General features: G+C 36.2%; 1 protein-coding gene across 7 annotated transcripts; it reads left to right on the top strand.

Moving 5' to 3' along the window:
• Positions 1-27,691: 27,691 nt before the first annotated feature.
• On the top strand, positions 27,692-140,831 carry EYA4 (EYA transcriptional coactivator and phosphatase 4). Of its 7 annotated transcripts, none has more exons than XM_058171566.1 (20): positions 27,692-28,233; positions 41,100-41,188; positions 74,827-74,876; positions 88,146-88,270; positions 90,152-90,220; positions 92,218-92,310; positions 96,491-96,557; positions 99,121-99,263; positions 99,383-99,526; positions 102,293-102,372; positions 102,527-102,692; positions 106,480-106,616; positions 107,755-107,838; positions 115,233-115,322; positions 124,829-124,887; positions 124,986-125,146; positions 129,302-129,416; positions 131,436-131,557; positions 132,580-132,680; positions 135,081-140,830. In XM_058171566.1, exons 2-20 carry the CDS (start codon positions 41,156-41,158, stop codon positions 135,159-135,161), a joined length of 1,920 nt encoding a protein of 639 aa, XP_058027549.1. In that variant the 5' UTR covers positions 27,692-28,233; positions 41,100-41,155; the 3' UTR covers positions 135,162-140,830. The 7 variants fall into 7 exon arrangements, with proteins under 7 accessions (XP_058027549.1, XP_058027572.1, XP_058027564.1 ...); XM_058171589.1 differs by lacking the exon at positions 27,692-28,233 and adding an exon at positions 28,753-28,797; XM_058171581.1 differs by lacking the exon at positions 27,692-28,233 and adding an exon at positions 28,779-28,793.
• The last annotated feature ends 3,348 nt before the right edge of the window (positions 140,832-144,179 follow it).

Raw genomic sequence — 144,179 nt, 5'->3', positions numbered from 1 at the left:
AAACATTAGCATGCTAGAGATCTAGCACTGATGATGTAACCTAGTTCACATAATGAAACGTCTGCAAGAAAACAACTACGCTCAGAGAGCACCAAGGACCCCAAACACCCGTAAACAGGCACACACAGTTACAAGAGTGTAGGGGCTCCTGAGGCCCTTGATTACAGCAAATTTCCAAAAAGAGTTACTTAAATTGTAATCTGTCAATAACTGAATCTAACTGAAAATTAAAATTCATCAGATTTAATTTTTTTGTCCTGATGCTACCCTGTGATTTGGCATGTCCTTGGCCTCCAAAGACTAAGATTCAGAAGAAGTCATATCTCATTTTGTCATCAGAAATCTTTATATTAATACAAGTGTGTTTACAATGGGGCTTTTAATAACCTTTAAAAAAAGGGGGATAGAGGAATATCATTGGCATATAACCAATAACTATGTTATTGCTTAACATAGTGTAAGCCGCCCTGAGTCTTCGGAGAAGGGCGGGATATAAATGCAAATTTAAAAAAAACCAACAAAATAAAGAACCCAGACCAACTTTTAAAAAAAGTAAGGCATTAAAAACTTTGCATCTAATTCTGAGCTATTTCACCTGTGAAATGTGCTTATTAAATTTCTTTAATGAGCAGAAGATCAGTAGCTTTTGAATAGGCCAGGTGCAAATGAATTCTGCCAATAGAACGTCAAGCATTATTCAGGGGTGAGATACTGTATTAAAGAACGTGTTTTATTGTGTGTCACACTGTTAGAGGAAAGATATATACATCTCCTTATACAAATATATGTATTTCTTCCGGTCTTAAATGATCAGACTTTTAAATCACACCATTTCCTCTAAGTTAGGTGATTTTAAGACACAAATTTCAGAAAATACTGTTTTCAGAATTTGCAGTCATAACTGAAACATAGGACAGAAGAGCTCCTTGCCCAATTGAATGATGTTTAGGTGAATCAGAGTAAACTGACTTGGCATCTGTTGTGAAGGTGTTTCTATTCAGGCCTGGGTTCATAGCGCACTCAATCATGGTTGTTTTAACCAAGATTTATTGCATTAGCCATTGTTGGCCAGATGAAAGGGGAATGCAAATCACCTGTTACATCTTCAGTGAGGAGTGTTGCTTTGCTTTAATGGAGAGTTCAGGCTGGATTTATCCTGGATGAGATGCACCACTTTGATAACAGAAATAGCACTTAGACTTATATACCACTTTGCAGTGCTTTACAGCCCTCTCTAAGTGGTTTACAGTCAGCATATTGCCGACTGCAAACCGCATACAATTTGGGTCCTCATTTTACCCACCTTGGAAGGATGGAAGGCTGAGTCAACCTTGAGCCTGGTGAAATTTGAACTGCTGAATTGCAGTCAGCTGGCAGTCAGCAGAAGTAGCCTGCAATACTGCACTCTAACCACTGCCCCATCAGGGCTCATACAATAATAATAACTTATGAAGCCACAATTACAGATAGTCTTGATTTACTATTACAACTGGGACCAGATTTTCTATTGCTAAGGGAGGAGATGGTTAAGAGAGATGCACCTGGTTTTACTGACCTTTTTGCCATAGTTCAGAGAATCATTGCAGTTGTTAAGTGAATCATACAGTTGTTAAATGAATCTAGCTTCTCCCCCCCCCCCCCACACCAATGATTTTGTTTGTCAGAAGCCAGCTGGAAAGGTCACAAATGGCCTATCATAACTCCAAGATGTTGCATGCTGGCTGCCAGGGGCCCAAATTTTAATAATGTGACTGTGGGGATGCTGCAATAGACTTAAGTGTGAGGACTGATTGTAAGTCACTAAATGAATGGTTGTAAATCAAGGACTACCTGTATTGAGCAATCAAAGCAGTTGTTCAGTCTCAACCAAGACAATGAAAACACTGCTTCACTTTGAAGAGGTATTTTGACTTATAGTCTTCATAAAGCAAAGCACCCTTCAGCGATCTACACAGTGTTTTTTCTTGCACTCTGTCTTCAGAAGCTAAACCATGTTGGTTTTTTATTCCTGTCCTCACAAGTTCAGTCTTGTATGCTGTGTGAGGCAATACATCCACACTGGCCTTTTCAAATTAAAATCAATTACAAGTTATTTGTGTTAGTAATAATTTGATACAAGAGAACTACACTTGTTCTCATGACGATGGTCCAAGACAACAGCTATGAACAAAAATGTACATTCCATCTAAATCCAACTGATTCATTCAAACTAACCCTCTAATGTTGTTGATGTTCTCTGATGATCTGTGATTTGTGATGGTGCCTGTACTTGGTTCCCTCATGGTCTCTTATGTGTAACTTGCTCTAACCTCAGTGGTGACTCACTTCTGCTTCTTCAGGAAGAATCTCCTTATATAATTTCTTAGTTTTGTTTTTGTTTTTGTTCTAGAGAGAAGATATTGCGTTATGATAGTATTGTGACCTCTTTGTTTCCTCCAGCATGACTGAATGGGCCAGTGTGTATGAATGTTTGTTTGTTACCTCTTACCCTGCATATATTTATTATAACATTAGATGAAACAATGAGGAGCAGCCTCCTTAGATGACTTCTTAAAGCTCAAGCAAAATTGCTCTCAAATGTTGGTTTTAAACTTTTAATCTGAACTCTGACCACTTGGAGTTGCTAAATATTTCCTTTGTTCTTCCCAGTGGTAGCTTGGTGCAGAAATTGGGGGGGGAAATTACCACTTCTCAGTGATAACTAGTTGTACATGGAAGCTATAGCTATTTTACATAGCTTTGTGGTAACTGTTGAAAGTACGAACAACTTGGTATTTTAATACTTCTTTTTTAAAAAAATTAAATCTTCATTATACTATATTGCATTGGTCTTATGCAATGTAGCATGGCATCAATACACTGATTACCTAAACTTGAAATGGAAGGAATCATCAGATGAAGGCTCCACATTATCCAGTATTCCATTCTCAGTAGCACTCAACTTGATGCTTTAAAAAGAGGATGATAGAATAATTGCCAGTTCCTATTCATTCATTCTTATATTCATCTTATTGGCGAGAGAGATGGAGGGAGGGACAGAGGGAGGGACGGAGGGAGAGAGAGAGAGAGAGAGAATTAAAACATCCTATAATACAAAGCACTAAAGAACTGGAGAAAAACATAGAACATACCAATCCAAAATATTTTTGAACAGAAGTTAATAAAAGCAGCAAGTAAAATTATTTCATTCTTTTATTTTGTTTATTTTGTGGGCTTACTATATATGCAGCTCCAATCACAAATCATTTCTGAGAAGCATACATATCCAGCAACTATAAATCAAGTTAATAAAGCTACAATATGTAAATAAAATAGCATATGTATATATGCTGGAAACATTGAGTTACTAAGTTAACTTTTTCCATGACAAATGGTATCTGCTGTTTCATCCAAATATTTTACAAATATCTGATAAGGCAGGCCATTGTTTTAAAAATTAAACCAGGAGACATATTCTCCTTCCTATAGCTAAAAAAATGTAAAAAAAATTAAGAATGTCTATGCTGCTTGGGTCAGTGGCTTGGTATGCTTTCATTTCAATCACATCTCATGCAAAGAGACAGCATAATTACTCTCACCCCAAGTAAATGCTGAGGAAACAGAAACAGAAGCAGATAGGAACTTGTCTGTCCTGTCTCTGGCCCCCCCAAATGAGAGGGCTGTAATTTATTTCTTATGACACACAACCTATTTTCTTGTTTGAAACAAAGTGCTCTGTTGCCTATTTCCACCTTCTCTTAATGTTTCATGTCAGGGAGCTGTCCAGCAAAGCACTGTAAGTACGGTAGAATATGGTGGTGTTCATATTTTTTTTCCTTTTTATTGTCTGTAGAGTCTTCTTAAACCAAATATTGTAGCTGTATGCTAGTCTAACAAAGTTTCCCCCACTAGGTTGCTCTCATTTTGACATGTAGCGTAGAGTACAGGTTAGAGTAGTAGGCCATGGCACAAACTGATTGAGCTAACACAGCAACAGCTGTTAATGGCATTCTGAATTTCCTGGGGTTTAATACTTATCTAGGGCACAATTTATCTCTTTTTCTTTATCTGTTCATATAAAGCAAAACAGAACAACCTTCCCTTTCTTTTTTAAAAAATCAGTGTTCACTGCCACCCTCAGGAAAAGAGAAAAAACATTATCTTCTCTAATGTTGGATATTATATTAAAAGGTGCCACAGTGTCAGTTGGAATGCTTCAGTTGTTTCTGATGGTGACTCTGCAGTTTTGGTATTGAGGTCTGGAGACATGCTAGGGTTGATGTAGGCCACCAGGGAATGTGGAATCACTCTTAACAATTTCCTTTGCAAGGCTAATAAAGTTTGTGGATGGTCAGGGGCTGAAGGACTGAGTCAGGGCAGCTGCTTCAGATGGGATGTGAAATAGCATGAATGGGCTACAAAGCAACCAGGAGCTTATCCTAAATAATCTACATCCCACATTCAAGAGAAACAATGAAGACAGGAAAGATGTGTGATTCTAGTTTTTTATATTGTTACTATATGCTTATATTTAACAAAGAGTATGGTCACCATAGAACAATGATGGCGCACCTTTTCAGCACTGAGTGTCAGAGACGTGCTCCGGAAAAGCTGAACTTCTGGGTTCTAGCGCCCATGTGCGCCCAACGATCAGCTGCCTGGCGTGCATATGCAGGCCGGTTTTTGGCACTGCCGTGCACGCAAAGGACAGCTGATCATCGCTCGCACATGCATACCAGAAACCCAGAAGACAAACAGGCAAAGCCACGCATGCCGGACGACATGGCTTTGTGTGCCACTTTGGGCACCCGTGCCATAGGTTCGCCATCATGGCCATAGAATCATCAATGTCCTACAGTTCAATATGTGGAAATCCCATTGGTTCCTCTCTTTCCCTGCCCTCCGGTCTTGGTTGTTTTTTCTGCTGGCTAGAAGTAAACTCTCTTCTTCCATGCTATAGACTGGGGAAGAAGAAAGGTATGATTTGGAGCATGGGCATATTTTTAAAAGCTAGTCTGCCTTTAATTCAATTCTTTGGGTAAAAAGAAAAAAAATCAGGGAAGTCCTTGAAAAGCATATACAAGCTTCAAACACTGGGTTAATATCCTTCAGTTCAAAAAGTTTAACCATTTAACTTTGTAGCCCAATGTTCAGTGCTTTTCATCATGTAAACTGAAGATTTTTAAATCCAAGGTCTGTCCATCCATAAATGGTTCGTCCAATGATGATATATTTCATCTTTTCAAGTGGGTATATTTGTATTATGATCTAATTTACTATTCTGGCCTGCAGTAATTTCGAACATTCTCATTCATCTCTGTCACTGCTTTTATTTCTCTATCTGGAAGAACTAAATAATAGTATCCAGCAGCACTGAAAATTTTCAGGAACATTAGAAGTTAAAATTTGGCTTTCTTGATTAGTCTTTTTTTGTGTGTATGCTACCCGTTTCTGTTCAGTTGGAAAACGAAGTAACCAGGCAACTGGTGGTAGGAAAATCTGGCTCTATGAATTGAGCAGTGCTAAACTTCTGAGTAGGGACTGTACTTTATATAATTGGTAAGGGTTTTACAAACGGGAAGAGATTATGTATGAATTACTCATTCCAAAACTTGGTGCCAACTGAAATACTGTCATGTATTACCTGCTGCTACATGTCACTGTCAGGTCTTGTCAAACGTTGCCTGCTGAATGTTACATACCATTAAATAGCGAATGCCAGCTGTTAGGTACTGTCAAATGTTTACTGCTTTCACCAAAAACAAAAAAGAAAGAAAAAGAAAAGGAGGGGTGAAATCTATTCTAATGCTGACTCTCAACTCTTCATAGCATTTCTGTTTTGCTCACAAGTATTCAGCTTTGCAGAGGACAATCCCAGGGTGAAATGATTCATTATTAACAGGCTTCCTTTTCAAAAGTAGAGCCCATTTGGTCTAGTGCAGTGGTTCTCAATCTTTTCTTCACCAGACTCTTTTAAATATTTTTTTGTGGCCATGGACCATGGCCACAGATCCCCAAGACTTAACTCAAGATTTAAATCTTAACATTTCTTCAAGTCTTCACAGACCCCCTGTGATGGCCCCCTAGAAGTCCGCAGACCACAAGCGGAGAACCACTCATCTAGTGGTTAAGGCCCCAGGCTAGAAACTGGGAGATCCCAAATTCTAGTCCCATCTTAGACATGAAAGCTAGTTGGGTGACATTGGGCCAGCCAATCTCTCTCAGCACCACCTACTTTACGGGGTTGTTGAAAGGGGGAATAGGAGGAGGAAGAAGAATTAGGTATGTATTGAATGCTCATCACTTTGAGGTATTTGTATAAAAAAAGAATAAAGGTGGGATGATAAAGTTAAAAATAAAAAAAGAATAAAGGTGGGTATTTATATAAAAAAAGTTTCCAATAAAGTGGAAACAATGCTGAGAAACTTGTCCTCTTTCTCATTCTCCTCTCACATGACAGAACTATGGTTCACCTCTCTCTCATTCCCTGAATAGTAGTTTGCTCACTAGAGGAGCTAGGTGACAATATTTGCTCTGAGTGGCATGCATAATAAATGAGGGGACAATTTATTCTATCTTTTTGACATTGCATTTGATGAAAACTGCAAAAATTACAGCAACATGATAAAAAATTTAGTATCCTATATTTAAGTCTCAACATTGTCCTGATGTCACGAAACGTATTTTGTCACATGTTCCCTCTCCTCCCCCACACCCCGGCTGTTTATAGTACATGGGAATAATATGTATCTCATCCTAAGAAAAAGAAGTAGATGGGAACCATATATAAGTTTTCTGGACATGCTTCTTTTCTGTTTTGAGAACTTTCACATTCATCACATTCTGTGACACTTTCCATCAAATCCATAGGATTCCTCACACAAACAAGGCTGTGCTCTCATGTTTTAGGATTTCAGAATTTTAATTAATGTTTTAAACAAGTGTATAAACTGTGTGGCATATCATATTTTGGAACAGCACTTTCTTTGTTTTTAATTTATTGATTAAAAAAAGGCAACAATGGAGCCTATTTTATTTGCTGCCCTACTGTGTGCTTCAACCTTCCAGTGAAAGTCTCATTAACTGATGTCATCAGCCTCTGATTATTTTTACACTTTGTCTGACAGACACTTCTGGAAATATCTCCAACTTTTACGTCGTCAGCAGAGCTTCCAAGCTAAGTTCCTAACATATCTTTAAATACTGCTAAGCTGACTGGCATTTACTCATACTCCCCCACTCCACCATAAGAATCATGGGGTCTATCTTGGCAAGAATTATTGTTTTTTAATTGAACAGCTGCCCTCTAAAATGTAAGCTTATCTGGCTCTTTCAATGAGGAAAAAAAGCAGGTAAAAATTAAAATCTGTCTCACTAACTGGAAGAAAATGCTTCATAAACAATTGAAAATTCTTTTCCTACTTATGGTCTGACATTTCCACAAAATGCTTAATTGCTTGTATGAACCTAAAGGGTTATGTTCTTTTTTTAAGCTGCATGTGCTCTGCCAAATACTAGCTTGGACATGCTGTGAGTGGTTTTTTGGGTCATCAACAGCTCATGCTATTTTAAGCTCCATCACTCTTGTAGTTGCAATTAATTTCAGTGATCCTGACAATTATAATGACGGTTGCACTTGTTTCTGATAAGGCTGTCTTAAGACTCATTCTCTTGAAGAACATACCGCTTGGGATTTTCACGTACAGAATGCAGTGTCTAATCACAGAGCAAATATATGAAGAATCATTATCTCAGGGAAGACATATGTGACTTGGATTAAGAATGAGTGCAAGTGCACCAATACGGTGCATTCAGTTTTCATGTCACAGCCCGTAAACTGTAAAATCTATAGTTTACAATCTGGAAGTCCATCATTTTAATACCTTCTCTTCCCCCCCCCCCATCTCCATTGTATGTTCTCATTTGATTTTCTTGCTAGTTTTTGCTGTTATATCTCCACCAAAACTATTTTTGATGAATGAGCATAAACAATTTTTTCCACCATCCAAACCAGATTTTGAAGTAGGTTTGGAAACCAGGATTAAGAAAAAACTTGATGAATGTTATGATTATTGCTGATGCAGATATAGTGCTAAATTGTATTCAAGACCACTTGAAGAATCAAAGGAGAAATTTGTACTATAGAAAGAAGATGGGGAGAGGAGTGTCTGTTTCCCCCCCTCTTCTCTAGAAAAAAATTGCAAGATGGAAGGTATCTGTCCCAAATGCCATCTGCATGGTTTGGTCCCCCAAAATCTTCATATTTAATATCTGTGTTTTGCTTAGTGGATATTTAATTTGCCAGCAAATAAAAGGTACGTTAGTCAAAGACAAACAATCCTTCTCCAGGCTTTGCCTGTTAGCTGTTTTGGATTTCATTTTCCATAATCTCTAGCTAGTATGGCCAAAATCTTCCAAGTCAGGAATTAGGAAAGGAAAAGACAGAAAGATAACAGAACATGCTAAGCTAAACCCATCTATTATTGCTTATTGCTAAATGTACAAGAGCTTCCTCTGCTTTTACTGAGTGTTATTTGTGAGAACATATGTTTTTAGGATTTGCCAGATAATGAAAGTTGAAATATGGACTCACGGTTTCACCATGAGCTAATGATTTTAGAGATATAAGAATGACAATGCTCTATCAAAAAACAACAAATCAGTTTAGTAACTAACTAAACAAAAAAAACAGCATTAAGTGTTTTATAACTATTCATATACTTTCTTTTTGATGAATTAAAATAGACTTCCTATTTCTAATCCATAAAAACATTCAACAGCACAGTAGTTCAAAACCAGTGGAATCTGCTGTAATTCCTCCAGATCACAATGGTTAGAAATTATCTTTAGGTATTCCATAAGGTAATAGAGTTTTCTTAAATCTGTGAAGTACAAGAGAAATTTCCTTGATAAAAACTCTAGTATGATCTAACAATATGTTTGATTCTATTATAAATTAGATATCTGTGGGACCAAAATGTAATTACTAAAAAATAGAACCAATATTCAAATTCTTTCTTGGCTGGAAAGTTGTACAGTGGGAAAATATTTCAATAGATTTTTTTTCTAATTGACAGATTATTATCAATATATAATGTAGAATTTAAATGAAAATAAAATAATTTCTACTCACAGGCTGTACATGATTCATCGATTTCATTTCTTTTCCTTCCCCATATCCTTATTTGGTTATTTACATTCCCATAGAATCTGGAATCAATTGTTTATTTAATAAAATTATTCTGTATATGTTCCTTTCATAATTAAATGATCATACTCTATCGTGCATACTGGATGTTCTAGACAGACATTTCTGTCATTACAGTGCTTTTATAATTCACATGTCAAATATATAAATTCTTTGTTATGTTGGCATAGAATCATGGCATAGAATGGCTACTATTTCTATATTTATTAAGCCAAACAAGTCTACTGAATTAATTGATTGAACATTTCATTTTTTAAATCCATTCTTACTACTATAAAGTTCATGTTAACTTCCTTACCCATTTTACCCTGTTTATTTTTTGCAAGAAAACAGGATGAGAAATGCTAAAAAAAAAATCATTAAAAAATCAGAAGTAAGAAGAAATATTATTAAACATTATAATATTAAATATAATATTATAAAACAAACAGATGAACAATATAGGCATATTCTCTCATACACACACATATTTTAAAACGTCTGTATTCACTATTTCTATTCAGAATAAATTCAGTTTGTACAGACAAAGAAAATCAGCTAAGAACTCGAATAGAATAGAATAGAATAGAATAGAATAGAATAGAATAGAATAGAATAGAATAGAATAGAATAGAATAGAATATTTATTGGCCAAGTGTGATTGGACACACAAGGAATTTGTTTTGGTACATATGCTCTCAGTGTACATAAAAGAAAAAGAAAAAAAATACCTTCATCAAGGTACAACATTTACAACACAAATGATGGTCATAGGGTACAATTTAACCCTTAATGATAGCAACAAAAAGTTACAGTCATACAGTCATAAGTGGAAAGAGATTGATGATGGAAACGATGAGAAGATTAATAGTAGTGTAGATTTAGTAAATAGTTTGACAGTGTTGAGGGAATTATTTGTTTAGCAGAGTGATAGCCTTCGGGGAAAAATGCAGTTACAAACACAATCAGATTTCAGTAAATGTATAATTTACTGTATGATTTTCCAAAACTCTTTTTTATTAAGTTTTCAGGCACAGCAGCTTCTCACACTGTTAAATATCACCGATCTGATGAAATACTTCAGTTTCCCAGCAAATAAACAGTAACCAATAATTTCTTAGTTTACATAATTTTGTCTTAAAAAGTACAGATTCAATAATATATCAACAGCAATATTCATTATGAAAAGTTGCTGGGACATTTTCTCAAAGTCTCCTTTTTAGCCAAAGGAAATTTCAGTAATTTCAACTAGGAGAGATTAATTGAGCATTACCATTTGTAATAATAATACATAAAGAATTTTTAAAAATCTTTATTAACATCTTCTAGAAAACTGTAAATTTAATATGTATTGTCACTTTTCAGTTCTTTTCATGGTTAATCCCGATTGCCTGCAGCAAGAAATTTAAAGAAAATTCTGGGCTGTAAAGAGATTCAGTGAGATTCATCATATTCAAATTCCAGCATTTAAAAAAAAATTAAGAGAACCACAATGCTTAATATGAGTTTTAGGTAACACTCATGGGATCACCCTTCTATTAAAAGAAGTGGATATATAATAGTTTTCAAATAATAGTCTTAACATTTTTATCCTCATAACAATCTTGTGATGTAGTGACTGGCTTTTCTCCAACTTTGTGGTTTAATGGGGAGAAATTACACATTTCTCTTTTTTTTCTTCTAGCCTGGCACTTTAATTTCCACATTATACTGGTTTTCATTTTTTTCTCCCTTTATATATTGCATTATATCCTACAGTTTCTCAAAGGTCTTTGTGGAACTTTGGAATCACTTTCCAATCTATCTGTTTTATGACATCAGAAGATCTGGGGGCTGAGCTGATTTATTACTAGCTTTACAGGATTTATTTGTAGCAAATCTCTAGCAAATCTTCACACAGTCCATCCTAATTTTATGGGAAGTCTCACTTCATCCTGCCTCTTGCCACGGCCAACTTGCCACGGCCAACTTGCCACGGCCAACTTGCCATGGCCATCTCACTACAGCTAACTTATCACAGAACAATTTGCCACAGCCAACTCACTGCAGGACAAGTTGCTGCAGGACAAAAGTTACATAATATCTAAGAAATGGTGGAATAGAATCATTAAAGAAAGGATGTAAAAGGAGGGAAAAAATGAAATGTAAGTGACAAAAATTAAAACAATTCTAAAATTATTTTAAATAATTAAATAAAATTGTTGAATTGTCCTGTAGTAAGTTTCCCCACAATGAGTTGGCCATGGCAAGTTGGCAGCTGTGGGCTGGCTGTAGCAATAGTGCAGTCGTCTCATTCCACTCTTGATTCTCCTTGTAACGGTTTACATTTCAAGACTGGAATCCCTGAAGGTGATGAGGTTAGGGAATGGAAGATGCGAAATATGGAAAGATCCAATTTTCCCTCTGCTTTTCATATTCATTTTAACTTCACAAGCTTGATTTTAGGTCCTGCTGAATTATAGCAATTGTCCCAGGATTGTTGAATAATCACAGTTCTGGATGGGAATTTCAACCCTGCTATCTCACAACTTAACCACTGCATATTTAAGTTGCAGTGATGTCATTAAGTCAGTCTCTGTTTGGCCTAAAATGCTTATGACTAATTCTCTTATAGTTGTACTTTATGTGTTTTATATCTTATTTTTATCTTATTCTAACTACTTTATCATTAATATTAATATCCCAACAGGTTTTTTGACTTTTATGTCTCTCTGATACACTGAATATCTATTTTCAGTACGAAAATATTTCAAGGTGGCCTCTGAAATTTTTAATAAGGAAAATGGTTTGGTAAGAAGGCAAAACTGCATTCATTTTCCTAAAAGAAAATTTAGTGATACTGTTAATCATTTAATAATAATTAATAATAATAATAATTTAATTTTTATACCGCCCTTCTCCCGAAGGACTCAGGGCGGTGAACAGGCAAATAAAATAATACAATATATTACAATAAAACACATTTTTAAAAAACTTATTCAAAATAGCCTACATTTAAAATACCATACAAAATATAAAAAATAAACCCCAATAAAATCCATATTTAAAAACCCTATTTAAGCCAGTCCTGCTCGAAAGAATAGATATGTCTTCAGCTCGCGGCGAAAGGTCCGGAGGTCAGGAAGTTGTCGAAGTCCTGGGGGAAGCTCATTTCAGAGGGTAGGTGCCCCCACAGAGAAGGCTCTCCCCCTGGGGGTCGCCAGCCTACACTGTTTGGCTGACGGCACCCTGAGAAGACCCTCTCTATGGGAGCGTACCGGCTGGTGGGAGGCATGTGGTAACAGAAGGCGGTCCTGAAGATATCCCGGTCCTATGAACAAAATTCTATGCAGAGTCTTTATTAATGCATATCCATTAGAAATATTTTGCCATTAAGAGTTGTGGGCATATGCACAGGGAGAAGGAAATGAAACATGAACCAGTTTGGTCTAGTGGTTAAGGTACCAGGCTAGAAAGCGAGAGGCTGTAAATTCAAGTCCTTCCTTAGCCATGAAAGCCAGTTGAGTGACCTTGGGCCAAGTACTTTTCCTCAGCTCAATCCATCTCACAGGGTAGTGGTGGGGAAAATAGGAAAGGTACAGTGGTGGGTTGCCCCCGGTTTGGACTGGTTTTTGCAAACTGGTAGTAAAACGACGTCATCAGGAAGCTTCTGTGCATGCGTGCATGTGCGATCCAGCTGCGAACCGGTAGTAAAGGTAAGTAGAACCACCCATGGAGAGGTAGTGTGTTTGCTATGTTTGCTCCTTGAGTTATCTGCAAAAATAATAAAAGGGGAATACAAATAAAGAGCATCATGATATAAACTCCATCCTTTTCATTCTTATGTGCATACAAGTATGAATTAATGAAGCTTCTGCTGTAATCTGCAATATACATTTACTCATCCTGGCATTATTGTGTTTAGGAACACATGCATATAATTAGGGTAGGCCTCTGGTTAGAAGAAGCTTGCAAGAAATCTTAAGTATTAATGTTATTATATTATTACGGTATGTTATTATATTATTAATACGATGAAGATGAATTATCACAACAAAGATGAGTAATATGACTATCTAAGCATAACTATAACCAGAACACACACTGTTTGATGAAAATTAAATGTTATATAAATAAAACAAATAAAACGTAAAAAAATAAATAAATCTTAAAACTGTGGTATTAATTTATTTATTGCATTAATCAAGCACAAAATTCTGACCCCGTAGGAGCTGTGATGGCCCTTTCAGAAGGGAATAGCAACATTCTCATAATACTAACTGGATATAATTATTGATATCTCGGTTAAGTATGCTGTATCCCATATATAGTTTTGGCATGGTGTTTGATCCAATATTTATGCACTATAAATGAAAAATACTACATATTTACAAAAATATCTATAATATTCTATATTGTATATCCAAAATATCTATGTAGTGGTGTTTCACAGAAACTAAACTAAGATTCTGCCTATAAGTGAAGAATCTATATGCCAACTATCTGTGACCTGTTTAACCATCTCTCTCAAATGCGAGGCGAGTTCAGCTGATGAAATAAAGTGTCAGGGTATATACTGTAGCTGCCACTGGTGTTTCATAAAGAAAATCTCTTCGACATTATTGACAATACTTGTTCAAATTCTTGTGTCTATTTTTCAAAGGGGTTGCTGTGACGAAAAGGAACTCGCATAGCAGATTCTATTCCAAACATTCTATTACGCGACCCTTCATAAGAAATGAATTTTCAGAATGAATTTGCTTGTCAGTTGATACATTTCTACTGAAGCAACTTTACTTTGCCAAGATTTTTTGGCAGGTACAAAACTAGCTGGAATGTAGCTAATTATATATTCTGTCCCTCTGTAGTAGAAGGTGGACTGCAAAAACTATGCAGGAAGATAAGAAAGGAGTGGGAAGCAATGCTTTGGTGTAATGTATTAGGCAATATTTCCAAGAGAATGTATTCAGTCAGACCAGCATTATTTTTCTGTATGTAGTTTTTTTCAAATATATTAGCTTTCTTATATATAGGAGAAAGCAAGGTTATCATGAAATTATGCATCTGATACAGTGTCACCCATTTATGTAAAGTTATATGCTAAATGGCATATTGTCAATTTTAAATAAGCATACATATTCAGAAACATGTATGAATTTATTTATTTTTCCCAGCCAATGGGTAGATCAGTAATGGTTTGCATTCATTAAATAAATAAAAATTCTTTGACAAAAGGGCTTAACAGTTCCCAGCAACCTTACTAAGACATATTTTAATATAGTAAGACGTTAAATTGGTCTTCAGTAAAAAGCATTTGGGCAGTTTATAATCCAATGAGCAGTATGCCCCTTCTTTAAACCAGTCAGTGAATTTCAGTAACAAACTGAAACTGAAAAATGGATGCCCCAAAAAATCATTTGTTTCCTATAATGTGGTATAGAAACTTTTTGTCTATTGTTTCAGCATTTCACTTTTCCCCTTTATGTGTGTTTACACATTTGTGCATGTTTGTGCATGTGGTAAATCTATGAATGTAAAGAAGCTTCTTGTTTAAAAGAAAAACATCTTTTTGAAACCAAAACAAAAAGAAACAAAAGCAAAACCGCAAACCAAATGATCTCCTGAAATCCATAATCCATATTTCAGTTTGTATACAGTGGTTAGACAACATTTTTGTTGAGAGATAAAAGCAAAATACTTGGTGCCAAGAGGAAATGATTGCTCTGAAAGGAAATGATAGGTTGAATAGCTTTGGTTATATTTTACCTCTTGGTTTAAAGCCATTTCTGTTATTTTTCTCAGAGTAAAGATATCCATTGAGATTGAAAGTGTCATGAGGTCACTCAAGAAAAAGAATTAAGCGAATAGAATAGAATAGAATCGCATAGAATCGCATAGAATCGCATAGAATAGAATAGAATAGAATAGAATAGAATAGAATAGAATAGAATAGAATAGAATAGAATAGAATAGAATAGAATTCCTTATTAGCGAAGTGTGATTGGACACACAAGGAATTTCTCTTTGGTGCATAAGCTCTCAGTGTACATAAAAGAAAAGATACATTCATCAAGAATCATAAGGTACAATACTTAATGATAGTCATAAGGAACAAATAAGCAATCAAAATGTATTAGGAAATAGTCAATATAAATCGTAAGGATACCAGCAACAAGGTTACAGTCATACAGTCATAAGTGGGAGGAGATGGGTGATAGGAACAATGAGAAGATTAATAGTAATGCAGACTTAATAACTAGTTTGACAGTGTTGAGGGAATTATTTGTTTAGCGGAGTGATGGTGTTCGGGGAAAAACTGTTCTTGTGTCTAGTTGTTCTGGGTATGCAATGCTCTATAGTGGCATTCTGTGGGTAGGAGTTGAAATAGTTTATGTCCAGGATGCAAGAGGTCTGTAAATATTTTCACAGCCCTCTTTTTGACAACCTCTTTATAGTTCTATGGAGTCATAAAAGCAAATGTTTTCTTCAACCAAGACAATAATTTATAGACATCCAGGTCCAGTGAGGTGGATCAAACTATCCTTACAGAAAATATAAAAAATCTTAAATAATTATTTAAAAAGTATTAAAATTGTTTAATAATAATAGTAATAATAATGTAATCATTTGATTAAGTAACAAATTTCCCAAATCTTCCCCTACATTCATTTGCCTAGAAGAAGGTTACAATTAATTTAATGGCACTTACTTTTAGGAAAGGCCAGTCCTTTTATTAGGTTGATTTAATTAATTGTTTCAGACAACTCAATTTAACAATCAATAACAGCTGAACAGCTAAATAACAATAAGTACTTTGTTATAGTCCTATATATTTTGTGCCAACTGAACCTTCCTTTGAAGCTGTTGACAAAGTAGCATCATAAAACGTATAAAAATATGTGGGAAAAACATTATTTGATACTCTTACCTCTTGGGATAGCTGTCTTTGCATGCATAAATATTGCACTATGAGATATATCTGATTGAATTTTAGCCCGAGTTAATATAGGTCCATCTGGCAATGTTCTAAAACAGAACTCTGGCTTCATGATAATTACATGGAAGTAAATCCATTTAAATATATTGGACATATTAAGTAAGTATAGCACCTGGGACAAATTAGTTAATTAGATGTTTTATTTTCCTGTAGAGAATCATGTTTTTATCTCTACAGCACTGCTGTATTCAGAACTTGCTGCCCAATGGGAGCCAGCTAGCAGGACAAAAAGCAAAACATTCACTGAGAATTAAGTAAAGTATTTTGATATTCCTGTTTAAAAGGTTGTAAATAACACTAGCTAAATATACAAACTTAGATCCTTAGAGGCAAACAAAATGTAATGCTACCTAAATCTATAGAGGAATTTCTGTTGACTACTGACTATATTATTGACCTCCTCATGACTTCCTTATAGCCTTTACCTTCAAGTTATTTTCTTGTTGTTTTCTCATTCTTTAATACTATTGAATATTTATCCTGGAATGTATTTCTGAAAGAAAAATGTAACTCACTGAATCATCATGTGTACCAAAAAGAATTTTAATTTTATATTAATGCTTTGCCTGAAATCATGAAAATAAAATACACATTTTCTTCTGCATTTTTCAAGTACAGTTCATGTCCTTCTTTGGCTGCTGAATTGCAGTCTTCCTCGCAGCTGTGCTACATTTCACATTCACTTACGTCTCTCAAGAGGATATCCCTTGTCTCAAATTGGGTCTCTAAAGAGCTACTTTATTTTTCTCCCTGCTGTTCCATTTCCAATTATTAGTAATTGTGGCATTGAAACTCTTCCCAATTGACAAATAATGCCTTGGAATCAGACCTGTGGGAGCTTTTAATTATCGAGAGGTTTTTGGTTATCCAAATGAATAGTTGAATGACATGCAGTATATAGTCCCATATACTTCTCCAACTTTAAAGTCCTAATTGTTAGGAAATGAAAAAGAATTTAGCTCCTTGACATCATAGTATACCCATATATATCCATATGCTTTACCAATAACTTAGGCAGTATTGCAGGCTAATTCAGCTCACTGCCAGGAGTTTGATCTTTATTTTATTTATTTTTTCAAGCACGTATTAGATAATATATGTAAGTATAAATGTGAGTTGAATACATGAAATGAATACAAATAAAGGGAACATTAGGACAGGGACAGTAGGCACGCCGGTGTGCTTATGCACTCCCCTTAACTTCACCGACTCAAGGTTGACTCAACCTTCTATCCTTCCAAGATTGGTAAAATTGTTGGGGGCAATAAATTGACCCTGTAAATCACTTAGAGAGGGGTGTAAAGCACTATGAAGTCAGTGGTGGGCTGCTACCAGTTCACTCTGGATCGGATGAACCGCTAGCGGCAGCGGCGGGAGGCTCCGCCTACCACCCAGATACTTCTATGCATGTGTAGAAGCGTCGTGTGCACGAGTGAACCGGTAGCAAACTAAATTGAAACCCACTACTGTATGAAGCGGTATATAAATCTAAGTGCTATTGCTATTGCTTCTGAGCATGGCCATAATTTAAAAGCATTTATTCATAAAATTTAAAAAGGAATATTTTTAGAAACATAGAAACTGAATGGGCTTTGCGTAAGAGCTTCCTAATTTATCTAACACAAACAGTAAACCAGAGCACATATATACCATATAAATTTATACTGACAGGCACTTTTTAATGTACTAATTAAAGGTGAAGAGGAGGAGGAGGAGTTTAAAATCCTTTGGCAAACAAAAGCAGTTATAGAATTTGAAAGTCAGCAAGACACATATTTTACCATTTTGTTAATGAGGACATCATGACAGACTATTGAATGCTAAGTAATAATTTATTGGAGTCATTACTGACTGACCTGCTACTTTCGGTATATTTATAAACAGTTCAGCCTCAGAATGGAATATAGTATTACATGGAGTATCAGAGGAGTCTGTTTGGGACCTTTTGCTAGTCAATATTTTTATTAGTATCCTGTTTCCCCAAAAATAAGACCTCCCCGGATAATAAGCCCAATCAGGCTGTTGAGCTAAAATAAGCCCTCCCCAAAAATAAGCCCTCCCTGAAAATATTTAAGTGCATGCACAGCCAGTCCCATCATTTCTTCGGGTTAGGGTTAGGGAGACAGAGGTGCAAATCAGGTAAGACAGCAAGCAGAAGCCCGTCTTGCTCCATGCGCCCCAAAATAATAAGACCTCCCTGAAAATAAGGCCAAGCACTTATTTTGGGATTCAAAAAATATAAGATTGGGTCTTATTTTGGGGGAAATACGAATAAAGGGTTTGAGAAATAAATATCAGGTTTTCAGGGGAAACCAGACTAAGAGCAATAGTTAACACTTTGAAATAGAATGATACATGCAATGGAATAGTAGGCTGCAATCCATAGGATAAAATGTAGAAGCCTGAATCTGATAAGAAAAAAGAAAGCCAATATTGTAGGATTTGGGATTGGGGAAGGGAATTTAGTTTAGCAGCAATACGTGTGAAATGGATCAGGATAGCCTGAGAGATCATAACTTGAGCCAAAAACATGATTGTTGTTGTTAGCTGCGAAGTCGTGTCCCACCCATTGCGACCCCATGGACAACGTTCCTCCAGGCCTTCCTGTCCTCTACCATCCTCTGGAGTCCATTTAAACTCATGCCTACTGCTTCAGTGACTCCATCCAGCCACCTCGTTCTCTGTCGTCTCATTCTTCTTTTGCCCTCAATCTTTCCCAGCAGTAGGCTCTTCTCCAGTGAGTCCTTCTTTCTCATTAGGTGGCCAACATGATACATTTGCTAAAATGACAAAAAGAACAGAGACAAAATCATGGGAGGTAGCTGCTTTATTCTCTCACTTGGGATATTGTACAACATACTATTTGGGCACTGCAATCTAATGACACCAACAAACTGAAGCAAGTTCAGAGGATGACAATATGATAATGGAAATGAAATTCTGTGAGTACTTTAGAGACTACTCTAAAATAAAATGGCATAGAATTGGTATGTTCAGTTTTCAGAAAAAGGAACGGACCTGATTCCTGTTGCCTTGGAGGGCATCCAGTTCAACCTACAAAGGTTGGAAACATCCAACCTTTATAGGTTGAACCTACAAAGAAGGTTCATTTTAAATATTATGAGAAATTTCCTGATGATAAGAGCTGTCAATCAATGGAATAGCTTGGCTAGAAAATGTTCTACCACTTCATTGGACGTCTTCCAAGACTGGATAGTCCTCTGAAGATAGTCCAAAATGCTTTCACCAAAAGGGAAGTAGAATCATCTTGGATATAAGCTAGCAAGGTTTTCAAAAATGTTGTCTAGAGTTGTCTGGAATAGGACAACCTACCAGTTCTTTCAATCAAACAAATCAACAAACAAACAAACAACTAGGGCAGCCACAGGGAAGGCCTGTTTCTGGCTCCACCAGCATCTTTGTGTAAAACATTATTTATTGGTTAAGGTGGCAGATCAAATTTCCCATAAGTATTCTTAGTTTAACAGCAACAGAATTAGCATTCTAATAATCAGGAGATGTAAATTAATAGCACAAGGACACCTGGAATTATTTAATGCAATATGTGTGAAATTATGGAAAATTACTTTGATTATTTTAAAAAATCAGTTCTAAAATTCCTCTTTGCTTAAACTGTCAACTGTATCATCTTTAAAGTGATTTACTTAAAATATAAAATTAATGAGTTAATTATGTTAAAACTATCATCCTACACCCCATTCACCTGCTATTAAATCCCATTAAGCTCAATAGGGCTTCATAAACAATACAAGACTGTGTTATAAGATACTTCAGGCAGAGAAGTTACTTCACTTGCCAAGTAAATAATGTGGTAAAAAAACAATTCCAAGCAATATTTTAACACTGAAAAAGCATAATCATTTTTTTAAAATATTAATGATAAAGAATTACTTTCCTTTATTGTATATCGAACTATTAGAGCCATGCTGGTGCAGTGGTTAAAATGCAGTATTGCAGGCTACTTTTGCTGACTGCCGGCTGCTAGCACTTCAGCAGTTCGATTCTCACAGGTTCAGGATTGACTCAGCCTTCCATCTTTCTAAGGTCGGTAAAATGAGGACCCAGATTGTTTGAGGGCAATATGCTGACTCTGTAAGACACTTAAAGACGGCTGTAAAGAACTGTGAAGCAGTATATAAGCAAAGGTGGGCTGCTACTGGTTCGTACCAGTTCTACCGAATCGGATGTTAAATTTTCTGAGCAGTTTGGAGAACCGGCTATTGGAAGAAATCTTTTCCCACTTTACAGGGCTAATCCTACAAGGGAGGCAGGAAGGAAACATTCTGGTATGCCTGTATTTCTAGCCTAATCCTTATCAATTGCCCTGATACTTTAAGTGTTTTCAGAAACTGCCTCTGGGTTAAGCTTGTTACATTGTAAGCCTTATGCCCAGACTTTCTGTCTGTAGACTGAATTTCTCTGGAGTTCCCACCCACCCAGAGTTTTTTGTGGTACTTTTATTCCTGAGGCTTGACTTTCTTAAAAATTGTTAAAGGGTTGTTTTAAGCTTTTTGGAGTATACTTCCAACACAGCTGGAACAGCTGTTTATAGAAAGGTTGGCATAGCTATAGAAGAAATTACTGAGAGGCAGGATGCAAGCTTGGCATTCTGTCTGATTTTTTTACTGCCTTTCTGGGGCCATGTGATCTTTCCTTAAATCTGGATGATTACCTAAGGATATCTTGTGAGGTGAGTGAGACCAGCTGGTATCTTTAAGTGGTGCAAATGGATCTAATGATTGCTTCTCCTGGGTGGGAAACTGTGCTTTGTCAATCACTGAGCACAGGAGTTTCTTGTCTAAGGGGATTCTTCAGTCATCCAGGTCATGGTTGTTCCAAAGATGCTTTTTTCAAGAGGCAACTGTACTTTCTTGGTTTCCAGAAAATCCAGATGCCTCTTGAAAAAGCACCTTTGGGACAGGAGTCTCTTGCATTGCTTCAGAGTGGGCAAGGCAGATGGTTGCTCACTGATAATAAGTGGATCCTCCTTCCAATTTGTTTTAGTTTTCTCTCATGATAATATGGCAGCAAAGTAACATGGCACCAACTGTAGAAAGTTAGCACCTACCCCTCTCCTAGAAGAATGAAATATTTTGAGAAATATAAAAAAGGAAGAATATATGAATGAGAAATGGAGAAACATGTTTTCTTAGAGGGAGAAAGCAGTTCCCACCTGCCTTAATAGCCCATAGAAGATGTCAGCACTTAAGTGATAAAGAGATAGATAGGTCTATTCATAAGCAAAAATTCCCTGCAGCAAGGTCTGAACAAAGGCGGAATGGGATTAGCCTTCACTCTAGATGTTAATTTATTAATTTGTCTCTTTAGCTCTGCATTTTGTAGCCCAAATATACCCACCCACTTTCTGGAGAGCTTAAATGACCTCTTTGCTAAAGGATTTCACTTTATGAGCAAGAGTAACTTGGCTCCTGATAGTTATCCTTGTATTTTAACTATTTTTTTTTAAAATTTGAATTTATATCCCGTCCTTCTCCGAAGACTCAGGGCGGCTTACACTGTGTTAAGCAATTTTAATTCCTCAATGTGCTCTGGCAAACTGGTTGATTTGTAATTCCGGGTTGCAGGTATTGCTGAGGAAAAGGAAGATATTCAGACAGAATGGTTTAGGTTTCCATGACAGCTGTGACTCATTGATCTTCAGTATGTATTCCCCCATTTCTAATTTAATGACTGGTATTTAAGGCAGCTTTTTGTATTTTTGTACAGGCAATCTTTGACTTACAACATTTCATTTAGTGACCATTCAAAGTTATAAGGACACTGAAAAAAGTGATTTACGACCATTTTTCACACTTATGACCGTTGCAACATCCCCACGGGCATGAGAGGGCAGGCGAGGCGAAGCGCCCCTCAGCATAAGTGACATTGAGTTGGCCACACTCACCCATCTAGTCATTAGGGCAGAGAACCGGTTGCTAAAAAATTTGAAGCCCACCACTGTATATAAGTCTAAGTGCTATTGCTATTTTGTTTGGTACTGCTGAACAGCAGAAATTACCCTGCTTAACTTAACATCTGTCTGTATTGAATTTATCAACTTCAGATTGAAAACTAGTAATGCTTCATAAAGAAAAACTGCTTCATGCATTAGAAGTTCCATTCAAAATGCATGCTTATTGCTTAAGTGCTGTAAGACAATGGAGAAAAGTAACCGTAACCAATCGTGGTGCAGCAAATAAGCATATGTCAAATAAATAAATGATTCATTTAGTAAGATTCAATAATTTATTTAAAAGTTTAAACTCGGTTCATAGGAAACCATTTATGTAGATAGCTAAACCATTTAGGTTTTATGATTAAGGCTGTTTTTAATATTTGCTTAGATATTTATAGTATTATACAAAGTTATATATTCAATATTTAAAACTAAGCTTTTAATAGAAATGACATAGCTGAAAAATTTACAGTATATAATTCCTAAAGTTGGGAAAAGGTAATATATAAACTCCATAGAAAACATTTATGATGAATTATTGAATAAGGTGCGTATCTTCATCTATAGCAGCTGGTATTTGAGATGGGTCAGGCTAACCCTGACCCATCTCAAAAAGATAAGCAAGGTCAGACCAATTTAGTGCTTGAATGAGCAATTTTCAGGACTGTTGTTAGACTATGAAATTAGAAACAAAACAAAACTGGAAACAAGGAATGGTAAATAACATTATTGTTGCCATTATTATTGTACATGAAAATCATCAGAAGTCAAGGTTGCTTTGTAAGAAGTCTAATACTTGTTTAGCTACCTTTCTTCATTTTACTTGACAGCTGGAACAGAAATAAACATAGCCTATTCAATTTTACTTCGTTGGCATTTAAGCCTCTGAAATACAGGTGAGATTCAAAGTGTACAGACTAATACAATTTGATGAAATTGCCTTGAGATGAAACAAGCCCTTGTTGGGCAGAATAAATAAACAAAGAAACTCTCCTAGGCAGGAATAAGAATCTGATCAAAAGAAATTGTAAGTTGTGGTATCACATGAGATCTGAGTATGTCTGTGGTAAAAAGAGATAAGAGTTTTGGCAAAGCAAAAAGCTTGTGTTATTAGGGATTCCTAATTCATTCTGTAACAACTACAAATTGAAAATTTCTTATCATGTTTGTTGCATCATTGTCCTCCTAGGATAGCTGAGAGGGATACTTGAGGCTAATTCATACTTTAGTCATTCTTATGGAGGAACTGCAAATCCAGGTCCAGTAACATAGTGCTCAGGTGTGTGTGTGGGGGGAAGCAAATGAAACTATAGGCCCGTGATTGCGAACCTTCGGCACACATGCCACAGGTGGCATGCAGAGCCTTCTTTGCGGGAACACAAGCCGTCGCCCCAGCTCAGCTCCTCCACGCATGCGAACACACCTCCTGCCAGCCAGCTGATTTTTGGGACTCTGCCGCACATGCGGGGACAGGGTGCATGTGGGAGATGTGTGTGCATGCACGGGGGGCTGGGGGAGCCTTGCATGCATGCGGGGGTTAGGGAGCGTGGGGGGTCCAGCACTATTTTTGGTCCCAGGAGGCTGCAGGGAGGCCTGCTAGACCCAAAATGGGGCCGGGGGGGGGTCACACGCGCATGCATAAGGGGGCCGGGTGAGCACAGGGGGGTCACTCATGCATGCGAGTGGGGGCAGGGAAAACACAGGGAGTCCCATGTGCATGCACATTTCGCCGTGAGCCGAAAACGCATCTATTCATTCAAGCGGGACTGGCTTAAAAGTTTTATTTCATTTTAATTGGGGTTATTTATCAATTTTAGGGTTTTAAATTGATTGTTTTAAATTTTGGCCATTAATGTATATGCTTGTTTAAAGTTTTGTTTTAATGTGTATATTGTGTGGTTTTATCATTTGGCTGTACACCGCCCTGAGTCCTTCGGGAGAAGGGCGGTATAAAAATCTAATAAAACTAAACTAAAACTAAACTAAAACTAAAACATGGAGCGGAAGGCGTGGGGGGCGTCACACACACATTGCTTTATAGGTACCAGCTCACGATGACAAAAACGTTAGCCATCACTGCTATAGGCCATGGAACACGTTTAATGTCTCCTCCTCATCTTTGCTGTTTTTAGCTGTAAGATAAGTACAGCTTCCCTTCTGAAAACTGTTGCAAACCTAAACAAACTACTGCACTAAAAAGCCATGGACTTGAAATAAAATGAAACAGTGATGATAGATAAGCTTATTCATTTCCTAATAATCTTTCTGCCTTACCTGGGATCACTCGCAATCTGGAAAACACTGGCTTAAAGATCTGGTTTTTAAAGTACATTTTTAAAAGAAAAATAAAGACATTTTTATGCAACAAATGAAAGTAGAGGTTTACAATACACTTTTTATTTACTAGATACACAGGATCATCTAACTAGTTCAAGATTAATAGTTTTGTTTGTTCCTTCTCATCAGTGTTGACTCTTGGCAACTGCCTAAACAAGTCCCTGAAGTTTGCTTGGCAATATTTCAGAAGTGGTTTGCCATTGCCTATTTCCTAGGGCTAAGAGAGAATGACTGGCCCAAGGTCACCCATCTGACTTTTTATTTTTTTATTCATTAAATTTGTTTGTGCTAAGGTAGGACTATAACTCACAATTTCCCAGTTTCCAGATTGGGGCCTTAATCCCTACACCAAGCTGGCTCTTTAAAAAAGTAGCAGCAGCTAAAACATAAAGGACAATAGTTAACTAATTTAGAGTTATCCTGAGACATTTTGGTTTGCTAGGTTTGCTTAACAATCCAATTATTTTCTGCAAGGAACAGGAATATATTTATTTATTTACTAGAAACCCAACTTTTTCACCAAAGCAGCAGAAATGAAAAGTTCCAATCTTATCCAAGTCAGTTAGAAAAAAGGCGGGATTAAAAGATATGTCATTATTGACTGATCTGCACAATTTCAGTACCTTGCCGATCCTTTATGTCAATGCAACCCAATCATATCAATCTTTAGTATTATTCAATGAGAAATTATTTGCTACCTTAACCCTATGAAATGAAATGTTAACTAAATGGCCAATTTCAGGACAATGTGACTTCAGGAACAGCTGGATGCATTCCAAAGACCAACACCTTAGTGCCTATGCTTACATTAGGGGAAGTCTCTTGCATATTATTTCCATGGACTAACCTAACCAGTTGTTTCTGAGAAGTTCACAAGATAGGTAATGTCAGCCACTCATCCTTATTTGTCCTCTGGCATGTGGCAATAACTGAAAGCAGCACTTGACATTTCATTCGTGTTTGCAGTAGCTGATAGGCACTAATAGACTTCTCCACCCACCCAGAATTTGCCTTCTTGGCTTTGACTGAATGTTTACATCCAACTCAGTTGTTGGCTCACTCTGAAATCCATATGAAGCAGAAGGGGAAACCACATGGCCAGACTGCTATCTAGTCCCATGCTTTCAAGCTTTAAGAAAAAGCAAACTAACTGAAGTGCATCTGGGCAGAACTATCCACTTATTCATTTTTATTTTTTAAATTTATTTTAATTTATTTATTTTTGTCAAGCATATATAAGATTACAGATAAAAACATGATTATGAATACATGAAATGGATACGAATAAAAAGGGACATTAGGACAGGGATAGTAGGCACGCTGGTGCACTTATGCACGCCCCTTACAGACCTCTTAGGAATGGAGTGAGGTCATTTCCAGAGGTGGCCGGTGATTATTTTTCCAAAATGAAGCGAGCGGCTTGCAACTTGCAAGAATTTGGACATTCTACAGTCTTGATGTGGCCTAATAGAAATTGGCTAGTGGCCCAGTAGTTATAAGGACTTATTGAAGAACAAGCCTCAGTGACTTTTCTTTTTTTAAAAAAAACAAACCAAGTTTTTATTGATTTTTTAATTTCCCCCCCACACACACACACACATACATGGTTTAAAAACAGAGCATTGGCCATATCATATCTTATACAATTCAATATATTCAAATATATTTTACTTAGTTACAATTTTTGCCAGAATATTATTTTTTCATAATTTTTATTCATATCCTACTAGTTCCTTGCTCATTTTACTAAGTCACATCTTCTTTTGCCCTCAAGTTCTAATTTCCCCATTTTTATTAGTATTCATTCTCTTTCATTCTTTTTTTTAACTGTTTCAATTTTTATCCTAATATATTCAAATATATTCGGAATTGCCTTTCTTCCATTTCATCTTTTCCTTTTCACAGCAATCCTTTCTTGTCCTCACTCCATTTCCTCCCTTCTTTCATCCTACCTACTTTCTTCTCTCCTCTCCTACTCCTTCTCTCCTTCCCCTTCCTTTCTACCCCTCCTCCCTACTTCCTCCCTATCTAACCTTCTCTTACTCTTATTTCCCCTAACTTTCCTCCTCTCCTCTTCCCTTTCTTCTTTCTCTCTCCCTCCTTCTCCCTTTCCATCTCTCTCCTTCTTCTTATCTCTCTCCATTGCTGTATTTATTTTCATTTCAATATTTCTGGTGTCCAGACAACCCCAATTTTTTCATTTATTCTCAGTGACTTTTCTTGAATGGTTTGGGTGGGAGGACAGAAGTGTGGAGGGAATGGATTTAAGGAAACTTTGCCTTAAATCCTATGAGTGGAAGGGATCAGTGCTTGCTTACTATTGCCCACAAGTTGATTAATTTGGGTTTTGTTTTGTTTTTACTACTCCTTAGGAGAGGAGGAGTGCATGGGGTTGTTGAGAAACCCCTCGTGGGATACGGAAAACAAGAATAGAATAGAATTCTTTATTGGCCAAGTATGATTGAGGAATTTCTCTTATGCTCTCAGTGTACATAAAAGAAAAGATACATTCCTCAAGAATCATATGGTACAACACTTAATGATAGTCATAGGGAAACAGTCAATATAAATCTTAAGGATACCAAACACAAGCGTCGTTTTGAGGGTAGGAGTTGAAACAGTTTATGTCCAGGATGTGAGGGGTGTGTAAATATTTTCACAGCCCTCTTTTTGACTCGGGCAGTATACAGGTCCTCAATGGAAGGCAGGTTAGGTAGCAATTGTTTTTTCTGCAATTCTAATTATCCTTTGAATTTTGTGTCTCTTATTGGGTTGCTGAACCAAACCAGACAGTTACAGAGGTGCAGATGACAGACTCAATCATTCCTCTGCGCACAGCAGTCGCCCCTCTCCAATTCAGCCTCCCCAGCCAAAGGACCCGAGGGCGTCACAGGGCCCGGGGCCAACATCCATCCACGTGCCGATTCCCTCCCGCGCCCCGTCATCGACCAATTACCTCACGCGAAAAAGCAGCCAATGAGAAAGCGGCGGCCGTCAGCTGTAAACACCGCTCCTCCCGCCCTCACCTCGCACACTAGACACGCACGCGCCGACCTTCTGCTACTTCGGGGAGCACCGCTCCCGAACTCGCAACAAGTCGCTGCACAAGTGCAAAAAAAAAAAAACAACCCTAAAAAACCCCCCAACAACGGAGGAAAGGCATCTCGCAAAAAAAAATATATATATTAGGCAACGTGGCGCGCGTTTTTTAAAAAACCCTTTCCACCCCCACCCCTCTCTCCTTTCCCTGATACTCATTTCTGGGTGTTTCATCTGAGCTCGGGACTCCCTTGCAAAGAGGAGAGTTTTCTTCTTCTTCTTCTTCTTCTTTTTTTTGGCCTTTTTGGAAAGACGGGGCCAAAAGAGAGGGGGCGAAAAGCGCGAGGGGCAAAACTAGCGACCCCTCAAGAAAGTTTAAGGATTGCTTTTATTTTATTCTTTTTGGAAGTTTTAATCGGCCGCGCGGTTGAGGAAAAAAAATTCTCTTCTTGTTTCCCCTTCCCCTTCGTCCCGTTGTAACTTTGTTGCGTGAAGAAAGACGGGGCGGGGGAGCGAGAGAAAATATATCGCTTGGAGAGGGATGGTGCTCCTCTTACCAAGAAAAAAATAAAATAAATGAAGAGTCGTTCACGACTGGATCTTCGTCTTGGAGCCCGGCAGAGAATAATAAACATAATACAGAAAGGAAGCAGGAGCAGCAACTTGTAAGATTCGAGCGAAGGAGTCCTGGCCAGGGGAAAGAAAAAAGAAAAAAGAAAGGAAAAAAGAAAGGAAAAGGTGGGTACGGTCATTTCCCTTACCTTTTTTTTCCTCTTTCGTTTCTCTCTCTCTTTTCCCCTCCAGCTCCCCACCCCCCAAACCCTCTTTTCTTTTGGCGGCGGCGAAAACCGGTAGGAAGAAATCCGCGTCTCTTGGTCCCTTGGCTTTAACCGCGCTTTCCTTTAAGGGAACAACCACCGCGCGGGAGGGGGGGGGAAGCGGGATACGAAAGGTTGGCGACCGAAACAGAAAAAGCCGCTAACGAAAGCGGCGGCCTCGGCTAGAAACTGAGCGCGCCTGACTTCGCTGCCCGGCGAGCGGCTCTCCCCAAGTCCCCATTTTTGTCCTTCGCGTCCCGGGACCTGGGCGTAGAGGGCGCGCGCGCGTGTGCCTGTGTTTGGGTCTCGAGGGGAGGGGAAAAAACAAAAACAACCACGCGAACTTTTCCTCAGAGGGGCGGCTCTGTTTGGAAGGGGGGGGGGTTTGTTGTCGCGGGCTCGAGGAGCGCTCGGGTTGCCGCCCCGGTGCCTGCCCCCCCCCCACCTTCTCAGTGGACCGAGGATATCGCCTCGGAGTAAGTAAGTAAGTAAGTAAGTAAGTAAGGCCTCTTCGGAACGAAACGCCGCATTGGAGAAAAGTTCGCCTCGGCTCTTTTGGCCAGAATTCCCAATTCGGCCGTCTCCCCCCCTCCCACCCCAATCTCGGGTTTCTTTGCCTCCTCCCGTCGCTTAGAGTCGCTAGAATAACAAAACGTGACATAACCGGTAAGAGAAATTCAGACGGCCGCTTTTGACGCCCCGGGGTTGGGTTCCTCCTCCGCTTTTCGGCTTCTGTTTCCAAAGGTCGCTTGTTTTTCTAGCGGTTGTGCTTCTTCACTGGCTCGACTGGACTTGCTTCAAACCGGGACGGAGTTGGCGTTTCGGCAGGGAATCGTCGCTGTCGTTGGGGTGGGGTGGGTTGAAGTGGGGGACGCGGGGGGAAAATTGTGAAAAATCTCCCAAACTCTGAGTGGGGGGGGGTGTTATGTTTTTTTATTATTATTATTTCTTGTATTTTCAATTGGAGAAACTCTGTGCCAGCCTTTTTGGGAATGAGTCGGGTTTTTCTTTTTCTCCCCTAACTTGGATTATAAATGTTGAAGCTAAATCGTACCTTACTTTGTTGCATTGAAAACCTGGAACTTTCCGGTCTGTCTTCATGTTTATTCTGAAGAAGTAAGTTTGGCATGCAGGGCTTAATGAGGAAGTTTGTTTTTAGAGTTCGAATAACATAGGAAATAAAAAAAAAAAGAAATGGGGTGTAAGCTGCTCCACCTGCATTGTTTGTGTATAGGTTTTTTTAAAAAAAACAAATGTTTATGAGCGGATTTAACCTTACAGCTACAAAACACTTAGTGAACTCCCTCCATTCTTAAAATTATTCTGAGCAAAGGAGGAATTGACTTTGTAGATCAGGTGAGTGAGGTGCAATGAACATTATACAGTCAATGAGTTGTGTTTTGATCTTAAAATACTACCACGTGGAAGACTTTTTTTGTGGCTGGTCCTCCTTGAAGTAATAGTTATTTTATATTCAGCCCCATGGGCTTTAGCCATTAATTGATGTTGCCTTCTCATTTAGAAGCTTTGGTACAGGAAAGGAAGAAAGAATGTGGGCTTTATGACAAAATAGTATGTTCTGGACCATCTCAAATTTAGCATTCTGTGAAAATGATGCAGCTAAATAGTAACAAATTTAAATCATCCAAGCTATCTTATTTGTTATTAGGGCTATTGTATGTTGCTCTTCAACTTGCAACTATTTCATTATGCAGTGACATTGGCATACAAAGTTTTTACTTTCCAAAGACAATTATTGATGGGGATTTTATCCACCTGACAGAAAATTATTGTTAGTAAAGCCTGACATAAAACTGATCTATTCCTGTTTTTATATCTGCATGGTTAGAATGAGCTAGGGTTGACTAACGGACAGCAAGCAACATAATTATTCCTTTTGGAATATAAAATTAACTCTACATTAGGATATTAAGAGATACATTGATTAAATGATTAGTTTTCATAAATGAATGTATTAGGTTGGTTTGAATCCAGGTAAAACATACATAGGTTTCTCTGCATTTGAAACTTTTGTATATCCTTCATTTTTTGGCCAGGCGTTTGCGATTACGGAACTAGAGATCCAAACACTGTTTGTTTTTTCTTTAATCTATCAGCATTATGTTCAGAATCATGATACAAATATGTGAATGTACCATATTTCATTCCAGTAGTTTCATTAAGAATGCAGATATATTTCTTAATTTCATCCAGTTTGTGTTTTTAAAATGCTTGGCATTTTTGTTTAGTATAGGATTTTTTATTAAGCAGTATCCCATCAATTACCAATATTTTGTTTTGTTTGTGGCAGTGTTTTTTAAGGTATCCTTATTGTAAAATAAAAACTATGTGCTTATAGCTTTGTTATAAACATTATTGGTAGTGGGAGTATCTTTATAGTGAGGTATACTATAGAATAGTAAATAAATGAATAAACAAATACTAGTACTAAATCAATACTTTTTTTTTCTAATGAGGCATAATAATTTTGAATTTTTGTGTAGTAAGAACCTGTTCTGACTGTAAGAAAGGATTGATAAAATTCTAACATCTTGCTATCATGTTTACTCCTTATTTATAATTATATAATGTTATTAATATAATAATGGGCTTTTAAGCTCTGTTTTTAAAGATAGATATAGGGAAGTTCTGCTATCAAAGGGATTTTAAAAAGTGAATATTAAAGCATCACAATATCATTAATACCGATGGAAATGAGAGATGTGCAGAAGCTTAACTATAACAAATAGCCCTCCCCCCCACAATATTGTATTCATTTGAAAATGGCAGAACCAAATTATTTTGCAAGTAATCATGGACAAAATCTACTGCTGTGCTTATTTTGCAGAAGAGGGAAAATCTACATATGAAAGTTAAGTTTTATTAGATATTTACCTTCTCATTTTCAGGTAATATCACCTGGGACATAATGGTATTTATTGGAGTGATTTTTGATAAAGTTTTTGGTGTAACCTTTAAAAATGAAGATATCCAAACTGCTTAGAGGGCTTTTTTTTTTACAAGAGGAGTTTATTCGGCATACTTTTATATAGCAGCTGCTGATCATATTTCATAGAGCTGTTAAAGCACTTAAAACCTAAAATTAGGTACTGCCTAGTAGTAAATATTTTCAATTGCTGCTTAAAGAAATAAATGGAAGAGTTATTATTTAAAATCCATTGCTAAACAAAAGCAGGCAGCAGAATTTTAAAATTAAACAAAAAGAATAGCTGAAATTTATTTTCTTGATGTAATTCTGTATGCTTTTAGTTTCCTTTGAAAAGTGACTCCACTGCAAAGAAATTGTTAAAACATATCTTTGCTTGGTATTTTGTAAAATGCAATTGTTTCATAATCAATTTTACCTCCACTTAACATTTGTTTAAAATAAATTATCTACAATGTGGAACTATCTGCTTTGTGCAATGAAATCTTAACTGATTTCCCAAACTCACATTGCAGACCTGTGACGAATAGAAAATTTTATACAATAACATATAAAATCTACATATTTTCATATTATATATTTACATTTTCATTAATTATTTTATTATGAATTAATACAAATATTATTGTATAAACCTTATAATGCCAAGGACAAATAGTTATGATTTGAAATTTGATGTCAAGCATAATAAAATATCATTTATTGACACACTGTGTTTATTAGTAATAATAAGCTCTGCATAATGTTTTATATTGTACACTAAAGGCATGAACATCTTCATGACTTCAGGCTACATCTTGGGAATAATACATAAAGATATTGATTATAAATATAATTATTTGTTGCTTTGGATAGTATCAACAATATTAAATTGTTTAGCAGCAGAAATTACTTCGTGAATATTTGATCTCTAATTTAACTGTAAATAGAACATTTTTACCAGGAATACTTTCCCAAAACTGGGTATTTAGCTGAATGAAACTTTTGCATATTATTAAAATACTATTAAGCTTAAAGTATATTCATAATAGCTTATTTTGATGCTTCAAATTTTCTTATGATCTGTTCTTTTAAAGTATTTTTTAATCTTATTGTTTTGTATGAAATTATGATTTAATGATAACTCTGGATACTAACCATATATTTGTATTTATTTTTCTTAAAAACTGGTTATAACCTTTTTTTAATTCTGTGCTTCAGGACATCAATGACAAGATTAGATATTTCTGCATGCATTTTAAATTATGCAAGTTTATTCCTGGATCCTAAACCTTTGTGGCCTATTCAACCAATCAAGCTGTATTAACCAGGGCTTGATATTTCTGTACTTCAAAAATATGACAGTCAAAAGAAATCAACTTCATAATTTTCTGATGGAATAGTAAGCTATGGCAATTCTTTCTCTCTCCTCAGCTCCCCATATTAAAACGCAAGAGGGACAAAAGAGGTCCTCAGGATAAGACCATGACTAATAGTGGGGTCCAAATGTAACAATAATTTTCCATTTAACTTCAATATTTAGACATCTAGAACCTTTTGAATTGTTATTATTTGACTACATGCTAATTTTGACATTTTATTCAAGTTAAAGAGTTGACCCTTGCTACTTAGCGGTATATAATGTTTACCTATTCCTTTTCCAGTGGAACATTAGTTTCAACACATTCTGAAAACTTTATTTAGTTATTCTTAGCACTTTACAAAGTTACTTAAGACAAATTCCTTTCATTTTTGACAAGTTTTCATTTAAAAAAAGGAACATGAATTAGTTTTTAGGTCAGTTAATAGTATATAAAAGTAACATATATATAATAGACTTTTTGACCTACACCTTTTGAAGTGATAGTAATTGCATATTATATTGTTAGATAATATTTCAGTGCAATATAGGATATATGATTGATAGTTTGTGGAAGTTTAGAGTAGTGGCATATTTTATACCTATAAAAATAATATCGATATACACAGAAGAGCCAAAATACAATCTATTACATTATCTTTGCTATCTTTGTAAACCATTTATATAACTTCACTTCAACTGAAAATAAATGGAAGTCAAATATAATAGTGTTTCTGAAAGCCAGAATTTGTATTTTTTTTAAATTAAATCGTTTACATGGCTACCTATCTCAGAACAGTGACTCTGGTGGTGTTTAATGATTAGGACAACTATTGCCTTTATATATAACCCATGATGCCCAAGGTTAAAACACAAAAGACAAATTTCAAAAAGCATCTCAGCAGCAAAACTGACCTAACCATCTGACCCAAACACCTGGTCTTCAAAGCTTTGTGAAAGGCTAACATGGCTGGGTCTGTCTGGATTTCTGGAGATATACTATTCCACAAGGCATGAGGTGCCACAATTAAAATACAACTTCTGGATCCAACAAGATGACCCTGTTGAATGGAGGGAACTCAGCACATGCCTTTTGAACTCTATCTGGTGGGCTAAGCAAAAGCTATGGGAAAAAATATTTTGAAAAAATAATAATAGTAATAAGCAGGTAACTATATCCAAAGTTCACTTTGAGAATTGAGAGGCCTTTTAAAGCAATTTCTGATAATCAGGAAGTTTTAAAATTGTTAGATTAAATCACTCATTAAATCCTGAATCCACAAATGTAACTATTGTATTTTGTTTAAGTAATTTTGTTGAACTCTAGCTATAAGTTATACTAATTCCATTTACTTAAATCTACCATTAGAAGACCAATCCATTAGGGCAGGGGTGTCAAACTCGATTTCATTGTGGGGCGCATCAGAGTTGTGTTTGATCTTGGGGGCCCGGGGTGGGTGTGCCCAGGGTGGGCATGGCCAGCTCAATGTCATTCATGTTGGGGGTGCCTGTGGTGGCCCGAGTGCTCTGCCTGCGAAAACGGCCTCCTGAGCTCAGTTTTCAGCACTGACTGCCTCCTGCAACCCTCTGCCAGTAAAAACAGTTCAGGAGGGCCACCCGCGGCCCTCTCAAGCTCTATTTTTGCTGGCAGAGGCGCCGCCAGCTGGTCCTTCGCTGTTTCCAGGACGGCCCCAGGGGCCAGATCCAAGCACCTTGTGGGCCGGATGTGGCCCACGGGCCTTGACTTTGACATCCCTGCATTAGGGAATTCAACCCAGCAAGTTGCTTGTGTATATACAATCAAATAGACTTTGAATTTGATAGTTTAAAGCTTATTGACAACAAGAAACATATTTTGTTGTCAAGAAAGCTGCATGAACATGCCTATAAATTTATAGTCATCAGGAATCAAGTCCAACTTTTTTTTTTTACTTTTATTTGAGGCATAAGCTTTAAATGTTTTGCATAGGATAAAAGTCAGTAAAATAAAATAAAGGAATGAACAATGCCAGTGCACCACAAACTGTACTTTAATAGAAGTCATCTCTTTAGATACTTTCTTACCACTCTAAGTGGAATTCCACATAGTTGTGTGCATTTGTATAAATATAAACTTATATAAATGAAACCACAGCAGAATGCGTAAAAAGAAGTATTTTCATAATTTTGAGTACTTTGGGTAATGCATTTTCTTTACAAAACAGATTTGTAATCCCACATGAGTGGATATAAACTCTAGGTTTTCAGAGACTTGTAAAATTCGATAAATATATCATGAGGACAAGAGATGTTTCATTGGTTGTATGCCCATGTCAGCTGCCTTAATTTACTTTCTTTCTACTTTAGTGTTCTACATTAGAGATTTCAATAAGAACCTCACCTGTTTGGATAGATAGGTTTTTTTTAAGTATTGTTTATGTGGCTCTGAACAAATATGCTTTGAAAATACCCTTTGTCAGTAGCTTTGAAACATAAATAAAATTCATCTGAGAGTAAATTCTTTGTAGCTTAATGTGACGCCTTCTGAATAGAAATATACAACTAATGACCTATCAGAATGAGAAGAAATGGAAAAGTAGTGTTGTTGAAACGTTGTATACTATATGCAGTTAAGAAATGCTTTTTTTGTTATTCCTTAGTCAAAATGAAAAAACATAAAATTCTGATTATTGTCTCCTATCATGATTCTGCTATTACCTTTAAGAAAAAATAATTCAAGTAAAATAAAATGCTTAAGTCAGTTCAAATATTGTAAATTTGGGCGCAAGACATTTGCAGTTTGTAAAGGCTTACTTACATCTATATTTCTTCATACTTACCCAAACATGTATATTAACCTAGTTGGATACAACTCACTTCCTGTTCTGTACATGGCAATGTATGAATGGAGTTTCATATGAGGATAGTTTTCTGTAAAGGGAGCAAGTCTGATATGGAAGAAGAAATGAATGAGAAAGCTTATGTAAATAAAAAAATAATGTATTGATTTGTTTTCTTTTTGGCTGGAGATATTTAGTGATCTTGTAAATGATAAAACTATTTTAAAATATCGAATATGTAAAAGTTCAATATAGAAAGTAACATTTGCAATTTTTTCCACATACAATGTTTTAAAAACTATGTACTGTATGTATGTAAGCATGTATGTATGCACATGCACACAATACAGTAGGTACAAACGTACTAATTTGAAAGGCTATACCCTCCTATGACTTCAGGATCAGATATCAACTTTTATGTCAGTTGCAAAGATGGAATTTCATTACTCATACTAAAGTGTAGTGGTTTTTAATTTACGATATAGTGACGTGAATATCCGATGAAGTATGTGAACATTTGAAGAGGAGCTCTTACAAGTGCTTGTGTGTGTGTACAGTAAACTATGAATATGTGTGTGTCCACACACACTACTGTACTATCTGATTTAGGGAATGTAAAAATAAGATTAGGATATTTCCTACATTAGGAAAATTGCAACCATGTTATTTATAGAAGATTCATATGGTATGGTCATTATACATTTATAACTTAAATTTATCAAATAAGTAACAATAACATCAGAAATTGTATACTACACATGCTTATTAATTTGATAATACTGCTAACAATAATATACATAAATTGCCTGCAGATCTATATCTGTTCATGAGTTATTTATGTATATTGGATCATTTTATGTGAATATAGCTAAATTTAAATGGTGGTGTATTGTTAAATTTTAGGTTTTTGTCATATGACTTGTTCTTTTTTTAACTGTAGGACAATTAAACATATTCTTATAAATGAAAGTTGTTTGTAAGAAAAGTGGCAAGGTTCCAGTGGAAATACTTTGTGGTGAGTTGGTTTGGAATGGTTCACAGATAATTTTAAAATGAGCACTCTTTAATTAAAACCTAATATTTTTATCATTGGTGTTGGGTGGCTTTCACATGTGTTATGCAAACAGTTAGGGGCACTAATAGTCATTTTGCACACTACACTTTTTATATCCAGTGCTTAGTCACTGAGGCACTACATCATCTCAAGTGTTTGGGCTGGCTTCAATGAGGACCTCCTAAATTAATTGAGTGGATATATTCTACGTGGAAGGTACTTTCTTAAGGTTACTTAGTTTTATTATGACTATTGCTTAGTTTCTAAATTATTATGGCAGAATTTGCTCTCTGAATAAACTAAGAAAGGAATTGTTGTCTATCCTGTATGTGTCAGTTACATTTGCCACAATACAGTTATGTAAATTAAACTTAGCATTCTGATAATATTTTTCTATTGATCTAGAGTAAAATAAATAACTTAGTGTAGGGATCCCCAACCCAGGGACTATGTACTGGTACTGGTCTGCAGCCTTTTAGGAACCGAGCTATTCAAGCGAGTGAAGCTTTATCTGCGCCGCGTGAAATCTAGGTAGTGTGTGAAACCATCTTTCCTTTCCCGGTTTGTGGAAAAATTGTTCTCCACAAAACCGTTCCCTGGTGCCAAAAAGATTGGGGACCACTGACAGGAAAAAGGCACAAGATGTTGGAAACAATGTTGTATATGTGTATTAGGCAACAAAATAATATCCAGTTGAAGTCTGAGCTTAGCTTCAAGGATTTTTTTTACAAACTTTACCTGAAAAGCTGAGATAAAACTATCAAATGTGGCTGTATTGGAATTTTTCCTGGCCTGTATTTCTGACCTTTCAAATTGTAACCGTTATTTTAGAACTCTATAGCATTCAGAAAATTGTATTTATCACTTTCCTTATCTTTGATGGTTGGCAATTTTAGTTGCCATGTTGTTTATGCACTTTGAATATTTTGCATCTTAGAATCTTTAATTAGATTGCATCATTGTCTGAAGAGCAAAAGTTAATGGCTTCACGGTGTTTCCTTCTCCTGATCGCTGTCTCTATTCCTGCTGATATTTTTGCTTGCTGTGTAATGTTATCAGTCAGGTCTTATAATGACTGTACCACTGTTACTTGAAGTAGTTGTGCCCATATTGATTAAGGGTAAGGTATAAAAGCATAAATTGAGAGTAACCTCACTTCTGGTTTTGCCTGTAAATTAATCATTATCTCTTGGATAGTGAAGACGGAAGAAAGGTAGTGAACTCCGGGGAATCAGAAGATGAAAATACTGTCAATACAATAGGAGCAATTGTTAAGCTCATTAACTATATGATATCCTTTTAAAAATAGGGGAATATATTCACAGTACAGATACATACACACATATAGAATAATAAGTGTCTGTGGGAATTAAAGGGGAAAAGAGAGAGAGACTTTCAGTAAGCAAAGGAAACCTGTAAATTTATTTGAGTCATGTGTACTTTAGCTTAGATATGTTCAATGGTTCAAGTTTCAAAGACTTTATGATACATTTTTATACCAGATGTCAACTGACAATATAAATTATTATTTATGAACATATTAGTTGACATCTGGTATAAAAATTAGGATTCTGGAAAATAATTTTGTAAAAGTGTATTAAATGTGTTAATATAGAAAGTTATCTTCAATAACATAAAACAGCTTTTTGGGAAAAAAACACACAAAGTACTTTAACTTTAAATTGCATCTACAGGTGGCAGATGTCTATCTTCACACTAAATGATCTATAAACTGTTGAAAATATTTTTTAAAAGTTAAAAAAATGATTTATGACTGGCATACAAAATGATCAATCTTTTGTTTTAGTATTTTTTAACATGAAATGTATCTTGTAATTTGACTTGGGAACCAAGTCAAGTTGTATCAGTAATAAATGAATATTACTACCTTTCTTGGAATTTTTGAGTTCCTAAATGTTTTTGTTCATAAAATCCAGGACAATCATATCTTAAAAGGAGTTTGTTTCCCATCTGTTCTAAATATTGCAGGTTAACAAATCACAGTGGCCATGAACACATAGTCAAAGCCCTGACTTTTTCAGACTTTAGTTAAAGCTGCCATCTTGATTTTTTCTATTCCCTCCTGCAGGTGCCCCTGAATTAGTGATCAGTTTTATAGAAGTTTCAAAGTTCTGCTTTAAATTTTTATGTGTCTTGATGGCATGGGGAACCATGATTGGTCAATCTGGCCCTGGCATCATTATATAAATTGGTATATAAATTGAATGAATGAATGAATGAATTAATTAATTAATTAATTAATTAATTAATCAATTAATCACTCAATTAATCAATCAATCAATTAATTAATTAATTCTTGGTCATGAGCTATCAGCTTTTATCATAAAAATGGAGGTAAAGCACCTACTATTAATTGTTCCAGAAAAATGTTTGGGAATTACATGAGACTTGGTGCCATACCAAACATCTTGGGTGGTACTTAGAAATTCTGCACATCGATAAAATTCCATCTGTCAATTGCAAAAGACCACAGCTTGTATCCAGACATATACTATGCCAATTCATTACAATATGCTAGGTTCTTGATGTGTATGAAGGTCAACACTGACTAATGAACTTGCAGTTGTGACTTCACGTTGTTGTGAACGAAGAATAATATGGCTAACAATGTGACCATCCATAATAAAGTACTGTTGATGTATTTCTTGAAAGAGGTATGCATCTGTGTATAATATGATATATCGTTGTTAAGTGAAGTTTTTTTTAATGGAAAAAATAAAATAACCACAAAAATATTTTACATTTATATTAAAGCTATGATTGATGCAGCAGTAATATAACTAGTGTGTTGGTTAGAACATCAATAGCAAATTCAGTAGAAACAGATACATGACTTCTAAAGGACAGCCACTTGATGGTGGTTGTGCTGGAGAAATAACTCTCATTTCTATTTTTGTTCAAATGATCTAATTGCTCTGTTGCTGTTTTCTGAGAGCAAAAAATCTATCTTTGGTGGCATTTCAGCTCTTGATAAAATAAAATAAAGCATATCTTCTGGGTCCATTTTAATTTCATTTTGGGGATAATTATTAAAAAGCTGTTATTCACCTTGTGATACATTGGTTATAAGATGCAATTTCTAGTGGGTCACTTTTATTATAATGATTTACTTGGTTAAGATGTGACTTGGACTCATTAGCTTATAGCTGCTTCAATCTATCCTGCTCAAGTGATTTCAAAGAATGGGACTGACTTATTTTTGGTCACCTAAAGGGGTGAAAAAAGGTGGTATGACTTCACTAGAAATCATTTTCAGTTTTAGAGTTCAGTGCCTTTAGTATGCCAATAAAAATAAACTTTATTATTATTTTTTGTTTACATTTATACCCCGCCCTTCTCCGAAGACTCAGGGCGGCTTACAATGTATTAGGCAATAGTCTCATTCTATTTGTATATTTTTTTACAAAGTCAACTTATTGCCCCCCCAACAATCTGGGTCCTCATTTTACCTACCTTATAAAGGGTGGAAGGCTGAGTCAACCTTGGGCCGGGCTCGAACCTGCAGTAATTGCAGGCTCTGTGTTCTAATAACAGGATTCTCTATTGCCTGAGCTATCCCGTATTTGTATTTAAATATACAAGAACCTTTCTATTTAAATTTCCAATTTTGAAAACATAATTATATTTGCACTCTATGTGTCAATTGTACATAATTCCAAACTTCTCCAATCTGACAGTCATTTGGCCTGTTTTAATTTTTTCTACGTTATTGAAATTTCAGCCAATTTAGAATGCTAGATTGAATGCTTTGTCGACTAAGGCCTGCTATGGAGAGCAGCTTTATTGTGTAGTAGTACACTTTTAGGCATGTTGCATGAAAACAGATGCAACTTGTAACCATATTATGACTTTCCCTGTGTTTTAAAATCCGTTGGAGTAACGTATCCTTTGGAAAGGCAGTAAAAGCTTTACTTTCTCATCTTGCATTCATGAATTGGCTATTAAAGTGGATTATCTTCCTTTTTAGATATGAATATTAGCAATCCAAGTAATTCTTTTAAATGAAACTGCTAACTTCTCAGATCTTCAATTCTTTTAAATGAAACTGCTAACTTCTACAATACAGATGTTGTATTGGATATTTCTATAACCTTTTTTATGTTCAGATAGGGATTCATCAAATCTTAAGCTTATTTAGTACTGATTCTTAGCTAATGCTTGGTTGATTGATTCTAGAATGATTTTTCTATCATTCTATCAAAAGACTCATTTGCATATGAAAATTGGAATTTGATTTACATTTCACATGGAGTTGCCATCAAAAATTGTAAAAACAGATAAGTTCTGAAAATTTTGATACAGTTTTCTATTTCCATCAACAAATAATGATCTGAAGGAAGATATGGTAAAAATGGAAAAAAAATAGTGGTAATAAAATGTGAACCTTCTACTATTCATGTCAGTTCCATTTTCAATATATTATATAGGTCTGTTTTGAACATCCAGTGCCATAATTGCTATAGTTAAAATGATGATTTTCTTTCAGCTGTGAACAAATGAATGTATAGGAACAGAACCTAGTTTCTAATAAGTAGTTGTATATAGTTGTATATGTGTACAACTGTAGAAACAAAGTAATACTTTGTCTTGTTCTTTTTAAAATTAGGACATCCAGTTACTTCTCAGTTGCTTCTCTTTGTGGAAGAAAAGTGAGTAACCTCCATGGAAGATACTCAGGATTTAAATGAACAGTCAGTAAGTAAATATTTGGCTAAATTGTCACACATTTATTTTTAATGGGATAGATCCAACATTATGTGAGAAAATTGCTCAAACAGACAGATTTTTCATTTCACTTTTCACTCCTCTGTGTCTCCCCATGGAAGGTTCCGTAGCCTTGCAAAATAGATGGGGAGAGTTACAGAACTGTACTATTGACAGATGCAATTTTCATAGCAGAGTAGAAACCCATATGCTCAGTGATATTTTTCAGCTTTATATAAGAATGTGTACTTCTGTGGGCAATTGTGTTTTTATAACACAAATATATAGATTATAGTCCATACTTAGTCCTTGACTTACAACCATTTGTTTAGTAAATTACAGTGGCACTGAAAAACATGAAAACATGACATATGATCATATGGACCCTCCCTGTGGTCATGTGGTCAAAATTTGTGTAATTGGCAACTTCTGACAGTTGCCATGTTCCAGGTCATGTGATCATCATTAGGAACCTTCCCTACTGACTTCTGACAAGCAAAGTCAATGGGAGAAGCCAGATTCACTTAAAGACCACATGATTCATTGGATAACTGCAATGATTTGCTTAACAGCTTTGGCAAAAAAAAATCATAAAATAGACCACAACTTATTTAATAACTGCCTTGCTTAGCAATGGAAATTTTGGGCTCAGTGATGGTCATAAATTGAGGACTACCAGCACATTATAACAAAATGGACAAAGTTTTTGCATTATTGCTATATTTACTGACTGTATTCCTGTCCAAATACTTCTCTTCCTCCTCCTCCTCCTCCTCATATTACTACTACTCTGCTGCTGCTGCTACTGCTACAATAATATATTTAACCAGAAGTTGGACTGCTTGAATGTAGTATAGGATATCCTCATATACATCTCTTTATTTTGGAGATGCTTTTGGTTTTGAATTAAATACTCTTTAATTCTGTTATGGAAATAACTATTCAGCTAAATGTTTCTCAGAATTAATAATTAACATTATCAAGCTTTAAAAGACTATGCAGTTTAATAGTAGTCAGAAAGATAATTATAATAACAGTTCTAGGTGTAATGGATTTAATGGATTGGTTTAGGGACTATATATGATGCAATATCTTTATACTAGTTTTGGGCACATTCCAAGTGCAATTCAAAATTGCAGTCTGACAAAATGGGCAGCTCATGGGCTCCATGAAAGCTCTTTCCTTCCTTCCTGCAATGCTTAGACCTCTCGCAGAAAAGAATGTTGATTAAACTGTGGTAAAATATAGTTTTTGTAGCTTTTGTTTTTTCTTTTATAAAATAAAAAAAACTCTTAAAATAAGAACATTCACCTTCTTGGATTAATATACTTTTAGTAAATGCTCAAAACCATCCCCACCCTCCCACCCCTGTCAAAAGCTGATTTAGGCTTAATCCCAAACCCCTAGAAAACACAGTTTTTCTTTCAAAAATTGTGGGATGGTAGAAGAAAAGCAGCCCATCCCTTAAGATGTGTATATGTTTATTGAAGGCAATATTTTTGAAGGCAATCTTCAATATTTTTCAAGGTTCAACTATCATTAGAAATATTAAATCAATCCATGTTACGAACAATCTCATTCAATGCAAATTTGGAGAAACTGCAGAAAATGTATCTATAGTAGCCAAATTTAAAGTATAGGTACAGTATATTCATGGTAATCTTTCAAGTTCAAAGAAGACACACTGTTATGCAATTTATCTTTGAACATGGAGATGGCTCTACAGTTCCAATCTAGAAGTGAAAAACCTAGCACAGTTGGAGCATTGAAAGTCCATTGTTGTATTAATTGAGGGTATCATTTTGCGAGAGCAGTCATGGTTTTCTATTAGTTTTTTTTTTTATATAAAAAGTTTTTATTGGTCAAAAAAGATTTATGCAAATACATATCAGGTATGGTAAATTTTCATTTTTCTTATACATGATAAGAATTTTACTCAAAATTTTAAACACATACAACAGCCATATGGCAAGCAGGTGATCTGAGTAGCTAAGTTTCAATCTTACATACACAATAAGGAAGGGTCAAGAATAATCAGAATATCATACGAAAGAGAATAAGGAAAACCAACACAATACCAAATATCTTTGTCACTTCCTAGTTTTGGATCTCAGAACTCTGGGCTCAGCCTGACCCAATTCCAGGGCCGCAACAGCGGCAGCCGCCTCCGCCCCATGGTCTATAACCTCCCCTTCTTCAATTCCTGGGTCATCTAAATCCAGGAGGGCTTTGTGTTCCTCCACGTAGGCCGCAGCCTCCGCAATTGTACTAATTTTTTTCGTAATGCCCTCCCGGAAAATCATCAATCCCTCTGGCATCAGCCATCTGAAGCCCACTCCTTCTGGTACAATTTGCTTGATAAAAGTAATATTTCTTTCTCATTTCACGTACCTGTCTGGGAATCTGCCTCAGAATGGCTATCTCCCTGCCCCTATAAGTCAGTGCCCCACTCCTATGTTTTCTAAAATTTCATCTCTCGTCTCTCTTTTCACAAATTTGACATGAACCTCTCTAGGAACTGCATGCGTGCATATTGTGAATTAACTCTATAAACTCGATCCACATCCCAATTCATAAAATCAACACCTCTCCCAAGAAATTCTCCCAACAGTTTAGTCACAACATCTCTCAAGTCTTCTTGGTCCACTTCTTCCAAATTTTGAAACCTAAGGAAATAAGACATTTTATCCATCTGTAGTCCAAGCACAGCATTGCTTGTCGTCTCCCCTCTTTTCTGCACTGCCCGCATCTCACCCTCCAGACCTTCCACTTTCTGCTTATTTTCTGCTGAGACTTGTTGAGTATCCTTTAAATCCTTTTGGATAGTCACAATTTCTGCTCTTATTTCATCCAGTTTCTTGTCCATATTAGATAACTTTTCCAGAATTCTCTCCATTTCTCCAGCAGTTGGTCTCTGACCTTTTGCCATTTAAAAAAAAATTTTTAAAATCCTCAGGCAAGCACAGTATCCTTATAATTTCCTCCGGATCCACCAGGGGGCACTCACAGGAGCAACGAGTCCAGAGTACAGTTAATCAACCAGGAAGCCGAAGGGAAGTGATGTCATCAAGATTCTCATAGTGAAGGCGGAAGCTGGACGCCACCATTGTTCCCCAGAGGGAGGGGGGGCCTCAAACCCTCCCTCCTAAATTTCTCCATCACCTCTTCTCTCCAGAGCTCCACAAAACCGGTAATCTTGTTATTTTAAGTTCTCCTCTCTCCAAAGTGATTCGTACTCCTTCCAGTCGCAGGGGAGAAAAAACCCCCCCGCACTCCGGAATACTCCACTCACGTTTGCCGATATTCCCTTCCCTTCTTCATTCCTCAATTCTTCTCCGTTCCCTGTTCACCACCAGGCTGCTGCAATTATAAATCCAAAGCCCCGGTGTCACCGGGCACAGCGGCCCAGGCGACGACCAAAGTAATGGCCGCGGCCTGTAGCCTCCGAACCCCGCCGAGCCTAGGACGCGCCAGCATCGGTCCCCCCAGTCCTGTATATCGGCTGGGAGACCCCTGGCGAGCCGTCCGTGCGGCAGGTGTCCTTTTCGGAACACCTGGCCCCTAAGGGCCTCGGCGGCGGCCGGATTCGGACACTGGAGGCAGAAGAAGCCTTCCAGACGTCCGTTGCCACCGGACACCGGAAGTCGTCTCTCGTTTTCTATTAGTTTTTGATAGTGTCTGTCTTCAAAGCTAGTGGGGCTTTCATAGCAGAGGAGCTGCAGCTTCTAGTTTTCTTGGCTGGATTTCATAGTGGCACAAGGTTTCTTTCACAGTATCTTTGTAGCATTTCTGTGGCCGAACTCAAAATCTCTTTCTGGTCTCCAGTATACTCATGGACCAATCATCCATTCTGATGTCATGTCCCACCTATCACATCTGGACTCTGATAATCATAGATTCCGTAGACTCCGCATGATCCAAGAAATCCAGGTTTGCCTCCCTACAGTTACATAACCACATTTTGAAGAATTGGCATCTGACTCACATTTGCTTTGTCCTGTAGTTATGTGGCCAAGATTGTCAACATTTTTTGCCAATTTCCAGCATTTACTTCCAATTTCCAGCAAAAAATGCCCATTGGTGAAACCAGCTTTGCTTAATGTCCACCACATCCGCAAAAAATTGTTGCAAAATTGTGTACAATTACATGGTGACCCACTTAACAACTACCATGATTTACGACTATAATCCCAGCTTATTTTTTAGTTGTATATTTATTTCTTTTACTGTAGATTAAAGAAGGATTACCCAGCATATCTTTAACTTCTAGAAAGAATTTCATAATATTGTTACTAAAAGTCTTTTCAATTTGATACATTAGGAATTTAGCTAGAAATTTTTAATATACACACTAAGAGGCTGCACTGTAAATCATAGTCTTTCCCATTTTTACTTAAGCTACTTATCAAATGTATGTCAACTTTACACCTTCTGGTTCAAGTATAAATATTGATATTAAGCTGCAACTAACATACCAATAATATAATTCTAGGTATTCTATGAGACAGTTTTTTCTTCATGTAGCATTACAAAAGGAAAGCATATATGCATGTGCACTGCAGTATGTAATTATTTAATACATGATTGTAAATGTTGGTGAAAGTTTCTTCTTTTGCAAAAGATTTGTAAGTTTTTCATACATTGCTTTGAAGAAATAACTACTGCTATTGCTATAAGAATGCTTTGAATTAAAATCACAAGAATCTGCAGCCTATTTAGAACTGAGCCATGTAAGTGGTGGGTGAGTGTGTGTATATGCGTGCATGCAGCTGCATTTGTGGAAGCAGCGCATGTGCACAAAACCATCCCCTCTCCCCCACACCGCCTCCATTTCCGACTGTCTAGCAAGCCGGAAAGGCTGGAGTCCACTGCTGTAGGCCAATGTGATACTTTTTATCTTAGGAACCTAGCTGGGATGCACTTTATTTTTCAGCCAAATGTAGATCTGGCTGCTTTAGTTATCATGGCAACTTAATGGAGGATGTTGGTGGACATAGCATATCATTTGATAAGGGACATTCCTTTCTGGTCCAAGAGTGTTATGAATAATTCATATTAGATTATGAATAATAAAAGGATTTCTAATTTTAAAACATTATCTGACATGTTTAAGTGATTAAAATAAATCAAGCCATAAAGGTATATATTATCAGCACATCTTTTAAAAGGGTGAGCAGAATCTTAATAATGTGAAAATTATATTTAGAAAGATATAAGCACTTCTTTTTCTAAGAGTATGTGGGGCTATTTTTTTCTAAGAGAATGTGCGGATTTCAATTAAATAAAATTGGGAATAATTTTGGATTATATTCCCCATCTAAAAGTATCCTCAACTGTATTCTTTTAAAAACTGCCTGATCTTCTTTAAAACAGCAAAGAATGTATATTTTAGCGTACAACATACAAAAATAGACTTGAATGTGAACATAAGAATTTATTTTTAAAAATGCATGGTTGAAGTTGTATTTCTTTTTGTTTCTCATAATAATATACAGTAATTGGAGCCTTCTAATGAGATTAATTATTCTGGAGAAGCCATAAAACATTAAAGTTATTTCTCCAATATTTTTGCTTCTATTTTTACAGCTTTTTCCTTTTGCTAATTGTTTTTCTTTTCCATTTTTTTTTCTTTTGGGAGTTTGCAGAAAGTCTACATATGTGATGAAAACTGTGGAAACTAGTAGGCAAATCAATATGTAGGATTACTTGTTGAAGTTGGAGGTTTAATTTTAGATATAAGTGTCTTGGGATTCCTAATTGGAATCTCAATGTTTGAACAGAAACTTAATTCATATAACAATTCTCAAGACAAATTAGTGTCCTGTATCTTAATATAAAAATATTGATTAAGGTCGTAATCCCTTAAACACCAAATCCGTTCATGTTGGTTTTTTTAGAACTCAGTACAATTTAATTCTAGGTAGACATGTATAGAATTATGTTGTAAAAAAACATGTTAATGGCAAATTCAAAATAATTTTATACTTGTAGTACATGTTGCTGGAATATGATAGGACAAGATAGAATAGGATACATTTGTTTGGTTTTTATTTGTTTTTAAGAAACGTGTCCAGATAATGGTTACAACAGTAGTTCTCCTTTTATTAAAAGTAGCTCATTTGTCAACTGCTTTAACAATCATTTGGGTAACGAGACACGTTACAGATCTACCACAGTAACGTTTTTACTACTTGAAACTTTGATAAGTATGATATTTATCATATGAAGTTATCCACACCATGAATTGACAACTAACTTGATGCTCAGCTTAGAACAGCATTTTCTATTAACAAGGGATAGTAAATAATGATGAATTCAATAGTATAGAAAAGCTAGAACTGATCATTGCTGTAAATACCACAATTCTCTACATGTATAATAAAGCTTCACATCAATGCTTTACAAACCTTGCACAAAATAGTTAATTTGAAATTATTTAGTGTGTGTGTAATATTGGTAAAGCTGGAAATTTTAAGAAAATTTAAAAATAATGTAATGATTGCATACATATTGTTTTGTTTGATGAGAATTCACATAATTTTCTTGTGCTAAAGTCAGGCAAGGCTGAAGACTGATATTTATAGCTTCAAAGGAAGTCTTTTCATTGCTTCTTTATCTCAGAATGCCTTTATGTAACTTGAGATCTTAACACATGGCAAAGTACTATCTAATTAAGCTTGTAACCTTCCATTACCATCTTAAGCCTGAAACAATCTTCATATAAAAGCTTAACACCATGTTCACATATTAAATCTTTTGTCTTTTCCTTAAAGTTTTCTTTGGAGAGAAAGTGGTTTATAATCCAGATATTTGTAATAGAGAATGATAGAAGCTATTACTTCACAGAGCCTGTGAATTGAAATGTATTTTTGCACATCAAAACCTCTGTGTCTTCAATTTGATATTTAAGAAACAGTGCATATATCCATTGCGTATATCAATATAAAACGTTTGAGTCAATTTGGTTCTATGCTGTTTTTACTTGGGATGAAACTGCAATCAAATCTGTGTTGTATCAGCTTTATTTAAAAGATGGTACAAGTGGTGGTATCTGGGAGGCAATTCACCGTTTAATTAAATTAGACTGTAATAAAATCTGCCATAATGAGATTAAAATCAATTATTAATCAGGAACTGACATAGGCACAAAGCAGCATAAATAATAGATGAAGGCCGTGTCTGCTGTTTCTAGCTGAGAACCTACTTCACTGCAGAAATACTTTTTAACAAACTGGCATTAGGCTTTCTGCAGTAGCATTATATATCTTCTTTAGACTGTGAACTTAAATGTAACACTTCCATTGCTGATAGAATGTTTTAAACTAGCAAATCGTAACCTAGAGTATTTTTATTATTTTGAAAATATTGTAGAATTTTAAATACTTTGGGAAAGAAATAATGAAGTTATGTGAAGAAGCATATACTGGGAGAAATAGATGCCTTCCTGTATCTCCAATGACTCCATTCTAGTTTTTATTTTTCGTCATACTTTTCCTGGTGTTCGTTTGTTTCCTTCTTTGTTTTGCTCTCAGTATTTAAGAGAGATTTGGGTGTGCTTCTTGAATTTCTTGGGTTAATTTATTCCATACCAATTTCTCCAAGAGTTGCATTATTATCTGTTAGTTTTCACTACCTTTCTTAAAAAAAACTACCAAAGGAGTATATGGAGAGACACAGAGACAGAAATGCAAAGACATCATAAAAACAAACCTTAAATCCCCAAAGATTATACTATTGCAAGTAACCCCAAAGCTTTTCTCATAATTTTCACGGTTTTCCTGTCTTCTGATTATTGAGTCCTGGAGTTGAAAAGGGACTTTTAATTCGTCAAATCCAACTCCTGGCTCAATGGTGGAACAATTCCCTTGAAGGGAAATCTACTACTTCTCTGAGAATTAGTTCCAATGACAAATTTTTAGATGTTTTTTTTTAACTAGTTAATTGGAATCTGCCTTCTATATGATATCTTTTCAGCTATTTGAAGAGTGCTATGTATCTCCCCTTAGTCATCTTTTCTCAAGGCTAAATGTACACAGTTAAATGTAAATGTGTCCTGCTGGTGCTACTGCTTTTTTCTATGTCTGTCTGTTAGCTGATGATGCAGCCATTCTGTCTGTTTCTCAAGGAGACGTCTAGCAATATCCCTTTACTGTGCTAAAGAACATCTTGAAATTAACTACTCCAAAATGAAAGTCTTGATATTCTGTAGGGAACTCTTTAAGTCTCCAAGTAGATGTGTGTTCAGTAGTAAACTTACTGAATAGGTTAAATATTTTTAAATGTGAGAGAGCAGATTATAAGAGCTCCATTTAGTTGTTAAATTCGCAAGTCACTTCAGAAATAACTATCCTGGTCGTCATTTAATTATTTAAAGCTAAAGTTGTTGCTATATGATGTAGCTATATGATGTAGCTATATGATATAAAAGGGACGCGGTGGCTCAGGGGCTAGAACATTGAGCTTGTCGATTGAAAGGTCGGCAGCTCAGCGGTTCAAATCCCTAGTGCTGCTGTGTAACAGGGTGAGCTCCTGTTACTTGACCCAGCTTCTACCAACCTAGCAGTTTTGCAAGCATGTAAAAATGCAAGTAGAAAAAATAGGGACCACCTTTGGTGGGAAGGTTCCGTGTGCCTTTGGCGTTGAGTCATGCCGGCCACATGACGACAGAAACATCTTCGGACAGCGCTGGCTCTTCGGCTTTGAAACGGGGATGAGCACCGCCCCTTAGAGTCGGCAACAACTAGCACGTATGTGCGAGGGGGACCTTTACCTTTATATGATGTTCGGTTAGGTACTGAGGACAACTTTTAAGCTTAGACGTTATCCTGTAAAAGATTTTTTTTTGTTTTACAAACTAAATAGTGTATCCATTACTTGAATTTTTCATTATTCTAATATTAGATTCATTTGAGATTTAAGCTGTTTTCAAGTAAAGTTGTATTTCCTAGTCATGTTTTATTAGTCTCGTGATTTAGCCTTGCTCCTTCATTCTTCCTTTCACAGATCCCTAGCAGAACATGCAATTTTTGTTGAAGATGACTAAACCAAAATCAGAATTGAGTAGCTCTTCCTCTTCTGTTAGCTTTTTGTTTGTTCATTGAACAGCTGAATATTATTTGTACAGGTACATTTTGTAGCTGTTGTTTATAGCATCGTTTGTCATCAGGTGTATCATCAAGAAGAAATAATTATCATCGCACTTGGAAGTTGTTCTGTAATGCTTGCTTCAAGCAAACACACTTCATGAGTGGGTCTGTTTGCTAAAGCTTTGTTTCAGCTTTTTGGGGTGGAGAATCAACAACTTTTGTGGCTCTTCGTTTAGAGGACACTGCTGCATTCTCTTTTAGAGATTTCAAAATCAGAAGCTGTTTTATCTGCAAGCGTTTAAAATATGTCTGAATTTCAATGGTGTAGAATAACCTCAATTTGCCTTGTTTTGGATCAAAAAAGTTCCTTTTTCTGATGGTTTTATTTCTTCCAAGCCATCTATGCATACTTCTACACTATTTTATATCTGTTGCAGATAATTTGGATCATCAGGCAATATTATATATTTCTATCATATACTGCTCTTAGCACATTCAACAACCATTTAATTTCACAATTAAAATCTGGTCTGTTAACTCTTAAAGGTACACTGCACAGATTTTATTGTTACTTCCAATGTGCTAAAATTTGGATCATAATTGGCCAACATCTTCTTAGTCGCACCTTATCAAATGTATGTGTAAATAAAGATAGCACAAATATTGCTATTTTACTCTTCAGAAGGATATTGTTATTGTCCCCCTATACTATCATTAGGCTCAGACAAAGAAGTCACAAAGCTATTTATAAACAAAACATCCATATTTAAAAATGTATGAAGTTTAAACCTAGCACCCACCATATATGTCTACTCTGTTGTTACCTTTGAACAAATTTCACAGAATTTATTATTTTCTTTTTCTTTTCTTTGGAATTAAATTTCTTTCCATTCTGACATACTTTTATTTCAGCCTCATCTTAAACTGTTTCATTACTTTTATTTTTAATTCATTCAGTCTCATGGAGACTCCTTGCTTGACCCTTTATGTCAGGGTTGTCAAACTCGATTTCATTGAGGGCCGCATCAAGGTTGTGTTTGACTTTGAGGGGCCAGGGTGGGCGTGGCCAGCTCAACATCATCCATGTCGGGGCTGCCTAACGTGGCCTGAGAGCACTACCAGCAAAAACAGGCTCCCAAGCTCTGTTTTCGGCTGTGACTGCCTCCTGCAAGCCTTTGCCAGCAAAAACGGAGCTCAGGAGGGTTGCCTATGGCCCTCTTGAGCTCCGTTTTTGCCTGCAGTGGCCTCCTGCAAGCCTCTGCCAGAGAAAACAGGTCAGGAGGGCCACGTGCAGTCCTCCTGAGTTCCGTTTTCATTGGCAGAGGCTCCACAGACCAGTCCATTTCTATTTCCAAGGCAGCCCCACGAGCCAGATCTAAGTACCCTGTGGGCCATATCCTGCCCCCGGGCATTGAGTTTGATACCCCTGCTCTGTATCTACTTCTGAAGCATTTTTTTAAAATGTCCATCAAAATTGCTGTATACTTTTTCTTCCTTTCATAATCTTGTTTACCTTAAGATCCCTTTTCATATTTCTCATTACCATGATTACCCACATTATGTCACACTATAATGTAAATTCATTTCACTCTACAACAGGCAGATTTAATACCTGTTTTTTCTTATGCCATCTCATTCTTTTTAGAAAATCAATCTCTCTCCTAATACTTTTTCATTCAGGACACAAATTACTTCTTTCTGCCTTTCTTCTGTTTTACTCTTTCTCTCTCTCTCTCTTTTCTTTTTCCCATGACTGATTTGTTTCCCCCTCCCCCTTCCCTCCTCCCCCAGATCTACCTTTGGCACTACCAAAATTTTCTGTCTTGCATTCAGAATCTCTCTTTCATCATAAATGGTCAAACAAACCATGCTTTTAGACTGGTGTTCATTCCTTTGCCCCGTGTTTGTATAGACTTATGCTTATATTGCATATTCAAGTAAACTGATATTTTTGTTCTAAGGATATGCTTATCAAACAGAATCATTCCCATTAATTCTTGGGTCCTTAAATGACTCCACCACTCTTTTGTCTCATTTCCATCCATCTATTCAGGTTACTTAATAGACATGGATTGCAGTCATTTAGAATGTCCCCTAAGGACCCAGATTGTTGGGGGGGCAATAAGTTGACTTTGTAAATATATACAAATAGAATGAGACTATTGCCCTATACATTGTAAGCCGCCCTGAGTCTTCGGAGAAGGGCGGGGTATAAATGTAAACAAAAACAAAAAAAAAATTTTTTCCCCAAAGTCATTTTTAATTCATCCATTATGACCATTCCCTGCAGTATAACATGGCAACTATCATCAGGCTAGTTGCTGGTTCCTACTTTCATATGCACCCTCAGCCTTCAATAACTCCAATTACTGTTTTAGCCCTTTCATTCATAATTAAGTCCATAGCTTCACTTCCCTGCACATATTCACCAACCCCATTCTGGGAAATCAGACCACACTCATTCATCTTTCCCCTTTCTTTTCATTTCATAGACACACAACATGTCTTTCTTCTTTACTTCATCTTGTAACACTTATGTCTCTAAATTATAAGTCAGTGTGTACAGTATTTCATAATCATTACCTGATGTACCCATTGATACTGATCTTCAATGGCTATCATGGCCTTGGTCAATTGAGATTTCTACATAAATGTTTCTAGTTTATGATAGAGAAGATGTAGATTGAATTGCTACTATGCTACACATAGTAGTATGCCACTACTATGTAGCAGTCCCCGCTAATAATAAAGACAGTATTGTTAATTACTGACACATCTGATACAGTTCTACAGAGGAATTATTGGGTCATCTGCACCTCTATAACTTTCTGGTTTGGTTCTGCAACCCAACAAAACAGACACAGACTTCAGAGGATAATTAGGACTACAGAAAAAACAATAGCTACCAACCTGCCTTCCATTGAGGACCTGTATACTGCACAAGTCAAAAAAAGGGCTGTGAAAATATTTACAGACCCCTCACATCCTGGACATAAACTGTTTCAACTCCTACTCTCAAAACAGCGCTATAGAGCACTGCACACCAGAACAACTAGACACAAAACAATTTTTTCCTGAACACCATCACTCTGCTAAACAAATAATTCCCTCAATACTGTCAAACTAGTTATTAAATCTGCATTACTATTAATCTTCTCATCGTTCCTATCACCCATCTCCTCCCACTTATGACTGTAACCTTGTTGCTGGTATCCTTACAATTTATATTGACTGTTTCCTAATATGATTTGATTGCTTATCTGTTCCTTATGACTATCATTAAGTGTTGTACCTTATGATTCTTGACAAATGTATCTTTTCTTTTATGTTACACTGAGAGTGTATGCACCAAGACAAATTCCTTGTGTGTCCAATCACACTTGACCAATAAAGAATTCTATTCTATCCTATTTCGGCCGGTATGGCATATTGCAAGTAGTATACAACAAGTGTTTTCAAAGAACATTTATTCTGTTATAGTCACTCTATTTTGTAGAAGCTAGAGTTTCGAACCTTGAGTCTATTTTCCAAGCCAATGGATTTGTCCGCATACTATAAACTCGCCCTGCAATGAACCAAAGCATTAGATGTGTCTTATATAGGAATATACAGTATGTCCAAAAGTCTGAGTGCAGAAAGGATATGGAGATATCTGTGTTGGCTTTATTGTTTACGTTTTTCTCTTTACCAATTTTATTGTTCTGTATCAGAAAACCTGAAGAGAGATTGAAGCTACATACAGTTAAGCTTGATTATTGCTGATTACATCTGGATTGGAAATGATATTATGTTGTCTGGACAGATTTGAAGACTCAAATATATTAATGCCAGAACATTTTCAGATAGAAAAATATAGATAAAACTTAGAAGTTAAAGCATTGTACATGATTCTTCTTACATGCTCATTATTTTTGTTGGCAAAGCATTATTGGAAGCAAGCAAATAGTAAAATACAATCAGCAGCTTTTCTATCTGTGTGAATCTCCAGCCTCTGGCATGAAATTTTTGTCCCCTGGGATTCAGCAAAAGGAACAGTGTTTATGCAGCTAGTGTAAATAAGACCAAGCTAGGCGTTATAAAAACTATTGGGTATTTTTCTATTTTAAATCCAAAATGAGTTGGCAAATTGTGAAATGCTATGTTAAAACAGTTGTTTTCTTTTACAGAGACTTATAAGCTGTGATCATATTTTAAAAGTAGGATACTATAAAGCTCAATTGTTCTGTATTATATCTAGTTTGGTTCTTATTTCTATTTGTCATACAAGCCGTGTTTCTAATTTAAATATATTATTTTATACAGTGGCTTTAGCAGATAATGCTTACTGAGTTACTTCATTAGTAAATTATTTCCCTGGAATTGCAGAATTCCACTGTCTATTTTTAAGGACTAATTATTTAAATGATATCAGTGGGATACTTCCAAGAACATTAAGCTTGAGTTTATGGTGGAAATGTTTTAAACGATAATAATTCAATTAACTGAGATATGTATAAAGCATTCTCTTAGCTGGAGGCTATACAAAATATACATATTTTCCGACAGTCAAGCAAACAAAATACTCAGGTTTCTCCTTGTTAACTTTCAAACAAAAATACTTCTGACATGAAGATTTGTCTGCAAAATATAAGGAATTTTATTTCTTAAAAAAGCATAAGATGATTTGGTTGATTTTAATTGTCTCAAAATGTTATAAATAAAAACAGATTATTTTTAAACCTTTTTACATTTACATTCAGCTTTTTAAAAGACAGATTTGGGCATTCTAGCAAATATTCCACAGTCCTTTCTATCTACTGATATTTAATAGTCTAGTACCCGAGTTTCATTATTTTGCCAAATTAAACATAGTTGATTGAGCAAGTCTAGCTATAGAAATATACTTCTGAAAAATGTAGTCCCTTTATACTGACAAAGTGATAACTTTCAGTGGATTCCTAATTATATTGGCACAAAGTCAAGATAATTCTGAAACCTTAATTGGTGGCTGGATTTTTGGAAAACCACATATTCTGGCATTTTTGGATAGATACGATTTTTTTAAAATCCCAATTTTGTAATTTTAGTCCTACTTCCCCTCTTTCCCTATTCAAAAATCCAAAGCAATATTTTGAAGAACCCAAACTGGTTAGTTTTTGCAGACTGGTTTGTCTTTTAAGAAATGGCTTGCTCGTTTGCAAATTACAAATGAACAAATTGCAAATCTAAATGATCATAAACTTGCATGAGAGAAGATTGTCTAGAATGTTTCCAGCACTCTCCTGTGTTCAGAAATAAGACTTATTATGTATAAATTTTAATTATAAGAGTGTATAGTATAGGATTGTAAGACTTTTGTATTGTCTGATTGATTGACAAAGGGAAGCACTTTTTTGTCTGAATGGCTTTCACTTTCTAGGGAATCTCATTTTTATTTACTTAGTGGTCTAGCTGTTTCCATTTCAATCTCTTGAGTGAATGAACTTGTTCCCTGACTGGAAAGTGCACAATTATGCCAAGCATAAACTGATGACATATACTCAACAGGCAGTTACTCATATTATTAACACTCTGAGCAATAGATGGGAAAAGTGCCTTCTATTTTCTTAACTTTCTACTTTCATACTAGTTGTTGTCAATAACTTTAGGAGTGTTTCTGCCCCAGAACAAACTACCTTCTGGACCTTTTCCAATCAACCATTGTTCAGCAGAAGTAAAACCCAGAATACATTGATAGTTTCACATTTCAGTTACCATAAAATACAAAGGAGGCAAGTAACCAAGGATGGTGTACATTACTCATTCTGTTCCCTAAGCAATTTCCAAAAATACATATTCAACTGGTCAACCTAATCCTGGATCTTTCTATTGCATTATTTTCTCTTCCTCCCCTCCCCTACTGCTACTATGCTACTATAATGTTGTATAAACCGTGTCCCACCAGACTTTTTAAATTTTTACACTACTAATGTCACAACTCTAGAACAATATATATGTTGTGACCCAGGTTCCCGGACTCGGGACTCCTGGAGGACGATGATTCAGAAAGTGAGGAGGAACTGGTAAGGCCTACTTCCCCTGGGCCCTCTCCCTCCCTGGCACCCACCCAGGAGGAGGAGGAGGAGGAGGGGCCGGTAAGGCCTGATTCCCCCGGGCCTTTTTCTGATTTGGCAACGCCCCAAGAACAATCTTGGCTTGATGCAAGACTGCGCAGACGTGACCGGTGCGCGCAGCAGAGGAGGCGTTGGGACAGAGTCAAAGAATGATGAGTCACGGATGAGTCACAGGGGCTATAAAGCAGGAGGCGGAACTTCCTGGTTTTTTGTCTTGGACAAAGTAGTGAATTTGCGTGGGCAAATTGTTTCAATGAAGGAAAGAACTTATTCGTAAGTAACTCTGGCCTTATCTATAATTTCCTAGTTATCTCCAGAGACTTGGCAGGCGCGTGGGTATACGTGGGCAGAACTACTCTGTGCCAGAGGAATCCAGTCTAATCCAGCCATTTATGTAAATAAAATTGAAAAGGAGGCCTTTGACTGACTCTTTGTTGGGAGTATTGGGAGAGGGAAACAGAACAATATACCAGTGATGCACCTGCCCTATGCGATTCTCAGCACCTTCTTTTCAATACTTCTGCTCAGTTCTCACCACAAATAACTTTTGAGTTTTTCCTACTTTAATTCACTCAAACAAACCTTATGTTTACAATAACTGTATTTCTGTCTCTGCTTGAAACAAAGCATCTCTTCTTTGTTGTATTCATTGATCGAACATCTGAAACATATTTAGGACACCCTGCCATCAAGCAGCACTGTTTGAACTTTTATACTCAGCACTGTTTGAACTTCCATAGAAATATTGTGTTCTTGTTTTTAGGAGATAGGGGGAGAGATGTACTTTCAGATTTGCACATTTCTGTTAATATAGCATTACAATAAAATAGGATTAGTTTAGTTCATCTACTTGTGTTTCCTAAGCACTATTGTTTGCATATAAAACATATTTAGAAAGCTACAAGTAGGCTCCTCCCTCTGTAGATATTGTATTAATTTATTTAAACATTTACATAGACACACAGAGTTTGCTGTAAGACAGGCAGCTACATAAAGAAATAAAACACTTATATAGCTGCCCATTTTATTTATTTTAAATAATTAAAACTATAAGCATTAAATAAAAGCCTAGCACCATATTAAACCTTTGACAGGTAATCTCCTTGTCCTATCTCAGCACTGGAGAGAAAAGCTAGGTCTTCAGTGCTTTTCATAAGGCTAGGAGACTAGAGCTTCATGGAGAAGAATCTTCCATATTGCAGGGCTGCCACAAGGAGAAAAAAAAACCACTTCCTGACTCCTGCAATATTTAAGGGAAAGGGGCTAGGAGTAGACCCACCCTACCAGTCTGATAGGATGGGTAGATGTTCTTCAGAAAAGATGGTCCTGTAAACTAAACAGTTGATGGAGATTCCTAGGAGGACATACAAAGAATGCAACTGTGCAATTTTTTCTAAATGTATATAAATAAGTAAATAATTTTCAAATTCAAAATACTAAGCATACAACTTCCTATAAGAAATGAGAATAGGCAAAAAGTTGCTAAGCTAAACATTCAGAAATCAAAAATCAAACATTCAAAAATCAAGTGAGTATCTCCTTTGTATTCACTGAAAGCTCAGCCTGGAATGAGTAAGATTTAAAAGCAATGGATGATGATGGGGGAAAAATGCTGGATGTCCACTTGAAAACTCTGAGTATGTGTCTTGAGGATGATGGTGAAACCCCTCTGCCTGACATATGGGAACATCACATGTTTTAAGTTTTAAAAAGTCCTTCCTGCCTTTGGTGCTAATTGGTTCTTTTTGTTGTTCCACAACTCCTATTGTTCAGTTTCACTATCTTCCATACATGAGTTAGAAATTGTCTAGCAAATACTAACACATTTTTTTTGTTATTTTGGATTAGCTTTTTTAAATGCTGACAATAAATCCAATCTTGAGTCCAGCATAGTCCCAATATCAGGGTTAGTTTAAATAAAACTGGTTTTCCAAAACCATTGGAATTTTGCATGACGATGAAATATATAATTATGTTTCCATTTGATTTCATCTTTGTCAATACAGTCCTTTGGACCTGTTAGTGGATTTATTAAACTCAACCTTGTAGAAGTTTAGATACCAACAATGAAACAGCTTTGGTGAACTTTCTCATTTTAACTAATATTTAATTTAAATTATTTTTGGTCAGTGCAGAAGTCCAAAAAATTAATCAAGTTCCTTATTTCGTATCATTCCTCAATTCCTAAAATACAGCATCCCAGTATATTCATAGTTCACTTATTTTTGATCCAAACCATAGTTTGCTTATTTTTACAAAACTATAAAAATAGTAACAGTAAAAGTAACAATAATGACGGCTCAAGTAGTAACAATAATGACAGCTCAATGCAAAAATAAGGTTGTGCCCCATCTTCTATATTTGCCATAGTGATCAATCAGTATTTTATGTCAGTATACTCAACATTCAGCAGAGATAATGAAATGGTAATCAATCCATGTCAAATTCCAATAGCAAGTAGAAACAGGAAGAGGAAACAAAAATGCACATTAATTATAATGCAGAAATAAGCATCATTATTGACCCTAAACCATACCGTGATAATATCTTAAAAGACAAATAGGTCTAACATCTAAAATGGGCAAAGAGGAACTCCTGGGTTACATTGGAGAAGCTTACTTTTTTTTTTTTTTTGTTTACATTTATATCCCGCCCTTCTCCAAAGACTCAGGGCGGCTTACAGTGTGTAAGGCAATAGTCTCATTCTATTTGTATATTTACAAAGTCAACTTATTGCCCCCCCAACAATCTGGGTCCTCATTTTACCTACCTTATAAAGGATGGAAGGCTGAGTCAACCTTGGACCTGGTGGGACTAGAACCTGCAGTAATTGCAGGCAGCTGTGTTTTAATAACAGGCTTCTTACAGCCTGAGCCACACCGCGGCCACACACACTTGCCTGATTAAGGGTCGAGTTTCCTTCCAGATGAGCACAATGCATATTTATTGCTTTGCTGAGTCAAAAGCCAGGGGTGGGGGTGGGGGTGGGGTGGGGGTGTTGTATATCTCTGTAGCTAATGGATAAAGTAATTTTCTCAGCCAACCATCTAGTCCAGGGGTGGGCAATTAATTTTTATCAGGGGCCGCATGAGAAGCCTGAATTGTGTCAGAGGGCCACCAACTTTCTTTCATTGTAAAATACTTAAATTAAATATTTTGAATAGCTGGTACTGATAATCAGAAGAATAAAGCACTCTGTAAATATGTATATTAGGTTATGTGAAACTGTGGTCTATTGGTTAAATAAGAAAAACAATTATTGAACCAGTGCAATTTATTTTTTATGGTGTTTATGATTGGCCTCACGCGGGCCGGACAGGGACGTACAAAGGGCCGGATGTGGCCCACGGGCCTTAATTTGCCCAGGTCTGATCTAGTCCAACTGAGCCCTGGTGGCACAGTGGTTAGAGTGCAGTACTGCGGGCTACTCCGGCTGCCTGCCGGCTGCCTGCAATTTGGCAGTTCGAATCTCAATGTTGACTCAGCCTTTCATCCTTCCAAGGTCGGTAAAATGAGGACCCTGTTTGTTGGGGGCAATATACTGACTCTGTAAACTGCTTAGAGAGGACTTTAAAACACCATGAAGTGGTATATAAGTCTTAAGTGCTATTGCTTTGGGAGGAAAATAAGCAGAAGAGATAAGCAAGGGCAGGAGCACACCAATCACCTGTCAGCTTCTTATAATTTGCACTTTTGTTTGTGCCCAGCACATTTCCAATCATTCCCTCTCTCTAGAACACACTACTTAGTTCATTTTCGAACTAGGAAAAAAATCTAGCTTATTCATTGAAATACATAAAAGTATAATTATAATTAACTAATAAAATGGTCTTTATTTCAAAAACCTACTTAGGGCTTTTTTCTCCTCCTTTTGGTAGTTCTTTTAGAATCCATATTTTGCTTGTGTGCAAGAATTCAATTTCTTCTAATGCAGCTTCTCTCCATTTCTGTGCCTCTTGCTGGCAGTCCCAATACTTTCTTCCATGAATTGATACCAACCACATTCATTATTCTAGCTGTGCAGCACATTTTTCAAGTAGGATTCTGGTGCCTCAGATTCATTTTTAGTAATCCCTTCTGACTGTAAGGTGCTACTGGTAAAAATAAGTTATTTACACTAGTGTATAAATATTGTAGGTCAACTGGAGTTACTCTTCATTGATATGAGCAGCACCAGATGTGTTTGCTTTTCCAGATTTTAAATTCAAAACACTCTAGCCTTTTATTCCTAACAAGTGTTATTCCTTTTTCTTTTCCCTTGGGGATATATGCATATTATCTTGGGGTGGGGGGGAGTTCCAAAGGCTGGCTGATTTGCTTGAATTCAGTTTTAGGATTTTTTTCCCTCCTCTTTCTACCTGCTTTTTTTTTTTTTTTAATGAGGTGTGGTGTGAATGCTTTCAAATCAGTGTTGACTTCTGATGAGTGTCTGAACTCGTCCCTGCAAGTTTTTTGGCAATATTTCAGATATGATTTGACCTTCCTAGAACTAAGAGTGCAAACTGTGGCCCCTCTCAAGAGTTTTCTCCTGTCCTAAACGCACAGGGTGGAAATCCTTTTCAGGCTACAGAAATGGTGCTTGGATCTTCACAATCCCTGCCTTGTTTCGTGGGTTTTCTCTTCAGCACATGCAAGGGAGAACAACTTCTGCAATAGGCTGGAGAAATGAACTGGGGGTCCTGAAGATTCGGGTTTTGTTTCCACAATCTGAATCAGTATAGAGCTGGAAGGGACTCCTATACCATTTCAGACAAGTGACTGTCCAGTCTCTTCTTTGTTGTTGTTGTTAAACCTCTAATGATGAAGCACCCATAACATCTGAAGGCCAGCTGTTCCATTGGTTAATTGTCCTCACTGTTAGGAAGTTTCTCCTCAATTCCAGGTTGCTTCTCTCCTTGATTAGTTTCATCCATTGTTTCTTGTCCTGCCTTCTGATGCTTTGCAAAATAAATTGACATCCCCCCCCCTTCTTGAATACTGAAATACTGCTATCGTGTCCTTTAGTCCTTCTTTTCTCTGGACTAACCAAACCCAAATCCTCCAACCATTCTTCATATGTTTTAGCTTTCAGGCCTTTAATCGTCTTAGTAGTTCTTCTTTGCACTCTTTCCAAAGTCTCACCATCTTTTTTTTGTAATGTGGTGACTAAAACTGGATGCAGCATTCCAGATGCGGTCTTACCATGGCTTTATAAAGTGGTACTAATACTTTACGTGGTTTTGATTCTAGGATTTATGACATCCGTCCCCTTGTGCATGGAGGAAAGGATTTCTTTGGCAGAGACAGCATGTTGCAACCTTTCCTGCCAACTTTGAATTTCTGGGGAAGCCAGCAGAGAAGATTGCAAATGGTGATCAAAGGATCATAAGAAATTTGGCACCCAGATCATGATCACATAACCACAGGAGGGGATGGGGTGGGGTGACATTTTACTATGGCCAGAAGTGCTTCATGGACCATAAAGAACCCTTTCTGAGCTGTTGTAACTTTCAATAGTTATTAAGTGAAAGTTGTAAGTTGTAGGGGTTGAGCAGCATTACCAGTATTACTTCATAACACTCTCAAATGAGTTTGATTAATATCCGGTATTTAGTTTCAGCTTACAAAAAAGTATCCATGACTAAAAAGACTGAAAAAGGAACTAAATATGTGTGTAGGAGTGCATTAAAAAAGGGAAATTTTTGCCTTAAAACACTTCTAGAATAGTTAAAACAACCCATTTCTGTCTCAAAGTGCTGTTGGGAATTCAGAAAATACTTTACTGAATTTGAAGTGTTTTGCATAATTTTATAAATTTAGTTTCTTTGACTTGTACCAGGTCATTTTGAATGATATTTATTATGCAGTTATGCTTCACTCTTATCCATGCTATCTGAGGCAACTGATATTTATCCATCAAGAATTTCAGTATGATGCCAGGATATTAATTTTTAAAACAAAATAATATTTATGGAATATCTGGGAGACTCCAGTTTCCTATCTGTCTTATATAGGTCCTTCAGTTATGAGTGACAATGCAGATATTATTACATCTTATGTCACCTATCTTTTAAATAAATTTGAGTTTAACTGATCAAATAACATATTGGTTGCCTAATGTTTTTGGATGAAAAATCCATCATTGATTAACAAGTTTAATGATGTAAAATGTTTTCTAATTATAAAACCAACTATCTTATGTCACATTTAATTATCCCCACAGTTACATATTTGTGTGAGCATGGAAGCTATTTATACTGAATCACATGATTGATTCATCTGGCTCAGATTGACATCATTTTGTTAAAGAATTTTTTTTTATTCATGGATGTTGAGAAATAGAGTAGCATGTTAAATATAGGGACCCAGCTGTTAATGTTTGTTAATTCTATTTATGTTGCAGTAGAAAGCACAAGTTCCATGCTGCTTTACACTATAGATTATATATTTAAATATTTTAAAATTTAAATAATAGCAGTACAATCTGATTGACATTATCAAGATATGTATCACTGGCATTGTGTAGTATAATACTCCAGTTTGACCATTTTTATCATACTCATAGATCGCTCTGCTCATTTATAGGAAAAAACAACATTTGTGTCCTTGTACTATGTTGTTTGTCCTTTCTCTGTTGCTTCATATCTAGTTTTAAGTGTGGCCATATGGTGATTCTGGCTGGTTGGTAAGAAGTCCAATATTATTAATTGAAAGGGAAGCCAATTACTAGTAGAATGGTGTGTTCCCCTTGACTTCATATATTTAAATAAAAGGTACAGTATATTACCAAATGCAGGGCACATTTTATTGAGATTCCTACACTGAGCAGTGGACTAAATTTGATGAGGGAAGGGACCCTTCCTTTTATTTTATCTGTGCAGAATCTAAAGAAAGTACCTATTTTGGGGGGCATAAATCCTTCAGGTTTGTTTTGTTCTGTTGTAGATTCTTACAAGTTAAATGAGTTCTCTGTTATTAGAGAAACCTGAAGCCATGTGTTGAAATCTATCTCATGCCCTTTAGGACTTCGGTGTACCTAGAGCCGTGATGGCAAACCTATTGCATGTGTGGCATGCAGCGCCCTCTCTGGGCACGTGAACCGTTGCCCAGTTCAGCTCCACCGCGCATGGATGGGCGCTTCCCACCGGCCAGCTGGTCATTGGGCCTCTGATGTGCATGGGCTGGATGTGTGCAGGGGACCACACACGCATGCACTGGGGGGGGTGAAGTGCATGCACAGAGCTCACTGCACATTGCATTTTGGAGGTTCAGGTACGCACATGCGCATTTGGGCACTCAGTCCAGAAAAGCTTAGCCATCACTGACCTAGAATATCTCCATAGTACGGTTGAGAGAACAGGGGGGAACGAAGGGGAAAGAGGCAAAAAGTAATGGTATCTTATTCTCCCGTTCCTTGCAATGTGTTTTATGTAGTGTGATACATTGTGTACATGGTACATTTTCCTATATAAAAAATTATTGAGACTATAAATTGTTTTCATTCTTTTTTTTTTCTTGTGGCAATTGTTACTTATGTAATGCTCATCTGTGAGTGGCCTTATTTTGCTTCTCAATTTATAGCATAATGGCAATATGTATCATTAGACAGTAGATATATTCTTAGTACTGGTAGTCCTCAACTTATAACCATTTATTTAGTCATTCAAAGGTACAATGGCACTGAAAATTTTTTATAACCTGTTGTCACAATTACAACTGTTGCAGCATCCCCAGGGTCATGTGATCAAATTTGGGCATTTGGCAATTGGCATGTATTTATGATGGTTGATTGTACTCACTGCATGGGGTCATGTGCTCACCAGTTGCAACCTGCTCAGCCAGCTTCTTACAAACAAAGTGAGCGGGAGAATCCAGATTCACTTACCAACTATATGATTTATTTAACAACTGAAGTGATTCACTTGACAACCATGGCAAAAAAACCTTCTAAAATGGGGCATGACTAATGTAAAAATTGCCTTGCTTAATGACAGAGTTGAACGTGTTTGTTGTCATAAGTCAAGGACTGACTCTCTCTCTGTATATATGTGTGTGTGTGTGTGTGTGTGTATGTATTTATTATACATACATGTGTGTGTGTATACATTCTTATTGTTAGATTGGGTAAATCACTTTATAGCCATATAATAGGATAGAGAAATACTTAGTAAAAATAAATTCATGCTGAAATGGTTTTTAGTATCCTTTGTGATAAAAATAAGGAGCATATTCAGCATTTTTCATCTAGTTTGTAAAAAAACCTCTCCTGATAGGCTGCCACTGAATGTGGAATTTAAGAAACATTGTATATATTTAAGTCATAAATTATTATCTTAGCTACTTTCCAGAAGTAATAATAATATGAGCACATTTGCTTCTACCTATCCTACCCAATCTCCTTAACTGTTGGCTAGGGAGTGTTTTCTGGCAGAGCCTTTCCTGCTATGGCACCCTCCCTTTGGAACATAATTCCTCTGAGATTAGATTAGCCTATCCCTGTTGGCCTTTTGGTCTTGAAAATGTGGCTTTGTGCCCAACCTTGGGACACCAACTCTTCTGGTTGATGATGATAGATTAAACTATGTTCAGGTACTATGTGTTTCTATTTTTATTTTATTTTTTAATATTATTTGTTTTATATTTATTTATTATATTTATATAGCTGTCCTTTTCAAAGATTCGTTAATAGCGGGCAGTGTACAATAAAAGAACAATCATTAAAAACTAACAATTAAAAATACAGCAATTAAATCACCAATCATTGTGAATCATTTCACTTTTCTGATGAAGCCTGGGCATCAGCAAGTATGTTTAACTGCATATTTTATATACTTCAGTAATAGCAGTGAGGAATTGAATTATTTGCTTATTACATTCTAAATTATTCAGCACTAAGTTACTTTGTGGAACAACAAATTTGGTATACAGAAGTTTTGCATACTTGATCCTGAAACTTCAGCAAAAGTTATTCATTCTGTTAGAGACGCGGTGGCTCAGTAGCTAAGACGCTGAGCTTGTTGATTAAAAGGTTGGCAGTTCAGCAGTTCGAATCCCTAGTGCCGCGTAATGGGGTGAGTTCCTGTTGCTTGTCCCAGCTTCTGCCAACCTAGCAGTTTGAAAGCACATAAAAAATGCAAGTAGAAAAATAGGGATCATCTTTGGTGGGAAGGTAACAGCGTTCTATGCACCTTTGGTGTTTAGTCATGCCAGCCACATGACCATGGAGATGTCTTCAGACAGCACTGGCTCTTTGGCTTTGAAACAGAGATGAGCACCTCCCCCTAGAGTCAGGAATGACTAGCACAAATGTGCGAGGGGAACCTTTACCTTTACTCATTCTGTTTGTAGCGTATATTATATCCCACTCTCATATAAATTACAGTTGTCAAAGTTTATTAAGTCTTTGACCCTTTAAATTATTCTACAGTCATTTAGGTGAAGTAATTTCTGGGGCTGTAAAACAGATTGGGATGTTGAGAAATATAAAATGTAGATAAATGCAAAAAATATATATCTACTGTATTGGAGCGGGAAGGAGGCATCATTAGCAGCTTCAGGTAAGAGGGAAATTGAAAAAAAAAATAGCACTCATCTCTGTTCATTGATGTAAGCTTTCCATCAGCAGAGGAAAACTAGTACCCTTAGGCTGTAGTCTTGTATTGTCGTGTTGGTTCCTATTTGAGCAAAGTTCAGATAAGACTGAGTGAGTAAGGTTTGCCTCATATTTACAGTTATATGGATTTGAATGTACAGAATATAGAATAATCCTGGTAGAATGTTTATTTAGGTCTTCTAATATGTAAAAACATATTAGCGATGTTTGTCATTTGTTCATAGGATTCAGCAATATACTTAAAACTCTATTTTGTTTCAGCTTATATATCAGCTAAAACAAATTCATGTCTTACACAAAAGGATTAAAAAAATCTTTAATGTATTATATTTATTGAAGACTTTTTAAACTGCTATTTTAATGCTGGATTACATTAATTAAATTAATCCATCATAGTATTGAATTTGGGTCAGCGCTTATTTTCATTTGTTTGGCAAGCATATTTAATTTTTCATGGATGATTATGGAAGCTGTAATTTAAGCAACTGAAAACGTGTTGTTATTGATCTCCTCAGAATTTTCTGAAAACAGAAAAAGACTTTTAATTTAGCATAATGGCATTCAAGGACCACTAGGAGATGAGCAAAAACATTTAAAAATTGAAAGGCACTTAATAAATGGTTTTTGTCTTTCGTATATTTTTAATATTTTCATCGTTTCAAATACTGTAAATTATTTTTAAGGACAGAATTAGATAGCTGTATTCTACATTTTGTCATGCAACTGCTGTTCTTGCTATTATTATTTCACTATAACACATTACAAATAATGACATGGAAAATAGCCCTAAATTTAACTATTATTAATGATACTTGTGGTCCTTGCAATTCTTTCTAATAATAAAGACTTGGAACTGTCAAATGATTGAACAAATATCTTAATCTATTTAGATAGCTTTTTAATCTAAGTCATCAATCATACTTATTAGCTTTTACAACTGCAAGCTGCTGTCATTTAAATGTTGCTTGTATTGGGAGATTGTGCTGGCAGTGATCTGCAGGTGTAACTTTCACTCAAACACTATTCCCCAGTAGCAAACTTGTATCTAAGTTTGGAGAGAGTGCCATCTTCAGTTTCAAATGTCTATTGAAGAATAATATTGAGTATGTTTGTATATTGAGGGATTCTTTTTGTCCTTTGACTATAAATGTATTCCTGTCTGCTTTATGTTTGACAATAGGGTGGGAAGTATATATAGTTATATTGACTAATATTACTAGTATTGAACTGTTATTTATAAACATTTTATGTATATTACTTTCAATAGTCTCAAGAATTTTAATCTTTTTAGATATTTTCAATATGGGTTTCTATATTGTACCCAACATAGTAATAGTTATTATTTTTATTTATTTATAAATACTCATCAGACTGCTGAATGTATATTTCTGTTTTTGAAAGGATAAATGAAAAATAATACAACAACGATATCGATGAAATAAAATTATTGTACCCTTTGTATACATTTTATTTGTCTCATTTGTAAATTCAAATGTTAATTTGCTATTTCAATTGGATTTCAGTAGATAGCTGTAATACATTTATTTCTGATATATTCTATAAGAGACCTTGCAGAAGGAATGGGGTGTTGCTATTATTACTACTATTCCTCTTTTTTAAAAAAAACCTCACCATCTTAAAAAAATATTAATGGTACTGACCCTTTGTCTATAATGAAATATAATGCTAGTTTGTGTAGATCTCCTACTTGCCTTTAAATTTAAAAGACTTCGTAAAATACAAAGCATATGTGCCATAGTGACAGAAGGCAAGTAGGTACTGTGGAACTGGGTTCATTAAAAGAGCCTTGAAATACATGCACCACATCAGATAGGTGAAAGACAAAAGCTGTTGATGTGATCGACCTCTGAATGCAAGTCATATAAACAGAAGCATGTAGAAAGCTTGTGGTCATAGACAAATTTGCTTCTAACTGAGAACTGTCTTTGATTAACTTAGAATTTGTTCTCAAGGAGAAAGGCTGTATCTTTAGCTCTACCTGAAATGAGACAATAATGCTCTCTGCAGAGTTAGCTGATCCGGTACAATTCTGTGTGTGGTAGCCGAATACACCGGTAGTTGATATTAAGCCTAATATAATGTGTGTATGTTTTGCTAAAAAATGAAACACTTGTGCTTGGGAATTTTCCTAATCTACTTAAGTCTTTTAAGAGGAAAATGAGGTAAGCTTAAAATTTATTTCCATATCATTTCTTATTTATAAAAAGCAAGGGAAGACAAAAATATACTTGTCTTAAAGAATAATTACGATTTTAATTATTGATCTGTTAAGCGAGCTAGTGTTGTCATGAATTAGATCTTATACAATTAAAATATAAATTTCATATTATATTTGCTTATAGAACTTCACAACTTATTATATATATAGCATTGTTTTATAAAGCTGTGTATAATCTGAACGTATGTTTTATAGACAAAAATATAAATGCCCATTGATAACACAGATAATTTATAATTGAATTATTCAGTTTTATTTTGTGGAGAAAGCAATGTTAAGTAATCTGTAACGTTAGAAATTGATTTTCTAAGTAACAACAGCATAGTTATATTCACATTTACTCAGAAATCCTGTTGTTTTAATGAGTATTCAGAATGTATGTATGTGTGTGTAAAGATTTTGTGTGTCTGTGAATTGTGATAGCAAATAAACTGTTGCTATTTACACCAATGACACATGCCTTTCTTTTCTAGTACTTTAAAAGAGTAACATAAAACATTGAAATAGTGTTGTTCCTTCTAGAAATAGATTCAGTACTGTAGAGATTTCACTAATGTAGCTGTCTGTAACACAATGTTGCCTATTGTTTCTTAGGCTGTTTTTAAAAGAGTGTGTATTTCAAGTATAAAGTTAAATAGTATATTATATTTAGATTCTATAATATTAATAGATTCTAACAAACACTGCTTTTGAACACTTTGTCTCCTTGAAGATAATTTATATTCAAGAGAATTTAGGGATTTTAAAAATTAATTAGCATTCATTATATAGGTACAGTATTTTACTATAGAAAAGTTTTAGAAGAAAGAAAATAGATTTACAGTTACAGGAAGTTGCTAAATGAAAGTATTTTCTAGAATAGAATGATAAATTATTATAAGCAATTTGTTCCTCAGTTTAGTTTATATAATCCAGTGAACAGCATGCAGGAGTATCGGATTGCAAGATTCTTTAATTAGGATGCACGCTGGGTGGATCTGATATTTTTATCAGTTACAAATTTTAAACTAAAAGTTTATAAAATAGGATTTCATGCATTTTATTCTGATAAAACTTTGACGTTTGCATTGTTTTTAAAGACATATGTTTACTTAGAATTAAGTAATTGGATTGGACATTAATTATTTTTAGTTACTTGCAGCTAAACTTTGTTTTGTTTTTGTAATCCAATATGGTTTAAAGAGAATATAAAATATAACTGCATTATGTATTTTCACTATTTAATATTTGTTACTGATATGAATTGTATGCTGATTAAAGATGTTTGAAATTGTAGGCGTTTCCCCAGACTGAATAATAAATGACTGTATCAATCTGAGCATCTTCCTTCTTTTTGTAGCTTATGTAAATAGGGCCTTATACTTTATGTTCTAGGTTTGCTGTAAAATAATGCAGTACATGTTCTATTGTAAACCAAGAAGCATAACTAGGCAATTCTCACTTAACTGGGACAAGCAATTCTACTGCTAAGCGGAATGGGAACTCATATGACTATGCTCTCAGACTAGAAAAAGAAAAACAACTATACTCAATTCTACACCTTTGGTTTTTGTTTGCCTCCTAACCACTCCCCTGCTCTTTGAAATGCTCAAGTGCCTACTTACTATCAAGAGTAATTTGATCATATTGGAAGGCCAGGGCTGGGAACCACAGATATGCTATTCAAACAGCTTGCTCTCTTGAAATCTCTTCCTCTCCAGTCTCTCCATTCTACAATGAGGAAGGAGGGAGAAAAAACAAGTGATTTCTGTAGGCAATATCTTTGCCTCATTCTTCTTCCCCACCACCTCTGAGAACTGAGATCTTAGAAAGGAAGGGATTGCAAGGGAGTAAGTTTTTTGTCTTCTACACAGTGAAAGCAATGTGATTGCATCAGCAGTTCCAGGTTGGGAGCCATGGGTGCACTACACAAACATCTCACCTCTAAAGATAGTTTCAGCATATGACTTCTAAAAAAAATATTGAATTGAACTGTATTTTATATCTTTCTATCATTAGTGACTTCAAAAGTATGGTTCATACTTGAAATTCAAGTCATTTTCACACAGGAAGGCAAAGGTATACAGGTAGTCCTTGACTTATGCTCACAATTGAGCCCAACATTTTGTTGCTAAATGAGACATTTGTTAATTTTGCCCCATTTTATGACCTTTCTTGCAGCAGTTGTTAAATGAATTGCTGCAGTTGTTAAGTGAATCACTGCAGCTGTTAAATTAGTAACACAGTTCTTAAGTGAATCTGGTTTCCCCATTGACTTTGTTTGTCAGAAGATCACAAAAAGTAATCACCTGACCCTAGGACACTGCAACTGTCATAAATACAAGTCAGTTGTAAGTATCTGACCATGGGGATGCTGAAATTATTGTAAGTCTGAAGAATGGTAATAAGTCACTTTTTTCAGTACCATTGTAACTTCAAATGATCACTAAATGAACTGTTGTAAGTGGAAGCTACTGTTGTGTCTGCACCCTCCGAGCCGGGCCCCCTGCCAGAAAGTGACTCGGAAAGTGAGGGGAAGGGCCATCAGGACTTACCTCTGGCACACCGGCTTCCCTGACTCAGCTCTAGGAGCCAGAGGCAGGCCAGGTGGAGGAGATAATGAGGCCTCCGTCCCCTGACTCTTTCCCCCCCAGGCCATGCCTCCAGACCCAGCTGATGGCAATCAGGCCTGGCTGGACCCTAGGTTTCGTAGGCAGGAGAGGCAGGAACAACAGAAGCAGGGGTGGGGCAGGCCTAGGAAGTGCTGAGTCATGGAGCCACACCCCACAGGATATAAAAGCAGCAAGGGCTGCTATACCACTTGGTGGCAAACAAATCAACTGCTTAGAGGGAGAATTAGAGCTGAAGTCCTGTTTGTTCCTGGTTTCCTGGCTGACTCATCGGCATCAAGAGAGATAACAGACAATTGGCAGACGCTTGCTAGTTTGCTGCCAGAGCTGATAGTTGCCGGCTAATTAAGTCATCACTCGTGTCTCCTGGACTGCAGAGAGGGACAGAACAGCTACCTGTATATGAAATCACTAAACTTTGCCTTGAGATTTCAGTATCGAGAGACACGAATATTACTCATATATGTAAATAAAATTGTTTCAGTGAACATATTTTCCAAATTTACACCATCGTTCCCATTGTGAGAAGATAATACATTACAAATCTGCTGTACCTTTTATAAAAATCTGAAGTCAGAATTAATCAACCCCAATTTGGAGAATTTCCTGGCAATGAGAATGAAGCATATTACTATTTATTTATTCTTTTCATGTTTTTCTGGGTAGATACTGTATGTACCAGTCAATGACCATAAATAAATGGTCTAAATTATGTTATACGCTGCCTTTCTATTCTAGCAAATACTGGTCTGAATCATCTAAGAAAGAAGACAGGGAAGAATGGAATAGGAGTAAATATTGTTGTTTTCTAGATAGAAGAGAAAAAAATGGGAGAAAGTTAGGTCAGTTGGCTGGGTGGGTTGGAATAGGGAATTACAATGTTCTTTGTTGTTTTGTTGTAAAATCAATTAGGCTTTTCTAACAATATTTCTTAAATATTGTAGGAGATTAATACCTTAGAATATATTGTCCTCTTTTAGCTTTGATTTAATGTTACTACCTTGTTTCCCCGAAAATAAGACATCCCCTGATAATAAGCCCAATCAGGCTTTTGAGCGCATGCGCTAAAATAAGCCTCCCTCCGAAAATAAGCCCTCCCTGAAAATATTTAAATGCAGAGCTGGAAATCAGGTAAGAGACAGCAAGAGGAGCCACGTCTTGTTCCACATGCCCCAAAATAATAAGATCTCCCTGAAAATAAGGCCAAGCACTTATTTCGGGATTCAAAAAAATATAAGACAGGGTCTTATTTTCAGGGAAACACGGTAATGTCTTGGAAATGTTTGATATCAAGATATGTTTGTTAATACAACAGAGATATTCCATAATATATTCTTAAATTCTATTTATATGTGCAGGTCTTATAAGTCTGGTCTGGAGAGAAGTAAAAATCTGTATAGAAGCAATGTAGATAAATAATGTTTGAAGATTTGAAGTGTCCTCAAAGTATTAGAAAGGACACTTCGTAGAGCAGGAGTCTCCAACCTTGGCAACTTTAAGACTTGTGGATTTCAACTCCCAGAGTTCCTCAGCTAGCAAAGTATAGTATATGTTGACTTAAGTGAAGTACTCCTCTTTGTATAATTAAAGCAGCTACTTCCTCTTGACTGATTGTCTGGGCTGCATCAAAGTCTCCCTCTAGCTCTGTATATATACTACAAATCCTTTTCACAAATGTCCCCAGAAATGTATTATTTCTACAAGCACATATGGACAGCCAGCCCTGGAAGAACCTTCTGTGGGATGTGGCTACTTCAGCTCTTCACAGAGGCTACTTTCCTTGTGTCAACACATTCTACAAATACTTGGTTTAAATTGTTATCACAGACATATTCTGTCTACTATCTGAAGTACTTTCATTTCCTTATGGACCATTTACCTATTTTTCTTCTCTTAATACTTTTCTTTTTTCTCTACCAACACCCTGGTTGTTTCTCAAAAGTATTAGGTAAAGTTTCCCCTGTCTATCCAACTCTAGGAAGTAGTGCTCATCTCTGTTTTTTAGCAAGGCACATTTCCATGGTCATGTGGCCAGCATGACTATATTCCAAAGGCATACAGAACAGTGTTACCTCCCCACCCAATTGTACCTATTTATCTACTTGTATTTGCATGCTTTCAAACTGCGGGTGGACAGGAGCTGGGGCAAGTAATGGGAGCTCACCCCATTGTGTGGCGCTCAGGTCTTGAACCCAGGCTGTCACCTTTCCAACTGATAAACTCAGTGTCTTTAACCGCTGAGTCAATACACCCCCATCTCTAAGTATTAAACAATTCCTTATATTTGTAAATCATGTACTTTGGTGCATTAAATACTGGCAATGAAAATATTTTGAGTTTTTGATAACAGGTGCAAAAGAAGAGAAAGGGAGAAGCTGAGGCTTGCTATTTATTGCTCTTAAATAAAATATAGCAATGATTTTCACTTGTATTTTGAACATCATCAGTAAATATTTCTTACTAATGAAAGCTTGCAGTGGAAGAGTATATCTGATTCCCTATCTGAAAAAAATATTTCTCACTTTGTTATCTGGTTTATAACTCTTGACTGTCAATATTAACTGCATTTCTTTACTATAAGAGTATAGATATGATTAGGCTTATAAAGTGTCTTCTATCAAAAATGTAACATATAAGATAATGGTAGGGCTTTTATGACAGTCTTATCCAAACTCTGTATTAATTTTGTATAAGTTTCAATAATAATTGCGTACATAAGTTTTAAAAGACTCAAACTGTGTAAACCATGAAAATTTGAACCTCTTAATTTGTGTTCTTTTAAAATATAAATTCATTGAATGCTGTTTTTGCATCTATTAGATAGATTGAAAAGGTGAAGCACATTATATAGATGTCATTAGATCACTGCAAAATATTTGAACTTGAGCACCACACAATGGCAAAAAAATTTACCAATTTCAAGAAGATAAAACTTAGTAACTAGTTTCCCTGTTTTTTTTTTCCATTTTAGAGCTAGTCCTCAACTTACAACCATTTGTTCAACAACTGTCCAAAATTATGTCAATGCTGAACAAGTGGCGGTTATAACCAGTCCTCAGAGTTATAGCTGGGCCAACACCTCCACAATCACGTGTTCGTAATCTGGCAATCAGTTGGCAATTGGCTTGCACTTATAACCAGTTGCAGCACCACATGATCATACGGAATAATTTAGTCCCCCTTAGAATGCAAATTGTAATTACTTTTGCTATGCTGCGTGATGTGTTGTATCTATAGGAACCATTCTTGCTTAACTTGTTTGAGTGTGTATGTGTGATTTGTATAAAGTTAGTTTTGCTACTGTTACATATTTTCCAAATACAAATTTGGAACTCACCCCATTCCTAAGAGGTCTGTAAGGGGCGTGTATAAGAGCACAAACGTGCCTACCGTTCCTGTCATATTGTCTCCTTTCGTTATATCCAATTAATATAGTTATTACATACTCATACTCATATATATGCTTATATATTGTATAGTTACTTCAGGCTTATGCTTATATATACTGTGTGACTGACTAAATAAATAAATAAATAAATAAATAAATAAATAAATAAATAAATAAATAAATAAATAAATAAATAAAATTCTCAATCAAGTATTATCAGAATTGTATCTTTTCCAGTATTGAGCAAAATTTATTCTTGCTGCTGTAAGCATATTATCACATTAAATTATGATTTTTTTGTTGATATTTTTTCTGGAATTATACCCAGTAAGAACAGTTGTGGTCTCATTTTGAATTTAAACTCCCAAAATTTTCTGCATAACCGTACTTATTTTCACAGAATCTAGGATTTATTATTATGAGTCTCGGTAAGAAATAGAAGTGATATCAGTTCAGAAAACAATTCTATGGAATTGAAAACAGCCTACTTTTCTGATTTCTATGTGGAAAAACTTAGATGTTTGATTTCTGTACTTCAGATTTTCTCAAATTGCCGTTAAGTTGGAATCTGTTTATAGAATAATCACTTGTAAGCATGATTTTTTTTTCTATTTTTTTTGCAGGTGAAAAAACCGTGCACAGATTCAGATGTTTCAGAATCTCAGAATTCAAGGTATTTGACACATTTGAGTAATAATCAGCTATTAAATTATTTATAAAAGTAATAAAGCCAAAACTTGATGAAAATAAGAGAGTGGATTATTATCAAAAATTGTAAATTCTACACATTTATGCCATGATTTGGACTATACATACATATACATATGTCGAGATTAAAACTAGGGCAAAATATGGATTATGATTTATAACATCTGTTTCTGTCTTTTATGTGGAATAAAAATGGAACAGATATTAATAAAATATTACATATAATACATTTCAGTGTTTGTTGTGTTTGTCTCTATTTTTGCAATAAAATAAGACCATTACCTGCCTGTTAGAAACTGGGTTGTACAAGCAGTGGGCAAGTAAACAAAACTTCATCTGCACATGTGCATGATATAGATTGAGTCGAAATAATCCTTCCCTGGTTTGTGGAAAAATTGCCTTTCATGAAACTTACCCCTGGTGCCAGAAAGTTTGGGGACTGCTGCGGTATACATTTCAAATGAAAATTTGTTGTACAGTAGAGCATTATATAAGTATTATATAAAGTCAAAAATAAATCTTAAACTAGAGTGGCACTAAGAGCGTGCTATGGTAGAGAATACATGCCTGGAGCATGATAATTCTTTCATAAACAGGGTTTAAGAAAATATTATACATAAAGTGAAATGTCAGCATTAAAATGGGTGTTGGAGATGCTTTCCCTTGCAGAATAGCTGAGGACTTTTTATATGGGTTTCAATCTTTCATTTATTTAACTGACTTTATTGTGTATTGGTTTTGGACTTGAGAGTATTAGAATAAGTGCAGATGGAATATGTTTTTACAGTAGGGAAGTAATTAGGTTGGGTGTGGGAACGTTGTCAGGAGAATTCTTGGAGCGACATGAGTGTATCAGCAAATTCTTTGTCTTAGCTTTTCTTTTACAAGAAATATGCAAGCTGTTATTTGTGGCCTACAAAATTATCTGAAGGAATTTACTGATATAAAAATACATCTAGGCGAAGAATGAGTCCAGTATATACCTGCTATGAACAAAAAAGAGAATATTTAATTTCTAGTTTAGTGAAGGGGAAAAGAGAATAATAACAAACTGTTAATGTTATCTTTTTATAAGTTAGTTATTTTCATTAGATTGCCTACAATATTTTAATATCTCTTTTTTACAAATTCAAGGAGATATTTACTTAAGTGATGATTTAAATAAGGACTTGTAAACTTGAAAATACTTCTTTCATTAAATAAATTGTATATATGTACTTTGAAACATCAAATAAATTTCATTTAGATTATGAAGATACACAGCATGAAAATGATTTCATTAAAATTGATGCTTCAATATTACTTGTGTAGTCTGGGATTGCAGATGTTTCTTCACTAATTTTAAATCAAATTACAATGCTTCCTATGGTCACCTGATTTGGGATGACTTTTATTCCCAATAATTGATCCAAATAAATGAAAGTATTTGTTGTGATTGCCAAAGTATAAATGGAGCTCTTCAGAATGACTTTGCTTTTCATTAGAACCTCTCTCCTTTAACTTGTTATTCAAGTTTCTATTGGCTGAGACATTATTGAAGTATGATCTCATAATCATGCTCTGCTAGGAAAACTGTCATAATTTATTCCATTTAAATTATTTTTCGTTGCTGTCAGGTGAACCTATAAGAAAACCTACCTTTACAGCAAGAGTGAAAGCTACTTACCTTCCCTACCCGTTCGGAAGTGCAGACGCCACGCGTCACGTGCACACTTGGATCCTCTGCGCATGCACAAATCCTTCTACGTATGCGCAAAGGGTAAAAAACAGGTTACTTCCTGGTTCTGTGCATGCGCAGAGTATTTTCAGAAGTATTTTAAAGTTTACAAGTCCTTATTTAAATCATCACTTAAGTAAATATCTCCTTGAATTTGTAAAAAAGAGATGTTAAAATATTGTAGGCAATCTAATGAAAATAACTAACTTATAAAAAGATAACATTAACAGTTTGTTATTATTCTCTTTTCCCCTTCACTAAACTAGAAATTAACGATGACCAGGTGGGTGGGCAGAGTCTCGCACTGCCACTGCTACCGGTTCTCAGAACCACCTGCCTCCATCCCTACCAGTTCGGTCGAACATGTCACCCCACTTTACAGTAAACTGAGCATATCTAGCCATAATATTCTAATGTTATTATATATGGCTTACTACAAGGAAAAGAATATTCCTGAAATATATTGACAAATGTCTATAATAACTAATCTTCTTGCAAAGAAATACAGGTCCATCCAATCTCGTTTTGCATTGTGCTTGGTTCTGTTATCTAATATTCTGTGTGTGGGGGGGGCTGTTTTACTGCAATTTATATTTTTTAATTTTTTTAGTAACTCCAGTTCTTACTATATATTTTTTGTCTTGACAAAATCAGTGGACTTCACCTAGAAGAGTTACATCTTCCGCTTTTCCTTATTGCACATTGTTTTAATTTATACTGCAACTTGAATGAGCTTGATTCACTAAAATGTTGAAATGTAAAATATTAAAATGTTAAATTATTAGATGAAGTCGTAGGGGAGCAAAGTCCAAGTCCATTCTCACCCAACCACAATCATGTGAAAAAGTAAGTGTGTCCGATATAAAGCTTTTTTTTCTTTTTTAAAAAGAAGTAGAAAGAATCAATATTTTGTTTTCATTTTAACTGCATAAAAGTGATGTAATTGAACAAAAGATTGCTTTTAGTAATTTGTTCAACAAAAATTAACAGACATCCCATTTCCTTCTGTGGAAAAAGTAATATACCCTTGGCTCTGATTCCTGGTATTGCCTTCTTTGGCAGATAAAATATCATGTAGGCATTCTTTTTTAATTATCTACCAATCTCTGACACTGGTTGAAAGAATATGTATATGTAAAATGTATATCTAATTAATCAAATGAATTAAGCTTCTGTTACTGAATATGAGGACAGTAGCAGAATAACTGTAATTTACTATAGTACTTTGTTCTTTCTCTGTGTTTTTTGTTTCTTTTAAAACCAGAGGCACTTAAGGTTGGCCGTGATCAGTTAAAATCCATAGGGAAAAATAGATATTTTCTCATTTCTTGACCCTTCAACTTGCTCAGAAATTTTTTTGGCCATCAATTGATACGCTAAGTAAGTGAATATAGTAACAGACAGTTACAGATAATAAAGCTATAATTTACATGTTTCCCTTAAGAACCTATGGCAACCTTTATGGAAATATGTGTTTATGTACTTTTACGTGCCTATGTTCTGTAATATACAGGTATTCCTATGACCACAATTGAGCCCAAAATTTGTTACTAATTGAGACAGTTAAATGAGTTTTGCCCATTTTGCAACATTTCTTGCCACAGTTGTTAAGTGATTCACTGCAATTGTTAAGTTAGGAGCAGGGTTGTTAAGTGAATCTGGTTTTTCCATTGATGTTGCTTGTCAGAAGGTTGCAGAAGATGATTACATGACCCCTCACACTGCAACAATCATCAATATGAGTCAGTTACCAAGCATCTGAATTTTGATCACTTGACCACGACAGTGCTGCAGTGGTTGTAAATGTGAAAAACAATCATAAATCACTTTTTTCGGTGCCATTGTAATTTTGAATGGTCACTGAAGGAACTGTTGTAAGTCAAGGACTACCTGTATTTACAAAGCAATTACAAAGCAAAGCAATGGGAAGAGCAATTTTAGGATTATTATATTGTGGTTTGCTTATGCTAAGTATCATTTTATAGATATTGTGTATTATTGAAATTACTAAGCACAGTACTTCTGAGAGTTCCTAATTGGAGCTTTGTTTTTATATGTGTGTGTGTATGTCTGTGCGTGTGTGTGTATATATATATATACATACACATACACACACACTGTCTCAAGACCTCAGCAATTAATTGATGAACGTATCTTTTCTTTTATGTACACTGAGAGCATATGCACCAAGACAAATTCCTTGTGTGTCCAATCACACTTGGCCAATAAAATTCTATTCTATTCTATTCTATTCTATTCTAATTGGTTGTTTTCAAATTCAAAGGTTTAGAACTTAAGCTGTGACTTTTCAATAAAATACCCTATACTGCTTATGAGAAAATTTAAGAAGCATGTATTTTAGATTTGTAGAAACAAATACTCTCTCAAGTTTACTATCTCAATGCAATTATTAACTGTGTTGCTCTTATTCTACGGTTTATCATTTGCACTGTTATATTTAAACATTAAACTGTCACGAAGGGTCCTTGGTGTTGTCTGAGCTTGTTTTCTTACAAACATTTCATTACCCAAATTAGGTAATTTCATCAGTGCTAGTGTTATGCTGTCACGTTATGAATTTGTCTGACCATTAAAGATCGGTGTGGATAGTTTCTTTTGAAGTCATCTGTACCCTCAGAAGGCTGTTTATCAATCAAGGAGTAAATGTGTTCTTCTGCATTGCTCCAAGAGTAAGGAAGCTTATGCCTTATATAAAATCTGTTAATCTTTAAAAGCTGATACCAGACTATTTCTTTGACTAGCATAGAATAGCACAACTCTCCTTCCACAATGCCTTTAAAAGAATAGTTGACTCTTGGCAGCCAGCTGTACTGTGAAAGCAAGATTAGGTTACAGAAATTTCAGCAACTGGATTACTTTCAGTTTAAAATCCAATTATCTTTCAGCTTCTTATGTCAGAGATTTCTTCAATTTCTTTCTCATGCTCTTTCTCTGAACTTGCAAACTGGCTGCCCTTTTATAAGGCAATTGAAGAAAGGGCAAATGTCTTTAACATTACTCTATTTTTGTAATTCCAGAGCTAAAAGAACAGATGGAGTTTTAATTCATACTATAGGCTCTCTATCACCAAAAATCTAGAAAATTTAGCCCAGGGAATGATTTTTAAATCAGTCTTACTCTTGCCCATGGAGGAGAAATATTTCTTCTTCTCAACTGAGAGACTAAATGAAGATAATTTCAGTTTAATTAAACCCTCTGAGAAGTTCAGCAAGTTAAAGTACAGAAGAAAGATAAAAGCCAATCACTTTAAGATCATGATTTTCTTTTAGCACATATAATTATGCCTTTTTTCTTTATTTTTTTATTTTTTTAAACATTTTCTTGCCCTTTTTGATATTTACTTACTTAATACAGCAAGAACAAGGAATGGATTTGAATTCTTTTCTTTCCATAACCTACCATCTAGGAAATAGTTCAGCAAAAGGAACTGTGTTGTTCTTTGCTGATATCTCTGATAAAAAAGAGGGAAAAGTGGGTGTTGTAAGATTAAGCAGAATCAGCACAATGGCTGAAGTAGTCAAAATGTGTCAGGTTTTATTCTGAGCTCAAGACAAAAAGTATGCAGGGGATGACCTGAAGGAGGGGGCTGATCAAATATGTTATACATCTTGAGTCCCCTCGCATCCACAAGGGATCTAACTACAGCCCACCTTGAATTCCATTGACTGCCAATTTGCTTTGACCATTAGTAGTTCAGATTATTGTAGAGAGTTTAAGCCTGCAATAAACCTTTATATTCATTTGAACTGCCTGGATTTCTTGGTTTCCCTGACAAATATGCCCTATTTTGTGCCTATCCTTGCTTGTCTCTAATAGTCATACTACTATATTCTGGGACAATAGAAATTTGTTTTTAGGAACTTCTGAATGCTGTTGATTGAAATGGGTTGTAATCTGGCTTTAGAACTAAAACATAGTTTTAGAACTAAAACACCATCAGAGAACTAAATGGGCATTCTGTTGATTCAGTTGAATATGCCAGTTACTTTTAATTATATAGGTGGGTTAATTCATTAATGGAACTGATGTGCACGAACCCTTAAAACAAAGAATGATGTGTGTGTGTGTTTGTAAATATCTGAAAATGCTAATGATCTGCAAGCTCTACTCATCAAAGTCAAGGAGCACAGTGAAAAAAAAGGGACTAAAATTAAATATAAAGATCAGAATAAAAGCAAAAGGGAAATATATAAATTTAACAATGCAGAATACGAAGATAACTTCTGCCTTTTAGGATCCATTATCAACAATAGAGGAACCAGCAGTCAAGAAATATATTACAAGAAATATATTGGCAGTAAAGACCTTGGAAAAGATGTTCAGATACTGGACGGGTCAATATCTACAAAGATCAGTATTGTGCAGGCACTATTTTCCCTTGAACAATATGAAAGTGAAACTTGGACATTGAAGAAGCAGAATAAAAAGAGTACTAATGTTTCCAAAGTTTGATGTTGGGCAAGATTCTTGAGAATATTATAGATGGCTAAGAAAACAAATAAATCCAGAGTTCTCATCTGAGGTACAAATGACCAGGCTCAAATATGGATATATTATGAAAACACCCAGCTCGCTTGGGAAATCTGTGATGTTGGGAAAGGTGAAAGGAAAGAGAGGGAAAAGATGACAATAACAGCAAGGTGGATGGATTTAATTATAGTAGCAATGGATCGGCATTGACCTTGAAGAGTCTTAAGTGGCTGCCAAGAGTCAATACCAGTGTGATTGTGTTCTGTCTGTCTGAATATGTGTTTGTGTGTGTGGGTATTGTGTATGTGTGAGAGAGTATCATTAGCTGTAAGTATGTTTTCCTTTAAAGAATCAGGTTTATAGACAAAAGTGGCATGCTGAAACATTTTTCTCCAGCTGATGATGGTACATGGATAGAATGTCTATTTGGAAAAGATAATCATATGTAGCCTGGTTACATTAGTATTAGTATTGGTATAACTATAGAAATCTGTATTTGGATACATTTGATTTTTTTTTTTTTGAAAAAGTTGTCTCAGAATTTAAGATGTCTGAGAATTTATATGGCTTTCTTGTGCTGGATAATAAAAATGCATTTCTATCTGTTTTATTAGTGTTCTAATGACTTGTGTGTAAAGAAATAAAATTCACTATTATTGCCAAATCATAGCTTGTTTTAAAATTGCAAATAATTTATCAAAGAAAAATATAGTGCACAAGGAATATATTCAACTTTAACTCTTAATACATTTAAATTCAGAAGTATTATTAGCTGCACGTTTGAGCAGAATGCCATAATGTGACTATTCTTGTCGGCTGAAAGGTTTTTATTAATTTAACCTTCCTTGGCAGAAGGGGTGCACAGTATTTTATGAGCTAACAGACTTGCCGTTCAGTGGTAATCACTCTCCAACATGTAGAAGGTACTGGGACAATAGTTAAATTTTTAATTTTCATGCATAGAATATTTATATGTGAATACCTTCTAATTTTGTAATCATTGTCTCTTTCTATTACATGAAAAATAGTAATTCAACCTTTAAAGAAACCATTTACAACTGCATATAGCTCTGAGGCTTCAGTCTGTGCACCCCTGTTCTACAGCCAGAAGGGGGTGTAAAAATAAGGGAATCATTGAAAATCACAGGTCCACTTCCACAGCCGAGAACTCAGCATGCAAGGATGATAAAGTCAAATTTGCGTTTCGGTTGTTCCAGATTTGTTGAAACTTAGACAACCTTCATATTAAATTGTCACTTTGCTTCAAAAATTGCTTATATGTGAGATCAAATTTGTACGTACGGTATGGCCCATCTCAAGCAGTAACCTTCAAGGATAACCTACAACAAAGGTGGTAGTCAGAGCAGATCTGAATAGCCTATAGAAGGTGTTTTTTTCAGGTAGGTAATTTTATTTCAAAAAAGAATTATGATGCAGCATGTAAACAGTTGGTAAAGAAAAGTAAGTGTTGAGGGAGTTAAAAAAAGAAAACATAAAAGCAGCATGGACTCTGCTTAAATAGGGGCACAGGAAATCCTGTTTTAATAGTAATTTAGTTATATAAGGGACGGTTTATAAATAATGTTATCATCAGCACACATAGCTTCACTACCTTTCACATAATCCTTTTAAACAATCCATTCCTGGATGCAGATGGTCATTTAGACTTAAATAGTACTCATTGCATCTCACCTTATAGGTCACAATTTTTCATATTGCCCATATTTTGGATGGCAGTTAGAAGATTCATATGACAGCTAGAGAAGAAATTCTGCAATCAGTGCATCTGGTTTCTTGGCAGATTCCTGAAGTACTTCTCTTAATGTGTTTGGATTTGCCCACGAGCCTTTTATGTGGTTGAACCATAGATGGGATGTTTGCACAAAGTGAGTATCCCAAAGGATTATTTCCCACCTCCAACTTCATTAATTCTTGACCCCACATTCTTTCTTCAATAGATAAGATTCTTTATGAGTTTCATACAGTCTCTCTTGAGATATTTCATATAACAGCCAATATATATTTTAAGTATGCACCCAACATTTTTCTTACTATAATCAGATTTTACAACATAATTGATGTATTTCAGTATTCTCCATGCTGTATTTTTGCGAAAAAATATTGAAAGTGACTAAATATAAGGTCAATTCCCAAAGAACAGTAACCATACCCAGCTTTTTCAGCAGAAATGGATTTGCCTTTCCATAATCAGTTCTCGTACCTTAGGTTTTCAAAGGCGAAATCTGGATTTGGTTAGAAGTGAAAGTGAGTATGGTGGTCTCACTCCAATCCTTGGAGATTTCATGTCTGCTGCTCAAAAGAGGCCCAGAACTAGAATAATGAGGTTGTTGCAGGTCACAATTAAGTTATAAGCTGGAAGAGGTATATTAGAAAGTGCACGCATCAATAATGGAATCTGGATAGGTGGAGAGGGGGGCTTAGCTGACAGTATTCACATTTACCACACTGACAAAGGCAGTAAGCCAAAAAGTATGAATTCTGAGGTACTTTTTCCTGAGATATTGGAGCTGCTGTTTCTTTTGCCTCTATGCTTAGAGTTTTGTTAGACTGAGTTAACAGTTGTAGTTTAACATTCACAAGAGACTGATTAAAAACAAATTACAGGCAGCCTTTGACTTACAACAGTTCATTTAGTGACCTTTTGAAGTTACAACGGCACTGAAAAAAGTGACTTATGACCGTTTTTCACACTTACGACCATTGCAGCATCCCCATGGTCATGTGACCAAAATTCAGATGCTTGGCAACTGATTCATATTTATGATGCTTGCGGTGTCCCAGGGTCATGTGATCCCTTTTGTGTTTTTCTGACAAAGTCAGTAGGGAAACCAGATTAATTTAACAACCATGTTACTAACTTAACAACTGCAGTGATTCACTCAACAACTGTGGCAAGAAAAGTCATAAAATGGGACAAAACTCACCTAACAACTGTCTCAATTAGCAACAGAAATTTTGGACTCAATTGTCCAAAGGACTTCCTGTATATTTGTTCCAAGAATTGTAATTATTCTTTGGTGTTCTATTGATTAATTGAGGCAAATTGTAGATTTTCCTCTCAGTAATTCAGGGTCAAGGGTTTTTTACTAACTTAAAGAGAATTTAAAGAGAAATAACTATTTGTATTGTGGTTTTGGTACAGAAAGTTCCATTTTACTGTGATTTCGTACTGCTGTTATATTATTAATTGTTTTTAATCATTTTAATGAAGCATCGTGAAATAAACAATTTTAACTTCTGAAAATGGAATAATGTGAGATGTTGCACAAAATAACAGAAATTGGGAAAGGAATTAGAAGCAAATGGAGACAACTCCTTTTGTGAATTGAAATGTTTTATGCAACTATATGATGCTCCTATGGATATAAGCTAAAATTTAATCTGTACTCATCAGACTATTTCATATTAAGATAAGCAGCATTGAGAAATATAGAAAAAGAACAGTAAGAAAACTAAAGGCGGAAGATAAACCTAAATTTTAAAAAGCAGCCTTAAATATTTAGGCAATCATTTCCCATGAAGTTCTTTCTTTTAAAACAACCATTTGCCTAAAATTTAACCTGAATGCTCCTCTCCAAAGAGGATCTATGTAAATTTAACCACAAGTTTCACTACATCAAATTGTCAGGTATTAAGGGAGAGTTTCACCAACGTTTCTGGCTTTGTGGGCCAGCGGGAGGGAGAAGGGATGATTTCGTGTGAGTGTGCAGCTCCATTTGTGCAAGCGGTGTACACCTGCCCTTGCCGCTCACTTAAATGGAGCATGCACATTTGCCCGTTGCTCATGCAATTGAAGATGTGTGCACACACTCGCCAGCCATTTTCCACAACCCAGTTGCAAACCTGTCATGGCCGTGGCCCAAAGATTGGGGACTCCTGTGTTAAGGCATGAGTTACTTTCTCATAAAGACTGTAAGGAGATTCAGAATATTCCTGCTCTATGCAGCTGTATATCCCAGGAGATTTATATGTATATTCAAAAAGTTGTCAAAAACTGACTGCTCTCCCTATAGTAGAGTGGCCTCAATTCCTCTGGAATTTTAATCAATTACATATTCTTCTTTTCATTCTTAATGTTTTATTGTTTTCCTTGCTTTTAATGTTGGAAGCTACCTTGTGGAGTTGGGTGGCCTCTAGAATGATTTTATGAAAGAATTCCATGTTCAGGATCTTGATTCGTGAGAAAGCCTTTTGGACTTTGGGCCCAAATGAAAAAACAAAATAAGGCATTTATTTTCTAGTGTTGTATTATTAGATATAATCAAACCTTGAAACAAGTTCTGATTGCACTTTTGAACAAGTTAAAAAATTAAAGGGAATTGTATGCATTGTGTCAGATAACCTTAAACAGTGACTTGCACAGCTGGAGACAAGTCATCAACATCTTCTCTGTATAGTACATTAACCTTGATAGCTATGAATCTGAGGATACTGTCTGTCATACAACATCATGTTCAGGAAGGGGATATCATGGAAATAAATAAGAATTCCAAGTTCACACGCTGTAACCACTTAGGAAGAAAAAGTCACTTTCAAATTCCCATTATTTTGGTGGAATCCTTGAAACATTTTCATTGTGTTCATTGAAGTATCATGCCACCTTTTTAATGGTACTGCCTGTCTCAGGTTCAAGCTTCTTGCTTTCTGCACACATACAAACAAACGCAAATAAATCATTCTAAAAATTGCATGCTTGGAAAAATTTCCTATCTTGCATGTACCAAATATTTTTCTATATTTCAATCTGTGTCAAATTAATATCTTAGCCATAAAAGTCAGCTGGGTGATTCTGGGCCAATTCACTCTCAGCCCAACCCACCTCACAAGGTGGTAGTTGTTGTTGAAAAATAGGGGAGGAAGGTGGATGTGTTCACTGCCTTGAATTACTTGCAAAAACAATAAAGGCGGGATACAAATATATAAACTTTAGATTCAAGATATAGAAGTGTGAATAGTACTAGTTATGAAATGTTAACATGAATTGCCAAACAAATCTTGGATTTGATGGAAGTCTGAGGCTTTCTTAAAATGGAATCGGGACTAAAATCACTATCTTTCCACTCATTGGAGCTATATGCCTTGCCATCTCTTACCCTTTGCTTCAAAACAGAGAACATAGTTTCCTAATACTCAGTCAAATCATTAGTCCACCTAATCATTGCTAATTATATTGATTGGCAACAAATATCTGGTTTTTTAGACAGGAATATTTTACTGTTGTACTTGAGAATCCCAGGAATATTTTATCTATATATATAAAAATGTAAACCACTAATGTCATAATCACAAAATCTCCAGAACCGTAAAGCCTACAAATTTGAAATTTGGCATGTATGTTCCTTTTGGCTTCTAGGTGCTCACTAAGAAAGGATTTTTCAAAATGGCCATCAGATCATTAGCATTTCTTATATTATTATTAATACATTCTGATGCTAATTAGTTAGACGTTCTATTCCCCCTCCCAACTTGAAAATAGCTCTGGAGAGAATGGGATAGGATTGGAGAGGCCTCTGTGCAGCAACCATGAGGGAGAGAAGGGGATAGGATAGGGGAGGCTTCGGTAGTGCAAGTCTGAGGGAGAGAAGGGGGTAGGAGAGGCCGATCTTAACTACTCATTAATTTTCAAGCTGTAAGTGCCAATTTATCAAGCCGGATCACATAGTTTCGTAGCGGAGCACGGGTATTCAGCTAGTTATAAATATACTATACATAAATATAAATGTGATGTAAAAACCCACTGTAGCTTTCTTACATCATAAAGCAAGGCTTTGAGAAAAATTATTTTTTAAAAAAATGAAGTCATAGAAAATGTCTAAATATGAGATGGGATAAGAATTCTGTTTCCTTCTGAGACAAACATTCATGCTATATTTTTTTGTTACAAATGTACAGTCTCCGCATTTTGCTATGCAATGAAACCATAAGCTTAGTTTTGTTATCTGAATCAGCCACATATTTCCAAGATGCATGATTTCTTTTAAAAAGTTACTGTCTTTCCCATTATATAAATTTATGTATTCGACTCTTATTTTTATCAATATATACAGTATAATTATTGCTATTATGACAAACTGTAGGAAGTTTTCATTTGCAAGAATTTTCCACTATTCCAGAACGTACTTGGTGTATAATTTCCACAACATGAATTTTCTGCCCTCGGCAAATACTTTTGGAAAGTAGTAACTTTTAGTAAATTGTCATTTTCTCCAATTAGCATGACAGATCTTGCAGACTTCCTTTCATAATACTGTTCATGTCACTGTTTCACTGTTCCTACCTAAGTTGCATATCTCAGTTACTGTTCCACAAATACATGGTGATTTGAGAATGGTGAAGTCATATGAAAGCTCTTCCATTAATTGGCTATTTGATGTCAATTATTATTTTTTACAAAAATACTGTATTAAAATTAAATTCCTATATTTTGCCTATTGTTTCAGAAGGAACAACATTTACTATTGATATTATTATTCTTTTTTTAAAATATAATTTTTCTCATGTCTTTGTTCAATTCTCCTGGAATAATTCAAAATATCTATATTACTACACACAGATACCACATTTACATTCTGAGTGAAATCAGCAGTGACAATTACTACCTGTAATTTCCACTTTTAATTGAAGATGAACTTCAGTTAAATCATAGCATGTGTAATTACAGGCTGCTATCCAAAAGGCATTTCATGTTTCTTGGACAAAATTTTCAGATGCCCCCCTCTCTCTATTCCCCCCACCCCCCATAAAAGAACATGATTCAAGTGGAATGTTTCTAATCTCCTCGTCTTTTCCTTTTCTACCAGTTTCTCTCTCGAGGATAATGATGATGATGATAATCATGAGGCTAATTGTAGACTAGTATTTTCTTTCATATATAAAGTTTTCAGGAAATGTTCATTTTCAGTTTTTACTTTAAAGTATGGCTAGCTCAGAGGAGTCTGTGCACTTTTATGAAGCAAATAACAGTGATAGTGTTTCTTCTTCGTTTTTTCTTTTGTCCTTTAATAGATCTATGGAAATGCAGGATCTAGCGAGTCCTCATAATCTTGTGGGAAGCAGTGAAGCACCAGGTAGTTCTAAACTGGACAAATCAAATCTTAGCACCACATCTATTACAACAAATGGAACAGGCGGTGAGTGAAAATCTACCTCTTTCAGTTTAAATCTAGAAAATGCTATGGCAATAATCAGATTCTTTAAAAAGCTGAAAAATTTAAATAAGTATACATTATTTTTTTTTAAAAAAATCCATTAAATATGAGGTAGTAAGAGCTATATAAATATATTTTTTTTGTTTACTGAATAATGCCTTATTGTATAATTTAAAAATATATTTGATGGTCTTCTGAATACCCTAGCTATTGCAGATCTAAGCTTTTCTTCTCTTTCAATTCCAGTATGACACTAATACCTTTCATATTATTTGTATTGTACATTGGGCCTGTTTTCATATTTTTGTACTATAATCCCATTAAGGTTTTCCAAATTTGCTACTTCACTTCAAATAGATGAAATTTGTACACATTCATTGCTTCAAGCCAGGGGTGAAATGTAAAATTTGTTACTACCGGTTCTGTAGGCATGGCTTGTGTGTGTGTGGGGGTGTAATGTGACTGGGTGGGCGTGGTCAACTTTTTTTTTTTACTTTTAAAATAACTTTTTCTACAACCTCTTTGACTGAAGAGGTTTTAAAAGCCTCTGAGGATCCCAGCTGAGCCAAGCGATCAGAGGCTTTTTTTTTTTTACTTTTAAAAGCATTTTTTTGGCCAAAAAAAAATGCTTTTAAAGGTAAACAAACCAAAACCTCTGATGATTGCGTGGTTCAGCTGGGCATGGTGGGGGCAGGGATTTTTGCTACCGGTTCTCCGAACCACCTGCCACCATTGCTACCGGATCAGGCAAGCCGGTCCAAACCGGGAGCAATTCACCCCTGCTTCAAGCCCTATTCCCAGCTTCCTCTCGGCTATCTTCCTGCTGGTGCTGAGGTGGCTGAGATTGCTGAAGTCTCTGGACCTTTACTTCAGCCCTGGCACTGCCTCTGAGGAGTGCTGCTATGCAGAGCAGCCGAAATGATAGCTGGATGAAGGAAGATCAAGAGGAAGCCAAGGAAGGAGTCCCTTAACTTCATGTGAAGTTTTGCCTGAGGACTGTACGGGACCGTCTACTGCCAACGTCTATCTCCCAATGACCGGTGCGCTCTCACAGAGAGGGGCTCCTCAGGGTGCCGTCAGCCAAGCAATGTCAGCTGGCGGCCCCCAGGGGGAGGGCCTTCTCTGTGGGGGCTCCTACCCTATGGAACGAGCTTCCCCCTGGACTCCGACAAATACCTGACCTTAGGACCTTCCGCCGCGAACTTAAAACCTACTTATTTCGTCTTGCTGGACTCACTTAAATTTTAAATTATCAAATTGATTTTATGGGTTTTAAATTTTTTGTAAATTTTAGAGGGTAATATTTTATCTATAAGTAGCCATATCAAATAGGTTTTTTAAGGGTTGTTTTTAGTTTTGTATTGTTGTTTTCTTTCTGTATTTTATTCGTGCCTGTACACCGCCCTGAGTCCTTCGGGAGAAGGGCGGTCTATAAATAAAAATATTCTATTCTATTCTATTCTATTCTATTCTATTCTATTGCTCAGCAATGGAAATTCCAGTCGTAACTGCTGTCATAACTTGAAGATTACTTATAATGGATATATTGAATTTTACATGAAAGTATTTGTTTATTTTATGTATCCAGCAATATGAGTCAAAGAGGTTTGTTCTGACTGTGACTCCTGAAAACAAGCCATTTTTCATGGTATCTAAAAACATACTACTGAAAATAAGTGATTATTTATCACTTATTTATCACTGTCTGCTTGCCTGAAAGCAACACAGAGATCAAAGCTGTATGTGAGCAAATATCCCGACGTTAAGGCAGTGTGTGATTTTTTTTTTTTAGCCTGAAAAATATTAATTTACATTAAGGAGAACTTCAGATAATGAAACGCTGTATACCATTTCAATTCTCAGGAGACAACATGACTGTTTTAAACACTGCAGACTGGTTGTTGAGTTGCAGCACTCCTTCTTCTGCAACAAGTATGAGCAATCTTAGCATAATGCATGTGTGTGGTTGGGTTGATGATTCATTGTGTTGAGCATCTGATAATTTGCTTTGTTGTTTTTGCTTCATAGCTGCATCCCCTTCTATTTCTAGAAATCTTTCTATAAATATTGTACAAGAGAGTTGTAAGATTTTGTTGTAACAGACTTTCTGCTATATTTTACATCAATATAAAGTATATAAAATAAATTAAAACAAAGAAAAGCTGACACAATTTCAGCCTCTGGTAGGGAAAAAAAACATTGTGCATGGAGGAGAATGGATCTGTGTACTACCGCAGATCATTATAATATTAATGGGGTCCAATATAATGCTAGCTACTGATATCAAAGGTATTTGGAGAAATAAAGAGCAGCTGCGAGTTTTTGGAATCACTAGAACTGGGAATGTTCTATCTGCTCCTGAAAACAGTTTGGGAGCTTCAACTGGTCCAGAATGCAATACCCAGAATTATAGATATACCATGTCATGCCCATGTAACATCTTTGTTTCACACAATAGTTATGAGTAGATTTCTAGATGCAATTCAAGGTTCTTTTGATTAATTGTAAATTAGGTCTGGTTATCTAAGAGATCTTCTATCTTCTATAGTTTCTGTCCATAGATTCCCTCCGAGGTCCGTTGTGCCCTCCTATTACCATGTTTATAAGATCCTTCAAGGATTTGGGTTAGACTAGATGATAAGTACTCTGTTGCATTATTTTTAGAATGAACGGTCTTTCTTCTTCTGCAAGACTGTCATTTTTTATTTTTACATTTTTTTATTATGATTTTATTGCCACCAGAGCCGTCATGGAATTGGATATCCTTATAAATTTAATAATAAAATAAAATAAATACAGTCAAATATACCTCAGTAAAATCTATAGTAAACGTAGTTTAGAAATTCCTTCCTCAGATTTCCTGAGAAAGGAAAATAATTAATTCTTTTAATTAAGCTACAATTTTATTTAATCACGTATTTTTTGAGTAAAAGCTGGAAATTGAATTGCTAATTTATTTATATCTAACTATCACTTCCTTTCTCTTCTGGACTGCCTCTAAAATAGAGATTGGAATTGCCACTAACAACAATATAGATAATTTATACTTATGAACCTAAAATTATTTTTAGTGTACCCTATCATTTTGAAAAGCAATCCATAATAAATAATATGTGATTTAAAGTTATCTTTCTTTACTAGATAAATTTTTTATCTTGGCTGTGATATAAACTGTAGTTAGTTAAAATGGAAGCAAAAATTGCTATTTAAGTTTATAATCTAAGGTTTTATAAACATGAATCTAGGTTTCTAGAGAAACTGTGCCGCATTATTGTGCCATATTATTGATATGCAAAACACATGCTACAGACATATGATATGAAAAATCTCAATTAAAACACAAAGGTAAACACCATATGCACATTATGTTTTATGTGAAGACTTCGGGGTTAGACTTGTTTTATTCTATTACCTTTTACTCTAAGACAGGGGTCTCCAAACTTGGGAAATTTAAGACTTGTGGACTTCTAATTCCCAGAATTCCTCAGCTAGCATGCAGGTTTAAAACCTCTGCTCTAAGACATACTGTAGATCACTCTGGAAGAACAAATTTTAGAAATCAAAAGGAGGTGGGATCAAGAACCTGAAAGTGAAAAAAGTGTGGGGGGAATAGTTTTGAAAAGCCGTGTCTCTTTTTGTTAGAGGGATATTTGAAAAATGTAGTGTAAGTTCTTCTAGCTTTCTCCGTTGATCAAAATCAAATAATATTCAATTTAAATGAATAAACATTAGCATTTTTAATTTTAAAAAGTAGTGCATGGTTTTAAAGTTATGGTTTTATGGCTGAAGGTTATTCTAAGAATCTTATTAATTTTTTTCATTGTGTGTATAGTTTGACATATCTCAAATTTACTTACTTTTTGCTTTAGTTGACATGATATATGTAAATATAGAAATACAATCTTACATCTGCTCATTCTTCTATACAGTGTCTCTTCTTGCAGTCAAAACAGAGCCTATGAACAGTAATGACTCAACAACAACAAGTGGAGATGGATCTCTTGACAATTTTACTGGGTCAGGTAAAACACATAATTTGCTCATAATACTGCATGTAGATCTATATCTATAGTTTTTCAAACTATTCTTTACAAAAATAAACAGTAAATCATCTAATGCATGGGAAAATATGCCGGCAGTTAGTTTGTACCATTCTTATTACTTTTCTCAAGAAAGTGCCTATAGATACAATGTAAATCTGATGACAAGCTTTTCTGCTACTAAAGTTAGATATAATGAATTACAGTAACAGTAATGGCAGAAGAATTTAGGGGAAGTGTAATTTTGCCTATGGACAGCTTTCTACAATTATTGTCTCACAGATTATAACACACTAAAATCAGTTTCTGTGCCCTATCTTTCCACAATATGAAATACTATGAAATATTGTGGAAATAAATATGAAATAGCAGAATTTAATATTTAAAATCATTGATTTTATTAAACAAAAATAAGTATAACATTATTATTAAAAGTTGCAAATATCACCCAGATAGCAAGGAAGCAGAAGAATTTCTGGTTTAAATTCATAAAAAGAATTTCATTCATCTAAGAAATATGCTAATGTTTAAAATATAAAGAAATACAAAAACAGTTTCGGGATAATATGGGAAGTTGGCTTTGCTGTATGTAGTTACAATACATTTACAGTATTATACTCTGTTCTCAGATTAACTAGGTTCTAAAAATTTTTTGAGTGGCCATCATCTTAAGTTCATACTTTTCACAAAACATAGAATTGTATACTGTAATGTAATTACTTATAACTTTTTCTACTGCTTACAAAACCTTGTATATCATTCTTCTGGGCTTCAAAAGCCATTTAAAATATTTTCAACATTTAAAAAAAACTTAAAAGAGCATTTAAATTCTACAATATTTAGAGTTTATTTTAAAGTCATATATTAAACAGATATTTAGATGCTTTGTAAAGAGGGAGGCAAAAATTGTCAGTATACCCAGCGAAAAGTTTTGATTTTCTTTCTTTGTCAGCCCATTCATATCTTATCACATAGTGCTTTTGAAATTAACCGTGTTTCTTGAAATGCCATGAAGCTGAAGTGGAAGAGGTTTAATTATGGTTAAATAAATAAACATGATATTCAGAGAATTTTGCTCCAGAAACTAAAAGTCTTAAGTACATGGCACTTACTGCATGATTCTTTGTTTCCTGCCTAAAGTGTGTTTTGCAAAATGATTAGGAACTGCTACCTATCTGTAAAATGCTAAAGGCTGGCATATTGAAAAAAGGAAACTACTTTGAAGTAAAAGTATGATTGATTAGACTAAGGGCTTTTTCAGGGCTACCTTTTATACAGTGCTTTTATCTTTTTGAAAGTGAATGAAATGCAGATGGCTTAATAAAGACACTCTATGTTAGAGGGCTGATACGGAATGGCTTTGAAAGGTTTCGTTCACATTTTGGTATATATATTTGGAACACATTTGCCGTAGCCAAGACAGATGGTTAGACGAAAGAGAAACTTGACATTTTTTGGAATCAGTCCAGACTACGCAATATTCTTGAACGATTTTAATAGAATATGATTATCATCATTTAAGCTTCTGCAGAAAAATACAGCTGCTCTTTGTGTGGGCATGTATGATAGTTACCCCTACTGGTCCGTTTTCAGTATAAAATTAAATGAATGTATTACTTTCTAAAGAAAAATTAGTACTGCTTTCACTCTCACTTCATGAAACATTGTATTTTTATATGTGGAAATAATAGGATAAATACTGTCAACATAAGCCAGAATCCATTGCCCTAGCTAAACTAAGAACAACACTATTAACAAAAATCCAAAGAAATATGAAAATATGTTCATGATTCCTTTCAACAGTATTAGCAAGGGGATGAGATATGTCAAACTGGCCAGTGACAAAAAGCAGTGCTACAGATGCAAAATGAGCAGCGTCTATGATCCCACACTGATTTTATCATTTTGATTTAAATGGGCTAGTAGATACCCATGCTTCATTTTCTTTATTTTAAACTAGTGTTCTTTGGAACATATAGTTCTGTGCCATTCAGCACAAGAGCTTTTGAATCTGAGTTCAATGTGAAAAGTGGATGACGAAGCCTGGAAACCAATTATTAAAATTGTATTGGACTAACAATGTCACTTGTGTAAACTTCAGCAATTTCATTTTGTGGCCTCACTATTTTAGCCCTGCAAAAATCAGTTTTAAAAAGTTGAAAACATATGTAACAGAAATCATATACTTACTGAACTTATTGCTACAAATACAGAGCATTATGCTTACACCCCGTAATGCATATTATGCTGTCTTATGAGCAAGTTTCTCTGTTAACATTAATGAATTCATTCTGCATGGCATCATATGAATAGTTGAACGTAGAAGTCAGGAATGCTGTGTGCACCAAATCTTACACTAGCGTAACTGGATAACAGTCATTTCCCTACCTGTTGCCCACCTGTATAATCCACACATCTGGAGAGTGCCAGGATGGGGGGGGAACCTGCTGGCATAGTTGCTGTGCATATGTATAACATGATGTTGTGCATGGTGGTTGTGCATTTGCTGTTCCCACTGCTCTTAAATCAGGGGTCTGTAGTAAATGGTGGGTTTTGCTGACTCTTACTCCCATATAATTTTCATCCTATTCCTTGTTATTCCGTAGTTCATGTTAATTTTCTGAAACAAAATAAGATATGAGGTAGAAGTCTCCAGCAACTAAGGAGAGGTGAAAATTGAATATACAACTGGTTTGAATATAAATGCTTTCTAATAAAACAAATCTAAGTTGTAAAATACTGCTTATAAAGTATTCATCAGCATGGCAAATAATGACGCAAAAATTATATTCCATAAATGCTTGATTTTTCTTCCTGATTTTAGTTAAGATTTATTTCCATAAAATGTCTTCCATTCAAGCTTTTTATTGGTAATCTTAGCACAGCTTCATATAATAAAGTTTATTTATTTATAAGACTTATATGCCTGCCTATCTTATGGAATGACTCTAGCCGCTCAAAACAATCCATAAAATGCATAGTAAAAAACAAAAGTATTCTTTTCCACCCGGGCACCAGACCAGAGGTAGTAGTATTCAGCCAGTTCAAACCAGTAGCGTAAATAGCAAGTGGGCCTGCCCCCGCTCTATGCCATCCTATTTAGGCATGCTTTTGAGGCTGGGCATATGCATGGAAGGCGTGCGTGTGAGCAAAATGCATGCGCAGAAGGCCGGGCGCATGCTCTGAAGGCAGGATCGTGCACGAACTGGGTGTGCGCATAAAGCAAGCGTGTGTGGCAAACTGGTAGTAACATAATGTGAAACTCACCACTGCACCAGACTTATCATCCTCATAGTTCAACTCCATCCTAGGCTAATGCTTGGGAAAAGAGCCAGCTCTTCACGGTCCTTTGGTAGGCTAAGAGAGGAAGGATCCCTTTAACCTCAGGAAGAAGGATGTTTGAAAGGACTAGGATGGTCATCAGGAAGGCATGCCTCCAAGGTCTCATTATTAATCCATTAGGATGGGAAAGAAGAAGAGATGGGCCCACAAGTAACCTAGCTATATGCTATACAGAGTTTTAAACCTGACAACTAACACCTTGAATTGCACCCAGGAAGCAACTGGAAGCCAGCAGTGTTGTTATTCAAGTGAACTGCAGGACGTTTCAGCTGTGCATGCTGGACATTTTGCAGCTGTATGACTTTCAAGGGCAACCCCATATACAACACATTTCAGTAATCCAAACGGGCAGAATATGGCATGGCCTCCCAGTCCTGGAATAGTATTTGAAAAGTGTTTATTTGTATCTTTATGAAAACCTGTTCTGCTTAAATGCATCTGCCAAACTAAATAAAATCATAAAAAGTTAGACATTGTATAGATTAGTTATTTGTTTTCAGATAAAAATTGTGAAGAACACAATGCTACCAATTTCTTAAGTACCCTTAAGATTTATGACTGCTTCCTAATATGATTTGATTGCTTATTTGTTTCCTAGGTCTATCATTAAGTGTTGTACCTTATGATTCTTGATGAATGTATCTTTTCTTTTATGTATACCGAGAGCATATGCACCAAGACAAATTCCTTGTGTGTCCAATCACACTTGGCCAATAAAGAATTCTATTCTATTCTATTTAAAGCATTCAAAAAATTAAACCTTTTTAAAAATCTCAATAGCTGATAAATTGAACATTGTAAAATGCTTTTTATTTTACAGTGATAACAAGTAGTGGCTACAGTCCAAGATCATCACATCAATACTCACCGCAGCTATATCCCTCCAAGTTAGTGTGCATGTATATCTTAATATGTTATTTGTATATCAGTTTCTGCAAGTAATTTATTTAAAGATTTAGGAACTACCTTGGGTTTGCATAAAATACATTGTTATATGGAGATTACACTTTGACCCAGTTTAAACTCATTACTTGCTAGGTTAAATGCCATTAATGTTAGGTGATTTATTTATATGAAGAATCAAAGTTTTAAAATTATGAGTTATGTGCACTGGATAATTATTTTCTGGATTTGTATACTCCAATCATAACTACTACAACTATCCAGAATGCACACAGGCTTGGAGGAGGATGAATTCCTCCTGATTGAATCTGGGGTGCATAGACTAGGGGAAGTAATGGTGACAAGAATGGCACCGTATTGTATATATCTTTAAATCTTGTTATGGTTATGTATAACCCTCTATTAATCTTATTTTTGTACCTTTGCATTGGATGATAGTTGTAAAAGATTTTGAGTTTCATTTGTAAATCAACTACTCATACATAAATTTCCTCACTACTTAAGTGCATAGTACAACCATTGCTATTCTCTAGGACATTTGCTATCTTAGAACTGTGTTGCAGAACTTATGGTCTTTGTTATATTATTGTATGTATTTTATTGTTTTAATGTGTCTATACTATATTTATAGAAGTCTTAATCCATTATTGCATTTGTAGGTAATTTTATTGATAGAAATACATTAACCTGTATAATAAAATAGATTACAACTTATACCCTGTTTCCCCAAAATAAGACATCCCCTGATAATAAACCCAATCGAGTTTTTGAGCGCATACACTAAAATTACCCCCCCCTGAAAATAAGCCCTCCTCGAAAATATTTAAGCGCATGTGCAGCCGATCCCCACCATTTCCTCTGGTTTCCTCCATGCGCCCCAAAATAATAAGACCTCCCTAAAAATAAGGCCAAGCGCTTATTTTGGGGATCAAAAAAATATAAGACAGGATCTTATTTTTGGGGAAACACGGTACTTAAATTACTTAATTTAGTTTAAACCATTTATTTTTCATTCATCTAATTTTTCCTGACAAACGTATTCTTTGTCAAATGTTAGTCTTTGATGCATTAATTTTCAGAATCATATCCCTTGCTGTATCCTGCAGTCAATCTAGTATTTACTATAAATCATTCAATTTCTTGGCTGGTAGCACAGCACCATCTCCATACAAACTTACTTCCATATTCATGTCCCCAATCAATGCACCCCTAAGATCACTACAGCCATTCTTTCTACATTTAATTTTTAAATAACTTAACTGAATATTTGTTCTATTCAATGTTGAGTAACGGAATAACCAATTTGAAAGGGACCTTGGAGGTTTTCTAGTCCAACTTCCTGCTCAGGCAGGAAACGCTATTCCATTTCAGACAAATGATTGCCAGTATTTCTTGAGCTCCGTGTGTATTGTCATACATGCATTACTTCAATCATATGTTGTTATCACATTGAACAACCAACCTTCAACTCCATATTTGGATAATAAACTCCAAAATTCAAACCTTTACACACTATCATATTTTTTCTATATCAGTAAACTTTGTTTATCTAATTTGGACTCTTAGACAAAGTGGGCTAGAACAGTAAAGATTCTTTCAATTTCCAAGTGTGGATCCATATATATTTTGAAATGCCTCTTCACTTCAACACTTGCACCCTAGTCTTAGCCTTTACCATTTATTAACTCACTGATGTGTTTGTCATTTTTTCCTTCAGTCATTAATATTAAATTATACATTTCAATTCCAACATTTGATATGTTATTATAAATTTCCTACAATTCTCAAAAATACACTTGCTGCCATTCCTTCACTTCAGTTGCATTCCTAGTTCTTTCCTTTTACAGTCTAAATCCTCATGCCCACAGTCAAAACAGTAATTCCAACTTAAAAAAACAGTAGAGCTTGCCTAATCTTTCCACACATCAGTGAGAGCGGCCATGTCTTCAGTGCCTAATGAAAATCTAATAGAGTCTGGATTTCTTGAGGGATGCTGTTACACAGGCAGGTGCTGCCGCAGAGAAATCATGATTCCTGAGTTCAATAAGATTCAGTTGTTTGATAGCAGGGATCTGGATCATGCCCTCATTGCTAGACTTGATGGGCGGTAGAAGACAGCCAGACCCACAAATAATCTGACTGTTATTCCATGTATGGTTTTATAGGTAATAAACAGCATTTTGAATTGCACTTAGAAGCTCATTGGCTTCTTGCAGAGAAATATGGGTGTAATGCACGGGTGTCCAAACTTGGCAATGTTAAGACTTGTGGACTTCAACTCCCAGAAAAGCTGGCTGAAGAATTCTGGGAGTTGGTACACAAGTCTTAAAGTTGCCAAGTTTGGATACCCCTGGTGTAATGAGAAATGTCCCTACCAGTGCATTCTGGACCAACTGCAGCTTCCAAATGCTTTTCAAGTGCTATCCCATGTAGAACATGTTACAATAATCCACTGGGAGGTGACTGAGGCATGATTGTTTGAATCAACAATCTATGTATTATCTTATGTGACTGATAGGTTATTTTCCCCCATTTCCTGCTGTTTAGGCCCTATCCACATATTCTTTCAACGCCAGCAGCTCAAACAATGTCTGCCTATGCCAGTCAGACCCAGTATTCAGGAATGCAGCAACCAGCAGTGTATACAACCTACTCACAGACTGGGCAACCTTACAGCTTACCTGCTTACGGTATTTAATTTCCAGTTGTTCTTTATTTGCTTATGAATATGTTTGGCATCATGGAATTTCTTTGTTTCCCCTACCTGCTCCATTGATAAAAATCAGTTGAACATTAATTTCTTACACAGATTTGGGTGTAATGTTGCCGGGCATCAAGACAGAGAGTGGACTTTCACAAACACAATCACCATTGCAGACTGGGTGTCTTAGTTACAGCCCAGGGTTCTCCACACCACAGCCAGGCCAAGCACCATATTCATACCAAATGCCAGGTGAGTAATTCCTTGTTGTTTTTGAATTTTCTTAAGATTCATACATTAATGGTAAGTGTTGCAAATAAAATTTATTAGCTGTCCCAAGTCTTTCATTTCTTAAAAAAAGAAAAGAAAAGTATAATGATCTGAAATTTAACTTAGATAATCCGGTTGATATTTTTACACATTTAATGTAACTTATTTAAAATTTATAGAAGAGTTATTTACCAAAGTTATTAGAAGTGGTTAAAAATATTATTCATTGATAGTAATAAATTAATATTAATTAAGATTAAAATTGATAATGAGAATAATAATAATAATAATAATAATGGCAACAATCGTAATTAAAACCTATATGAAATAGCTTTTGAGAATCTGTATCTTGAGTATATCTCTGTATAATTTGTGCACCTTTTAAATTTCTTGGCCTGGAATACCATGCACAAAATTAATATTTTTAATATTTAGACACTTTTATATTTATGTACCGCTGTATCCTGACAAAAAGTAGCTATAATGGGTTTTTTAATTTAAACTTTATTCAGTTCCCAAAACTTTCAATAATAAAAAGCTTGTAGGTTCAGAGGTATTTGGGAGGGGATGGCATGTGATAAAATGTGTATCATGAGGCAAGCATCACTTGTTAAATATAGTGTAATGACATAAGCATTAAAGCACAGACTTTATGTTATGATATCATGATGCATATTCTGTTATTTTGGTTTAGTAATTGGGAATAGAAATGTTAATAGGATGAACATGTCTCCACATTAGAACACAACACTGTTTTTCACAGAATCAACAAGGATAAGCAACATTTTGGTGGTTGAAGATGGTACCTAACATGGCGAGAGGCTTATTGAGGCTGTAAAATGAGTGAAACCACATTACATTAAATATTTGTTCGCTCAATTTATATAGTCTCCAAACTCATTTTTATGTGTAATAGGCTGTAAAAATACATAGCAGCCAGGCATGATCAGTCATCCATACAACCAGGAGATGAGCTCTAACCCACACCCATCCAGTTCAACACCAGGTCTTCACGACCTTATGAAAGGCCAACAAGGATGAGGCTACTCTAATTTCAGGGTGAATTAACAAAAACTCCTCTTCTGGGTCCTGCCAGCTGACACTCCACAGTTGATGGTATTCAGGAATGAAATGGAATGGAATGGAATTTTTTATTGGCAAGTGTGATTGCATACACAAGGAATTTGTCTTAGTGCATATGCTTTCATGTACATAAGTGTACATAAAAAAGATACATTCATCAAGAATTCTAAGGTACAACACTTAATGATAGTCATAGGCTACAAATAAGCAATCAGGAAGCAATCAATATCAATATAAATCGTAAGGATACAAGCAACAAAGTTACAGTCATACAGTCATAACTAGAAAGAGATGGGTGATGGGAACGATGAGAAGATTAATAGTAGTGCAGATTAATAATCGTTTGACACTGTTGAGGGAATTATTTGTTTAGCAGGGTGATGGCATTCGGGAAGAAACTGTTCTTGTGTCTAGTTGTTCTGGTGTGCAGTGCTCTATAGTGTCGTTTTGAGGGTAGGAATTGAAACAGTTTATGTCCAGGATGTGAGGGGTCTGTAAATATTTTCACAGCCCTCTTTTTGACTTGTGCAATATACAGGTCCTCAATGGAAGGCAGGTTGGTAGCAATTGTCCTTCCTGCCCAAAATCCAATAGGACTAGTAGAAACAACTTGGGAAAGATAGTCCCATAAGTAACCCAGTCCTATGCCCTGAAGAACTTTAAAGAAAGCCAATGTATTCATGGTGCAGTGGTTCACATGTGCTGAGTAACTGGCATTAATGACTGCCCCCGCCAGCACATTTTACACCAGTTGAAGCTTCCAGGGACAGCCCTGCACAAATTGCATTGCAGTAGTCCAAGTTGCATGTCACAAAGACTACCAAGATGTAGTCAAGGCTGAGTTTGGAGAAGATTTTCCAGAGTTTTCTTTGTTGCTTTTTTAATAGCAATATGCCTGGTTCAGGGCTCGCAATACAATTTTCATATGTTCACACACCAAAAAACCCATGGTTTAAAGCAACTTTGAGGAGAGAGATTTCCAAAAACAATAAGATGAGATTCTACACAACCCAAGACAGCAGGCTTTTCAGCCTTAGCTGTTAAATATTAGAAGAGATCTTTTTGCTGTCCTCACCATGATTCTACTCCGTAACTATTTATGTTGAGAATGTTGGAGAGAGATGAGCTACTCTCTGTTTGATATAGCTATGGCCATCTTAAATATGGTCACTTCATGAACTAGAAGTTCTTTTAAATCTTAAAGCTGCATTAAACATCCTATCCCTCCCAACCCATTATCAATATATTTTTCCACTACTTTATAACAGCTGTATTAAAGAAAGGGAAAATCTGGGGATCAAGAAAGTACAAGTTTTGAAACTAAGTAGATTTGTTGATACATAAATGTCTATTTTCAGTGTTTCTGTGAAACAGTGTTTCTGTAAAGCTGTTTATGAAAGATGGATATATGGAATATATATAAACAATTACAAACATTGTTGATAGCTTGCTCAATTTTTAAAGTTCATGTTCTTTACAAACAATACTATACTAAGCTATAGTTAAGCATATCAAATTTTCTTTTTAAAAAGTTGAAGTTGTGAGATAAATGCATATTTTAATTACATACTCTTAATTTTCATCTGAAAATTTCATTTCTTATTTGTATGAATTTTGAATAATGTATTGCTTAGCTCTTATAGGGAATTATTCTTTTAACTCTAGGTTCTAGTTTTACACCATCCTCCACTATTTATGCAAACAATTCAGTATCAAATTCTACAAACTTCAATAGTTCACAACAGGTATGATTTTTTTTTGTCTATAAAGTACAAACTATTATGAAGTTGATTTGGCAATTTATTTGGACGTGTTGTTTATTTCTATTTTTAGGTTTAAAAAATTGATGTAGTTTTAAAGGTATAAGTCTTCATTAAAACATTGTTTGTAACATTCTAGGATTATCCATCATATGCAGCTTTCAGCCAAAATCAATATCCACAGTATTATTCAGCATCAACATATGGAGCATACATGACATCAAATAACACCGCAGATGGTACCTCTTCATCCTCATCAACATACCAGCTCCAAGAATCCCTTCCAGGTCTTACTACCCAACCAGGTACCATTCATTGATTTTTGTTCCAGTTATTTAGAATCATGGTATAGGTCCGTGATGGCAAACCTGTGGCACACGTGTAGGAAGTGGCATACAGAGCTATCTCTCTAGGCACCTGAGCCGTCGCCTGTTGCTCTTCCAGGTTCCGGTGCACTGGCCACCTGGTCTTCACGTGCGTGGGAGCACTGGAAGCTGGAAAAGCAGCCGCGCACTGGAAAGATGATCTTCCAGTTTCTGGCACACATGCGCAAAGACCAGGTGGCCGAAAAGATTTGCCAACACTGGTATAGGTTCATGTGTACATTAGTTGTAGCTAAGTGTACCTAAGTGCATGAAAACAGACTTTATTAGTATAAGGTGCACTTGAGGTGCACTCGGAGGCTTCAGTTAGTCCAGAATGCAGCTGCGCGGGTGATAGAGGGAGCTACACGTAGCTCCCATGTAACACCGCTCCTGCGCAGACTGCACTGGCTGCCTGTGGCCTTTCGAGTGCACTTTAAGGTGTTGGTTACGACCTTTAAAGCGCTTCATGGCTTAGGACCTGGGTACTTACGGGACCGCCTGCTGTTACCACATGCCTCCCACCGACCCGTACGCTCCCATAGAGAGGGACTTCTCAGGGTGCCGTCCGCCAAACAATGTCGGCTGGCGGCCCCCAGGGGAAGGGCCTTCTCTGTGGGGGCTCCCACACTCTGGAACGAGCTTCCCCCGGGTTTACGTCAAATACCTGACCTTCGGACATTCCGTCGCGAACTGAAGACACATCTTTTTATTCGCGCGGGGCTGGCTTAAATTGGATTTTAATAGTGAATTTTAGTAATTTTAAATGGGGTTTTAATTGACGGTAATTTTTAATTTCAGGCTAATTTTGAATAAGTTTTTTAAAGGTATTTTAATGTGTATATTTGTATTGTTGGTTTTATCTTGCCTGTACACCGCCCTGAGTCCTTCGGGAGAAGGGCGGTATAAAAATCAAATAAAATAAATAAATAAATAAATATAAATTTGACATCCAAGGAGTCAAATCTTAATCTCGCCTTAATCAGCAAAAATCCATTAAGCATTAGTAAAGAATCAATCCTTTAATCCGATTATCCCCAACAAGATATCAAAAGATAAAGATTTGGGGATAAGTTTCTGCGAATAATGAAAAATAAGGAAACTGCATCAATCATTTTCACCAAAGGTCTAGGTGACAAGTCATATTTGGAGAGCCCTTCAAAATGCTAGAAGGATGGGAATTAGTGAAATATTGGGCAAATTGCACAATCTCATTTCACACTGAAATAGTCAAGACATGAGGTGACCAGAGCTTGAGTGGCTATTTCAAATGTTCCTCCCTCTTCCACACACACACACACACACACCGCCAATCCATGAAAGGGTCTAGCTCAGATGAAGCAGGACAAAGGCCTTTCTGGATACAGCTGCTTATCAAGCAGGAGCCATGAGTCCAGAAAACTCCCAAATCATTGAATGGAAGTGCCACTCCATTCAAGATCAAAGGGGAAATATCTTCAGATCAGGACAGTATTAACACCCCCTGCCATTCCATTTTGAGAAGTATTTCTGACTTTTAAAGATTTGCATCCAGAAATGTACCACATAAGTATTTTGTAGCTGCTGCTACTCATAAACTCAAATGTATATTTACCCTGCTAGTTTCCAGATCTTCTGTTAATAGAGTATAAAGCTTGCAGAAGATAGCACTGCTTGGGGAAGAACTCATCAAATAGGATACAAAATCTTAATTTGCAACCTGCGTTTCAGAAAAGTGTTGATTCTGAACTGCCTGCATTCTCGCTGTTTTAAGACTATAAAGTTAAAAACTAAGGTTAGTCATAGATAGAAATCATTTACTATATTATGGTAGACATTTTCAATCTGAATACTTTCCTCTATTTCTGCACAATAGAGTGTTACACTTCATTAATATCCCTAACACTAAAAACTATTTCTTGGTGGCCTTCACATCTGCTCCTAGCGTTTCAGAGATGCGAGTTTCTTTGGTAAACAAGTATTTGGGCACATTCCACTTAGTGCTTGACCTTTATGAAGTAGGGATTGCATAATATTTGAAAGATGGAATGTTAAAGAACTTCTATCCTGGAAGAGAACTGTACATCCCATAGTATGGAAAATGGATTTATTTATTTAAATTTGTTTCTTATCTTAAAAATAGTTTGCTGAGATATGATTATCTGAGAGATTATATGGCGAGATTATACTCCTAGGATATCTTCTAACACTTATTTTATTTTTTTATTTTATTTTTCATATTTTTATACCGCCCTTCTCCGAGGACTCAAGGCAATGTACAGCATAAATAAAACATAGATATCAAAAAAATTTTAAATACAATATTCCATTAAAAATCTGATTCAATAAGCTGAATATTAAAATTACTGAGTAAAAGTTACTAAATAAATTAAACCCCTTAAAAACCCCACTAAAAACCCTCAAATTAAAAATTACCATTAGGCCAGCCCTGCTTTGGTGAAAGAAGAAGGTTTTGAGCTTGCACTTAAAGGTCCGAAGATCAGGGAGAAGACGTAGTCCCACAGGTAGATCATTCCACAGGGCCGGAGCCCCCACAGAGAACGCTCTTCCCCTGGGGGCCGCCAGCCGACATTGGTTGGCTGACGGCACCCTAAGGAGGCCCTCCCTGTGAGAGCGCACTGGTCGATCGGAGGTAACTGGCGGCAGCAGGCGGTCCCGTAGATATCCTGGTCCCATGCCATGGAGCGCTTTAAAGATGATGATCAAAACCTTGAATCGCACCCGGAAGATCACCGGTAACCAGTGCAGCCTGCGCAGGAGAGGTGTTACATGGGAGCTATGAGGCGCTCCCTCAATCCCCCGAGCGGCCGCATTCTGTACCAGATGGAGCCTGCTGGTGCTCTTCAAGGGGAGCCCCATGTAGAGAGCATTGCAGTAATCTAGACGGGAAGTAACGAGGGCATGAGTGACTGTGCATAACGAGTCCCGATCCAGGAAAGGGCGCAATTGACGAATCAGGCGGACCTGATAAAAAGCTCCCCTGGCGACGGCCGTCAAATGATCTTCTAAAGACAGCCGTGCATCCAGGAGAACACCTAAATTGCGCACCAATTCCCTGGGGGCCAACGATTCGCTCCCCACAGTCAGCGATGGAATTAGCTGACTGTGCCGGGACGCTGGTATCCACAGCCACTCCATCTTGGATGGGTTGAGTCGGAGTCTGTTCGTCCCCATCCAGACCCGAACGGCCTCAAGGCACCGAGTCATCACATCAACGGCTTCGTTGGGGTGGTTCGGGGTGGAGATGTACAGCTGAGTATCGTCAGCGTACAGTTGACAACTCACCCCAAAACCACGGATGATCTCCCCCAGTGGCTTCATATAGATGTTGAACAGGAGAGGCGAGAGGATCGACCCCTGCGGCACCCCACAAGTGAGTTGCCTAGCGGTTGACCTCTGCCCCCCTGTCAACACCGTCTGCGAACGGTCGGAGAGGTAGGAGGAGAACCACGGAAAAACGGTGCCCCCCACCCCCAAACCCTCCAACCGTAGCAGCAAGATACTTGCCTTTATATATTTTTATTCAATCTTTGTAATTTGGCAAATGCTCATAGTTAAAGAGTAGGCAGTTTATTTTCATTCCTCTTGAATAATTAGGGATTTACAGATAATACAAATTATCCATTTAAAGCTTTAGGAGTACCTTATTTGAACTATAAAATTGAATAAAGAATACTTTGTATTTTGATAAGTGTTTATTTACAATTCCCCCCCCTTTTTTTTTTTACAGGAGAGTTTGATGCTGTGCAGAGCCCTTCAACTCCAATCAAAGATCTTGATGAAAGAACGTGTAGGAGTTCTGGGTCAAAATCAAGGGGCAGAGGGAGGAAAAATAACCCATCCCCTCCTCCTGATAGTGACTTGGAGGTACATTCTTTTAAATTAATAGCAATATCAAGGTCAGGAAGTAATTCATACTTGAGAAAGAGAGATAAGTGAATACATATTAATAGAAAATGCTGTTCACTCAAAATTAGATTCAGTATTGTATTAAGAGAATTTTTTTAAACAAATAAATTTCATAAAGTTGCTATTTGATAACGTTTTCTTTTCTCCCTTGTTATGCCTACTCATGGAATGTAATTGAAGTATGAGAAGCCGGGGGAATCTACAGATCTCTATCTCAAGCTTGGAACCTTTATACTTCAAGCTTGAAATACTTTAAGCACTTTGAATGTCCATCCTGGATAAATTCCCTGAAACATTTTTCCCCTTTCAAACAGTTATTAAAGTTTAAATATCTTTTATTGGATTGAAAACTGAGAGAAAACTTTTTTTTCTTCATGCTGCTAAAAGATAACAGGGAAATCACAAAGTTACATGTGTATGGGATATCATTAAAGAGTTTGTGTATGTGTGTGTGTGTTTTCACAGAATAGTATATTTGATCATTTGTTAAAAAGCATAATAGCCCTCTTTAATAGGACCATAAAAGTTGATTCATAAATGAAAATTTTCTGTTATAAAAATTAAAATTGCTATTTGATATTTTTACCTAACAAAGCTCTTTGAAAGTGGGACACAAAGAAGAAAATTAGAGCATGTATATTTAATCTCTGTTTTTGGCTTGACAGTTCAAATATAAAAAAGCAGCGAGAGGGCTGGGCAGTGCTTTGGAGAGAGAAATATGCTTTGGAGCAGGGGTCTCCAACCTTGGTCCCTTTAAGACTTGTGGACTTCAACGCTCAGAGTTTCTCAGCCAGCAAAGCTGGCTGAGGGACTCTGGGAGTTGAAGTCCACAAGTCTTAAAGGGACCAAGGTTGGAGACCCCTGCTTTGGAGTGTAACCCAGTATTCATGTATCACCTGTCTGGAGCTCCTTAAAGCATCTGCAACTTTTTCTGGAACTACACAGCTGTCTTTTCTTTTAGTAATGTCTTTCTTAACTTGAAATACTGAGTCATAACAACCTTTTTCCCTCAAAAAAGACTAAACAGTCTTTGGATAACTGCCTCTAGTTCTTATGCTGTTTATATATATTGATTTGTTTATTCTTTTGTTTTCAGCGTGTATTTGTTTGGGATTTGGATGAAACTATCATTGTCTTCCATTCACTTCTTACAGGATCTTATGCACAGAAATATGGAAAGGTATGTGAGAAATACTAGTGCTTTTGTTGTAGCTAATTATTGTGCAGTACAATAATTTATTTGCTAAGTTTAAAGTCCTTGAATCATCCCCATATGTAGTATTTAGCAGTATTTTTGGTATATAAATAATATTTGGTTTTAATAGTCCGTAGATTTGACATATTTTTTTCATTCAGACTTTACTTCAGGATTCACTAAGTTTTATTGCAAATGATACTATTTAGATTAATTACATAAAAGTCAAGAAATATAACTTTAGATATACATTTGGTTTTAATGGACACCCTTCCCTATACCCACTCCTAGCCCATTAAATGCAGGATTGCTTTAACTGGATACTTAGTAACACTTTGTCCTATTCTTATAACTTCTCAAGGCTTTACTGCTTCTTCATTAAAATCAGCTTCCTTTGCTTTTTTTTACTAACATTTAGATGTCAGTCTGAACACTGCTATTGAAATACTTTGTGATTGCTTGAGAAAATACTCAACCACTACATAACTACTGGTTTTATTAATAAGTTACAGTAAAATAATCAGCAGTCTAAAAACATATGTTTAATAAGAGGAAGGAAGGGAAGGGAAGGGAAGGGAAGGGAAGAAGGAAGGAAGGAAGGAAGGAAGGAAGGAAGGAAGGAAGGAAGGAAGGAAGGAAGGAAGGAAGGAAGGAAGGAAGGAAGGAAGGAAGTTCCCCTAAAAAAACTTTTCACTTCTGTTGCTCTAAACAAGTTTTGATTCTCTTCTGATGTCATTGCATAACTTTCAAATTTTGGCATAGCTTTTAACATAGCTCAGGCTTCCTTCTCAGCCTCCTGAGAACTTTGAGTATTTGTCTCCTAAGGGACATTCTAGTAGAGATGGCCCAATCCAGCACAGAAGTCAACAGACAGACTGTCTGGCTCCAATTTGTGCCAACTGCTAATGCAGCCAAAGGCATTTGTATCTTGATATAGGGAAGTCTTATAGTTGATCTTACCTCCCCTGCAATGTTGGCAATCTCTGGATAAGGCCCATATTCCCATGAGCCAATAACCTGAGAGGGCTTTTCCATATATCTATAGCAGCAATACCTACAAGAAAAGTCAAAGGAGATTAACACAGCACCATTCCTGTTGGTTTTTGAGCACAGTAGTGCGTATTTAAAATGATGATTTCTTTGCTGTCTCTTAATGTCCTTTGATAATATATTACGTTTAAAAATAATTGCTCACATTTCATTTTTTATGTATGGGCAGATGCATAGAATTCATCTCATGCATGACTAATAAATTACTTTGGAAGAAAAGCTTCACAATTTGCTACAGAAATATATTCTGTAATTTCTAGACTGTGGACAATTGACATGAATTTGATATAATGATGTATTGCTTAAATAGTCAAAGTAGTAAAACGGTACTTAACAGTTCATTTACTTTAAACTTATATTAAGGTAAAACTCTAAATATTTTATTTAGTTAACTATTTGTAGCTAACCTTTATTATTTTTACAAATAACTCAAGATAGTGCATATACCCAACAGACCTTCCTTCTCCTATTTTTCCCACAACAACAATCCTTTGAGATGAGTGGGCTGAGACAGAGAGTGACTGGCCCAAGGTTACCTAGCTGGCTTTCATGGCTAAGGCAGAACTAGAATTAACACCCACTTGGTTTCTAGCATGGTATGTTAACTACTGGACAAAACTTATTTTCTTTGAAAATATTATTTTCTCAAAGAAAATATTCTTCGTTGGTATGAAACCTATGAAACTTACAAGAGATAAGTCAGTTTGGGGGGAAAATTGATTGACCTGTCAAATTGAATCTTCAGGTGCAGATCATAAATTCAGGGCTTCAGATAGACTATATCAGAAAGCAAACCCTACTGGGGTGATGTGCTCTGTTTCTTCTGCTTCACTCTTCTTGAGTTTGATTAAGTTGGAGAGAAAAAAGAGAGTCTTAAATTTAAATTTTAACATTTTTGGTTTTTTAAAAAAACAAAAATTCACCTTGCTGTTATGTGTCTCCGTGACAAATTCTCTGTTTGTTCTGTGGTCCTGGGATAATGTGCTTGCTGATAGACTATGTACTATATATTTAAGAATATTTCTAGTTGGCATTGCATATTATATATACAATAGTGATAACATGTATTTCTCAGGTTTGTTTTTAAAAAATCATTGGACAATCTGCCTATAACATATTATTCCAAAATGTCACTAATTTTAAATAACATAAATCAATATACATAGAGAAAAGATATATAAAATACAAAGAAATGTAAACAGAAGGTACTATACATGTACAAATTTGCCTTATATATAAAGTATTATCATATTATAATCTATTGCTTTTGAGGTAAACCATAAAAATCCATCCAAATTTGATAAAATTGTGATTCCTGCCTCTGATTACTAATTGTTTTTAAATTTGTATTTGTTGTAATGTGGCAATTGAAACTTTTTGTTAATCCACATCTCAATTGTTATGTAAACAACAGTTTTGCAATAAAATTAAGTGATTATTATTTTAACTTTTAAATAGATAATGTTCATTTTGGTTGCTCTAGAAGAAGAATAACATTAACATTTAAAAGAGAAACAGAATAATTTATAAAATATATTGCTGTGGAACCTTTGAAAATACTATACTTTGCAATGTCTTTCCTACCTATTATTTTCATCCATCTTTGCCTTCAAATCAAGTCGCTGGACACATTTATGACGTCTCTCTATTGTAGCTAGTGATTAAATACTTCATCAATTTGAGCCTTAAATTTCAAATCAATTTGAATCGAGTCTTGTTGCCTTTAATCTTTAATTGCAAATAGGAATAGAAAGTTTCTGCCTATATGTCAGATCAGATCTTAACTAACTTGTATACCTCTTATTTTTATTGGAATGTTATCACTTTATCCAGTGGTGGGCTCCAAATTTTTTAACAACCGGTTCTCTGTCTTAATGACTGGCTGGGTAAGTGTGACAGGGGGGGTGGGGTTATGTGACTGAGTGCCACAGGCATGGCAAACTCTATGTCACTTGTGTGGATGGTACCTGTATGGGATAGGCAGGGTTGGGGAGGGAATCCAGGGGTCTCTGGGGGGGAGGAAAGAAAGATCCAACCTGTTTGTGTGTGTGTGTGCGTGTGTGTGTGTGTGTGTGTGTGAGAGAGAGAGAGAGAGAGAGAGAGAGAGAGAGAGAGAGAGACTGCATCAAGCTAGACTGGGAAAGCTGGCTGCGAGAGGAAAAGAAGCTGGGTAAGCTGGACCCAGATGTTTCTTGGGTCCCCTCATCCCAGAAGCAGCAACTTCGCACTCTCCCCTCTCTGCTAGCCCTCTTCTTCGCACAGGATTGCCCAGCAGTGGAGACAGAGAGGAAGAAGGGGGCAGCGGCTGCTGCTAATATTGTGGGGAGAGTGCCACACATAAACGGGAGCACAGAGAAACGTGCCCCCTTCTCCTTCTCCATCTCCATTGCTTGGAAATCCTGTGCAAAGAAGGGGACTAGCAGAGAGAGGAAGAGTGCGAGGTTGCTGCTTCTGGGACGAGGTGACCCGGGACACATCTGGGTCTGGCTCACCTAGTTTCTCTTCCTCTTCCAGCCAGCTTTTTTGGGCTGTTTTCAGGCCATTTTTTGAGTCGATTTTGGCCAGAAAAACGGCCTGAAAACAGCCCAAAAAACAGGTGGGGCTGGGCCCAGCTGGTAGTCCGATTTGCCAGTTCTTCAAATTGTGCAGATTGGAACAACCAATTTGAGTGAACCGGTCCAAACCAGCAGCAGCCCACCTCTGGCTTTATAGAAGTAATAACCCACTCTGCTCAATTTGTTATAGCATGTTATTTTCAATCAAATATTTACCCTGTACATGTATTCTTTCTGCTGTTTCATTTGAACCACAATGCTATTCATGGCTTTTTTGTTTTAGTTCTGTATTTTTTTTTTGTTTACATTTATACCCCGCCCTTCTCCGAAGACTCAGGGCGGCTTACAGTGTATAAGGCAATAGTCTCATTCTATTTGTATATTTTTTTACAAAGTCAACTTATTGCCCCCCCAACAATCTGGGTCCTCATTTTACCTACCTTATAAAGGGTGGAAGGCTGAGTCAACCTTGGGCCGGGCTTGAACCTGCAGTAATTGCAGGCTTTGTGTTCTAATAACAGGCTTCTCTATTGCCTGAGCTATCCCGGCCCTATTACCCAGATGCTTATCTTTTTATTCTGGTCACTTACTCTATAGACTTTTTAAAATTAATCCTTGTTTCACATTCCCTCTCTCTATTTGTATTTCCAAAGCAATATAACATTCTGTAAATAGTTCCTAAGGAATATCCTTCTGTAACTTCTTCACCTTTCATAATAGTCTAGAAAGCTGTATTCTTCCGGTTGGCTGTAGCTGTGCTTTCTTATTTTGTATTTAATATATTTCCATTGTGCTCATCATTATAAAATCCTGAATAATTTACAACAGTGTTGCAATAATATTGCAAGATAAAAGTAATTCCTTAAAAAGGAAAGATGAGAAGGTGTTAGTGGCTTGAAAGGGGCTATTAAAAAGGTATGTTTTTTTTTCAAAGATGTGGGATGGAGGGAAATGTCATTGCACAAGATAGGAAAGGTTCACATCCGTATTTCAGCAAGTAGCAGTGCATACTGTCTTGACATACGTAGCAGGATTTTTCCTCTGCCCTCAAAGAATATAGTAACCACAGAGATGATGTAATTGAATATGTTCTTCAGTGTAACTTGATCTGGGACTTTGAGCCATCAAATTCTATCAGTAATCTAGCTGCCACATTCTTCCCTAATTTTAGCTTCCAGAGCTTTCCAAGGGCAGTTCCCCACTGAGTGCATTAAAGTAATCTAATCTGGAAGTATTGATCATTCTTTTTAAACTAAAAGCAGCATTTTATTATTAAAAAGAAGCAGCACAGTAAATGTGATGTGAAGAGCTTACTACTCAGTTTTTTCACATCTACTTAAAACTGAATACCACAGAATAGAATAGAATAGAATTCTTTATTGGCCAAGTGTGATTGGACACACAAGGAATTTGTCTCCGGTGAATAAACTCTCAGTGTACATGCAAGCAACAAGTGATGAATGATTATTTTCATAGTAAGTGCTATAAGCATTTCCCTGTTTGAGTTTGAGTTTATCTACTCAAAACAGTGAAAAAGGACAGTGAGAACAATAATCAGTGGAATGGCTTCCAGAACTTGTGGGTGTTGATCCCTGGATTAGTTGTTAGAAAGGAGTTGATTCTTGCCCAATTAAGCTTTGCATTTGTTTTATAATCCTGTAATGCATCTTCATATTATAGTCTTAAACTTGTTCCTCTATATATTTGATTGATTGATTGATTTAATCCTGCCTTTATTATTATTACAAATAACTAAATATAGTGAACATATCTATCTTCCTCCTATCTTCCCCACAACATCAACCTTGTGAGATGAGTTGGACTGGAAGCAAGTGACTGGCCCAAAGTCACTCAGGCTTTCATGGCTAAGGCAGGACTTGAAATCAGGGTCTCCCACTTTCCAGCATGTGCCTAAACCATTACACCAAATTGGCTCCATATACTGTATACAATTTATATCATATCTATACAATAAAGTTCATTTATTGTTCTTGGACTTCTTTTATGATATGTTATATAAAATACTGATTTTGAAAGAAATTAATTTTGAAATAACAATATTTTATTGCATTTGATCTAAATTATGTTTTCATTGTTGTGTTTCAAGGTATTAGTAAACATTTTATTATTGAGAGGCATTTTGAGTTGAATCTACTTGTAGCCAAATTAGCATACAAATAGTAAAATATAGATTCTCCTTGCTAGTTTCCCACTTCTGGGAGAATAAACTAAGGGACGTGTTGCTCTTTTGCTGTAGGCAAATTAAGCAGCTAAATACTGAGTTTGAATGTTGGGATGTGAGACCCATAGTCCAAAGACCCATTTCTTTTCTTAGATGGTGGAAACAAGGACGATATTCAAGAATAGTCACAGCAAGGCTGTATTCCCTGTATTTCTCTCCATTATTAATGTAAACCATTGGGGCGATCATGGCTAACTAAGTCCTATGAATCAAAACTGCAACAGGGTCTAATGATCACTTTCTTCTACAAGGGTTTGAAATTGCTTCTACAGTGGTTTGAAATTGCTCTCTCAAACATCTTCCTAGGGGAGATTATAGTAGATGGCCAGTATAGGGCTACCAGATTAGGACACAAAAATCTAGATGTCTAATAGATGATAGCAAAGAATTAAAACTTTTTTTCTTGTCATCTAGTGGTCATCTTGATTTTTGCGGCTTAGATCTAGTAACTGTAGAAAATAATTGTTAAGAACTCCAAAAAGTACTGTGACTTTCTTGAAGTAGCTCTTTCAAGCATATTTTCTTCCATATAGCAATATATTTAGCATACAAGGTGCCCATATGCTAACCTCCCTGTTAAAGGGAATCAGGTGTGAAATTCAGCGTTTAAAAAGCATTCAGATAAAATAGATACATCCCATTAATTGTCTTTGCCTTGTCCTCAGATTTTAATAAGTGAAATAAATTTAACAAAACTGGACTACATGGCATCCATTTCATATTCGCATCAACAGAAGCATCCAGTTTAGCAAATATTAGACCTTTATTTTTCATACTCTAGACAGAGTGCCATGATTGATCACACTATTTGAAATCCAATTCTGCATTGTGTCTGATGGTCCAAGGGTGAACACGAAGCGAAGCCTTTATTTTCACACACCTTACAACAAAGGTTTATGGCCTCCACATTCCCAACTCAAATTCAACTAAGTTTTTCCTGTTGTGCCATTAGTGATTCCCCATCATACTAAAATACTCTTTTCTCCCTTGCTGGTTATATATCTGTCATTACCAAGGGATGGGATTACAAACTGGAAGTTTCTTTTCTGCACTGAGGATATAATTCTTGGATAAGCTCTTTAATTTGGATAAAAAAAGTACTTTGTTTCATAGCAATATTTAATAGTGACAGTAATATTTTTAATTGCAACAATTAGATTGGAACTGTTATGTAATTGTTCTATCTTAGGTTAACCATGATATTCATTTTTAAAATGCCTCTTTTCACTATCTTTACATTTTCTTTCCAGTTACTTATCTTTCAAGATTTTGATAGTAAGAATTTCTGCTTCAAGTGTAACATTACACTCCACAAGGGGTGGGGGGACCTGTTTCATTCTTATGTAGAATTCTTAGTAATTTTTTGTGTAATGATGTGCACTTTTTTCCTTTTCTTATTAATTTACTGTGTAATAATTTGTTATTTTTTATTTTTCTATTATACATGTGTCTTGTATAAAATTAAAGTTTGTATTGACCATTGAATGGTACTGAGAATATGTACCTTTTCTGTTTCCCCTGACACCAACCAGGATCCACCTGTAGCAGTGACTCTTGGACTTCGCATGGAAGAAATGATTTTTAATCTTGCTGATACTCATTTATTTTTCAATGATTTAGAGGTATGTACAAAATATCATGTATATTAGAACACCTATATCCGATAATCTCTATTTCTTCCAGTTGTTTGTAGCCAGAAATAGAAGTCAACCAGATATTTTTTTATATGGTTAGATTGGCAAAATATGGAAATCATTAACAATATTAGGCTGCTATTAACTTTAAAAAAATCAAGTCTATTTGGGATATTCCGTTAGATTTAACTTTCCATTATTCTATTATAGGTTACAATAAGAATTAAAAAGAAGCCTCTTGCTCTCTCATTTTCATCCTAAACCATTAAAATAGATGTGCATGCTCAGTTCTACTATCACCCAGCCTACAAATACATTTGCCAAGGGATGATGTTAAAAAAGAATGAAGAACTTTTGAAACTCCCATAGTAAACAATAGGAGCAATATCTATTCATGGTTTTTGCAGCCTGCCTAGCTCAACATACAGTTCCAATTCCTAAACCTAACAAAAATAGCTACTGATAGCTCAGAAACAAAACAAGAAGAGGTGAAAGGACAGCCGTTTCTCATTATTACCTTAAACATGTATTTTCACTTGCTCATAAAAAATATCAGAACCCTGACATTCAGAGTATTCATCTTTTAATCAGGGAACATTCTGTACCCTAGCCTCCTTTTTGTTCCTATATTCCTGTCAATTTTATTAATACAGAAAAACATTCTGACTTGCAATGAGTGTTGGACTTAGAAAGATACACAAGAGCACTGTACAGAGAAGAACAGTTTCTAGACTCAGTTCCACTTCAGGCAAAATAAAAATGCCATACTATCGTTCCTTAATGTTACAGAATTTTGCATTGGGGTAGTTTTATAATGAATTTTAAGAAAACATTTCAATGATTAGATTTGTTAAAGTTTTATTTACATGTTGGATTGATAAGTCCAATTTTATTTTCCTTATCTCTTTAAATTATACAAATAGTTGGCCTACACTGTATCTTTAACTGTCAAGGAAATCTTTTCTCTTATATTTGGCAGTTAATCTATACAAAATTTGTTATTATCTGTCAGATAAAGATGAATAGAATTTGTTCTTCACCCTGAATTCTGTAACTGCTAAGATCTGCATAATAGAGTTTTTGTTTTTACTAGCAGTGAGTCATTGTTTTTATTGGATAATGAAATTACTGATATTTCCAAAATGATTTTTTTTTGTGGGTCAACTGTAGGTTTTATAATCCTTAGTAAAAATGTCAAGTTCTGAAGAATTCTTTGGTAAGAAACTAGTTGTACTGAGACATAATTTAATTTAATGTTATAGCAGTCAAAATCAGTTATTGCACATGAATTTGTAAACGCTCAGTAATGGAAAATATATTTTATCTTTCTTAGTTTTGAACTTGCACAGCCAGTGGCCCACTGTGACTTGAGTATAGCCAGTTCTGTAGCTGTTTTAAAAGGTATTTTACCTTAAATTAACATTAACAGAGAGCTTCCTTACAACACAATTTCTACCTCATTTCTATTATAACCACATAGCAGTATTCTGATGATATGCAAGCAGATTTTAAATTTCCACTGGAATGGGAGGGAATTAATTTAGGTTGATGTCCTTGAAATCTTTCATTATATATGAATTGATTTATGTATAGTTAACCTAAAATTTAGACAGGCATAAATAACTATATAGTTTTCCAATAATAATTCTGCAAACCGTATAGAGCACAAAACATTATTTTGTGCCTCAAAATATGTAATAGGAAATGACAAAATAATAAAAAGGGTGTACCACAGAAGTCAGATAAAACATATTTATATCATATTTCCAGATTATAAATGGATTGGGTTTTTTTTTTTTAAAAAAAAAAGAGGAGAACAGTATACAAAATGGATATCCTCACTAATTTTAAAGACTATGGCAAATTTATAATCTTTTCCAAAATGAAAAAAATACATGAAAACAAAAAAACCATGAATCATTAAGAAAAGACAGCTTGATAATATGTTTACAAATACCTTCAACTGGGATTCACATCAAGTTTTTGACTTACTAAATATATTCTAGCTAGACCGAAACCCTCCTGTAAAATCTTATTTATTAATAGCCATGTGTCTGCTAGTCTGCCTGTTTACAGTTTCCTCCTAATTGCTTTCCTAGTACTAGGAAGAGACATGAGAAATTAAAAGGGGCAGAATGCTTTTATTGTTTGTTTGTTTCCAAAATCTTTGCCTTTTTGCCAGATGGAGATTAACAGCAATTTTTTTGTCCCTAGGAAGTACAAAGGCAAAGGAAAGTTTGAAATGTCTTGGTGGCATCACTCATCAATCATTTCCATCCCTTTCATCACTACTTGCATAAATATATTACACCACACTGTAAATTTGAGACAAGGGTAAAGTGGGCATTCAAAACTGCTCAATAATAGTGTAGATTTGATGGAAGACTTTAAAATGGGCTAACAGAGAAAAACAAATGAGATCACATAAAGTAACGTCAGACAGATCAGCAAAAAACAATCACGAATGAGAAAAAGATCAATCTAGCACTAAGAGCAGTAAACATTACAAGAATCTCAGAAAGAGAAACCTGGGAAAAATGCTCACTTTGCAAGATCTTTCTTTTCAAAGTTTAAGTTTCTATTGTAATGAAGGACCCAGATTGCTGGGGGCAATATGCTGAACTCTGTAAACCGCTTAGAGAGGTCTATAAAGCACTGTGAAGTGGTATATAAGTTTAAGTGGTTTTGTTGTTATATAAGCTTAACAAGGTGCTGAAGCATTTTCCTGTGCAACCCTTTAATAATAGTTCCACTCTGGATTGTGTGATTGACAGTTAAGAATTTAGAATTATGCAATTTCCAATATTCTAACACAATGCTCAGCCTCCTGTTCCATAGGGATCAGTTGGGAGCGTCTTTTTTTTCTGTAGCAGTTTGACCCATTTTTGAACTTGATTATTTATTGTAGTACTCTGCCACCAAATTTGGTTCCATGCTTCTCAGCCTTTGGAAAGTTACTCTGCTGATGGAAGGACAAGATGCCTTTTTGCATAATTTATTTCCAACATTCCTTATGGGTTTCAAAGAATTAAAAATGGATCCAGCTAGATAGAATGAAAGCAGTGAGGTAAACGGGTACAGAGGAAACAAATTCCAGAGAAAGAAAAGAATAGAAAAAAAGAAACCAAGGAAAAAGAATCAAACCTAGTTTGATTGGAAAGTATAATGGAAAGCAGTGATGAAAGGGACGGAAATGATTGATGAGTGATGCGGGACAAATTCATCTATGCGCCATTTATGCCTGATTCGAGATACGTTTTATTCTTCGGCTGAACTCCATCGTCTGCGAAGGTCCTCCGCCTCGCAGAAATGGCCCTCCACGTTATCGAGGGCCTATCTCAATGACGGGTTTTGGGACCCAGAGAGATGGCATGCGTTAAAAAAGAACCTATGGGATTTTTTAGATAAACAATTTTTAAGGGGTGGGAGGGAAAAAACGGGTATTGGGGGAAACCCGTTGGGGAGGGAGCCAGTCTTTGCGATTGCTCGCGGCGATACTTCATCAGGTTCGGAGGTAAAGGGGAAGCCTCCTTTTCCAATTCCAGAGGGCCGTTCCATCAGTACGGTAAGTGGGAGAGGCAGATATGGCGGAAGTGGGGGGCCGTATCATGTTCAGGAGGTGCGCACTCGCTGTCTAAGAGCGATTGCGCGCTCCGGCCCCTCAGACTTTTCCTGTTTCCCGAGTGGCCAGTATCCCCAGGGCTTGGACCTTCGGCTAATGTTATGCAATGCTAGGTCTGTAGTAAATAAAGCCCCCCTGATTTATGATCTTATACGGGGGGGGCTGCGGACCTTATGGGCATTTTGGAGACTTGGTTGGGCATTGAAGGGGGGATTCCCCTGGTGGAGATGTGCCCACTGGGTTTTTCGGGCATTTCATCAACCGAGGGCCCAAGGTGTAGGGGTGGCGGTGGTTATTAAAGAGAGTCTAGAGCCGATGGAGGCCACTGTACCTCAGATAGCTGGTTGTGAATCCCTTTACGTGAAGTGGGGGCGTAGGATGCAGGTGGGCTTGTTGATCATGTACCTGGCTCCTTGCTGCGTGGCAACAGCCCTTCCCGAGTTGCTGGAGATGATAGCCAGAATGGCGGTTGATACCCCTAGGCTTATGGTCATGGGGGATTTCAACTTGCCATCGGTCGGTGTGTCGTCAACGGCGGCTCAGGAGTTCATGGCCTCCATGACGGCCATGGACCTGACCCAATTAGTTGACGGCCCCACCCACGTCGGGGGAAGCACACTGGATCTGATTTTTGTCTCTGGACAGTGGTTGAATGATCTGGAAGTACGAGAATTAGCCATTGAACCTTTGTCATGGTCAGACCACTCTCTCCTTCGTCTGGACTTTCGGACCGCCGCTCAACACTGCAGGGAGACGGGGCCAATGCGTTGGTTCCGTCCCAGGCGACTGATGGACCCGGAGAGGTTCCTGATGGAGCTTGGGCCGTTCCCTGGTGATCTGGCCCACGGCTCAGCCAAGGAGCTTGTTGCGGCCTGGGAACAGGCCGTGGCGGGCGCTTTGGACCGTGTCGTGCCTTTGCGGCTTCTGACCAGCTCCCTGGTTTTACGAGGAGCTGAGGGAGATGAAACGCTGGAGAAGATGCCTAGAGAGTGCTTGGAGGTCCAGCCGTTCTGAAACTGACCGTACACTAGTAAGGTCTTTTACTCAGACCTATCTAGTGGCATTGAGGGAGGCCAAGCGGGCCTATGTCTCTACCCTCATTGCGTCGGCAGAGAACCGCCCAGCCTCCCTTTTTAGGGTGACTCATTCTCTGCTTTACCAGGAGGGGTGCGATGATCCCTTACAGGGTTGTGCTGAGGATTTCAGCAGGTATCTGTTCGACAAAATCGCTCAGCTTTGGGACGGTTTGGACCAAAATTGGGTAGTTTCGGGCGAGGTGACGGAGGCTAGTCTTGTTGAGACTATCTGGGAGGAGTTTGATCCTGTGGCTCCCGAGGACATGGACAGGTTGCTGGGGCGGCTGAATGCCACCACATGTTTATTGGACCCGTGTCCCTCCTGGTTGGTGCTGGCCACCCGGGAGATCACACGAGGCTGGCTCCAGGGAATTGTCAACACTTCCTTGGAGAAGGGTGTTGTTCCCACTGCCTTGAAAGAGGCGATGGTGAGACCCCTCCTCAAGAAGCCCTCCCTGGACCCAGCCATTTTGGGTAACTACCGGCTAGTCTCCAACCTTCACTTCGTGGCGAAGGTTGTTGAGAGTGTGGTGGCACATCAGTTACCCCAGTACCTGGATGAATCTGTCTATCTAGACCTGTTCCAGTCCGGTTTCCGACATGGAGACAACTTTGGTCGCGTTGGTGGATGACCTCTGGAGGGCTCGGGATAGGGGTTATTCCTCTGCCCTGGTCCTCCTAGATCTCTCAGCGGCTTTCGATACCATCGACCATGGTATCCTGCTGCAGCGGTTGGGGGGTTTAGGAGTGGGAGGCACCGTGTTTCAGTGATCCTTGTCCTATCTCTCCGACCGATCACAGACGGTGTTGGCAGGGGGGCAGAGATCGACTGCAAGGCACCTCCTTTGTGGGGTGCCACAGGGGTCGATTCTCTCACCTCTCCTGTTCAACATCTACATGAAGCCGCTGGGTGAGGTCATCAGTGGTTTTGGGGTGAGTTATCAACTGTACGCGGATGACACCCAGCTGTACATTTCCACCCCTGACCACCCCAATGAAGCTGTCGAAGTGTTGTCTCGGTGTTTGGAGGCCGTGCGGGTCTGGATGGGGAGAAACAGGCTCAACCTCTCCAAGACTGAGTGGCTGTGGATGCCAGCATCCCGGTACAGTCAGCTGCAACCGCTGCTGACTGTTGGGAGCGAATCATTGGCCCCAATGGAGAGGGTGCGCAATCTGGGTGTTCTCCTGGACGGACGGTTGTCTTTTGAAGATCATTTGGCGACCATCTCCAGGAGAGCTTTTTACCAGGTTCGCCTGGTCTGCCAGTTGCGCCCCTTTCTAGACCGGGATGCCTTATGCACGATCACTCATGCCCTCGTCACTTCTCGCCTGGACTACTGCAATGCTCTCTACATGGGGCTCCCCTTGAGGAGCACCCAGAGGCTCCAGTTAGTCCAGAATGCAGCTGCGCATAGAGGGAGCCACTCGTGGCTCTCATATAACACCAATCTTGCACAGGCTGCACTGGCTGCCTGTGGTCTTCCGGGTGCACTTCAAGGTGCTGGTTACCACCTTTAAAGCACTCCATGGCATAGGACCAGGATATGTTTGGGACCGCCTTCTGTTACCACATGCCTCCCACCGACCGGTACGCTCCCATAGAGAGGGTCTCCTCAGGGTGCCGTCAGCCAAACAGTGTCGGCTGGCAACCCCCAGGGGGAGAGCCTTCTCGGTGGGTGCACCTACCCTCTGGAATGAGCTTCCCCCAGGACTTCGACAACTTCCTGACCTCCGGACCTTTCGCCGCGAGCTGAAGACGTATCTATTCTTCCGAGCAGGACTGGCTTAACATGGGTTTTTTAATTGGATTTTAAATGGGGTTTTATTTTATATTATGTATTTTATATTTAATTTAGGCCATATTGAATAAGTTTTTTAAATAGTGATTTTATTGTAATATATTGTATCATTTTTATCTGGCTGTTCACCGCCCTGAGTCCTTCGGGAGAAGGGCGGTATAAAAATAATAATAATAATTATTATTATTATTATTATTATTATTATTATTATTATTATTATTATTATTATTATTATTATTATTATTATCATTATCATTATTATTATTATTAATCTGGAATGTACCTATAATAAATAATGTATTTGTTGGAAATCTGTGATCTATAATCTATCCAATTCTACTGGGATAGGAGAGGAATGTCTTTAAACTAAATATTTTATATATTCTCAATTCAAATGAAACATTTAACAAAGTATCAACAGGAGGATGACGATTGGCGAGATATGTGGTCTGAAATCCCAAATTCATTCTGCTTCATGGTGAATGGAAAATGCAATGATAATTCAAGATGAAACAGAATTGTAGGTACCTTACAAGTACGCTGATAAAGCAGAAAAGGAATTAAAGAAAGGAAGCAAGGAACTAAGGAAACTAAGAGAAAAAGTTTTTCAGTTAGGATTGTTTCTAATTTGTCCACTTACGTCTTAATGGCTATGACCCAAAGCTTCTGTTTCAGAATTTTGTAGTTTTATAAATTCTAGAAGAAAATTTGAGTTTTGAATAGAAAAAGGAGCATTTATTCCACACTCAAATTGTTAAAGAAATTGCAAGTCCTCACTGGGATTTTTTTCCCATATAACTTTTCCTTCATTCATTCTAAGTTTTTAACTTTTATTTTGTAGTGCTCAAATTTTAAAAGACATCTTCATCTGATTTTTTTTTTAAAAAAACTATGTTTGTATTGGTTATCTTATTGAAATGTTTGCATCATGCCCTTTTGTAAGAGTTCAAGGTAATTAACAATAATGTTTGCTATGACAAAATTGTTTAGAACCTAATATGAAAATACCTTCCAGAAACAGCAGGAAGCAACCATAAATGTAAAAGTACAAATGCAGTAATAACTGCTTAAAGCCCCAAAACGTAGTTCTGATATTAAATAGCCATATTAAATCAGTGATGATGATTTTTGTAATCAACTAGAGATGGAAAACTAGTTGTGCTCATGCATCAAGGAAGGACACCTGGCATCAGAGGCATAGGTCCTGATAATATCAAGGCATACTGCAGTGTCCTTTTTATAGGTTGTCCTTAGTAGCCTGGAAATTGCCTCTAGCCCATAATGAAGCAGTGGAAATGTTGTACCTTCCCCTGTGTCAAAACAACTGAACAAGACATTAGTTGCTTTCCAAACTCAGTTCACTATAGAAGGCAGTATCAGATCCTTGATTTAGCCACAAAACAGGCTTTTTATCTAATCCCAACTGAGTACGTTTCTGAAGATGTTAGTATATAGGAGGATATCAGCAGATTCTGGAGAACTGGTAGCAGAAATTTTGAGTAGTTCGGAGAACCAGCAAATATCACCTCTGGCTGGCCCCAGAGTGGGGTGGGGATGGAGATTTTGCAATATTCTTCCCCCAGGAGTGGGGTTATTGCGGTATCCTTCCCTTGGAGTGGGGTGGGAATGGAAATTTTGCAGTATCCTTCCCCTGCCACATCCACCAAGCCACACCATGCCCACCAAGCCACTCCCACAGAACCAGTAGTAAAAAAATTTGGATTTCACCACTGGGTTAATATAGAGAAGAAATTCAGTTCCTTTAACAACAGCTTCAAGAACCAGCAATAGCATTTTGAATTCTATATGGGAAGACAGTATAGTTTTGCATTAAAGGAGTTGTTGGTTCCTTTCATGCTTCCCGTTTTAACAGAAAATTCTGGACTAGTTGCAGTTCTAACTGCTCTAAAGAAAATTCTGTGCAGCAGTTCAGTTATTGCTTAATTAATTAAAGTAAGTATCACTGTGACAAAGATTTGCTTTCTCCAGTGAGGGCACTGAGATCATTAGTTGTGACAATGATCAGATGTCACAATCATCACCTTTGAAAATTGGTCTTTGGCCTTATAAACAAGACCAGAACTATTATAACCCCGAGTGCTCAAGTCCCAACTTAGTGAACCAGTAGACATGGGTATTATTATATTATGAATATCACGTAATCATTATTATATGTAAACAATTAACAATTATATTCATAGCCTAAGACTGGTGGAAACTTAATACTTCAGATCCTAACCAAAAGCCTAAAAATTAATAAGGTAGCATCTAAGAAAATAGACAGTATTTTCCAAGCAGGATGGTTTTTCTAAAATTGAGTATTCTAGGTCCGATAAATTCAATATTTACAGATATTATTTCCACTGATAAAAACCATCAGAAACAACAAAATGCACAATCAAGAATTCGTTGCTGTTTGATATATTTTTATTAAAAGTTATTTTTCTTTTAAAAGTCTGTTTATTTCTCAAAAAGTTAAATATGATTGCCTGCCAGTGCAGGCAACAATGGAGCATGAAAAAATAGATACTTTTGAAAGTTATGCATTACTTTTTTATTTATATAATAAACACTGATGTGAAGTTCTGTTTATTGACATGGTGCTGATGGTAATAACTTTTTATTTTTCATTTTGTGTTTTATATTGGGCTTCTTGTGTAGGAAAAGCAAACATACTTAAATATTGTGTTAAGATTTGTAAATCTTAATCTAAGCAAAGGGGAATCATTCTTTTTTGGTGTGTGTGTGTTCATTCACATACTACATGGAATTGTTGATAACCATAGCAATCTTTGAAGTATTGCAATATATGTAGGAATATGCCAGTTGATCATACTGGGGAAATAGCTTTACCTTATGAAATTGTAAATGCTCATATTCTGCCATCTGCTGGCAATAGAAGTGATAATCCTCATTTATATTTTTCACATTAAAGCACCAATGTAAAACATTAAACAAGATATTGCTGCCCTATTCTAAAACATATTCTCTTACTAGGAATGTGATCAAGTACATATAGATGATGTATCATCAGATGACAATGGACAAGACCTAAGGTAAGATGTGTCTTGAAAAAAAATGAAGCAAATTTAAATAAGTATGTATTTTTTAGGAAGAAATAGTATTCACTTTTGCATATTTTGGGTGTTTGCAGTACCTACAGTTTTGCAACTGATGGCTTCCATGCAGCTGCAAGTAGTGCAAACCTTTGTCTGCCAACAGGTGTAAGAGGTGGAGTTGACTGGATGAGGAAGCTGGCATTCCGTTACAGAAGAGTCAAAGAATTATATAATACTTATAAAAACAATGTAGGAGGTAAGAGGGATTTTTTTCAATATGACATTAACATCAATCTTGTAGCCTTCTAAAAATAATTATTTATAATGTAAAATATAAATAAAACAATAATAATGCATAATTATAATACAAAATTATACAAAATAACCATGGGTAGTTTGGAAATTTTGTGAAGAAAAGTGGATGAAGAAAAAGGAGAAACGATTTAGAGTCTTTCATTAACCAGTTGTGTAATACCTGGAATATAGCATCCAGTTTTGGTCACTACATTACAAAGAAGATGTTGAGACTTTGGAAAAAGTGCAGAGAAGAGCAACTAGGATGATTAAAGGCCTGGAGACTAAAACATATGAAGAATGGTTGCAGTACTGGGTATGGCTAGTCTAGAGAAAAGAAGGACGAAAGGTGACATGATAGCAGTATTCCAGTATTTGAGGATCTGCCACAAAGAAGAAGGGATCTACTTATTATCCTAAGCACCAGAAGGCAAGACAAGAAACACTGGATGGAAACTAATCAAGGAGAGAAGCAACCTGGAAGAAGAAACTTCCTAACGATGAGAATAATTAACCAATGGAACAGCTCGCCTTCAGAAGTTGTGGATGCTTTGTCGTTGGAGTAAATGTTTATGGAGATTCTCAGTCATCCAGGTCATGATTGTCCCAAGGTGCTTTTTCTAGAGGCAGCTGGACTTTCTTGTTTTTCTTTGAAGACATTTTGCTTCTCATCTAAGAAGCTTCTTCAGCTCTGACTGGATGGTGAGGAATGGAAGAATTTACGGTATATTCCTTGCAGACAGCTGCTCATTTTATGTACACTGAGAGCATATGCACCAAGACAAATTCCTTGTGTGTCCAATCACACTTGGCCAATAAAAATTCTATTCTATTCTATTCTATTTGCATTCTTTTAGAGGAGGCGTCTCCAACCTTGACAACTTTAAGACTTGTGGACTTCAATTCCCAGAATTCCTCAGCCAGCAAGCTGGCTGAGGTATTCTGGGAGTTGAAGTCCACAAGTCTTAAAGTTGCCAAAGTTGGAGACCCCTGTTTTAGAAAGTCGTTGAGGCCTCTTAGAGGTTTATCTGTGTCCTCAGTATCACATGAGTAGTACCTGCATCTTCATCATTGGAGTTTTTAAGAAGAGATTGGACAGCCACTTGTCTCAAATTGTATAGGGTCTCCTACTTGAGCAGGAGATTGAACCAAAATACCTCCAAAATACCCTCCAGTTCTATTCTGATTGAAGTTTGGAGTTTAAATTGCAGGTTTCTTCAGCTCCCCTTGCACATGTTAATTTAGATGACAAATAGTCATTTTAGCTTTTCATCCCAGATTAAAACAGTCTTCTGTGCCTTTGAAGAGAATCTTCCTAGGCAAATTGGTCTGGTATAGTTTCCTCATTGATGTTGTAGCTTTGTATATTCTGGATTTTCATTACAGATGTATCTCATTTAGTGACTGCTTTGTACAATGACAGTTTGCAGTTAAGTCAATGAAGAAAAAGTAATTTTATGACTAATCCTTGCACGTATGACCTTCACAGGTCTGTAAAGCAAAGGAAAGCTGAAGTAAGATCATAAGCACAGTCACGGTTTCATTTAACAATTTAATTTGCGTTGCCAGACACAATTGTGGTTGCTAGATAAGGACTACCTGTATTATTAATGTAAAGTAGCATTCAAAAGCATTATTCTTCATATGCACTCCAATGTAAATAATATTTTAGATGTCACTTATATGTATATTGCCTTACACACTGTAAGCCGCCCTGAGTCTTCGGAGAAGGGCGGGATATAAATGTAAATTAAAAAAAATGTAATGCATATTATAATCCAGCCAGGGTTCAAGACTAAGCACAGATCCCAACCTATGGGATTATGAAGGACAAAATCTGCATTTACTTAAGGAATTATATTTGGTGTATTTTAGAGCATGGCTGTGGCTATGCATTGGCATTTTATTGGACAACAGACACAACTCTTTTTCTGATTTAAAAATAAGGTGTTTTTTATGTCTGCTGTTGCCTGGGAATGGGAGAAAAGTGAGCAGAGAATAAACAATTAGAAGGATGTATGAAAGAAAGAATGTGCAGTAGTGTCAGGAAATAGCAAAGAGAGACAGAATACCTATGTTTAGGCAGAAAAGGGATATTAGAGGAGAAGAAAGGGAGATAACACATTTAGAATCTGCATAGTTTTAGAAAATCTCTATAACCAGTGGACAATCCCTGTTCAGCAAATCCAAAATCCTTTATGTTTTGGGTGTTTCAGTTTCAAATGAAACAAAGCCTGACAACATTTTTGTGATATTATTGGATAAATAGGGCAAGGTGAGGATGTTCCTCACCATCTCCTCAGCTTCTCCAGCATAGCATACCTTACCAGTCCATCTTATCTCCTCATCTTTTAGTGCTTTCCTTTTCTTTCTCATCTCAGTCACCATCAATGTGACCACCATGGGATAACTCACTGGCTTTCTTGCTCCCCCTGTCTTTTGAAGGCCTGCTGTTCCCCCCCCCCACACACCTTTCCTCCTTTTAGTCACTATTATCATTGACATCCAAAATGATCATCACGCAGATGAAGCTTGTCACGCAGATGAGCAGTGATTAAAACCAAGATTAAAATTAGACTAACAATCAAGAAGCATACAACATCCCAATCAAGGAACCACCAAAAAAGCTAACAGTAAACAGCCCAAATAAAGAATCATAAGGCCACTTCCATCAATACTGACAGGGCAAGCCACTAGGATATAAAATGAGAGCAAACCCCATTCTCTACTACACTGATGATATTACTTAGTTTGTTAAGGAGACATGGCTGGCTTAAATTTTATTGATTTTAAATTTTCTACTACTAATTTTTAAATGGGGTTTTAGTTTTTATATATTTTAAAGTTTCAGGCCAATTATAATAAGTTTTTTAAATTTGCATTTTAAACTGTATATTGTATTGTTTGTTTTTACTTTGCCTGTACACCGCCCTGAGTCCTTCGGGTGAAGGGCGGTATAAAAATCAAATAAAAAAATAAAAAAAACAAATAAATAAAATCTGCAAGAAAACAACCAAGCTCAGAAAGCACCAAGGACCCTTCATCCAGGCATGACGGATCCTACATGCTTGTTCACGAACTTCCCAGCATCTTCCCTTTCTCATGTCAGCCATTATTAGCACCACTGCCAAACAATCCTGCATGTTATATCTCCAGGCCAGTTTTCTCATTAGCTTCCCATTCCTTTCTTCCCTCAGCAGTCAGTACACTTGAATCCAGCCAACCCACCAGCCCAGCCCTTAATCTTCCCAAGGCCTTTTCTGCTCTCCCTCAGTCAGCTACTTGTTCCAAACGTCCCTAATCTCAGCAGCAAGGACTGGCTTCCCATTCAAGACATCCTCCTACAGTACTGTCTTCCTTCAACTCACGTACCTTCCTGCAGGGGCCATTAGTGGCCTTGGCTTTTTTCTAATGTCCTGCCCCAAGAAGTGCATGGAACATCTTGTCCCCTGATGTGAGGCTGGCCCCAACCCTTCTATCCTTTTGTAAGGCCCTAAACTCCTGACTTTGCCAGTTGGCCCCCCAATGGAGGAACAACGCAGTGAAGATGGTTGATCAAGTAACAAGATATCCCACCTACCCCCATTCTGCCTCCACCTTCCCCCCATGTCCTTAGATTTTAATCTTTGGTTTTAATTTGTTTATCCCAAAGGTGCTTTTTCAAAGGGCAACTGGACTTACTTTGTTTTTCCTTGAAGATGTGGCTTTTCTCATCCAAGAAGCTTCTTCAGTTCTTAATTTATTTTTGTTTTAATGTATATATATTTTATGACTATAAGCCACAGAGTACCTTATGGTAAGATGGACGACCAATGAGTGAGTGAACGAATGAGCGAACGAACCACTGCCTTTTGGACTGCTTCTGGAGCAAAATAACCTTTAATGTGTATTATTAAGCAACTTAGAAGTAGTAATACAGAGACAAATTTCTTGTATGTCCAATCATACTTGGCCAATAAAGCTATTCTATTCTGCTCTGCTCTGCTCTCTTTTATATTCACAAGCAAGTGAACTGAAATATTTTTGTAGAAAAATACGTTACTGGTCTAAATTGACTGAGACTATAATTTCTGTTAAACAGAATGCACTTTTAAGAACTTTTTCCTTTATGAATCAGGACTTCTTGGCCCTGCAAAAAGAGATGCATGGCTACAGTTAAGAGCAGAGATTGAAGCTCTCACTGACTCCTGGCTGACCAATGCACTTAAATCATTATCAATTATTAGTACAAGGTGAGTACAAACTTATTTTTTTTAAAAAAAAATTAGTATATTGTAGAAGCAAAACAATATTAAAGGCAAGAGCAGACAACAAGATACTTGTAGGCATTCAATTTCCTAACGGTGTGTTTTGCAAACCCATTAGGCTTCACGCATTTTTTCATCTGGCATATTTTATTTCTGTTTTAATCAAGAAAATAAATGGATAGTAAAATGCTACTGTGTTTCCCCAAAATAAGACCCTGTCTTATATTTTTGAACCCTCAAATAAGCATTTGGCCTTATTTTTGGGGAGGTCTATTATTTTGGGACGTGTGGAGCAAGACAGGGCTCCTCTTGCTTTCTTACCTGATTTCCAGCTCCAGCTCCCTAACCCTAACCAGAGAAAATGGCGGGGACTGGCTGCGCATGTGTTTAAATATTTTCAGGGAGGGCTTATTTTGGGGGGGGGCTTACTTTAGCGCATGCACACGATTGGGCTTATTATCGGGGGATGTCTTATTTTAGGGGAAACAGGGTAGCAGCTAGTATTCTCTTGATTAACAGGAATGCATCCAGGGCCCTTAGGCATTCTTAGACAATAAAAACAAAGGATTACTGCAACATCATACTTGGTGTGGAAGCATGGCTGCCCCTTGAAAATAGATTACCGTATATACTCGAATATAAGCCGATCCGAGTATAAGCCGAGGTCCCCAATTTTACCCCAAAAACTGGGGTAAACTGGGGACTCGAGTATAAGCCGAGGGTGGGAAATGAGGCACCTACTGGTTGGGGAAACCCTCCCTCCCTCAGCTGAGAAGGCTGGCGGCTCCCCCGCCCCGCCCTCTCACTGCACCGGCAGGGCTTCCCCGCGCCGTCCGGTAAAATGTGAAAAAAAGAAAAAAAAACAAAACTCGAGTATAAGCCGTATATACTGGAGTATAAGCCGAGGGGCTTAAAAAAAAAAAAACTCGAGTATAAGCCGTATAGACCCGAGTATAAGCCGAGGGGACGTTTTTCAGCACAAAAAACGTGCTGAAAAACTCGGCTTATACTCGAGTATATACGGTAGAATGGTTACAGGGAGTGTTGAATGTTTACTGACTCACTACACTCAACATCAAAGGCATTTGGTAAGAATAATATTCCAAAGGCATCTCCTGGTCAACAGAATACCTGCCTATCCCTTATATAATGCAAAGGTGATATTGTAAGTAGGACATTAGGCATTGAGGTAGTCTCCAACCTACAGGTTGAAAACTACCTTAGTTCCTAATGTTCTACTTAAAATATCACCTTCGCATTATATAAGGTATAGGTGGGTATTTGTTCAGCGACCATTCAAAGTTACAATGGCATTGAACAAATGGTGGTGGCAACTATTTCTCAGAGTTCCAACCATCTCAGCACCCCACCAAATATGTGATTGTGATCCAGAAGCTTGGCAAGTGGGTCATATTTCTGACTGCAACCTGATGATCACATGATTGATATTTGCAACCTTCCCTATTGGCTTCCCTAGGAAGTCATTTGGGAAGACTGCAAGAACTGCAATACTGGGATAGGTTTCCACCACCTGCCTGCTTTCTCCCAATCCCTCTGCCCTTTGGGGACTCCTCCCGCCTGCATCACTTAGCAATGAAAATTCTGGTCTCAGAATTTTGCTCTAGTAAATCAAGGACTACTGTACAGGGAACTGTTTTACAACAAGCCAGGCTATTCGCTCATACAGCTATCATACTCTATAAATTGTATAACCTGTAAAATTAAGTTGATTTCTTTATAAGTTCAAAAAGTGATAAATGAAAATGTTATCTTGGACGAAAAGACTGTTTTCCATTTATAAAGTAGTTCATATTCTATGAATTTAGAAACTCAGTTGAAGGTGTGTGTTTAATCTATGGATCATCACAATCATGAAATTTGCAACGTACAGAATATTACAATATTTATTATTATTGCAGTAATAATTGAAATAGTAATTGATGGCTGATCTGTAGCGAATTTGTTTTATCATTATGCAGATGTATACTCTTTCTTTCTCTATAGGAGTAACTGTGTAAATGTCTTGGTAACAACAACTCAACTTGTACCGGCCCTAGCAAAAGTGCTTCTGTATAGTTTAGGAGGTGTTTTTCCTATTGAAAATATTTACAGTGCAACTAAAATAGGTATGTATCTCAATTCTTTTCAGTTTACATAGTTTGCTGATGGTTTCCAAATGTCTTCTAATCTACTAATAGCACTTCAGTTAACAAATGTCTTCACTTGTAAGAATTGTATATAAAAATTATATATAAAGAGTTAGATAACTAGAGTGAGATTCCTACACACACACACACACACACACACACACACACACACACACACACACTTTTGGATGTACCTACCCCACTATTATCATTAGTAAGGCTATTCAAGCATTTGAAAGAGGTACTTTACAAACATGTATTCTCATTAAAATAAGCTCCCTTTTTTGCGAGGCACAACTATTTCTGAAGCAAAGTGACTGCATGCGTGAATGGCTTTCAAAGCAACTGTATAAATATACAGCTGCTTTGATGATTTGAAGAGATATGTTTTGTTCATACACCTGCATATTGTGGTACATCTTTTTAAAAATGCTTTGCATGCTTCATTGACTCACAACATCCTTATTCAGAAACAGTTGATCTTCTCCGAGGATGGAAAATGTATTGAACTTCAAAATGTTGAACTTTGAAAATAAAAAGGTCTACTCTAAGAAAACAAGTGCAGGTTTTGAGATACCCAGATTAGGGGAACACAAACAACCTGGTTGTTTATGTCCAGAGGAACAAAAAAAAAATGTTTTGTTAGGTTCTAGTAGGACACCTCGCATATCACCTTAGCATACCAAATATAAGCTTCCCTGAGTTTCCATTGAGCTGTAGTAGAAAATTAATTTAAAAGGCACCAATATTATGAAAGGCTTGTCTAGTGTATGATTATTATTTTTTTGTATAATGCCTTTTTAGAGATCACTGTGATATTTCTTTTTTGAGAGCTTAAATAAATAGTGCATTATTTTTCAGGAAAAGAAAGCTGTTTTGAGCGTGTAGTGTCCAGGTTTGGCACTAACATAACTTATGTTGTGATTGGAGATGGCCGAGATGAAGAGCATGCAGCTAACCAGGTAACTTCTCTCTGAACACTTATCTCATTTATCTTCCAGGAAAAGAAAGTTGCTTTGAACGAATAATGCAAAGGTTTGGCAGAAAAGTAGTATATGTTGTAATTGGGGATGGTGTAGAAGAAGAACAGGCAGCAAAAAAGGTAACTTGTTTCATGAAATGTTGGTGTGATATTTACACTATAATATTTACACAAGCTTATTTTGTTTGTATTTCTGTTAGTATGGCACATTGTCAAATCATTTCATATGCCAAGATCATAAGAAGTAAGACACAATCAAACCATTTGGATTCAAGCACAGGCTTTATGAGGATGGGCAAGATATGGAAATTAAATAAAATATATACTGATCATAGATATTTTTTTTTAAAAAAAAACTAACTCTAAGCAAATTAAACATATTGCATGGATTTGCAAGGCCCAGAAAAGTGTATTTTATGTTATATAATAGAAAAAGCACATTGATCTTTTTACAAATCTGAAAAGGGAAAAATATGCCAAAAGCTACTTATTTCAGAGTGTAAGCTATAAATATATTTTAAGAAATAGAATAGAATAGAATAGAATAGAATAGAATAGAATAGAATAGAATAGAATAGAATAGAATAGAATAGAATACTTTTATTGGCCAAGTGTGATTGGACGCATAAGGAATTTGTCTTTGGTGCATATGCTCAAACTGATTAAAATTTGAATTGATTTCATTCTTGAGACAGGCACAGCTGTTTCTATTCTTCATTTACATTTTGATTTCTATTAAATTGAACATTAAACCTTTGAACACTTTGTATTTAGTGCAAAACAGTCATATAGAAGATTTCAGCACTGTATACTTGATTATTAAAGTAATTTATGATCATAAAAGTGCCCAGTAAACATTGTCCTTAAAGAAATCTAGCAGAAAATTTACCGTACTTCAACACATCTCATACTTCAGAATAAATATAAGCAAAGTGGAGAAAACATATACATTCAGATATACTGCATCTAGAGCATGGGTGCCCAACCTTTTTGTCTTGCCTGGGCCACACTGAATGAAGAGGACATGTCTTGGACCACAAATAAAATATGTAATATAGTTAATGTACATCAATCTCATAATAATGTTAAAAGTTTACAGTCTTGTTGGCTGCATTATTAGCTGTCCAGGGCTGTGGTTAGACACAACTGATCTAGAACAATCTTAGAGTTGGAGGAGATTTTATATATATATAATAAATAAATAGACATTGTTTCCTGGTTTTCTTTTAGCTGCAACTTTAGTTGCGGTGCTGGTTCCAAATGGTTACCTTATAGATGCAATACAGTGTAGAGAATGTGTGGTAGCCAATTCAGGAAACTGGGTGATTGATTATTTTAGAGTTGGCATGCTTCCTTCTAACTTTATATGTTATGTGCATGAACATTTATAGATTTTTTTTTAAAAAAGAAGGCAAATTCTTCAAATAGATCTGCAGTCAGTAAAAATAAAGTTATTAAACTTTATTAACAGACATATTCATGAACTTTTGCAATGTTTTTAATTGTAGAAAGGGTGTATTCCTCATAAGAGATTGTTTTCCTAAATTCACTGGAATCAGATACTTGGTAATCATAGTAGAAGTTTTGAATATTGAATAATATAGTCTAAGTAACTATGTTGCTTTCAAGGAAAGTTTCATACATGACAGCAATTTAATAACATACTTAACCAATACCGGGGGGAGGGAGGGGTATCTCCCATATAGACAGAAGTATAGGTTCAATTTGGGGGCATATTCTGAGCAATCACTGCTCAGAGAGAAATGTGCTGTATTGTAAAGGTTAAACTGAAAGCAAGCACTAAAATTAAATGTGTGGTAAGTTCATTTGCCTGCTTATTCTCAAGTATTGTACTTTCTGAAGAAATCACAAGGCATGATAGTTGTAAATTAAAACTAAGCACAGTGATATAGTAAAAGTCATTAATATTTTATACCTCTTGGATTCCCCTTGTATTATATATTACAAAATATATTTTGTAATGAAGATTATTACCTACTTGATTGCTACTAAATTTACTGCTTTCAAATATAAACAATATTATTTCTAACATATGCTTGGTAAATAAAGTTGGAGAAACAATTTGGTGTAGTAGTTAAGGCATCGAGCTAGAAACTGGAAGACTTTGAGTTCTAGTCTCCCACCTTACACACAAAGCCCAGCTGCATGACCTTGGGCCAGTCATTTTGTCTCAGCCCTAGGAAGGAGGCAATGGCAAACCGTTTCTGAAAAACTTTGCCAAGCCAAGAAAACTACAAGGACTGATCTAGACAATCTCAGAAACAGATACAATTGAACAGAATAAAAAAAAGTTGAATTTATTAAGGTGCTTATGCAGCTTTTTGTATATTTTTTCAGATCTATTTGGACCTTTGCTTTCTTTTATTTTCTTGTCTCTGTCTTACTAAGAAAAATAAGGATAATCATAATATATAGAAAGAAAATATGTGATGTGTATGATAGATATATTGTTCATTCTTCTTGCCTTCTCTCTCTCTCTCTCCCCCCTAACTAATGCAGCATAACATGCCTTTCTGGAGAATATCTAGCCAGTCCGACCTCCTGGCTCTACACCAAGCGCTGGAATTAGAGTATTTGTAACTGTTCTTTTTTTATACATATTTCAAAGTACACTGATTTTTTTTTTACTTTGGATATGGTGCCTCTGGCTTTACACATATTATCGTCTTAAAAAGAAAGAGCAATATATGGATTCCATTGAAAAGAATTCAGATCACCGCATGGAGACACACGTTTTAATACGACATAAGGATTCTCTACATGGTCTTATATATTCAGCATTTTGATGATTAAAGAACTAGAAAAATGGTTGCTGGTACACACCAAATGAGCCCTAGCCAGAGTGAACAAGGTTTGCAATATTCAAGGAGAAGGAGAAGAATGAATGCATTTTGTGAATGACAAGGGTGGTATTCAACAACATTCCTCACAATGGGATATATTCTCAGCACAGAGGTTTGAATCAAACTTTAGGCTACCTACCTGACTTAGCGAATTGGGATGCGCTTGGACTATACAATGGCAGTCCTGTCTCAATCCGTAATAGGTGTAAATTATTAATGAAAATAATTTACTGTGACATTAGCAACTGACTTTGGAAGTGGATGCAATTTATTATATTGTTTTGTTTTGTTTTTGGAGGTGTGTGGGAAGGGGTATATAATAATAATTGTCTCTTTTATAAACTTGGCAGACAGAATGTGCATAATGATGTGTTGTGCCTTAAATGACAAGATCTTGTTTGTGTGTTACAGTGTAACATTGATTTAAAATTATGTAGATAAGATAAATCTTTGTGATAATTTTTGACATGACCAAATTTCAAATTCAATTAATCAGTACTGCATAAAAGCAGTTTAAGTGTTTGTTGCAGTAAGAGAAAAAATATATAACTGAAAGTTAGCGTTTTTATTTAGATTCTTAATAATTCCACTGATTGTATGCAAATATTTTTTTAAAAAAAATATGTCAAAAGGTTGGAATATTCGGTATTCTGAGAAAATAGTTAACATGACAAATTATTTGACAATTTATCCTTAATGTTTGCATTTTAAAAAAATTATACACATGGATAACTTGTGCTGCAATGAGTTTAATTTATGGTATATGTGTAAAAAAAAATAGCAGGCTACTTTTACCTATTGACCTAGTATCAAATTACAATGTAGTATATTTAACATTCAATAAGATACATATAAACATGGCTGAATGTGGTCCAATGGAAGTTTAAGTAAAAGAAAACAGCTAAATCAAAAAAGAAAAGAAATTGCTTGCTATTTCTGCAACAAAAAATACAGTAGACTAGGGGTGTCAAACTCAATTTCATTGAGGGCCTCAGTTGACCTTGGGGGCCCGGTGAGGCTAGGTGGGTGGGTGTGGCCAACTGGGTGGGCATGGTCACCTTGATGCCACTCCCCAAACTGCTGGCATGTTTTCTGTTCGCATTGGGTAGAACAGGATGGCCCCGCGGGCCAGATCTGACTACATTGCATGCTGGATCCAGCCACAGGTCTTGAGTTTGACACCTCTGCAGTAGACAAACAAAAAGATTACTAGATGAACAATAATATTTTCCTAACATTGTCAAGAAAAGAAAAATGTAATCTATAAATTGTCCATTATGTGGTCCAGTCAAAAAGATCCTTTCAGTTAATGAGTTTCTACCAGCACTTAAATCTGTTATAAATGATTTTGTAGCTGTAGGTCAGCATGAATCTCAGTGGAATGTTCCTCTCTGGTTAGATTTTCCTATGCATATTACCGTATTTTTCAGAGTATAAGATGTACTCCCCGCCCCCCGCCCCGCAAAAGTGAGTGGAAATGTCTATGCGTCTTATACAGCAAATATTGCCGAAGCGCCTCCCACCTGCTGGCCCCCACACTTCAGCTGTTTTCGGCCTCTGTGCATCGCATTTTCGGTCTCCACACGCTCCATTTTAGACCTGTTCCACGCTGCAAGGATTGCCATAGAACATTGCCACCGATCGCCGCCTCTGCACATTGTATTTTTGGCCTCCACACGCACCCTTTTTGGCCTCCGTGCATTGCATTTTCAGGCAGTTCCATGTGGTGGGGCTCCCCGCCACCTGGAATCAGCCAAAAATGCCATACACAGAGGCCAAAAACGGAGCGTCCATAGGCCGAAAACACAATGTGTAGAGGCGGCGATGGGCTGTGGTGATCCCTACAGCCTGGAACAGATGATTGGCAGTATTCTATGAGGCAGAGCCAACCACCAATCAGCTGCTTGTGCTGAATCAGGCTGCGATAACATGCTGAAACTAACCAGGCTGTGTGCTGTTTGCTGGAAGGACACTATCCAGATGAATACCTACAGATGCTGGCAGGCAGAGGCAAAACATTTTTTTTCTTGTTTTCCTCCCCAAACACTAATGTGCATCTTCTACTCTGAAGCATCTTATATTCCGAAAAATACAGTAACTATGCTTACATTTATTTGCAGCAATGGTTTTTCTAACATTGCACTATATTATGGGTTCTTGAATAAACCAGAATTCGTTTGATTTATACACTATATGAAGTCAAAATCAAACAATTATTTGAATGTGTAGATTCAGCCCTGCATATTATTTTGATCTTGTGTTTGCATAATAATAGTGTACAAGTCATTTGTTACAAAGGAGGTGGGCAGCATATGCTATCCTATCTGTGGCAACACCCCACCCACTTTAGAATCTCCCCTTCCCAAGAATTTAAACAAGCTGTGACTTTGAAAACAAGAGTACTTTTGTTCCTTCTAACTTCTAAGGACTTCTAACATAAGATGGATGGGTGGTTGTAATTTCACTGTGTTTATTTTAATGCTCTGTTTCACAGGTAGTCCTTGACTTACAACAGTTCATTTACTGACCGTTCAAAGTTACAATGGCACTGAAAAAAAATGACATGACTGTTTTTCACACTTAACGACTGTTGCAGCATCCCCATGATCACATGATCAAAATTCAGATGCTTGACAAATGACTCATATTTATGATGGCTGCAGTGTCCTGGGTCATATGAGCCCTTTTTGCAACCTTCTGACAAGAAAAGTCAATGAGGAAGCCAGATTCACTTAGTGACCGTGCTACTACTTTAACAACTGTGGTGATTCACTTAACAACTGTGGCAATTAAGGTCCTAAAATGTGGCAATACTCACTTAACAAATGTCTCAGCAACAGAAATTGTGGTCGTAAGTTGAGGACTACCTGTACTGCTTTTATTTTTAAAGTCCATTTTGTGATATTTTCCTCTTAACTGCCTTGTACGCCTTTCTTAGGGCCAGATGCTCTCCTGTCTAGTTGCCACAAGTTGTTCATTTCAATTCAATGATTCTGTGATTTTTCTAATGATGTATAATTTGTGGGTAAGCCTTGTGGGAGGGGGAGGAAAGAAATGAGACTGGGTAGTATTTAAGAACAGGGTAGCAGCCTCTTAATGTAATTAATGGCTGTTGCAGTTATGCTTTACACACGTGGCTGAAGGGCAGTTACCAATTGACAAAGAGAATGGGCTTCCCAGTTAATTAGCTGTGATAGCAAATCAAACTAAACCACCATAAGAGTTTAAAAAATCTGAAACACCTTAAGCATAGATAAGAAAATGAAGAAAAGATAAAACTGAGCATTGCCCCTTTGTTACCACATTTTTCTATAACCATTTGTGTGTTGGGACAGTGGATCTCTACAGTGTACAGGTAGTTCTTATTTACCAATCACAACTAGGTCTGGTGGCAGCTCTGAATCGTAAGCAGCTTGGTTGTAGAGTGAAACATCAGGTGATTGTGCCCAATTTAACAAATGAACTGCGGTCATTAAGCAAGTCCCCACAACCATTACATGCGACAACTGTGACTTTCAGCTATCAGCAGCTTCCCCATTGATTTGTTAAAAGCCAGCTGTGAAAGCCACAAATAGTGATCACATGACCGTTGCAAATGTACACCTGTTGCCAAGTGCCCAAATTGCACTCTACGGGAATGCTGCAACAGCCGCAAATATGAAGAACAAGTCATAAATCTCTTTTTCTCAGGCTGTCATAACGTTGAACAGTGACTGCAAGGAGCTGGGTAAGCTAGGCCTACCTTTAGCATTATTGGCCGAGTGAAAATCCTTGCAAAATTCAGAGATTTAATAATGGAAAAACAAAGGTGTCATTTTTGCCTTACAGAATACAAAATGCACTCTGGAATGAAATGTTCATTGTTTCAGAGGTAAGATCCTTTGATGAGTACTAAGACTAAGATAGTTAACATTTATATCTTGGGAATGCACAAAATAATAGTGTTCAGATATGAATTGGTTGACAATATGAATATAAAACCTATCATCAGTTGAAGTGAATTTCTTTTCTGTGCTATCCTCTGCATTAATAAAATTCATTTTAGTTTAAAAGAGCTTAGAGATGCTGTTTCTCACAATTTCACTTGTGATTATTTTTAAAGCAGCAAACTTTTTATTTTTTCAAACTTATTTTAAATTTGTTTTATTTGCCCAAAGGCCCATGAAAATTATTGTATCAACTTGTTAATATAGAAATGTTTTTTGGTCATCTTTGGATATTTAGATATAAATAGGTTAAAAATGTCCATAAAATATTCATAAAGTCTGCAAGCCATCCAACCAATTTTATACTTGTCACATATTTTAGTTACTTAAGGTGAAAATTCATAAGCCCTTATCTCTGGTCTCGGATTATAATAAAAAATACCTTTGAATCATTGAACAATGTGTATTTTTAATCTAATTAAACTTCTTATAAAGGTGTTCCTCAATAGTTTCAAGATATTCTATAAAAATATAAATGGAAGCTGTTTTATCAAAATGACAGAATGACACTACTGTACAGTACAGTACAAGTTTATTTGGCAATGATGTAGAGTTGAGATTTTGCAATGTTTTCAATTGACACAATCAGTTTATTTTGCTTTACATTTGAGTTTCCTAAACATTGCTCCATTATTATTGTATCAATGTTTTGACAAAAAAAATATGAAATTCCATGCCTAATAACAAGAATCAGAATTGCCAAACTTTTAGATGCAGAAATAAGCTGTGTCAAATTCTGACCTTTCAAGTGATTCTTTACAAAAATGATAATGGAGAAAAACAAGACATTGCTGCTGAATTAAAATTTGAGGCGAATAAAATTGACCGGATTTTGGCATTTGGGAAAGGTCAAAATAATTGCAGAATGAGTAAGAGAATGTTATTCTTGATTTTTAAAAAAATAATAATAATTGGATTGCCATCGGTATTTTTATAACTTTTTCTCTCACACCTACATGTGTGCATATGCACATATACACGATGTTTGTTAAATAGTTGTGCACTTAAAACAATATATTCTGAATATTATGCTTTGCATTTGCTGTACCAATTTGAACAGAAACGGCACTTAAGTATGAAGCACTTTAAATAGAGGGCTTGAGATAGAGGAACAGCACAATTTAATTTTAAGAGAAGTACAAAGTAATAATGGATAGAGGGTTCAAATCAATAAACTACTATAGTGAAATGGAAAAATTAAATATGTAGACAGTTTTCGACATTTTTCCACATATGTCATCCTTTCTCCCTTTTTCATTGGCTTTTGGCATAGTGCATCAACTGTTCCTTTGCTGTGACAGGCCTATCCATGGCTTTTCATTGTCTGCCTCCAGTTGTTTGGAGCAGGGTTCTCCAACCTTGGTCCCTTTAAGACTTGTGGACTTCAACTCCCAGAGTTCCTCAGCCAGCTTTGCTGGCTGAGGGACTCTGGGAGTTGAAGTCCACAAGTCTTAAAGGGACCAAGGTTGGAGACCCCTGGTTTGGAGACATATTTTTTTTTGTCACTGTACAGATCATTTTTAATAGTTGGACGGTTTTTTTAGTCATACTTCCCAAATAATGGTAGCAATTGGAGCAGATTTAAATAAGTAAAATACGTTGGCAAATTCTCTAATAAGGTAACATCTTAATTAGGACCAACTGAAATATTATAAACCAAACATAAATTTAAGAAATTGCAATTCAAAGTAAATTTGCTCTTCAAATAGGTTGAGCAACAGAACCCAATCTAAACCTTTATGTCTATTGAAAAATATGGGGCAGTGTCCATTTTGATTTTAGATGTGATTTTCATTTTGGATTGTGGGGAGAAGGGTTGGAGCCATGTTTAAATGCTTGAATCAATGCGGTATTTAGTACTTTAGCGTGAAGCATAACTGACATGAGCCAATATTGCATTTGAATGCCCAGCAATAGCAGCCTTATGGAACTTTTAAAGCCAAGGACCTGTGTAATGTAAATCATGATTTTATCTAGGGATAATATTATTTAAGAAATTGTAAATTAATATCAAAAGCTTGTACAAAATGTGTATATCTTTAGTATTTCTCAATAAATATATGTGGAAATATTGTCATTTTCTGCACAATCATAATACTCCTGTATCCTTGATGTTCTTTTTTGAAATGTCATATTTTGCAATGCATTGTAGAAACAATTGGCCTGATCTAAAAAAGGAGTGCCTCAAATATAGAAATGACAAGCCTTGTTGATCAGCTGTTTAAGCCAGAAATGTTATCCTAGTCCTGTCTTTTTTCTGATTGGAACAATTAACACTTGGAAAAGGATTTTATGCATCCCAATCTCAGCTGTGGGAACATACATTAGAGACTTAATTTCAAGTGTTTTCTGTCAAAATAAGATCCTTGGGTAGAAGAGCATTTTGCACAATCGATTGCTCTACAGAATTTCTCTTCACATTAAAAATTCAAAGTTGGTTCTCCTTCCTCCTATAAACTTAAAGACATTTGTTTTCTCAGCATTCAGGATCTATCAGCACATTTTCTACCATGTTTTATTGAAAAGCATAGGCTTCTGTATACTGACTTGGGCTTATAGGTCTTGGACTTGAACTCTCATGCAGTGCACATAGAAAGAACGTTCAGGTAGGTACAACGTTCCTTCTAAAAGAAAAAGTGTATCAAACAATTTTAGATATATTTTTTTTAAAAAAAGGCTTGTGCAAATTAAATCTATTATTATTTAGATTGCTGTGGTGCTTTATAGCTTTCTTTCTCCTTGTGTGTTTGTGCACATATGCGCACAGAGTAGTTGGGTACTTAAACCTGTACTGAATACTATGTTTTTGCAATTGGTGTACCAATTTGAACAGCACCTGAAACCCATATAGTATGATTGATGTTGCTCTTAGTATTTAGCTGCAGGAAAAAAATGCAGTCTTGCTCTAATATTATTTCATCGTCTTTTCATTTTTATTTATTTATATGCCACATTTATCATTTTTACAAATATCTCAAGGCAGCAAACATCCAATAAACTTTCCTCCCTTTATCCCCACAGCAAGAACCCTGTGAGGTGAATTGAGCTAAGAGTGACTGGCCCAAGGTCACCCAGGTCGCATTCATGGCTAAAGCGGGACTAGAACTCATGTCTCCTGCTTTCTAGCGTGTTGCTTTAACCACTAAACATAACTGTCTCTTGCCCAACTTGAATTCTTTCCAACAGAAATCAGCCTTATTTAATATCACCATTGGCAAAATTGTTCATTGGAAAGTAAACTTGTCATAACTGCAGTAAACAACAGGCCTATGGCATCCAATTTCAGTTACCACTGTAAATTTCCCTGCATGCATAATGAAATATTGTCATCATTTGCATGTTTAATGTTTAGCTTATACAATTCCCAAATTCCTGTAAACAGAATCAGAATATCGTAAGTGCTACAAGCCTCTGTTCCCCAATGTTCTACAAACTGGCTCCACACAGCCTCCCTTTTTCCTGCGCTAAAGGCAAGAAATATCCCTCGGAAAAGAGGGAGAAGATAGGCAGATAACTCCTAACGCCCCCCGTCCCCCAAATTGGAAACTGATATGCTCATCCTTTCCTATGAACAAGAAAAATGTAGATACCAGTTTTTATTACAGATGTCAATATTTCAATCCCAGTCCGTTAGCAGAAAATAAGTTTCAGTGTAACTTCAATTTTCAACTTTTAGCATTTTCATTTAGATAGAGTTATTATTTTAGCAAGCTACTCAGTTATGTGCATTTATTCTTGCATTTCTTAAATTGAAAACTGCAAAAGTTATTAAAAGGGCTAAACTGTACTAAAAGGACTAAGCTTTAAACTATACAGTTTAAAAGTATTAAAACTGGTTTCAATTCTGTATGATTTGTGCACACAAGACAGGCAGCTAGGCTCTAATAGGAAAAAGTTTTCCTCTAGTAGGAGAAAGTTCATGGATAAAATTTTTCATTTTATAATATACTGGTACATTTTCAGGGTGTAAATTTGAAATGAAAATTTGGAGTGAGAAATACTCTCTAAAAATTTAAGATTTTTAAATTTCTCCCTGTAATCTTACACAAATACACAGTCTTTATCTGATTGAGACATGTTTCATAGTTTTCTTAACATTGTGCACTAAACCATATCCATAAGTTAATATATAGAGGTGATTAACTTTCTAATTGGCAGCACACAAAAATATGTATGAACAACGAAAGTATATGCTATTGAACAGCTGAGGCAAATATAGCTAAAAATAAGCCACCAACAAAATAAAATACCTAAATATTTTAAATGCAGGGCTTGGAAAAATTAACCCCAACATAACCAACTAAAGCATGTTGCTAGGGGCTCTGCCTATTTTTAAGGAGTGACTGCTTCTATTCTGGGTTAGATAAGACAGATCATATTCTAGGGCCTCTTTCCCAAAAGGTAGTTTATAGGAATTGCTTTTAAAACACCCAGAGATTTATTGAAGTGACATTATAAATGTGGCCTGGGATCTGGTGGAATCTGAGCACATTGGATATGATGCAGCTAAGTTTAAACAAAGTACAGGCTACGTTGTATGTAGTTGGCTAAGAAAGGAAGGGAAAATGTGTGTGATAACTCTTTAAAATTTTTGGCATTGGCACCATGCATGATAAGCAACCCAGAGAGTTTCTGAATGTCAGCCAAACATATAAGCCAGGAGCTATGATTTATTCACAGGCTAAACTAGGCCTACTACTTCCTTTACAAATAAAATTGGGGGGAGGGGGGAGAATTCTTTGTGCAATCTTGCAGTCATCTTGTTTTTA

Source organism: Ahaetulla prasina, chromosome 1 (genome assembly GCF_028640845.1).
Source record: "Ahaetulla prasina isolate Xishuangbanna chromosome 1, ASM2864084v1, whole genome shotgun sequence".
Classification (NCBI taxonomy): Eukaryota; Metazoa; Chordata; class Lepidosauria; order Squamata; family Colubridae; genus Ahaetulla; species Ahaetulla prasina.
Note: the sequence above shows the minus strand (reverse complement) of the source record. Positions and strands in the feature narration are given on the sequence as shown.

Excerpts from the sequence above, each read along its gene's own strand:
- EYA4 (XM_058171547.1), top strand. Across the intron at positions 102,373-102,526 it reads ACTTCAATAGTTCACAACAG|GATTATCCATCATATGCAGC; the intron begins GTATGATTTTTT and ends GTAACATTCTAG. Across the intron at positions 106,617-107,754 it reads CTCCTGATAGTGACTTGGAG|CGTGTATTTGTTTGGGATTT; the intron begins GTACATTCTTTT and ends TTTTGTTTTCAG.